The sequence below is a fragment of the Serinus canaria genome, chromosome 8, assembly GCF_022539315.1.
Source record: "Serinus canaria isolate serCan28SL12 chromosome 8, serCan2020, whole genome shotgun sequence".
Lineage (NCBI taxonomy): Eukaryota > Metazoa > Chordata > Aves > Passeriformes > Fringillidae > Serinus > Serinus canaria.
This window is the reverse complement of record NC_066322.1, coordinates 24,310,604-24,454,782: the sequence shown is the minus strand read 5'-3', so window position 1 is coordinate 24,454,782 and position 144,179 is coordinate 24,310,604. Positions and strand designations below refer to the sequence as shown.

Genomic DNA, 144,179 nt, shown 5'->3' with positions numbered 1-144,179 from the left:
TAAAAAAAAAAACAACCCAGGCGTGTCTTAACCTTCAGAAATTGTAAGAGCAGCAACAGGCTTGGATCAAAACAGAGACTTGAGCTCTGTTCTTAAATAACAGGCAAGTTCAGCCCTTGTTTACATGCATGAGACTTTTACTGACAATGATGGGCTTTAGAGCTTTAGGTGCTACTGGTACAGAATTCATAATAAATTGTGGAAAATAACTCAGAGGCACCAGCTTTTAAAAACACAGGCTTGAGATTCTTGCTGGGTTTAAGGATGGGATTTAAAAACTCCCATGGAAAAGGGCTCTGAAGGGGTGAATTGCTCAGGTGTCTACTTGGGATATGGCAACCTGGCAGAAAGCTGTTGTTTCATGTAACATGTGAGACATCTGTTTGATATCATTTATCACATGAGACTTGAAAACTCTCCTGGAGCATCTCAGGGACACACTTTGTCAGTGCCACTCCTTGTCAGTGCTGGGATTAGGCAGGAGGGAGTCCTGAGACCTGCCCAGATCCAGGAATCCATCAGGACTGTGCATTCTCTCTTACTCCTTGTAAAGTGTGAAATTTCAAAGCAAAAGCAAGAGTAGAGAATAAAAAAGCTTATTTGTACAAAAAGTAGTTTTAAAGCTTTCTTTGTAGTTCTAAACATGCTCTCTTCTGATTTCCAGGAACAGATTGAAGCCAACTTACTAAAGTCTCAGTGGCTCAGAATTGTTGGTAAACCTGGTAAATAGTTTCCCATACCAGGCAGTTATCAGGAAATGGGGTGTTAAGGTCAGCAAATCTCCTCAATTTGCATTGTTTTTTCAAAAGAGCAACATCCTGCACATTTCATTCTTACTCACTTTTTATTCTAGACTCTTCACATAAAACTCTTTGCCATAACTGTCCTTTCAAGGCAGCAGTCAGTTTAAAAACAATGACTTAGACATAATCTGCTGGAAATCAGGGAATGTCTTTATATCCAGGCAGATGTTCTCAGGCCTGCTGTGTCACCTGCACTGCAGTTGAGTGTCCTCTGTATTCCACAGAACACTATTAAAAACCACCAAGCAATTAATCATAGAAAACAAGATTTAATATGCATGGTAACATTAGGAGTTGAAATAATGCTAACAGCCTCTGAGAACTTCCCTGAATTTTAGTACTTCTCTTGCCCTCTGAGAATTGTGTTTCCTTTCTACCTCTAACCTGGGACATTACAGTTCTAAATTCCCGAGGAAAATACATTTCACATACACATTTCTAAACCATGTTCCTATCTTTATTCACTAAAAGTACATATATTTAATAGTGATTCATCCTGAGTTTCTTTTCTCTACAAAGAGAAATTCCTTTCTTAATTTTAACTCTTTGCTGACTGATTCAAAATGTCCCTTATTCATACTTGTAGGTCTGGATTATATTTCAGCTTTACACTCCATCAGTGTAGGCTCCCACAATATCATTTTATATTTTGACGTTTCCAAGGCATTAGAAAAGATATGAAATATATTCAAAGAATTCCATCTAATTGCATTCTGATATGTGCTGGGACATTCATCTTATTCACATCCATAAGGGGTCTGAAGGATATTTGAACTAGGCTATCGCTTGTGAGTTACCAGACTGGGGAAGACGTTTTTTATCACAGATGGTGGAGATTCAAGAGGGGAAAAGTTTCCCAGCACTGTGGTTAAACAGAACTCCAGAAAGGTTCAGACTGAAAGGAACCTTCCACCCCATCCAGTGCCATCCCCTGCCATGGGCAGGGGCACCGTCCACTGCCAGAGGTTGTTCCAAGACCCATCCAGCCTGTCCTTGGAAACTTCCAGGAATCTAGGGGCAGCCACAGCTTCTCTGGGCACCCTGTGCCAGGGCCTCACCACCCTCACAGGGAACAATTCCTTCCCAATAGCCCAACTAAGCACTCCTCCACTGGAATGTTCACCATTCTTTCCTCTTGTAATTTCCCCGTTTCAACTGGAGCTATGGAAACCGAACAGTCATTTTGAAAATATATTCCAGAAGCTCATCTATGGAGTTTTTCCTTGGCCTCCTGAACCATGAGAGTGTTAGTGAGGAGGGTGTGAATGAGGGCCCAGTGCAGTGCCTGCTCTCACAAGCAGAGGCTCAGCCCATGGCACAAGCAGCAGCTCTGGGCTGGGCCCTGGCGGCAGCAGCCAATTCCCTTCCCTGAGCAGCAGCTCTGACCGTGCTCCTCCAAAAGTGAGAGAGAGACAGAGGGAGCCAGTGGCTGGCCCAGACCCATCTTGTACCAGCCCAAATTACACTCATATACTCAGAGTGGTATCTCTGCCACTCCGAGAGAAACTCGGGATGAGAGAAGCGCAGCCAGATGCCCTCCTGCCCTCGGCTTGGCCACCACTTTGTTTTTCTGAAGTATCTAGCTCTTAGTGTTTCTTATTCCTTCATGAGAAAAAATTTTGTAAGTAAAAAGGAAGGAAAGGAAAGAAACCTAACCCCCAACAACCATGTAAAAGCTGTACATGATGTGGAAACACAATTTTTATAAAGCTGTGGCCTAAGCACTGCTTTCCTTAGCAGTCAGGGATGTGTCAGTGCGAGCAGCGGTGGGACAGCTCTGTCCCCGCACTCTGCACACACTCCTGTCCCAGCCGGGCCCAGCTGGTTCCAGCCGCTTTGCAGCAGCTTCGGAGCCCCCCGCTGTCCTCGGGGTGCTGGGCAGTGGCTTGGGGACAGCAGCGCCTTCCAGGGCCCTTTGTGACACGGGGCAGCGTGTGCCCAGAGCCCATTGTGACACCTGGGGCCGCGCCCCGGCCTGGAGGGTTAAAAAGGGTGCAAAGAGCCCGGGGCTGGCACTCCCAGGAGAGCAGCTCCGTCAGGAGACAGCAGCTCCCGGGATTCTGCAGCGCCAAGGCGAGGCGGAGATGCCTTCAACCGAGAAGGAACCCACGGGCGTCCAGCCCAAGCAGAGGTGGCTGCGCTCTCTGAGGAGGCCGAAGGTGAGCGATGGGCAGCACGCAGCTGCCCCGGGGCCAGGCTGGGCCTGAGGGCACGGAGGGAGCCGCCGTGCCAGGGCAGCGCCGCGGGTCCCACGCGGCCGCCTCGTCCTCAGCCTTCTCCTCCCGCGTGCAGGTGCAGAGCTCTGAGCCAGGGGCAGCAGCTCCGGAGGCCGAGGAGCACCGGGACTCCCGTGCCGGCCCTGGCGCGCAGGCGGCAGCAGCAGAGGGGCGGCCAGCGGCCCCGCACAGCCCCAGGGCCCGCGGCCGGGCTCTGCTGCGCTCGCTGCGCGGCGGCTGCCGGGCCATCCTCAGCAGGGTGGCGGCTGTCATCCGGCAGCCGGGGACACAGCGGCCCCTGCACCGGGCCACGGGCTCAGCGACGGCAGCAGCAGCCCCCGCAGCGGGGGCACAGTGCCGGGCAGCTGCCCCGCACTGCCCCTGCTGTGCCCCCGGCCCCTCGCCCGGCCAGCTGGAAGCTGTCGGTGCCCAGGGGCCAGGGGCAGAGCTGGGGGCTGTCCTGCCAGCAGCAGACATTGACGAGCAGCCCTTCCCCAAGCTGGAGGAGCACTGCCTACTCCAGAGACTGCCCGAGCAAAACAGCAGCCAGCAAAGTCAGGGCAGTGAGGAAGAGAAGCTCCCCAGGCCCACAAGACACCCAGCACGGGAAGAGCACTGGGAGCTTCACCCGTGCCCAGAGCAGGGCCCAGATGAACCCCGCAGATTCAATCCCAGGGGGACAAAGCCGGCAGGCCCATACCCCTTAGAGCGCTGCCGCACTCCCAGCCCCTCGCTCGACCAGCTGGAAGAGCTGGAGCTGTGTGGAGCAAGGTCAGCACTCATGGCACTCCTTGAAGAGCTGGGCAGCAAGGAGCAGCACTGGTCCACCGTTTGCCAAGCCAGCATTAGCGGGGAAGAGAGCCTGGCACAGTCTGCTTCTAATGAGCCAAACAAACCGGAGTCTGACAGCGGCCCAGGACAACTCCAAAAGCTCTTCCTCCAAGACACACATCCATCTGTGCCCCATGGGGAAACCCGGAAGGCCCAAGAGTTGTGGCAGAAGAAGAACAAGGACATCATCATCCACACCATCTGGGTCAACCCTCTCTGCCCAGCACTCATGGTGGAGCCCGGCTCGCTGGACGCAGACGAGTCAGACTCTGACCTGCCTGGCCAGTCTTCTGCCCCAGCAGCTCACATGGAAACCCAGCCAGGACAACTCCTAAAGCTGGTCCTCCAGGACATAGATCCATCAGTGTCCCGTGGGGATGACAGTAAGGCCCAAGAGCAGTGGCAGAACAAAAAAGGGACGTCACCATCAACACTGTCTGGGTCAACCCCCGGTACCCAACCCTCATGCAGGAGCCAGGCTCGCTGGAGGCAGAAGAGGCAGACTCTGACCTGCCCAGCACATCTCCTGCCCCAGCAGCTCCCACAGACACCCAGCCAGCAGTTGCTGCCCTGCCCAGAGCTCCAGAGGATGAGGAGCAGCATGTGAGTGCCCCTGGCCTGGTACAGGGGGTGGCAAAGACAGCAGCTTCTGCTGCCTCTGGTGCGCAGGTGGCAGCGGCAGAGAGCCAGGCAGGTACCCCACACAGCCCCTTCCGCCCCCCCTGCCCACTGCCCAGCCTGCCTGAAGAGCTCGGGCAGTGGGCAGGGCCGGCAGCCATGGCACTCCTGGAGGAGCTATGGGGAGAGGAGGGGTCCTGCTGCGAGGAGCTCAGCTCCTGCCCATCCAGAGAATGGGCAGAAGACACAGACCTGAGCAGCAGCGCTGAGGGGAGCACCTCATGGTCCCTTGAAAATGAGCTACTGCCAGAAGACACAGAGGCAGGCAGCATGGCTGGGGAAGAGAGCACCTCAGGGTCCCTCCAAAGTCAGCCACTGCCTGAAGACACAGAGCCAGGCAGGATGACAAGGGAGGAGGTTGGCCTAATGTCCCCGCCACACGAGGCTTGGGCAGAAGACCGAGACCTAAGCCAGGGCAGGGAGGTGGAGACCGTGTCATGGTGCCTCTCATGGGAGTCCGAGGAAGAAGACCAAGACCTGAACCAGAGCTGCAAGAATGTGAGAGCCTCAGGGTCATCCATGCTGTGTGAGTCACAGGCAGAGAGGAGCTGGGGCACTAAAGTCTGCACAGCCATACAGGATGGTGTGGATCAGCCCCAGGAAGCCCTGATCTGCCCATATCACACAAAAGCCCTGCTCTTGCACAGGGGCACAGGCACGCAGGCAGAAGAACAAAGCCTGTCCCAAGTGGAAGATGCAGGGAGGGATTTCAGGGAACTGGAGGCTGCCATGAGGAGCACTTGGCGGGAGGAAGAGTTGCTCAAGTGGGACAGGTGCGCATTTGGGCGTGTGCAGGGCCCGCACTCAGCTGAAGCTGTCCCCGTGCGATGGCCGTCCCGCTCCAGGAGTGCACTCAGGGCTCTGCTCAGGGTGGTCAGGAGCCTCAAACGCCTCATTCCATGCCTCCACTCTTAGAGGCCATCCCACCATGGCTCCACACTGCCAATGATATAAGACCCACGGAGGCCGAGCAAGAACCGAGCAAGTGGTCCGGGTTCTGTCCCGAATAGCCCTGACCGTGGCCTGGACATCTTCATGAAGAACCTGGACAAGACAACTGAGGACACCCTCAGTCATTCTGCAGGAGACACCAAGCTCAGTGGCAGTGTCGACCTGCTGGAGGGCCAGGAGGCTCAGGACTGAGGTGTCAGTGTGCCTGCTGCCTCAGGAATTTGACGAGCAGAGCTGGAAGAACTAATAGAGTTAAATTCTGTAGGTTGAAGTTAGGTTCAATTCTGACAGTTAAACTTAGGTTGAATTCTGTAGATTGAAGTTACGTTGAATTCTGTAGGTAAAGTTAGGTTGAATTCTGTAGGTAAAGTTAGATTGAATTCTGTAGATTAACATTAGGTTCAGTTCTGTAGGTTAAGGCTTGATTGAATTCTGTAGGTTAAAGTTAGGATACTGAGTTAGATTTGGTTAGATAAAAGGCTTGTATTGAAATAATCTGATGCAATCGATAAATCAGGAGTGCCTGTTGTTTTTATTGCACTCTGGTCATTGGCTTCCGGGGAAATCCTCAAGGCTGAAGTTTTGGTTGCTGTGGGTGCAGTGTGAGCTGGGTGGGGCAGAGGAGAAAGGCGCTGCCTGGGCAGGGGAGATGTGGGGACACCAAGTCCTTGTGACTCGTAGCACAAGGCCGTTGTTTGATGCTAAAGCCCCTCTATTTGTGTGCAGTTCTCCTCCCAGAGAGCTGCCCTGGAGCAGGGATCAATCTGGAGGATCTCTGCAGGAAGGCATGCTCTCAGCCATGCCAAGGAGGCTTTGCAGAACTCCCTGTTCTGCAGGGGGGCAGCTCCCAGGCTGTTTTGTGGGCCTCGCTGTGTGGCACAGAGGGATTTTCCTGCAGCAGACTGGATCCCACTCGCTGTGTCAGGAGCCCCCAGAGGTGCTGCAGCACTAAAATGCATTTGCAAATGCAGCTCTTGCTGCCTCACTGGAAATCTACTGGGACACCGAGCCTGGGAGGACACGTGCTTGGCAGGAGCGGCTGAAACTGCAGGATCCCACAGCCTGGACACTGCCTGTCCTTGGGGTTCCTAGCAAAGCAGTTGCTGGCTTTGTCTTTGCAGTCTCAGGTTCCTGCTTGCTCCCAAGTGAGCAATTGCCAGGAGATGTGTGCAGAGCTGCCTGAGCTCCCTGAGCAGGCCTGGCAGCAGCTGGGGCACACAGGGTGGCAGCCCAGCCCTGCGAGGCTGTGAATGGCTTGGTGCTGCCACAGAGGGGAATGGGGTGGGCTGAAAGGCTCCCTGTTTGCCAGGCTGTTCAAAGGGGAAAGGGAAAATCATCCTGAGCTCAGCCCACTGAGGTTGGTGCTGAGCACCTCCAGCACCAATCCAGTGCTAAGGAGCTGAGTCATGGAATCCCATAATTCCAGAGTGGTTTGGGGTGGAAAGAACCTTCCATCCTATCTAGTGCCACACCTGCCATGGGCAGGGATATGTTCCACTCTCTCTGATTCCTCCAAGCCCCATCCAGCCTGTCCTTGGAAACTGGAAGAGATCCAGGGGCAGCCACAGCTTCTCTGGGCACCCTGTGCCAGGTCCTCACCACCCTCACAGGGAACAATTCCTTCCCAATAGCCCAACTAAGCACTCCTCCACTGGAATGGTCACCATTCTTTCCTCTTGTAATTTCCCCGTTTCAACTGGAGCTATGGAAACCGAACAGTCATTTTGAAATTATATCCCAGAAGCTCATCTATGGAGTTTTTCCTTGGCCTCCTGAACCATGAGAGTGTTAGTGAGGAGGGTGTGAATGAGGGCCCAGTGCAGTGCCTGCTCTCACAAGCAGAGGCTCAGCCCATGGCACAAGCAGCAGCTCTGGGCTGGGCCCTGGCGGCAGCAGCCAATTCCCTTCCCTGAGCAGCAGCTCTGACCGTGCTCCTCCAAAAGTGAGAGAGAGACAGAGGGAGCCAGTGGCTGGCCCAGACCCATCTTGTACCAGCCCAAATTACACTCATATACTCAGAGTGGTATCTCTGCCACTCCGAGAGAAACTCGGGATGAGAGAAGCGCAACCAGATGCCCTCCTGCCCTCGGCTTGGCCACCACTTTGTTTTTCTGAAGTATCTAGCTCTTAGTGTTTCTTATTCCTTCATGAGAAAAAATTTTGTAAGTAAAAAGGAAGGAAAGGAAAGAAACCTAACCCCCAACAACCATGTAACAGCTGTACATGATGTGGAAACACCCTTTTTTAAAGCTGTGGCCTAAGCACTGCTTTCCTTAGCAGTCAGGGATGTGTCAGTGCGAGCAGCGGTGGGACAGCTCTGTCCCCGCCCTCTGCACACACTCCTGTCCCAGCCGGGCCCAGCTGGTTCCAGGCGCTTTGCAGCAGCTTCGGAGCCCCCCGCTGTCCTCGGGGTGCTGGGCAGTGGCTTGGGGGCAGCAGCGCCTTCCAGGGCCTTTTGTGACACGGGGCAGCGTGTGCCCAGAGTCCATTGTGACACCTGGGGCCGCGCCCCGGCCTGGAGGGTTAAAAAGGGTGCAAAGAGCCCGGGGCTGGCACTCCCAGGAGAGCAGCTCCGTCAGGAGACAGCAGCTCCCGGGATTCTGCCAGCGCCAAGGCGAGGCGGAGATGCCTTCAACCGAGAAGGAACCCACGGGCGTCCAGCCCAAGCAGAGGTGGCTGCGCTCTCTGAGGAGGCCGAAGGTGAGCGATGGGCAGCACGCAGCTGCCCCGGGGCCAGGCTGGGCCTGAGGGCACGGAGGGAGCCGCCGTGCCAGGGCAGCGCCGCGGGTCCCACGCGGCCGCCTCGTCCTCAGCCTTCTCCTCCCGCGTGCAGGTGCAGAGCTCTGAGCCAGGGGCAGCAGCTCCGGAGGCCGAGGAGCACCGGGACTCCCGTGCCGGCCCTGGCGCGCAGGCGGCAGCAGCAGAGGGGCGGCCAGCGGCCCCGCACAGCCCCAGGGCCCGCGGCCGGGCTCTGCTGCGCTCGCTGCGCGGCGGCTGCCGGGCCATCCTCAGCAGGGTGGCGGCTGTCATCCGGCAGCCGGGGACACAGCGGCCCCTGCACCGGGCCACGGGCTCAGCGACGGCAGCAGCAGCCCCCGCAGCGGGGGCACAGTGCCGGGCAGCTGCCCCGCACTGCCCCTGCTGTGCCCCCGGCCCCTCGCCCGGCCAGCTGGAAGCTGTCGGTGCCCAGGGGCCAGGGGCAGAGCTGGGGGCTGTCCTGCCAGCAGCAGACATTGACGAGCAGCCCTTCCCCAAGCTGGAGGAGCACTGCCTACTCCAGAGACTGCCCGAGCAAAACAGCAGCCAGCAAAGTCAGGGCAGTGAGGAAGAGAAGCTCCCCAGGCCCACAAGACACCCAGCACGGGAAGAGCACTGGGAGCTTCACCCGTGCCCAGAGCAGGGCCCAGATGAACCCCGCAGATTCAATCCCAGGGGGACAAAGCCGGCAGGCCCATACCCCTTAGAGCGCTGCCGCACTCCCAGCCCCTCGCTCGACCAGCTGGAAGAGCTGGAGCTGTGTGGAGCAAGGTCAGCACTCATGGCACTCCTTGAAGAGCTGGGCAGCAAGGAGCAGCACTGGTCCACCGTTTGCCAAGCCAGCATTAGCGGGGAAGAGAGCCTGGCACAGTCTGCTTCTAATGAGCCAAACAAACCGGAGTCTGACAGCGGCCCAGGACAACTCCAAAAGCTCTTCCTCCAAGACACACATCCATCTGTGCCCCATGGGGAAACCCGGAAGGCCCAAGAGTTGTGGCAGAAGAAGAACAAGGACATCATCATCCACACCATCTGGGTCAACCCTCTCTGCCCAGCACTCATGGTGGAGCCCGGCTCGCTGGACGCAGACGAGTCAGACTCTGACCTGCCTGGCCAGTCTTCTGCCCCAGCAGCTCACATGGAAACCCAGCCAGGACAACTCCTAAAGCTGGTCCTCCAGGACATAGATCCATCAGTGTCCCGTGGGGATGACAGTAAGGCCCAAGAGCAGTGGCAGAACAAAAAAAGGGACGTCACCATCAACACTGTCTGGGTCAACCCCCGGTACCCAACCCTCATGCAGGAGCCAGGCTCGCTGGAGGCAGAAGAGGCAGACTCTGACCTGCCCAGCACATCTCCTGCCCCAGCAGCTCCCACAGACACCCAGCCAGCAGTTGCTGCCCTGCCCAGAGCTCCAGAGGATGAGGAGCAGCATGTGAGTGCCCCTGGCCTGGTACAGGGGGTGGCAAAGACAGCAGCTTCTGCTGCCTCTGGTGCGCAGGTGGCAGCGGCAGAGAGCCAGGCAGGTACCCCACACAGCCCCTTCCGCCCCCCCTGCCCACTGCCCAGCCTGCCTGAAGAGCTCGGGCAGTGGGCAGGGCCGGCAGCCATGGCACTCCTGGAGGAGCTATGGGGAGAGGAGGGGTCCTGCTGCGAGGAGCTCAGCTCCTGCCCATCCAGAGAATGGGCAGAAGACACAGACCTGAGCAGCAGCGCTGAGGGGAGCACCTCATGGTCCCTTGAAAATGAGCTACTGCCAGAAGACACAGAGGCAGGCAGCATGGCTGGGGAAGAGAGCACCTCAGGGTCCCTCCAAAGTCAGCCACTGCCTGAAGACACAGAGCCAGGCAGGATGACAAGGGAGGAGGTTGGCCTAATGTCCCCGCCACACGAGGCTTGGGCAGAAGACCGAGACCTAAGCCAGGGCAGGGAGGTGGAGACCGTGTCATGGTGCCTCTCATGGGAGTCCGAGGAAGAAGACCAAGACCTGAACCACAGCAGCAAGAATGTGAGAGCCTCAGGGTCATCCATGCTGTGTGAGTCACAGGCAGAGAGGAGCTGGGGCACTAAAGTCTGCACAGCCATACAGGATGGTGTGGATCAGCCCCAGGAAGCCCTGATCTGCCCATATCACACAAAAGCCCTGCTCTTGCACAGGGGCACAGGCACGCAGGCAGAAGAACAAAGCCTGTCCCAAGTGGAAGATGCAGGGAGGGATTTCAGGGAACTGGAGGCTGCCATGAGGAGCACTTGGCGGGAGGAAGAGTTGCTCAAGTGGGACAGGTGCGCATTTGGGCGTGTGCAGGGCCCGCACTCAGCTGAAGCTGTCCCCGTGCGATGGCCGTCCCGCTCCAGGAGTGCACTCAGGGCTCTGCTCAGGGTGGTCAGGAGCCTCAAACGCCTCATTCCATGCCTCCACTCTTAGAGGCCATCCCACCATGGCTCCACACTGCCAATGATATAAGACCCACGGAGGCCGAGCAAGAACCGAGCAAGTGGTCCGGGTTCTGTCCCGAATAGCCCTGACCGTGGCCTGGACATCTTCATGAAGAACCTGGACAAGACAACTGAGGACACCCTCAGTCATTCTGCAGGAGACACCAAGCTCAGTGGCAGTGTCGACCTGCTGGAGGGCCAGGAGGCTCAGGACTGAGGTGTCAGTGTGCCTGCTGCCTCAGGAATTTGACGAGCAGAGCTGGAAGAACTAATAGAGTTAAATTCTGTAGGTTGAAGTTAGGTTCAATTCTGACAGTTAAACTTAGGTTGAATTCTGTAGATTGAAGTTACGTTGAATTCTGTAGGTAAAGTTAGGTTGAATTCTGTAGGTAAAGTTAGATTGAATTCTGTAGATTAACATTAGGTTCAGTTCTGTAGGTTAAGGCTTGATTGAATTCTGTAGGTTAAAGTTAGGATACTGAGTTAGATTTGGTTAGATAAAAGGCTTGTATTGAAATAATCTGATGCAATCGATAAATCAGGAGTGCCTGTTGTTTTTATTGCACTCTGGTCATTGGCTTCCGGGGAAATCCTCAAGGCTGAAGTTTTGGTTGCTGTGGGTGCAGTGTGAGCTGGGTGGGGCAGAGGAGAAAGGCGCTGCCTGGGCAGGGGAGATGTGGGGACACCAAGTCCTTGTGACTCGTAGCACAAGGCCGTTGTTTGATGCTAAAGCCCCTCTATTTGTGTGCAGTTCTCCTCCCAGAGAGCTGCCCTGGAGCAGGGATCAATCTGGAGGATCTCTGCAGGAAGGCATGCTCTCAGCCATGCCAAGGAGGCTTTGCAGAACTCCCTGTTCTGCAGGGGGGCAGCTCCCAGGCTGTTTTGTGGGCCTCGCTGTGTGGCACAGAGGGATTTTCCTGCAGCAGACTGGATCCCACTCGCTGTGTCAGGAGCCCCCAGAGGTGCTGCAGCACTAAAATGCATTTGCAAATGCAGCTCTTGCTGCCTCACTGGAAATCTACTGGGACACCGAGCCTGGGAGGACACGTGCTTGGCAGGAGCGGCTGAAACTGCAGGATCCCACAGCCTGGACACTGCCTGTCCTTGGGGTTCCTAGCAAAGCAGTTGCTGGCTTTGTCTTTGCAGTCTCAGGTTCCTGCTTGCTCCCAAGTGAGCAATTGCCAGGAGATGTGTGCAGAGCTGCCCGAGCTCCCTGAGCAGGCCTGGCAGCAGCTGGGGCACACGGGGTGGCAGCCCAGCCCTGTGCGAGGCTGTGAAGGGCTTGGTGCTGCCACAGAGAGGAATGGGATGGGCTGAAAGGCTCCCTGTTTGCCAGGCTGTTCAAAGGGGAAAGGGAAAATCATCCTGAGCTCAGCCCACTGAGGTTGGTGCTGAGCACCTCCAGCACCAATCCAGTGCTAAGGAGCTGAGTCATGGAATCCCATAATTCCAGAGTGGTTTGGGGTGAGAAGAACCTTACAGTCCACCCAGTCCCACCCCTGCCATGGGCAGGGATACATTCCACTCCCCCTTGTTCCTACAAGCCCCATCCATCCTGTCCTTGGACTCTTCCAGGGATTCAGGGATAGCCACAGCTTCTCTGGGCACCCTGTGCTAGGGCCTCACCACCCTCACAGGGAACAATTCCTTCCCAATATCTATTTGAAATTTCTCCTGTTTTTAGGTTAAACTGTTTCCTCTTTTCTGCTCAATATCTACCCTCGTCAAAAGTCACTTTCCCTCTTTTTCCATAAGCTTCCCAGAGGTACTGCAAGGCCACGATGAGGTCTTCCTGGAGTTTCATCTTCTCCCAGCTGAATGACCCAAATTCCATTAATAATCTTTAATTCCCGTAGAATATATGCCAAATGTCTCTGAGTTCTGCACTGGAAAGGGTTTGTTGATCCCAGGTGCTTTATTGAAGAAATTAAATGACATTCTAAGAACTAAAAAATAACTACAATCCACTTCCCACTAGTGCAATATAAGCACTTTACTACCTAGAATTTTAGGCAGCCAAGCTCACTGTCTTGTGGAAATCATAGACTAAAACCTGTGAAAAATGTTTTTCCACACCTGTGTGTGAATTCTATGTTAAATGTAGGAAAGAAGGTAAATGTTAGCAGTCATAACATTAACATGGACTATGGAGCACCATTTGTGCCCTCAGATTGCCCAGAGCTGTGTCCTCCTTTATCTCACTGCCCAAACAAAGATGCCATCAGTCCTGAGCTATGCCTGCAAATCTATTTGAGGGAGAAAATTTTATCAGCACTTTTTTGGGTGCAGATGGGAAAGTTGACCTGAGGCTTATATAAAGCCTAGATCCAAGCAAGCCCTTTTTCTTACCAAGCTCAATGCCAATCAGAATACATTTTTGGAAATCGAGATAATACAATAGGTAAGCTGAAATTAAAATCTGAAAATGCAAATATTTTTATCTTCTAACAAATCACATTTCACTTGTTTTAACATTAATGGTTCAAATTCAAAATCGCTGCAAGCTTTTGTCGCCTGCTATCTTTGCAGCCAGGTAAGTAAATGATCTCTGAGTCTGTCCCACAGAAGTTTACAAATGGTTATTTTAACAGGTAAACACCAATTTTAACCTTGAGTTTGTATAGAAAAGGAAGTTCCCTTTATCAGTGAAAGAATGGAGCCATCCCTCACCTCTGCATTTAGTGATGCTTGTACCCAAGTTTGTGACAGGACCTGTTCAAGACTTTGTGCTGTAAATTGCCCACTTTGGGGGTGAGTTGCAAATATCTCTGATGATTTTAGCTGGGACATTAAGCTCATTAGCTCCTACGGCAGTTATGGGCTGACATACTCTCTGTGGATGTCACTCTGTGGAGTTAGCAAGCAGTTAGGAAAGAGGATTTTTATAATCCTTTGATTTGCCCCTTTTAAGGAGATTCTGATTTTAAATGGTTGATTTGAGAGCTATTTGGTTCCAAAATTTGATGAGCTGAATTATGGAGTAACTTCATCCTCTCTCAGTCCTGGTCCACTCTGGTTTACAGAACCTTTCCCTCCCTGTTTTTTAACACCACAGAATTACACCTTCAGTTTTTAAATGTGGAAATAACTCCAGGCAGTGTAAAATTCCCCTGGTCCTGGCTGTCTCTCCAGAGATGGACTGGATGTTTGGGAGCACATCACCACCATAAAATGTGATAAGCCCACATCCTCATGGACTGGTGTGAACCAGGGCACAAGTGAGGGTTGAGTGCAAGGCAGCATATTGATCCACCCTGGTTGGACTTACATCTCTGAGGAAGAGAATATTTGGGGAGCTTTAGGCACTGTGTTGCATAGAGATTTTGGATCACTTCCTTCCTCCACCACAGTTCACTGCTTGTAAGTTCCAGACCTTCATCCTTAATGTCCTGACTGACTGGGGCAATAATACAATGCTGAAGAGGTTTCCAAATCCTCTGCTGGCAAGAAATTTTGTTTGTTTGCTCATCTTTAATTAATATTTAATTGGGTGTGCAGACAAGGGGTTGTATCATCAATTGTGGTGAACTGGCTTAGCTCTGTCAAAGCTAATGGTGCTGTATTGATTTATGCAGCATAAGAGGCTGACTTGGAGGTAAAGGAAAGGGCAGACACTTCTTCCTGGGAAGGAAATTAGAAAAGAAGGAGTCATGCTGAGATCTGTCATATGGTAATCACAGTGTGCTGCCTGCAAGGGAAAGGTGACTCCTGCAAAAAAAGGCTGTGAGCTTTTTTCCTTTCTTTTCTCCTTTTTTTTTTTTTTTTTTAATAATCTTACCATCATCGTGGAAAGTTTATTGCCAATTAACTTTATGGGAAGGGATGATAGTGGTGGTAAGAAATTAAAGAATACAGTCTGTATTTATGCAGAGGTGAGCAGAAGTAGTAGAACTTAACTTGCTTTTTAAGCTGGGCCATAGCCTTGTCCCTGGATATAAGACTGAGATAAATTGCTGGGATAAGAACCTGCATTTTGTTAAAAATCAGAACATATTTTCTTTTATTTATTAGTGTTAGTCATAAAACTCCTATTGGAAATAGCACACAAATGAGCTCCTTATCCATAAAATCATTGAAACATAACATTACATTTACTACCTGTGGTATATAATTAGGCTCCCATTCACTTGTATAACCTTTTTTTCCGGCCATTGGTGATTTGGAGACAAGCTCGCTTTCCATTAAAAAGTGAAAGCTTAAAATGTCTTTCATTCTCTCTGTGCCCCACTCCTCAGAGGGTGTTATTTCAGGCAAAGTAGGCAAATCTGCAAAAACAGCCCCTAGTTCTGTTTATAAACTGCATCACTATTATTGAACTTCTCCTCAGTTGTTTTCTTTTTGCATGGTGAAGTTATTTATGTAGTCTTTCACTATCACTCCCTAATAGTGATTTTAATTATAAATAAAATAATTATTCCATTAACCCATCTGCAGTTAATGTAGAACATTAAAGATGACCGAGATCAGACACATAAAAGTTGTTCTTCACCACTTCCATTTGCAAAATGAAGTCCAGTTTCAAAGTGAGGTTGCAGACTTGCTTTCAAGTTCAGTTATTGAATATAAATCTTAATAATTTATTTAAATCAAATCTTTAATTTTTTTTATTACAAAGTTTGAATTTCTCTAAGATGAGTTTGGTGTTGAGATTTAATCTTTCTCCAAGACTTGATACATTATGCTATGATTTGTTTTCTTTCTCAAATGATTGCTGCCATCACCTTAAATCCCACTCAGCTCCATGAGGATACCACATGAAGATGTTGTAACTGTCCTGAAGCAGCCTGGGGAAAAGCTGATCATTGCACCAATCCAATGATTTTTTTCCTTGGAATAAAGTGGTCAAGCAGTTCTTACCTAGTGCAACTACAGTTTCAGAAGCCTGAAGATTGGAGAAGCATCTGGATGCACCCCATCCTCAGAGGGGAGAAGGTGGAATTCTTTATTGGCTTTTAATAGAAGAAAGAGAACTGAGATGAGATGTCTTCAGGGTGGGTGAATTCATTGCATGAGCAAAACTTTATGTAGGTGCTTTCAGCATTTATTAACCTGCAAAACCAGCTCTAAAGACAGTTTTAGGAGCATGAGGCACAAGCTGCTGGAGGCTCAAGGCACAGGTCTGATGAGGAGGGGCTGAGGGAGCTGGGAAAGGGCTCAGCCTGCAGAAAAGGAGGCTCAGGGGGACCTTGTGGCTCTGCACAGCTCCTGACAGGAGGGGACAGCCGGGGGGGTCGGGCTGTGCTCCCAGGGACAGGGACAGGAGGAGAGGGAACAGCCTCAAACTGTGCCAGGGGAGACTTAGACTGAATACTGAGGAAAATTTCTTCATGGAAGCAGCTGTCCATCCCTGGCACAGCTGCTCGTGGAAGTGGTGGAATCCCCATCCAGGGATTTAAAAACCATGTGGATGTGGGGGCATGAGTTAGTCATGGCCTTGGCAGTGCTGATTGGACTTGATGTTCTTAAAGGTCTTTTCCAATTTAAACAATTCTATGAAAATTTAAAAAATAAACCCAAACTAAGGTGCCCTTCAATTTATCAACAAGGTCTCTTTCTTCTTGTTTGTAGTGAAGAATTTGGTCTCTTCTAAGTCATGTTTTATTGCTGAAAATTGTTACCTTCTGTGGTAGAAGGATCAAATTCTGCCCTTATTGAGAAAAAAATATGTTTTTAGTCTTTCAGTTTCATCTGGGTTGTGTAAACCTTAATAAAACTGCACCTAGGATGAATTTTGGTGCTCCTGTGCAATGGGATTTAATGTCCTGCACACATCTCCCTCCTTCTTGCACCTTTTCTGCCACTTCCTTTAGAAAACCATTTGACTTTGGAATAGATCCAGTCACTGGTCACTTTTTAGGTTTGGGAATTTCAGCTGGAATAGAGGGAAGGTTGTAGGCTGAAACAATTATAACACGGTCATTAATTGGGCCAAATTAATCACTGTGCTCAACACAACAACCAGGAACTCTCACTTGCTGTAGTGCTGAATAGGAAAAGCTTAATAATCACCTTCCCTCTTACACCTGCAGGAATTTGAGAGAATTTGTAAAATTTTCATGCCAAAAGGGATTTCAGATTAAATTACAATCCCAGTGTGCTTGTTACAGCATTTATGCATTTTATTCTCTGTAAATACCTTTTAAACTGCTTTATGAGCCTTCCTCACAGCAGGTGCCTGGTTCAGAAAGCCTGAACAAATGGGGATTTGGAATTGGATTTCCAAACATGACAGAGGAGAATATTCCACAAGTGTTTCCATGAATAACAATGCAAATTTAGAAAATCTTACCAGGTTCCTGCCCTCAAATCTCTCTGTATCTTGGGTAAATGCCACTAAAAATGTGGCCTTTAGCTTTTGGTCTTCTGAAGTGACTGTTTACTGAAAAAAAAAATTATTTTGAGGAGGTCTTCCTGGACTCAAAACTACTTAATAGTTTGAAATATTTTATCTGAGATGTTTATTCCAAACAGTGTATTTGTATCTGTCATTAGCTGTGAAGGACAGCTCCTTAATGCAATCAAGAATAAATTACAGCCCTAAATAGGAAATTAAAATTAATTTTGCTCACAGCAGAAATAGAGAGGAGACTGTTTGAATAGGCTGTAACTAACATGCAAATATTTAATACATTGCTGACCTGCAAAAGGATTTTTATTTTCAATTTTCCCCTGAATCTTCCTGTCACATTCCCAATTTTTTTTTTTTTTTTTTGAGTTTGAGTTTATTTTTTTAGGGTTTTTTTTTAGGTTTTTTTTTTGGAGGGGGGGAGGAGCAGGGTGAATTTATTTGGAGGGATTGTGGTGCCTCTTGATATTGCTGGATCATGCTTAACATGGATTTTCTCCATGCTTGGAGCCAGATATGCATATCCTGCTCACCATCCCCTACACTGTCCATCACCACATCCATCTGAACCCTTGTGGGAACAAGTACTCAGAAATAAACCAAATCTGTGATTTTCATTTTCATTCTTTTTTGGTTATGCAGCAAAGCCTGAGCTGGCCATCCAACCTCCCTTGCTATAAAATCATGAAGAAAGAAGTTCAGATGATTTTAGTAACAATTAACTTGATTTTATAGTCAGAACATTTCAATCCAAGCGTTGCAGATACCTCTTAAATGGTTCAGTTGTGATACTGAGCTGTTTTTGTCTTGTAGGTAAATAATTCAATATACAGAGATGCAGGAGACCTGAGAACTGCTCACATGACTCTAAAACACACGGAAGACTTCAGCAAGCTTGATAATGCTTCCTTAATTACTGAAACTGGAAATATTTTAGAGCAAACCCATTCTGTGTGATTTATGGTACCAGTTTTGTGGGTTTGCTGCTCTTTGCCTTTCAGTGAGTTGGGCTCTGTTCAGAGGAATCACTGGTGCTTCATTCAGACTAAATATGAACCAGAGAGATTTGTGGGGAACTTTTGATTACAGTAAATGGACCAGATCTTTTGGTGCTACCAGGTAATATGGGCAAGGCAATAAAGGATGGACACAGACAAAATGTAAAGGTGGTGCCATGGTATTTTAATTCCAGTGTGAGATCTGTGTAGAGTCCTTAGGAACTGCAAGGCTTTTCCAAGGCACTGATCCTCTCTAAAATGAAAAAAAAAAGGAAATCAGGTTTGAATGGGGCTGTGATTTTTATATGTTTGTTTTAGGTGGCAAAACAGAAATGTCCCAGAGTTGTGTGGTACTTTGTGTCTGCACTGCAGCAGTGTTTTTCACTCACTGCTGCCTTGTTTACTGCTCCTTCCTACAGTAAATCTCCACTATTGTTTTGTCTTTATTGGCTGTGCCAGAAGGCTACGGAGCTAAAGCACATCACAGCTCTCCTCCAATACTTATGAACCCTTTCCCATTGCTCATCCATCATTTTAACTGGCAGTTATCTTGATGTAAAATATCTGGAAGTCTCCAATCATCTAGAATGCTCAGAATCTGGAAACAGCAGGGATTTTGGAAGCAACTGTTCGTTAATAGAAATGATATAAAATTAACATGGAAAAAAAAAAAACCAAAAATAAGTGTCTTGCTTAATTTATTTCAGAAAACTTTTCCAGCCCAAAATCAAGTCAGCTTTCCAAATTCTCAACTCTGGAGCCTGATTTTATGAAGCCTGCATCCTTTCTGCCAGTCATTTGTAACAGAGAGATCCTGAAAGGACACATATTTAAACATCCCTTGTTTTCAACTTATGCCCCAATGAGGTGGTTCTACAGGGCTGTAGGGTTCTCCTTCTGTCTGTCTGTTTATTTAGGGCACAAATCACATTTCCAAGCACCATGCTCACAGACTAAGGCACAGACTGAGTCTATTTGCACACCCTAAGCTCGCAGAAAAGAAATTGAATTCCTCATTGAGTACCTCTAGGAACTCTGCACTGAAGGATTATCAAAAACCCTGAGGGATTTGTCTGTCTTGATGTGGTTGGGCCCAGCTGGATGCCCAGTGCCTCACCAAAGCCCTTCCCTCAACCCCTTCTTCAGCTGGATAGGGGGAAGAAAATGTAATTGAAGGCTTTTGGGTTGGGATCGGGACAGGGAGAGATCACTCAGCAATTCCTGTCAGGGGCAAGACAGATCTGACTCGGTGAATTTGTATCAAATCTGAGTAGGTGTAATCTTAACTCACCTTCCTCCCACTCCTCCTTTATCCCTGGGCTCAACTTTACTTCCAAGTTCTCTCCCTTGTTTCCCCACAATGGCATCTGTTTTCCCAAGTGTCCCTGTATTCTTACAGGAATTCTTCACTATTTTTATAGCCAGACTGTGCTAGCTGTCAATACTGTTTGAAGAATTGGCTGATTGTTCCTAATGAACAAGCTCTGTTCCATTTGGGAACTCGTTGATGATGCCTTTGGCTGTCTTTAGTTGTTCCTGGTAGAGGGGAGTCAGGGAAGTCAAATATCCCAGGGTATTGCCCATCATTAATGGACAATAGGATGGAAAATGGGAACCGCAGGTTTGCCAGTGCTTTATACTTCTCAAGCTTTAGATAATGCACTGCAGCAATTTATTTGATTTTAATGACAGAGAGGAGGAAACATGTCATTTTTCAGTCATTTCACACATGCCATTAGCAACATAATTTGAAAAGATAATGATTTACAAACCACCTGCTGTCTGGCAGATGCTTAGATATTGGCACGTGCTTGGAATGTGGTATTGAAGATATCTGAGGAGTTTAATTGCCCACTAATGCAATAGCTTCTGTTCTGTGCAGGTTAATGAGGGAGAGTTGCTTTTGAAGTACATCTGCCAGGGATCCTGTTTATTAGACAACCAGCAAGGATGATATTCACAGCTTTAGTCACTTGTTTGCAACTGTTTCTATATGAGTTGCTTTCAAATGGTAAGAAATGGGGTAGAACATCAGGCTTGTAATAAAATGAGACCTTTGGAAAGCATTTTGAGAAGGCAGCTCATGTCATGACCTAGTATGTCAAGAACAGTGATTGATATGTTATCTAAAATGTACTGTGGATGTCTGATCTGCTCAAGAGTGAGTAGATAAAGTCACTTCCATCAGGAGCCCCTTTTTATGGAAGGCCCATGGCATCCCCAGTCCTGTGCTAAGCTTAAGGTTACTCCTAGGTGACACCTCCAGCAGCTCAGGCTCCCGTCTTGCAGTGACTATTGTTTATTTATGGGTGCACACATTCCTTTGTGCACTTAACAGCAAGGAGCTAAAGCAAGTTGGCACCATTTTCCACCAAAATTCAAGCCTTGATCAAAAGATGACACTTGGATGGGAAAGAAAGCCTTTCATTTGAGTACCCCCAGGGAAATTTGCATCTTGGTCCAAATTCAGTCCTGAAACTGCTTTTGCTTACTCCTATTTCCTTTTAGTGAAAAGTAAGAAAATCCCCACCCTGAAACCCAGAAAATCTCACACATCAAAAGACAAAAATCGCAGTCACTGTGACAGCATTGGAGAAGTGCCTGATGCAGAAGCAGCACCCAAACCTTTGATTCTATCATGGACCCAAGTCAGATGCAGATTGGGAACCCCTAAAGTCAGTTTTTTATGGATATTGGTGGTGACTGTGAAATGTTGTAACAGTCTTGTAGATAATAGGGTAACAGTCATCACCAATGTGTTTGTGAGGTTTGTGCTGGAAATACCAGAGTGGGAATTATTGTAGCCACTCCAAGGGATGTGATCTCAGGCACTAATCTGAGCCAGATAGAAAAAGCTAGATGTTAGTTAAATGAGAAAATTATAACCTTCTAGACCTGTGTGGTCAGAGAGGATGAAGGAGCAGAGCTGGTGCTTTAACCAACCTGGAGATCTTTGCACGGACAAATCTGGCCAGGCTAGAGATGCCCAAGCTGACTGGAGTCACAGCTTTGGCACAGAATTATCTTTTCCTGTCTCCCAATGCCCTGTACCAGATGAATCAGATAACTATTTTTTTAGTCCAATTTTTTATTCCAACTTGCAGAGATACACTAGAAGGAATGACCACCCTTCTGGGTTTTTCAAGGTGGCTGAAAATTCAGCATCATTTGAAAAATGATGGATTTTAAGCATTTTTGTATTTATCCAGCTTACATAAGGATTAGAAGCCCTGCTAAATCTTTCTAGGTATAAATTTCAAACAATGGCTTGGAGAAGCATCTATAAAAATGGAAGCACTAACAGTCTCCAAATGTTCCCCTTGACGCATGAGTGTTTTACTGAATTTTGGAGCTGCTTCAGCTACAGCCTGATTCCTTCTCCTGTGGCTCTCAACTCTCTTAGCCATAATTTTGAGTGATTAATGATTGAAATGTTATTTAAATCACTGAGCCATCCTCTGTCAGAATTCAAAACTAACTCGCTAATGGGGAGAAAACTGAAAAGTCTGTTCATTGTTTCTTTCTTCTTCTTTTGAGAAGTGCTAAAATCTTGGCTATTTCTGTTCTGTGCTACAAGGACAACATAAAGGGATGTCTCAGAAGGAGTGATAATGTAAACATTTGCCCCTGACAGATAAAGCAGTGAGGAATAAACTGGCTTTGACAGCATTAACAAATTTCCAGTGCTGGGTTTGAAGGCATTAGCTGTGGAAAGGTTTGATAATGTTGTGGCTTTCAAATGATGGTCTCAGCAAAGTGCTTAACAGATTTGTCTCCTGTTTCCCATCTGTAAATGACTACATAATTTACACTTTTAATGGGTGTTAGATTACCTGTCTGCCATTAGACTCTGGGGCTGCAGTGAATGGAAAACAGAAAACACCACTTTCCCAGGATATAAATGATGAGTTACCATCACTGGCACCCATGTATCAACCTCCGTGTCACAGCACTGTGGCTTTGGAAAATCCCACTAAAATGGATGGTTATGCCCAGCCATTAATTATATTTAAGAATTTCTGTCTATTATCCACAGAGAGATAGCTGGGGAAAGGTTGTTTTATAGTTGTGGCAGGTTAGAATGGTGTTTAATCAAAACAGTGATGTTGAACATTGATAACCTGGGGAGATAATCTCTGCCATAATAAAGGCGACCTTTAAAAAAAGGTTACTTCATTGAGGCCTCTTTTTTTTCCCCTCTTGTCTGGCAATAAAGAAAAGAACAGAAAATTTTTGAGCATTTATTATGCCATTAGCAGCATTTAAAATCCTAAAATAAATCTTGGAGTAGGTTGAGCACATAGAGAGATAAAACACTTGAAAATATTCCAAGGTTTTGCAGACAGGTAGGAGTAAACAGGACTTAGTGACCTAACTTGTTATTATCTTTTTCATAAAATCACCTGAAAATAATCCTAAAAAATGAATGGCTGCACAGTTAATAAACTCTGTAAAAGATAAGCTATAGCCTTTGAATAGGTTTCCATGTCTGAAAGGGTGTGATAGAGTTTGGATAGAGAATTCTTTATGTAGCTTCAAAGTAACATGGAAATTAAAAGGAATATCATTCCTAGTGTGCAAATTTATTAGCAGGCTTTCTTTCTTTATTGGCATGCAATGAGGTCTCCTCCATCTGTGTGTCACACTGATCAATCCTCTAAATTATGTGCATTGATGCATTTCTGGTACATCCTCCCTCAGCTCCAAACTTTCAAGGCGCTTGGGGAAATTGAATCCAGCCTTGCTCTAAGCTATTCCTAAACCTTTCCACTTTGTGGGCTAAAACTTGTGCCAGACCTCCTCTCTCAGTCTGGCCAGTTTCTGTCACCTTAACCCCACCCCCCAAATCTCTATTTCAGTCCCAAATTCAGGTGCTTTGGTTCTCCCTGGGGACCCCAGCCCCAGGAGAGAGGGGTGAGCTGTTTTAAAGGACAGTTGTGGTAGCTAAAACTGGCCTTGGTTTTTGATGGAAAATCTTGGCTTTTGTACTGATGGCACCAGCATTTCTGTCAGAATTTGTGGGTTCATTTGCCTAAACAAGGCTGGTAAAGATGGGATATTTCCTTAAGTACACCCTGCCAGCTGATTTTTTTTCTCTTTTGTCCATTTTCCCAATATATAATATGATAATTTCCCAGATTCCAAGCCGTTGCCTGGGCCTTTATTATCTAAAGGCTTTTTAGCACAAATGAGATTTTCAGTTTCTAATCTAATTTTGAATGATGATTTAGCCCCACATCAAACAGGCCTGTACTTTGTGTCTAATTTACACCAGTATTTGAGGGTCTGATATAGTGCTTATTACATCTATTGCCAGTGTGATATGAACAGACCCTGCTGTAAATAAGAATTAAACCCTGTAATGCAGCCTACTAAAATAGTCATATTTAATGAAGTTTCACTTCTGTCAGGCATTCTATTTCCCATTGTGTATAATTAAACTCAAAAATAACTGCCCAGCAACTAAAATGTATTAAGAACAAAGACAAGCTGCAGTCTTGAATTTATTAACAATCCACTATTTATTTGCAATGGTAATCTGCTATTTATATGTGAACATTAAAATTAAATTTAATTGTTCATCAAGGTATATTTTGTTATAGGACTCCAGCTACAGCTTTTAGGACCTTATGACATAAATCCAAATATTCCTAAGTAGTTACATCCAAGAGATGAGCTGTAAAATTAATAAGAATGTGGGAAAATGATTAATACTAAGAAACTGATTGGCAGTCTCAGTGAAAATGTTGTCTTGTTTTCATTAAAAGGTTGGTACACATTGCTAGTACTCCATTTTCCCCTAAATTATATTTTTCTGTAATAATTCTAGATAATCTTTCAATCCAAGTTTTTATGGCTATCATTATTTCACAGAGGGAGGAAAGAAATACGACAGGATTGTGAAAATTTACCATTGCATAAAAGTGCCTGCCTCCTGCCACGCTGTCAGCCAGGAGGGATGGACCCCCAAACTTCCTTTTATTCCCCTAGAGCCATCCCAAGGCTGAAAGAGGCACGAACTCCTCCCAAAAAGTGAGGGAGAGCCTGTTTTCAGCTGAAATTCTCACTTCTAGGATGTGAACCAAAACATCTTTAACTTAGGCCACAGCCTGCACTTGGCATTGGAGAGAAGGGCTCACTTCAGGCAACACTTCTGGTATCAATTCCAGCATTTCCAGATGAATCGGAGGCATTTCATCTGGGTTTGTAAACTTTTTTCTTTGCAACAAGTACTAGATTTTAGCTAGTGTCACTCAGATTTCCTGGCAGTCTCTCACTCCTTCTCAGGCACTTAAAGGATCACATAGCTGGGACAGTCAGTAATTACCCTGCCTTACCTCCAAGTGAGTGAGCCCTGGTGCACAAGGACTGACATCCATCTCCTTCAGGGTATTTATTGATCTAACTGGAGCAAACCTTTGAGCATCACTGGCTTTGCTCTCTGGTTTGCCAAAGAAGCAGCAGTCCAGAAGAGCTGAGGTGCCTTAACTCAGAAGTTACATTGCTCAGGGAGAGTAAATCCTCCCTTTTCTGCTGTTACAGACTCTTGTTCTGAAAAACAGGTCAGGTTGCTGCTTGTTCATATAAATTTTTGTCTAAAAAAACCCTAAACAAGTCCTGCTCCAGTCATTGCACAGATATCTGCTCTGGTGCCTCTCTGTTGCTGTTACCCTCTCACTCCTCCTCTGGCTTGCTCCAGGTATGTATGTCAAGTTTGACAGAGCCACATCCATGTGAAATTTTGTGATATGATCAATTGATTTAGTTTGTTAAAGTAATTCCCCATGTAAACATTCGTTTCTTGCTGTCCTTTATTCCTGCTCCTGCATTACCACGGGGCTGGAATCGATTGTGGATGTGGAAGGTTTGTGGATTTTGCCACTCGGTTTGTGCTCTGCTGCACACACAAGCCAAGCCCCATCCAGCCTCTTTGAAACACCTCCCCTTACACATACTTTTATTTATTATTAACTCTTATGTTAAAGGCTTTTGTGAAATAACATGTCTCTTCATGAAACACAGGGAAAATGTGGGAAATTGCTGAGTTTCAAGAGCTGTAGTCTGGCAGAGGAGATTTTACCAGACAGAGCTGCTCTTTGGCCAGATAATGTGGGAGATGTCCCTGCCATAGGGACAGGGGGTGGGATGAGTTTCAAGGTCCTTCCCCCCCAAACAATTCTGTTTGGGGGGAAGGACCCAATGCCAACTGCTTAAAAACATAAGAGTTGGTATTGTATTTGCAGGGAATGTCCTGATGAAGGCAGGAATGATGCACCTGACTCCATGTGCTCAGAAGGCTCATTTATTACTTTATTATACTATATTATATTAAAGAATACTATACTAATTAACAATACAGAAAGGATACTTAATGGTAAAAAGATAACAATGAAACTCATGACTCTCTTTAGAGTCTGACACAGCTTGGCCCTGATTGACCAAAGAGTCAAAACAACTCCCAGCAGAATGCAATGGAACAATCACCTGTGGGTGAACAATCTCCAAACACATTCCAAAGGAGCAAAACACAGGAGAAGCAAATGAGATAAGAATTGTTTGCCTTTTCTCTGAGGCCTCTCAGCTTCCCAGGAGGAAAATCCTGGGCGAAGGGATTTTTTCAGAGAACGTGAATGCCACAAGTTGGCACCTGAAAGTGGCAGGATTTTTTTCTTGTGACCCCCTTGTCTGCAAAAATCCCATATTTGGTATGCACTTACCAGCTCCAAAGTGCTGATGAAACTTCTATGTGATTTAAAAAGAAATAAGAAAGTAATTTTGCATTTTGAATTGAGCTGCTGGTGGCAGCAGTCAAATGGCAGATTTTCAAGGGCAGGAGCAGGGATAATCATCTTGGTCAAATTACAGTTTTAATTTAAGGAAAACTTCTTTCCTTACCCCGAGAATATTACCATGCATATTTTCATTTTATTAGTTTATGTACACAACCACTAAGTTATTTGCATGTTATAGGATTTTATTTTGTACTTAGCAAATGAATGACATCCAAGCAATTTTAGATTTAATTTGATCAATATTTAATGAATTATAATTATCATTACAACTCAGAGATTTGCACTGCTGTATATTGCTGCATAATGTTTAATCAAGGGGAGAGAGAGACTAAAATATAACTGGAAAACAGCTATAAAGTCTATGTTAAAGAAATGTAGTGGGATTATTAACTAAATTACAGCAGTCTAATTTAATAATTTTCCTAGTTACAGCTTTAAGATTGAATTTCAAGAGCATTTCCCTAATTTATATTTTTAGAGGCCTGCAATACATATTTTTAAAAATACATACACAGAGACCAAAATTACTCTGTGGTATCAGTGTTTGAAATCTCTGCATGATTGGAAAAAATCCTGAGGTGCTGTACCTGGGAAAATGGGAATACCAGATAAAAAGGATATCAGCTTTTATGGACTGAACCAAATTTGGTATAAACCAAATCTTTTTTGATAAATCTTTTTTACATTGGTAAGGGTATGTAAATATTGCAGAAATCAGAAAAAACATTTAATGTATCTGAAAATAGTGAAATAGGTCAGGAAAATACACTAAAAATGTAATTTAAAAAAAGTAAAAATTTAATCTCTTTTTCCACAAGTTAAAGATTTATTTTCTTCAGAAATGCAGTTTAATGTTGAAATTTCATCATTTCAACAATTTTGGAAGTTAAGTGAAGCTTGTGGACAGTGAAGCCCCTTCTCTGATACAGGCAGTGAGATAGAAACACGTGAGTGAGCAAAACTCATTGGGAAGGCTGGAAAAAGTCTAAAATATTCTGGTTTATAGAATCCCAGAGTGGTTTGGATTGGAAAGAACCTCCCAGCCCATCCAGTGCCACCCACTGCCACGGGCAGGGACACCTTCCACTGTCCTAGGCTGCTCCAAGCCTCATCCAGCCTGGCCTTGGATGCTTCCAGGGATCCAGGGGCAGCCACAGCTTCTCTGGGCACCCTGTGCCAGGGCCTGCCCACCCTCACAGGGAACAATTCCTTCCCAATATCCCATCTAACCCTGCCCTCCTCCACTGGAATGTTCACCATTCTTTCCTCTTGTAATTTCCCAGTTTCAACTGGAGCTACAGGAACATATCAGTCATTTTGGAATTAGATTCCAATAACTCATTATGGAGTTTTTTCCTTTGCCTCTTGAGCCCTGTGAGTGCTCCTGTGGTTTACTCTGCATTATAAAGGGGCAAATGATGGCATTCCTACCTATGGTGGAAGGAAAGACTTTTTCCCAATGAGCCCAGCATTTTCACCTCACAGGTCTTGACCCTAAACTTGGTGTTGTACATGTCACATGTACAAGAGCTTCTGCATTTTTCAGTGGGCCCTCAAGTCTGATTTTAGAAGGGAATTTTCTGCTGAGTGTGCAATTATCACACTTAATAGACACCAAAAAATTATGCCCTTGGATATTTTTTTTTAATTTTCCACAATTTTAGCTTTGAAATAACTCTGGGATTTGTGGCTGCAATAAAGAATAAATACTTTCTAATTAATTTTTTTAATAATAAGGTAAGCCCATCTGAAGCAGTTGAGCCTGGTCAAGCTGTAGAATTTCACTTGGATCCAATTCCAAACTCCAGACCCCAGGCAGGTCCCAAAGTGAGGTTGAGTTTCACCCATTACAAAGTTAAAGAGAATGTGCAAGAAAACCTCACATATCATAATGAGCCATGAGAAAACCACATTATTCCATGGCCTTTGATCAAAACTTGGTGAGGCTCAGAGGTGAGATCTCTATAGAGACAACTAAGAGAGCAAGAGATCTGTAGAGTTCTATTAAGGATTTCTCAATGAAATGAAATCAAAGGAAATAAAGAACAATAAATATGCCTGACACATCTATGTATTGTGTGCAAAAATTATCCTGCTCCTGGGGTGGCTGGTTTTGGTTCAATAATTCCGGTTTATTCTTCAGCAGCACGTCCTCAGAAGAAAATCTCTGGTTTAATTTGTGTCTATGCCTGTGCAATTTGCAGAGAAATGTTGTTGTTACACAGAGAGTTTAATTTTTAGGATTTTTTTCCTTTATTTTCCCCTTATTATTCTCACTCTCCACTCTCAGGCCCACAAGCTAAAAAACCACAAACAAACAACACAATTAGGGAAAGAACAGAAATACTCTTTAACATCTGTTCTTGCCCAAACAGGAGAATTTATCTAAGACAAAGGTAAAATAAATTATAATATGTTTCTACTTTCACCTGAGGAAGGGTTTCTGCACTCCCAGTATCTGCACTTGTTTGGAACTCTCCATATTTGCAAAGAAATCCTTGCTCTGCTTCTCTTGGAAGTGATTTTTCTCTTACTCTTTGAAACACCTCCCCTTACACACACTTTTATTTATTATTAACTCTTATGTTAAAGGCTTTTGTGAAATAACATTTTTCAACTTTATATAATTAATAATTTAATTTAAAATACTGGTTGTTACTGAACTGCAGCATAACTCATACATTGATTTTCCTTTCAAAACCACTTCAAAATTAAATCCCTGGAATTAGAGACACAAATGTTATTATCAAAGTTCTCAAGCGGAATAATAAGGAGATACCAATAACCATCTTGTCCACAAAGTGGAAAGAATTTTGTTTTGTAGGAATTTTACATCTAGATAAAAGCACTTTGGATTAAATGTTGCCTGCTTCACAAGTAAAATTTGCTCACTGGGATTGTGAAAACAAGGGTTGTTCGTGGAAATTCTTAAGCATGCACACAGAGCAAAGCACACCAAAAAAATCAACTGTGGTACTGCTGTAGGAGTCCCCAGTTCAGTTAAAAACTGTCCAGACAGGAAAAGATATATAGGCACTTACTCTGTGCTTACACAGATTAAAAGCCCAGAAGGATTCTGAAATTCTTCAAGATTTTTGCCCTCCCTGTCTCAAACAGATCGTTTTCAGTAAATGGATCATATTAGAACCAGTGCCTTAGAAATTAAAGGGTTTGTGGTGCTTTATGAGCTGGCTCCCTCACTCCACAATTGTCCTTCATTATCCCTCAAATCCAGCTGTACTGTGCTTCCCATAAAACCAACTGCATGCCCCCACTGTGAGAAATGCCCTGGAAATGGCACTTGAGGCTCTCTGAAACGTCTCCCATAAATGATCTGGAGTCACTGCCAGAGAGCTTGAGAAGGTTGTTGTCCCCTCAGCTCCTCACACGTCACCTTAATGGCAAATAGAGCACAAGAAGGAAGAGAGGGGAGGTTTTGCTGCCAGCACTGACCCAAGCACAGCAGGTCTGCCACTGCTCCCCCAGGAGGGACCTGGAACGCAGCACTGAGGCAGGAATGAACAGTGGCCAGGAAAGGGCAGTGTAACGTGTGTGGGGAAATAATGCCAGGGCTAAAAAGAAGTGTAAGTAAGGGTTCTCTGTGATTCTGGAATTCTGCAGTAAGGAACATTCTGCATGTGCCTGGAGCAATGATACCCAAGGTGTCAGCACAGGCATTGGGGTGAGTGTGGGGCCTTGGTTGATGTTCACTCTGCGACTGTGACACACTGCTGAAAATTCTCAAGGGATCAGACTCCCTCCCCACCAAAATAAACCCCAAACCATCTTTTATTTATTTAAAAAGTAGAAAAATTTGTTTCTCATTCCAGCTTTCCATAGAAAACCCCTTCAAAGCCCAGAACGAAACAGGTGGATGGCTTAAGGTAGGAAATCACGGAACAAGGGCATGGTTTGGGATGGAAGGGACCTTGAAACCCATCTAGTTCCAACCCCTTGCCATGGGCAGGGACACCTTCCACCATCCCAGCTTGCTCCAAGCCCTGTCCAGCCTGGCCTTGGACACTTGCAGGGATCCAGGGGCAGCTTCTGTGGGCACCCTGTGCCAGGGCCTGGCTCCCATCACAAGGAACAATTCCTTCCTAATATCTAGCCTACATTTCCTCTCTTTTAATTTGAACCCATTGCTCCTTGTCCTGTCACTAGAGTTCCTGATGACATTTTGCGGTCAACTGAAAGCTCAGTTCAGATTTCCTACACCTGCAAAAAGCCTTATTGAGCTACCAAAATTCCCTTTTCAGGATACTCAAGAACCATTTTATATTCTTTACCCAACTGATGATAAAGCAGCAGGGAGTAGGTGGTTATTTGGGTGTTCACTGGAATCATTGAGGTGGGAAAAGACCTTTAAGATCACCAAATCCAAACCTTCATTCTAGAACCACCCCTGTGTTCACCATCAAACCAATTCCCCAAGTGCCAAGGACATTGAATCTGCCCCCATCCCCTGCAGAATGAGTTCAGTTCCATTTTGGAGGCTGTGTAAGGAATCAAATCAAGTCATGATCATCCCATGCAGGATCATCCCTTTGCCACCACCTTTCCACTGGGGTATTTCCACACCTAAGGATCACAAAAAAATTAATGTCTTGATGGCTTCAATTTATAAAAGAGCAAGAATTTGACTTTGCATCATCCTTTTGTTTAAAAAGAAATCCAGCCCAGGAAGCAGTGCAGCACAAAGGACATGCTGTCTCACTTCCCCTAGAATTCCCATGGAATATTAACCAATGAAGAATTTTGATAATTTATGTTCTTGACAAAGGTTGTAACAAGAATGAGAAATGGGGGAAACTAATTCTTCATGTGGGAAACAGTAAAATTATAATTCACTGTAATCACTGCCTTAGATTTTAATTTTCTGGTTCCCTTGGGCTCCACAGTAGGAGAAACTGAAGGACCTCACAGAAGAATTAAAAAGGGATTTATATCAGTGAAAAAAATTGACTCATAAATAGTTATAGATTATATTGCAAGTTCTCATCAGACCGGTTAAAACCAAAGCAGAGAGCCTAATTTAGCTTGTCAGGGTTTTTTAATAATGATCCTTTCCATTAAAAATCCAGTAAATACAGAATGGAAAACTTAGATTGTTTTCAGTAAACAAAACTGTGGAGAGAGCTGATGGAAAAACAACATGCCGGACAAAATCTCTTCTTCCCTCCCATCTGCTTTCTCTCCAGTTTTACTCAGATTTGAGCAAAAAAAACCCAAATAAAAAGCATCAGCACCCCACCATTATCCCGAAGAGTCAGGGAAATGTAGTTCCATGCCTGCAGACAACAGGGACATGGGAATGTGTCCCTGCCAATGTCAGCAGCCCCAGCACACAAAGCTCAGATACTCTGCCTTTTGTTCCCAAAAGTGTGGGGTTTAGTGCTGGGATGTGGCATTCTCATTTTCTGGAGAAATCCCTTCACCCAGGATTTTTCTCCAGGGAAGATGGGAATCCTCAGAGAAAAGGAAAATAATTCTTATCTCCTCTGCTTCTTCTGTGTTTTGCTCATGTGGAATGTGTTTGGGGATTGCTCACCCACAGGTGATTGTTCCATTGCAGTCTGGTGTGAGTTGTTTGCACTCTTTGGCCAATTACAGCCAAGCTCTGTCCAGACTCTGGAAAGAGTCCCGAGTTTTCATTATTATCTTTTTAGCATTAAGTATCCTTTCTGTATTCCTTAGTACAGTACAGCATTCTTTAATATAATATAGTATAATAAAGTAATGAACGAGCCTTCTGAGCACATGGAGTCAGGTGCATCATTCCTGCCTTTCTCGGGGCATTCCCAGCAAATACAATATTGGGAAGCTCCTGGAAGGAGACCTGACTCCTGTCAGGGCAGCATTTCTGTGCTCACACTGCACAGCTCTCACCTGCTCTGCAATCCACAGGTGTGCAAGAAGGAAAGGGAGTGAAAAGAAATCAACACCCAGAGGGAGACAGCAGCTTGGAAATGCTTTATCAGAAAGCCTCAGCTTTGTCACTCTCTTCCCCACAGCAAAAAAACCCCACAGCTCTTACCCAAAAGCTGTTGGGGTTGTTCAAACACTTCTCCCAAACACAGCCTGCAGCTCCCCAGTGCAATGAAGCACCACTCCCCTCAAGGAGCACTCCTGTCACTTGTTACCTCTTGAAGAGCATCTTGGCAGCATCCCAAGGAAATTCAAAGTAGACACATCTCACTGTGGGGCATTTTCACAAGTGCTCTGCCGTGAAAATGCTGCTTTGCCCACATCTTAGGGAGCTTGGTTTCATCAGAAAGCAAAAGTAAAAAATAAAAATACAATAAGGAAGTGATAACCGAGAAAGGACACATTTCTATTTTATTCCTATAAGGAACCAGAGTCCTTGGCATTTTTAGCAAGAAAGAACTTTATTTTAGTGGAAATTCATTCCATTTACCTGTTCTTTAGCAAAAGAGGATCAGAGGGAGGGAACACCTCTCCTGTGAGGAAAGGCTGAGACAACTGGAATAGTTCAGCCTGGAGAGGAGAAGGGTCTGATAAGACCTTATGAGAACTCCCAGTGCCTGAAGAGCTGGAGAGGGACTTGGGACATGGGACAATAATGGTTTCCCACTGCCAGAGAGCAGGGTTGGATGGGATACTGGGAAGGAACTGTTCCCTGGGAGGGTGGGCAGGCCCTGGCACAGGGTGCCCAGAGAAGCTGTGGCTGCCCCTGGATCCCTGGCAGTGCCCAAGGCCAGGCTGGATGGGGCTTGGAACAACCAAGTGCAAGGTGCCCCTGCCCATGGCAGGGGTTGGAACAAGAGATTTAAGGTCCCTTCCAACCAAACCATTTTGGGATTCTGAAGATAACTTGGCTCTTTTCCTCCACTCAGGTTTGAGCACTCATGGAAACAAAAGAACCCCAACTCTTGGGAGCAGCAAGGGCCTCCCAGCCCAGGCTGGACAGGAGCTGGGCCTTGGCAGAGCTGGGCATTCCCAATGCCATTAGGAACAGAGAAGCAGGAGAAGTTGGCAGGGAAAATGCATCCTTAAGGATACAGGAAACCTTCCTCTCCTCCCTGTCCTTTTCAAGACAGTCCATCAGAGTTTTTGTCCGTGGCTGGGAACAGACACCTCCTGCACTGCCTGGTGGAGACAAACCCAGTCAGCAGCACTGGAGAAAACACAGAAAACTCATTTCTTGCCAAAAGAAAATGAGGATTTTTGGTGGGAAGGCTGGATAAAAATGTAGCTTTCTCTCTCTTGTGGATTTCTGGATAAAAATGTGGCTTTCTCTCTCATGCTTAAGATACCTGTGAAATAGAAAAAAAGAGAATCATTAAATTCTGTCTTTACTAAATTTTCCTTTGGTTTTGCCTGAGGTTCCTGATGGTGCCTCTGCTTTTCCCATGTCTGTCTAATAAAGCAGGAGAGTTTGCAATCTGTATTTTTTGTGTGAGGTGGATAAACCACACTTTGTGAGGTTACACATGGCCTCGGACAGCTGGACCCATATTTCTGTACCTTATTACACAGCACCTTAAATGCATAAAAAGCAAGTTTTGCCCAGATTTTTCCCAGGCATAACCAGGCTAACTCAGAGGAGATTTGGGCACAGTAGTTCCCTGCAGCTTTCTCTGTCTCCAAGAAAACACAGAGCTCATCTCCCTCTTCCTGCCAAAATCTGCAGCAAATCTCAGTTTTCAGCCCGACAGCCCAGCAAAAAAATGTGTTTTCTGCAATGCTGTTGTGCTTAAATGATAGCAAAAATCAATTGTAATTAAAATAGAAAAAAAAATAAAGGCACCAACACAAAGCTAAAAAAAAACAAATCCACAGATTTTTCCAGAATAGTGAGGTGTGTTTACCTCAGTCTAAGCACTGTCCCCAAATGGTCAGGTCTTCAGTCAAATGTTGTCCACCCTCAGTGCAGTCAGTGGGTGTTACCTGAGGAGCTGTAGGCAATAATACCTAGTATTTTATTTTTTATTCCAGACAGGATGGTTTGCCTTCAGCTGTGGACTTCTACAGCCTTCATCCTCAAGTCTAAATATCAGCACCAAAAAATGAAACTGATACAGAGGACTTTATAAGACTGAGCCTGATTAGGCCATTATTTCTACAACATTCAGATAGATTGGAATTATTTTTTGTAATACTTAAAAAAACGGATCTTTTTTTCATGTTTCAATTTGCACCGATATAAAAATACATTTTTTTTTTTTAAGAAAGAAAACCCACCTTATAAGTATTTTCCTATTTCAAACAAATCCTTTTATCTAAGGGTGAGCCCAGGTTGTTACTTGAGATTGTTTGCATAAAATCTCATTAGCCTATTGATTCTCCTTCTAACACCTTGGGTAGTACTTCATTACCATGCAAATAGAGACAGGCTTTTTCCATGGACCTTAACGCAGCCCTGATTATTCTCCTTCCACAGCACCGGCAACAAAGCCCCGTAATGAAAGTCATCGATAATTGTTCAACAGGTGAAAGAGATTAGAATCAAAGAGACACTTTCTTATCAGCAAGAGCTTCCTTTTCCCCTCCAAAACACGAATTGGGCTGATTACCCTTCTCAGGGATCTGCAAGGCTCCCGGTTTCACCTTTTCCTCCCACAGACAGGCACAGTGCACTGCAGTGTGGGATGTTTTGGAATTCAGAGGGAAATCCCGGACTCAAAGGAAGCAGTGGTGCCTCCAGTGCTGCCTTCTTCCCCCAAATCCCAGCCCTGCCCTTCCAGTTCCAGGGATGGCTCTGGAGCACCACCTCAGCTTCTAATTTAAACACTTCTGATGTGGAAAATCCCTGCTTTGACGTGGCACACGGCTTGAGAGAAAGAACAGAATCAGAGAGTTGTGGAAGGGTTTGGGTTGGAAAAGACCTTGAAGATCACCCAGTGCCACCCCTTGCCATGGGCAGGGACACCTTCCACTGTCCCAGGTTCCTCCAAGCCCTGTCCAACCTGGCTTTGGACACTGCCAGGGATCCAGGGGCAGCCACAGCTGCTCTGGTTTGGATGATCTCTGAGGTCCCATCCATCCCAGTTCTGTGGGGTCCCATTCTGTGACTCTGGAGTCATACTGGCAATTCAATGGCTACAAATCTACCTTCATTTTAACCCTAGGTTCCCTGCAGGATGTCAGCAGAGGATCTCTGGGCCTGCCCTTGGGACACAGTTGCAAGTGCAGAAACTCCAGCAGGGAATGTTTGTTGGCAAGCAGCCTCTGCTGGGATAGAATCCCAGAACCCCAGAACATCCTGGGTGGGAAGGGACCCAGCAGGATCATCCAGACCAGCCCTGTCCCTGCCCAGACACCCCAACAATCCCAGTCTGTGCATCCCTGGGAGTGTTGTCCAAACCCTCCTGGAGCTCTGGCAGCCTTGGGGCTGTGCCCATTCCCTGGGCAGTGCCCAGCACCCTCTGCTTAGTTGGACTTTTTCCCTTCTCTTTTCTGCTGTCTGTCCTGGTCCTTACCAAAGTCTCTGCTGAGCTCTTTGTGAAGAGCAGGGGTTCCTATGGGCTGCACTTCCTGCAGGAACACCTTTGGCATCCCCACCCTTGGGGCAGCAGAGGGGCAGCTCCAATCTCTGTTCCCTGTGGCAGGACCAGGGCCCAGGGCATGGCTGGAGCTGTGCCAGGGCAGGGTCAGGCTGAGCTCAGGGAAAGGTTCTTCCCCAGAGGGTGCTGGCACTGCCCAGGGAATGGGCACAGCCCCAAGGCTGCCAGAGCTCCAGGAGGGTTTGGACAACACTCCCAGGGATGCACAGGGTGGGATTGTTGGGGTGTCCTGAGCCAGGAGTTGGACCCAGTGGTGCTTGAGGGTCCCTTCCAGGAGTGGAGATCCTGTGATTCCCTGAGCCAGGAGCAGAGGTGTGCACATAAGAAAATAAGGATGCAAGGAAAACGTTGGAAGCAGCCTCCAGCACTTTTTCCTTCACAAGCACAAATGCAGGCACAGAGCAGCAGCAGCACTAGAAATGTGGCTGTGAGAGGCAGTAAAAGACACACCTGTTGGTGCAGAGTGCTAAGTGGGGGAAAAAAAGAAAAGTAAAATAAAAAACACCTAAAATTTTAAGTGAAGGAAACACTTCCTACTTGTTTCTCCCAAAGTTAATGCAGTGGGGTCTCCCATGTAGGCAGAGAGCACTTGGCTGTTAAATTTTCCTGCAAGAAAGAACCTGTAAGAAAGAAAACATCAAGTAACCAGCCAAATAAAGGAAAGGAAATTTGACTTTTATGTGCCTATAGTTTATAATGAATTGGGCCCCATTTCTGTAGCAATTGTGAGCTGAAAGCCAGAGCTTTGCTATAATTCAGTTTGATTACTATTGCTGACTTCCTTTTCAATAGTAGTTTTCCTAAGAACCAATAGAAAAACCCAAGAATCTATTATCAAAAAGTCCAGCAAGGAGGGGAGGAGGAGGAGGGAATACATGAAATAACAAAAATTTAGGTGTTTTGAGCAGAACCCCCTATTAGAAGGAAAGGGTTTACTCCAGAGGCAGATTTTACTCCATTGCCAAGAAATAACAAGCAAAGGAGCAAAAAAAAAAAAAAAAAAAAAAGTCAGAAATTCTGTTGTCTTGTCAAAAGCAAAGCAAATTAATTGTGTAAATATAAATGTGATAGTAATGATATTATCCAGCTCAAGCAAAGCTAGCTAATAAATCCCACTACCTAAAAGAGCCTGCTTCCGTTATCAGCATTCCAGTCACAACTGCCACAATTTCCATTTGTGTTGTCAGAACACAGAAGTGGCTTCAAAGAGAAGGCAAAAACCCTAGAAATGCATGTATAATATTTACTAATCACTACTAATTCAGAAAGATTTAGGAATTTGTATGCCTTCAGCTGCCAAATATCATCTGAAATGTTTTAATACTCTCCAAAACCCTTATTGCCCTTTCTCTTGCAAATTTTAGACAGGATTACATTTTCTTGCTTGGTTTCTTTGCACAGAAATTGTGCTCTATGCAAGGAATCAGCATTATGTGATTAACACGGGCAAGAAACAATCAATACAAATAAAAGAGTTTAAAGTGGGCTGGAGGGACAGGACAGGGGGGAATGGTTTCCCTGAGGGCAGGGTTAGATGGGATATTTGGAAGGAATTGTTCCCTGTGAGGGTGGTGCAGGCCCTGGCACAGGGTGCCCAGAGAAGCTGTGGCTGCCCCTGGATCCCTGGCAGTGCCCAAGGCCAGGCTGGACAGGGCTGGGAGCACCCTGGGACAGTGGAAGGTGTCCCTGCCCATGGCAGGGGTGGCACTGGATGGGCTTTGAGGTCCATCCCACACCATCCTGTGGTTCTGTGATTCAGTGGATGGTGTTGGTAGCACCCAAACCAATGTAGAATAGGAAAGAAATGCCATATTCCTGCCACTAGCAAGGAAACAGTTCCAGTATAATGATACTTATCACCCAAAACATATCAGTCAGAAAATTCAATGTCTTTAATGGAAAAGATAAAAATGTTTTGGTCATGAACAGGTCCTGGCACAAGATCATCCAAATTTGCTACGCTGCTAATTCAGAGAGCTGCTCCTAATTGGTCCCAGACAACCTTCTCCATGTTATCTTCTTGGATGCAGAAAACAGAAAAAATCCCTTCCTTTTTCCAGAAAACAGGAAAAATTAAGTAAATTGATGAAAAACACAAACCCAGGACTTACCCCAAAAATCTGTGAGTCTTTGGGTTTGATTTTTTAAATTGTTTTCTATTTTCTAAGCACCTCAGCCCATATATCAAAGCTTGTGTTTGATTAGCCAACCCCAAAGCAACATTTTGTGAATACCACTAGCAAAGGGAGGAGACAAAGAGAGAGCTTGCCAGTTCTGAAAGGGTCTTTGGAGGACAGGTCAGTGTTAATGAACAGAAATGCTACCTGGTACACACTGGACACCAAGGAAATACCTGAAAACATGCAGCTGGGTCTATGGCTGAGTGAGTTGTTTCTGTCAGAATTCACTTTGAAAGCCTTTAGATTAAATTGGACCATGGCAAATTGTGAGACAATTTACATTCCTGCTTAAAAATCTATAGTCTGAGTAAAATCGCCCTCAAAGCTTCATCTCTGTTAAACTGAAATATAAGACTTGGTATTAAAGGGCAAAATTTACCTGCTGGCAGCAGTGATGGACTGTCTTTGCTCAAAAGACATTCTTAATTAAAAACAAATGGGTTTAATGTGAGTTAAAGCCACGAGCTCAAGGGCAATCAACAGTCAAGTCAGTCTGAGAGTGGGGTGACCTTCAAAGGAGAATGTTTTCACTCCCTAAACACATTGCTGACTTTGGGGAAAGAAATAGAAAGTTTAAAAAGAAAAAAGAGAGGAGGTTGTTAATAGGCTGTGAGGAAAGGATCTAAAGAAAAACAATCTTGCATCTTGCTCTTCCGTGGCAAGTGAGACAAGGACCTATATTTTTAATGAATATTTTGTGTGCACTTTCATTTATCTCCTCCATATTGCTCTCCCTAAGTGCCTACAGTTAAATCAAAAGAGACACTCACTAGGGAAAAATAACCCAGTCGAGCCTAACAACAACAAAAGTGCTGTTATCCCCAGGAATACCACAGCTTCTAAGGAAGAGAGAAAATCAGGGAGCCATTAATTAGAAAATTAGTTCCAACCAAGCTGGCAAGGTTTATTTTCATGTGGAAAATGGGAATGTTGCTGTTTACGTCTCTCAGAGGCCTTTAAAGATGCCAACTGTGAAGAAAGTTAGAAATGCTCAAAAATAAAGGAATTTTTTTCTACACTTCTAGGCAGGATGGCAGAAGAATCAACTAATTGCATCCCATCTTCTCCACCAGCACGTGAACAACAGGATGTCTTGAGGAGTGGGGTGTGTGAGAGCCAGCCAGGGCCACCCCAAGCCACTTTTTATCCATATTCTTGAAAGCCTAAAGTTTTTTTATGAAATTTCAAAGAAATAAGTGTCTTTAGGGGATGCCATTCTGTCAACAGAGCCCCAGTCCTGCCCACTGGGGAATTTCCACTAGGACAGAAACGCAGGCCCATGAGGAAGTTCCCAGGGAATGAATGAGATTATAATTTTATAGCACAGTTACCTGCACAAAACTTATTTCATCTTCACAACTCGCTTGATTGCTTTTCCCATTATTATTGGAAAGTCATTCCAGAGCCTCATTTCCTCTATCTGTGAGCAAACTTCTGAAGTCCAGCTGGAATTTATGAGCAGACTATTTGAAGCCACTCGTTCTTATGCTAACATTTCCCTAGAACTTTCTCCATTGATTACTTTTCTCTCTAAAGTGCCTCTCCAGACAAAGGCTATCGGCTGTCAACTTTAATTTCACAATGTATCATCATATAAAATAGGTCTCTATTTCTTTAGTCAATCTAATCATTTTACAAAATTTGGGTTATTTTACAAGATAAATGTTGGAGAGCCAGGATTTACAATGAGTAATGGGATTTGGAGAAAGGGAGTGCCTGGAGGCAGGAGGCCTTTCTGTGCTCCATCCCTCCTGCTCCCTTCTCAGAAGTGACACCTCCAAAAGGTGCTTTAATGAGCCTGAACTGGGCAATAAAACTTCTCAAACACACATCACCCACACACAATATAAACCAGGAGCTGTCCTCTGTAATAAGCCATTTCCAAGGATTGAAGCACTCAATCCTTTCCTTTCTTTCCAAAACAAGGGTATATTCACCTCTTTTTCTCGCTTAAAATACAATTTAAGACTTTCTACCGAGGAATAGAAAAGGTTACACAGACTAATTGTGTCACAATTCATTTTCTCAGGAAAGTTCCCAAAATCCCAGACTGAGGATTAAAAGATCTAGCTGAGGTTGGTCACGCACAGTTCCCAAAGCCAGGAGCAGAACTAGCAGAAGGAATGCTCTGTCTGCACACTGCAGGAAGATAATAAGGAGTCCTCAATTTGCTTCAGGAAAATAACACACAAAAAGAAGAGTCTCCCATTATACAAAGGATTCTGGGAACACCTGCAGGATCCAGAACACCAGTTGGTTTTGGGCAAGTCACAGATTTTTTTATGTCTTCTTTCTGTGTCTTCTCTAAGTGTGGTTTCCATGGTCCATGTTTAGAAAAAAAAGAAACCAATTTTTCAGGTGTTTGCAAGATCCTGCCTGTGCTGACCCCACAGATTGGGATGAGTGAATGGGAATAGTAAGAAAGGCAATACCACCCAATCTGACCTGCTCTGGAAAAACACAAACAGCTCAGTTAAAGCTAAACCAGCAAAAAAATCCCACATTTAGTGAGTGGTCTGGGGCTGCTATAAAAGAGGGGAAGACAAAAGATTGGGCTCATGTGGTGTTTCATGAAAGGTGCCATGAGAATTGTGACAAACCAGAAGAAAATCCATTTCTTCCCCATCACCAACACGAGGCCATGCTCTCCTCCAGACCAAGGTTATTTGTCTCTCCATGTCCTAATTTGCTGATAGGCATCACACACTTCCATTCCTTTTCATTCAGAATTAGATAAAAGTTAGGAAATGAGGCAGCACACCGTGTCCCTGCTGAGAGCCACTCGGATATTCAATGTCATCCAAAGTCTCCCTGATGTGAGGAGCCCAGACTAATTTACTGCCTCTCCTAGCCTCAACTAAGTATAAACAACATCATTTACTGTGACCTGTGGTGTGCTGCTTTCCCTTCTGTTTTTCAGATATGTTTAATAAGTTTCAGAGAAGCAGGAATGCAGAAGTCAGAGACCAAGTGACAGGAGCAATTTACTGAAACCTGGAGATTCATATCCCACTTGATTTTAACACAAATGGCAGCTTTCACTGCCTTTAAAAAAGACACTGAGGAGTTGGGCACTCTGCCTTAGCCAGGTTTAAAACTCTCTCCAGGCACTTTCATTTCCTCTGAAATAGCAACATGAGAAGAAAACTCGACCAGGAGCTCCACAGTCAGGAGGATTTAACACCACCCAGGATGGGTGGATGAACGAGCCCCCAAAACCCCTGTCTGGAGCCAGAGGTGAAAGAAGGAATTTCACAGAAGCACTGTCCTGTCCGTGGAGCTCAGGGACAATTCAGGGAGCCAAGAAAGCCCAAGAAAGCCCTTTAGAGTCCATCCCCACCCCAAACCCTTCATCCCTCAGGTGCTGGGAGAGCATCAACTTCAAACAGCCCTTCTCATGGCTCTGAGAGGTTTGGAGAGTGTTTCTGTGCTCAGCACAGGAGCTCATTCTGCTCCTCGTTAAACCCAGGTCTGGCAAGGCTGGAGAGGATGTCCCACCCTCACACAGGGAGGGTGGAGGGAGATCAGCCTTTGAATCCCCGGCAGGGATGTTGCCCAGGGCATTAGCACTTCCAGCCTCCCTGGAACTCCCCAGAGCAGAGGAAATGTCCTGTGATTTACTGCCAGCAGTGCTTTTGCCCGGAGCACTGATAAAAACGTTGGCTTGGACAAAGTAGCAATAAATGAAACATAAAAGAAATAACATTTTGCGGGGTTATTATCATTGCTGCTCTCATTTCAGAAGAAAGCCAGAGGGGGATTTCCCAAGAAACTCTGGTTTTCTTAAAGACCTCCTAAAAGCAGATTGAAACTACAGCCAGCCATCCCCACTGTGGGACTAAAAAGAAAGCAAAGGCTACAAGGAGCAGTTAGAGATGCTCTGGGTTTATCCCGGGACAGGAGGGGAATTCCTGATTTCCTGTGGCTGCTCCCTGTGATCCCAGTGCAGGAGATCCTCACCCACCCTGCTCAGCATCCCTTCTCATTCACCCCTTCCAGCCTTTAGCAGATCCTCAGGCAGTGTCGATTTCTGCCTAATGCCAGGTTGGCTGCAAAGAAAAATCCTGAGCACTGATGTCCAAGATATTACTGGAATAAAAAAACCCATTAGAGCACATGCCTTGTCTATCCCATGGCATCACCTTCTCCTTTAGCAACCATGAATCCAGTGACTTCTGATCCTGAAGGAATATAAATCTGGAACCTCAAATCTGCCAATCTCTGTGTATTTTACTGACTTAATTTATCAATGCTACCAATGAATATAATTTGTTCATTATTAGCAGTTAATCAAAAAGAAATCAAATGCACAAATGCCTCTTACCTCCTCCTACTCAGTAACAGAGTGAATAAAACCCAGTCAGGGGGTAAAGCGGACAATGAAACACTCAAATCTTTATCTCATGTACCAAGATGTCCTGAAGCCTTGCCTAACACAAACCTCTTCCAAAACAGAGAAAAATACCATGAAATATGAAATAAGAGAGCAACAGAGAGTTCAAAGCACACTCCTGTATTGGTAACAGGGTTTGTGGGGTAGCCACGGCAAAATAACGCGGTGGCTAGGGGCTAGAAAATGCTAGGGGGCGTAAAAAACCATGAAATCCCACACAAGTCTGGATAAAATTTGGCACTCTCTCAAGAGTGGGCTGCCAAGGGGCTCTGGATTTACCCACTGAGGATTTCCCACCTGGAAAGCCCAAACACACAGGTACGTGCCTGCTCAAAGGCATCTTTTATTTCCAAGTTTAAATTCACAAAGAATATTTTGATCTGATGGTTGCAACCATGCAGAGGTTAATTTAATGCCTGTAAATTTAAATTCAACCTGGCAGCCTGTGCACAGAGCAAAGTATTACCTGTCCCACATATGAAGCAAAGAGTTGACAAGCTGCTTCTTTTCTGTGAGACAAAATGTTTATCAGGGTGCTCCCCAAATCAATACTGGGGAGCTGCAGCCAATTTAGAGGCCTCTGACACTTATAAATTATTAATTTACCATGCAGTATTTAACTAGAGCCCAGCTATAATTAATATTAGCTTGCCTGGAATGCAGGAATAAGCAAACTAAAGTGCCTGTGGGGTACATAATTTCTGGAACACACCACGGGGACACAGCCAGGCACTGTGGAAGTGTGGAAGTATGGAATGAATGGGACTCCCAAAAGGGTAGAGATAAATGTGTGCTGCTGCTCATAGGAGACACCCAACAAAAAATTGATTAAAATGTTATACTCAGGAAACTTGAGTTCTGTTTTGAAGCTGAGCTCTCCAGAGTTTTCCCTGCCTCTCCATCCAGCCCTTCCTCCTCTGCAGCACAGGGAATGAAGAAACCCCAATTTCCCTCTTCCTCATCCATTTGACTTAAACCATCCTTTAGAAGCTGCTCAGGTCACCCTTTGTATCCCAAAAGATGCACATGAACCAGGATGTCCCACAGGAACAGGGTGGATGACATTTTTCCAAGGAATGTGATGGAGCCACAGAGCTCCTGCTCCCATCTCCCAACACACTGCTCCTGTGCATCCACGGTGCTCCCCAAACTGGGTATTGGAAAGCCTCAGACTGGAAGAGCAGCCCAGGTTAATTTTGGATAGAGTTTGATAATTAGAGTTATCAGACAGTAACATGCCCTTCCCCGGGCATGTTTGAAACTCCCTCAAAGGAAAAACAATGTGATATTGTGAATAAATTATTTCTTTGCAAAGATGAAAGCTGGAGTCATGCTGTGGTCATCACAAAACCTCTCTCTCTTTTGGTTTCTGATGTTTTTCTGCACTTTCTTCCAGATGTACCTGCTTTAGACAAAATAATCTGAAAATCTGTAGTAGTGGGACAGCAGCTTACTAGAGCACAGTAGATCTAAAAACACTCACAGCCCACAAGTCCCTCCATTAAATGGATGCATAAAACAATATATAAATTTAAAAACCTGCTGAGATATTTCAAAGTTATCACATCTTGCACAAAAACTCTGAAATTTTATCATCTTTGGGAGTAAATTTGTTTTGGCTGCACTGTCCCAGTGTCCAATTGTCCCTGCATTGCCTGGTGGGAAACATCTTTCCAGTGCAAGCCAGGGAAAATTCAAATTAACTCCTGTGCAGAAAGTTGTGCTTATAATCACCTTTTTTTAAGGAGCTGGAAGTTTGGGGAGCAGATTGTGGTCAGCAGTGAACCTGCTTGACAAGGTCAGGAGGTTTGTGAAGAGAAAATTGTTGCCTGTGCAGTAATTAGGTTGCACTGAAGAGAAGCTGCCAAGTGCCAGCAGCCTCCATTGGGGTAAAGCAGAGTAATTAAAGCAGTTTTAATGCCAATTTACACCAGCAAAGTCTGGCTCTAACACTGGCTGTCAAAAACAAAAAAAAAAAAAAAAAATGCACACAGAGGTGATGAAATTGCATCATTTCATAAAAAGCTGCTACTAAATAGTGAGGTGCTGGTGCTGAAATATCCAATTATCCACTGGAATATCCACCTCTGTGCCCACAGGTGTCCAAGCAGGGAGCAGGAGAGGGGAAGTTGGTGCAGTCACAGATTCCCTGAGCCTTCACCAACCCCTAAAGCCCTGCCAGCAGAGCAGTCCACGATTTAATCTGCTGGGCAGCTCCAGCTCATGTTCTGCTCTGCAAAACCCCCCAAAAGGGTCAGCCAAAGCTTTGTGCAGCAAAAAAAAGCATTGACAGGAAGCTTTTGGAGCAAGGGGAAAGCAGGAGGAGCTTTAAGAGCTTGAGCACAAGCTGGATAATCCAAAACTGAGTTTTCCAGGCTGCTGAGGTGATGGTGCCTGACCTCAGCTCAGCTCTCCAATACCCAGACTACAACAGTCATGGATTTAAGCACCATTTCTCCTCCCATATTTCCTGGGAAAAAATTTTGCTGTTAAGGTCTAAATTCCATCCACAGGAACCAAAGATAACCTCAGCTGGTGAAGAGATAAGACTTGATAATTCCTTAACCATTATGGATGTTTCTATAGTTCCCATAAGTTGTTGGGATTTGAGGGGTGGGTGTTGTTTTGCCTTTTTTGTTTTGTTTTGTTTTTAATTAAGCAAAGCAGACAATTTTTTGCACGAACTCTGTAATTTTCCCCTCACCCACAGAAGAGCTTTGAACAACAACTTCTTCCAGTTCTTTCCATTTTACCTGCGAGCTCAAAGCTGACTTTCCTCTGCTGCTGACAAAGTGAACCTGAGCAGTGGGAAGCCAGTAAATCTCAAGCAGCAGTGATGCTTTATGTACCTTAAGTAGTGCAAGATTAAAAATGTGGTTTTATCCCAGTGTGATACCGACGTTAATAACTTGTCTGGAGCAGGAATTCAAAGCTTTCCCTATTCTATAATTGAAAGTAGCCCAGTTGCACACGGATTCAGGTAGCAACAGAGGAGCTCAGATCATCTTAGTCAGTGTTTCACTCCAACAGGAGTCTGAGAAGGGCAGTGGAGCATCACTCAGGCAGGCATTACCAACGCTGGGGTTTGCATTAGCAAATGAAGCTACATGCAAGTCACAAGCCCACGCCAGCCGACTACAAAGCAGGTCAGGCATGCAGAAAAATTCACTCATGGCACTGGCTGAAAGCAGAGAGAACATTTAAAATTCAGATTTTCAGCCCATCAGCAATAGCCTTACCTGCTGCTACATTTTCAGTTGTCCCAGCAACAAGCAATTCCTTTCCTTTCAGCCTTTTTATTACGGCTTCTCCTTTTCAGTGGGCCTTTGTGAGACAATTATTTCATAAATCTTAATTACTGTTTCACTTTGTTTTGACTGGGCTCAACACAACAACTGCAGGCTGTCACAGAAAGCAGCTGTCCCTCCCAGCATGGCCGTGGCCACCACAGCTCTCACTGCAGAGCTGCCACTCTCACATCCAAAGGAGGCAGAGCAGCAGGACACTGGAGGGATTTCAGGGCAGGACAGAGGGACACCCAGGTGGTCACAGCAGGATCTGCACTGTGCTGGCTCTGGCATCTCCACAGTACCAGGGACAGGGGGGGAGCACCTGGCTGCAGGCTGGGTGGGCACAGGGCACCAGGAGAGCAGGCAGGGTGGGCACAGGGAGGGAGGCTGGACCCCACTGCAGGAAGTGCTTGGGATGGCACAGCTCTGAGAAGGGTGGGGTGAGGCACAGGCACAAGAGAGGCCAGTCAGGAGCACTCTGATAGAGCAAGGAAAGGAAAGAAACCTTCCTCAAATAGTTTGGAGAAGCCTTTACCCTGCCTGGGAGCTCCTGAACATCCCTTTTTGCAGAGAGCTCTCCTCACAGGGTGGGCAAGACAAGCCTGCTGGAGCTCTGGCAGCCTTGACCACTGCTCTGATCTACTTGTGTCCAATGAAAGTGTCAGAATGTCATTTGAACAGCTTTTGGTTACAACTTCACCCCCTTCTCTCGCAGGGCACACATTGCACCTGACTTTAAAAGATGATAAAAATGTCAAGGATGCAAAAATGCTCTGTGTGTGTGCACAGCTTTGGGTCTAAATCAGCTCTGCAGTTACAGTCATCTCTGAAATCCAGCAAAAGTCTCTGGGCACACACTGTCACCATTTGTATTTCCTAAATCAGCTTAAACACAGCCTAAAAGACAAGGTTCAGTTCTGCCTGTGAGCCTTTGTAAATGGCTCTCAGTGCACACACATTGCCCATTTCCCACCTGGATTTCCTGCCATTCCATCTCATTTGTGCAGAGCAGGCCCAGCTCCTGTTTCTGTTCCAGCTGCAGAGGAGCAGGAGCTGCAGCACACAGGGAAAGACAAAACAATTCACTCCTCCCTGGTCATAAAGAAACCATGCAGGTAGAACACAAACTCAGGCAAATTCCTGCATTTCTGATTAAAGAAATCAAAATGTAGCAACCAGAAACTTGCCAGACACCTACAGGAATTTAAATAATAAAAAAAAGCAACTTATGCAGGCATTTATATGTTTTTCAAAAGTACTAATATTTAAATGAAGTGGTTGAATGTCCTAAGGTGGAATTGAAGGAGTTTTAGTCAGCCATAATTTCATTTGAAAAGCCTAATAACACCCCTGGATTTAAATTCCATATATCATTCTGCTTTTGTTTTGCAGTTGTTGAAAATGCCATCACAAGAAAACAATGTACACCATTTCTAGTGGTGCATATTTATAGTTTATGGCTTCTTTATCCCAAGAAATTGCCACATACATAAAGAAAATCAATCTTTTCAATTTCCAAACTGTTTTAGAATTTATGTTCATTTTCCATTATAAGCATTTGATCTGGTCTGTGAGAAGTCAGATGGAAAAGTCAGGAAAAATATGTTCACAAGTATTTTTAGACTCTGCCATGTACAAGCCTTAAAACCTGAGATATCCCTTCACATTTTATTTCCTGATGCTCAATATCTTTTCTCTTGCCTGTTTGTGATAACAATTCCTTTGGGGCATAATGAGGAAAAGCTAAAGTTTGTTCCACACAAATTCTTCCTTCCATTAATAACACTGACAGGGGTAGAGATGCTGAGGCAGTTTCTGTGCACTCAATAAAAAGAAAAATATCTAAAATGTAAAATGAAGCTGTAGAAGCAATTTTGGTTATATTTATCATCAGATGTTGCAATTAAAGACTGACAAGTTTGCAAAGCAAACAAAACAGAAATAACAATTGAGGCCACACCTCCAGGGGGAAAGTCAGGGTGTAAGATTATCACCTCCTGAACCTGGGCAGCTTGGCTTAACACAGATCTGGAGGAAAGCACAGGTGTATGATGTAGATAAATATGAATTTAGCTCAAATTTAGCAATTAGCCTTCCTGCTAAACACACAGAACTTCTGCTCTGAGGCCAGAAATCTCCAAAAGTTGTGAGTCACTACCACAACTCCGTATATGTGACCACTTTGCATCCTTAAAGGCTCAGATGATTCAAAACTGTTTGTCTGGCCCTCTTCCCTGTCAAAAATGCAACTATTAATTAAAGCCCTGAGTGGAAGCAATAACCAAGCAAAAACCAGAGTGGTGCTGCCAGATTTTTGGGAAATGGCTCATCATTTTTTATGCCATGTGGCTGCTGACCAGCTCTGGGGGTTACATTCCTGCTGAAAGGAAGGCACCAGGAAATCTTGAAAGTGTTGGGTTTTCCCTCTTTTCAAATTAAAAAAAAAAGGTAGAGCAACCATGTCTGAGAAGATGCTGACACTGCTTAGCAACCAAAGTGATGGGGGGAAAAAACCAAAGTTGGGAAGTCACCTCCTAGAGTTTAAACTATCCTAAAAATCAAGGGTGAAACCCAACAGTGCAAGGCACAACTTCTGAATGATTTGCTGGGGAATGCCCACACAGGCAGGAAGGATTCCCCACAAAATGCCCCCAGAATGGATAAAAGGATGTGGAAGAACTGTTTTCCATAAAAGATTTCTCTGTTTTTGCTATCAGCACTGAAGCTCTGCACCAGTTCTTGGCCATCATAAATAAGATCAGGGCAGAAAAATCTGGAACCTCAGGGCAGGGTGTGAGAGGAGAGGAGTTATAGGATTATATTCTGTTTATTTTGCCCCAGGTTTATATTTGGTTTAAATTTTCGTGTGCTCTGGTAAAATTTAAAAATCAAAAAGTGAAATGTGCAGGTGGAGTGGCACAGGGAGAGGCTGAAGGACCTTCTGTGGGACAGGAACAGCTCAGGGAGGGGACAGGGAGAAGCAGCACAGAGAACACGTTGTGCCAGCACTTCCTCCTCTAGGGTTTGACAGCAGAATTCTTGGAGGACACGGGAAAAAATTCCAAGCCACAGTGAATTTGAGAGGCTGCAACTCTCTGCCAACAAGTGACAGTGCTCCTCTCCACTATTATGGGGGAATTTGGGCTTTTGGAAATGTGGAGCTTAGCAGGATTTCCAAAACTCTGTTGCATCTCAGGGATGAAGTCAGTCAAATCTAAACTAATATAAATCAAGGGAAACATGCAAATCTGGTTAGGCAGAAAGTGCAGTTTGTCTCTATCCTGCTTACACATTTCTGGTACTTTCTGTGCAGTTTCAATCACTTTTATTTTTTTAATAAGAAGAGAGGCCAGTCTCAGGAATTGCAATATAATTGTGAAATTTAAAGGTTACCATCCAAGTATATTTTCATTTATCCTCTTTCTGAAATATCCCACCAAGCTGCTAATATCTAATAATCCATTTGGAGAAGCTGAATGTTATCTGTAAAAATTAAATTGTTTACATTCACCATGGCTTACTGTAAATAAAAATGCTCATTCATTATTTAAAATGCAGCACAGGATGGTGAATTTTGTGTTTTCCCTCCTCAGTTTTGGCTTTAATCAACTCCATAAATACATTAGCACCATCTTTTGGCTAAACTAGGTCCTGACCTATATTTGTACCTTTTCCTCACAAGTGGGGTTGTTGCATTTTCCTGGAATTTCCAACCTTTTGAGGATGAGGAGGAACCAAACAGGGAAATGAAGCTCAGGCTGTGGCTGACAAACCAACCAAGACAACATTTTCACATCTACACTGAGGTGCCTTTATGTTGTTGCAACCCTAAAACTGAATTTTTATAATTATTTTCCTTCTCCTAGAATTGTGCAAAGGTGATTTTTTTTGTACAAATGCAAATCACCTCCACTAATTATGAATCAGATGCTTGTTTGCATCATATCTTTTTCATAAAACATGGAAGGTGGGCCTGCTCTAGGGATTTGCTGCTACTTTGCCATTCACTTGTACTTTATGTTACCAGATATAAAAGGCTCTAAATTCAGACTCAAGGTTTGTAAAGAGTATTTTCCCCCTCTTTATTTTACCTTACATTTTTTAATGTATTTATTGAAATTAGTTGAAAGGTGGGATGAAAATGCAGCTTCTATTTTGGCAAAATCCCTCCTCCTCCTTTGTGTATTCCCCTTTTCCTCCTGACATCCCATCAGGAAAACCATCTTACATCCTTGCTCTGCCAATGGTGCCTCAACAGGGTCACATCAGAGCAAGCATGGAGGGAACATATGGCAAACATGACAAATTCAGGACTTCAGGACATTGTATAAACTGGACTGCTGGAATTTCAAGAATAACAGGTGGGGTTTTTTGGGGGGGTTTTTTTTTGGGGTTTTTTTGGTTGGTTGGTTGGTTTTGTTTTTTTGTTTGTTGGGGGGGGCTTTGTTTGTTTTGTTTTTGTTGCTTTGGTTGGTTGTTTTTTGGGGTTTTTTTTTTTTGTTTTGTTTTCTTTTTACTTTTCTGGATCTGAAGGGATTCTCAAATGTGACCACCTGTGGAGCACAAAGGACCTTGGGAAGAGTGGAATTGTCTTGCTGAGGATCCTGTCAGTCCAGTTTCAGCCTCACTCCAGCCAAGTGTCCCCATCTGATCCCACTGAGCTCTCTGGAGTTTGGCCAAACTCCTGTGGGATCACCTGGACCTGCCAGGAGAGGGTGATGAGGATCCCCAGCTCCACAGACAGAGCTGGGGAGAGCAAACACAACTCCAGGTCACTCAGGGGATTTCCATCCCATGAAATCACCCCACACACCATGGGCTGCAGAGGAAGGGGCATTTCAGAGCAGGACAACAGCCAGCTGCAAAGGTGGGTGCTTCCAGGCAGAAAGGACAGGGTTTGGCACAACCTTCTGTAGAGTTTGAACCATCCACAGACCTGTTAATCCCACCAGAATCCCCTCTACCTCATTTGCAAAAAAAATCCCCATCTTCCCAGGGCAAACCAGCATGAAGTATTGTGTGTTTTTAGTGATATTATCTATATTCCAGCTGGGGAATGGGATTATTTGGACACTGTGCCCTGCAAAGCTCTCACCATTCATCACCACCCTGACCCAGGAGTGCAGATCCATCAGGATTTGCCCCTGGCACTGAGTGTTGCAGCTTTGTTAATCTAGAGCAGAAAAACAATTTACTGCATGAGAGCTGCAGATACCAGAGCAGAACTTCACAAAAAATACATGCCATGTATATTTATATATTTAATATGGCATTTAGAAACACATCTTTGCCACTAACAGCCACTGGAGTAGGGTCAGTGAAAGAAAGTCAAAGAAACTTACCCAAAATTGGCTGAACCTGTCCAAACAGAAGCAAAACCTTCTCCTGTCTTCCTGTTCTTCCTTTGGACTTGTTCAGCTGCAATGAGAAAAACTGGTAACAATTGGCTACATTATGACTTATGGCTAAAGCCATGCAGTTCAAAAGTCTCCTGGGGAGTGTAATATTTATCTGTATCATTTTTACCTCTATAACACACATACCCACACCAAAACACATTCTTGTATATTGTACAAGAATATATACATATTCTTGTATATTGTTTATATCTTGTACATCCTACTGATGAAATTTCAGGACTGAGATGTCTGGAAAGATTGCTTGGACTGGATGATCTGAGAGGTTTCTCACCTTAATAATTTTATTATTCTAAAAGAACATGTGTGGGAACAGGGGTGTTTTAAGGCCACGTGGAACAACAGCTGGAAATAGGAGGCAGATAATCATGTCTAACAAGAATATTGACAGATATCAATGAAGAAAATGATGGCAAGATGGGCAGAAAAGCAAGGATGTACAAGAGCTTGTCTCGTTCTAGCTGGGAGCAACCACATCAACCAGGAGATTTATGGGATGAAAAAACCCATGACTTGAAATTTCAGGGAGGTAGGGGAGGGATTTTTCCATTATTTACCAAATGAGGGGGAAAAGATATTCCAGGGCTACACTGCCTGTATGATTATCCTACACATATCTTTTCAGGCAGGGAATTTCTTCAAGGAGCTGGTGGGATTCTGTTCCCATCCTAAAGCCAGATTATCATAACTTTGCATCACTGGCTGGGAGCACAGAGTTCAGGAAATGACTCAGCAGGGACACAGCCTGGCTCCATCCCATTCCAGCTCCTTCCAACCACATCCAGGGGAAAAGCTGCCCTGACAACACACACCAGTGACAAAATCCATGCCAGCAAAATCTAATCTAGGAAAAGAGAAGGGCAAAGAACCAAAAGGAAAGAAAACTTTTATCATTATATTTGCAATGCAGAGGCAAAAACTGAAATCACCTGAAGCAAGGTGAAACTGCTTGAACTGAAAAATTAGAAATAGATGTTTCTCTTTTAATTCTGAAAGGCTAAAAACTCTCACCACATACCTATTTGCATGAGGAACTTTAAGTTCAAGGAGATGTTTTGGGTAAATAAAAAATTACTAAAATCTGTGTGTTCCTCTAAAGGTACTACCCCAACTTGTTGCAATTAGTTTAAATCAATCCAGAAAGTCTTTGAAACACACCAAGAATAGTTTCAAAATAGAAATAAGCTGAATATGAGGGAGGAAAGGGTTTGAAGGATTTGCAGGAAGGGTTTTGCAGGAAGGATTTTTCTCCTTGTTGCACTGGATTTGCTGGTCTTTTCTTAAAACATCTCTAAGGTTTCTAAATCTATAGAAGTTAATTTTTCTTTCTCTAATCTGTTAATTTTTCTGTTAATTATTCTTATTTCTATAGTCTGTTTTATTTTTTAAGTGTGAAAGCTTTGAAATTCCAGCCAACAAAACATACCATTGTTTTTTTTTCACCTTCCCAGTTCCTATTTGATAATGGGCTATGAAACCACTTATCTGAAGAGAGCCCAGCCAGTTTCAATGGTCTGGGCACCTGCATTAAAAGCAGCACTGTTTTGCTCTTTAAAATGGCAATTTCCCCCAAGCCAACCACACATTATTTGGAGTCCTTTGGCCCAGTGTTTGTGTGCTTTTTTTTGTTTATTGAAACAAAAGTGTTTTGTTTGTTGAAAACCCACTCTCTGTGAGCCACTAAGCCAAGGAAAATTCTGTATTTAACAGCTCTCTGCACGCTGGGCCCTGAGAAAAGACTGCTGCAGTCACTTTGTTGCAAACAGCAGAAAATCAGCTCCTGCCAGACACCTAAATATTCTCTTTTTAAATCACCTAAGAACCTCTGATGGAGACTGGCTTGTTTAGAGATTGGGTGTCACTGTTAGAGCCTCTCCCACTGCTTCAGAAAGATCATATCCCTGATGTGGGAGAGACTAACCAGATTTTTCTTCTGGATTGAGGGACCTCAATCCTATTGTCCTCCATAAAAATATAAATTAATAACTAAAGAAAAAAAAAATAAAAACAAACAGGAGCCACACAGGAATACCCAAAAAATCCCAAACAACAATCCACACATCATCTTGGATGATCCATTCCCTTCCATAAAGATAAACCTGAGCATTGCTTCCCTTTTGGCAGGGAAGGATCCTTTCAAACAGACACGTGTCACTGCTCAACTGTTGGATTTTCTGACCATATAAAACCATCCTACCAAATACCAAGCAGACCAAGTTTTCCCTGGCTCTTAAAAATCAGCCTCAACATGAAAAAAGATATCAAACTTCTCACCAGCACTAAATCAGTACTTCCCAGGCTAAACCATAAATGTATTCAACCAAGTCAGCCTTAGAAACTTTTCATTTAGCTCCACAAAGATAACACTGGATCAGCATTTTCATTAAAAAGAAATGTCATGGCTCATTCCTTTCTCTGATTGAAGAGGAAGCAGCAACATCTTCCAAAACTCAGGAGAGAAACATATGCTGCAATAAAAAATAAATACAACTGTGATTGTTGTTCCATTTAATATTTCAGTCTATGATTATAATTACTTCCAGATTGGAAGAATTCTCATGTTAAAAGAGAATTCTCATGCCATGCAATGGCAGCTCAGGTAGGTTAAAAAAAGCAATGGCAGAACCCACAGGATGAGCCAGGTACAAGGTGCAGGGACAGAAACTTCACTGGTCTTCATTTGCTCTGGTTTTATTCTAATTGTGCAGCTGAAGAATATTTCAGCCCCACCACCTCTCTGTTACCTGTCCAACATCTGTAATTTAGCAACAAAACTGGAATAAAACTGAACAGCACTACTGGAATACCTCAAGCTACAGCAGATTTTGGTTGTGGCAGGTCAGAAGTCCTTACCAGGTCTTTCCTTTTGATTTCTGCGACAGCCAGAGTGGGATGGCCAAGACTGGATATGGACAAATCCTTGTCCACAAAGGAAGCCACTGTCACATAACAGGGAGCAGTGTCCCTGTACTGGGCAGGCACAGACCCCACAGGCTGTTATGGTCTGTGCTTAAAGGCTCCTAAGACTCCTAAGACTTTACTCCTAAGGAGTAAACATGGAGCAGAGCAAATGGGGAGGGCTTTAGTAAAACATCTTCTTTCCCTGCAGATCATTTGAGGTCAGAACTTTTCACTGGAGGGGGGGGATGAGTTTCAAGGAATGATTGGTCCAGAAGTTTTTCTTCAGGATGAAATGGCTGGTTGGAATGAAGGGCTAATGGAGAAGATGAGGGAGTAGGAAGGGGAGAGCCTCAAGAAGCAGGAGCTGAACTTCCCAACGTCATGGCTGGCATATCTGGATCAACCATGACCCAGAACTGTAAGAAATCTGTGATCTGAAAAGCAGGAGGTGCAGCAAAGGTGCCTTAAGGCAGCACACAGCCATCCCCCAGGGCCCATGGCAGGGGACATTAATGGGATGCAGTGAAGCCCCAGGCACACTCAGCCTCCCCCAGGAGTGCAACACCTCCATGCCATTTCCATTGCTCCCTGCCAGCCAACCCTCTGCTAAAGCCTGTCCAGGATGGGAATTGTACTTGAATCCCAGAAAGGTTTGGGTTGGAAGGGACCTTAAATCTCTTGTTCCACCTGCTGCCATGGGCAGGGACACCTTCCACTGTCCCAGGGAGCTCCAAGCCCCATCCAACCTGGCCTTGGACACTGCCAGGGATCCAGGGGCAGCCACAGCTTCTATGGGCACCCTGTGCCTCTGAGCTGCTGGGTATCCAGGTGGAAGCAAATCCTCCAAATTCCTCTGTTTGAGAGCAGTAAAATAGACTCTGATAACTGGAGAGGAAGTGATGAGCAGTCTCAAGCCAAATGCAAGTTTCTAAAGTTCACAAGTTTTCCCTTTCACTAAAGGCTTCATGTTCAACCACTGTGTAAATTCCACAGAAAACAGCACTAATCTTTCTGCAAGAATCCAAGCCCAAATTTGCAAACCAAAGTGAGGACCTGAAAGAGTCTTTCTGTTGTTTACACAGCACTGTCCTCCAGCTCTTTAGTACCACAATGTAGAGCACTAGTAATTCAACATAAATACATAACTGAACACACAGAGCATACACAGAGTCACTCACAAGCAGCATCCCCAAAACCCACAGACAAGGAGCTGGGAACCTTTGCTGTTGATCATGACTACTTTCTTTGTGTTAACTTTAAAATAGTAATGATCTTCTTTTATCCTAAATGCACGAACAATGAAGTAAAACAATGTCAAGTCAGATGAGAGAACCTGAAGTCACTTCAAACAATCGAGATGTGACGCTCACTGTTAAGTACAGTTCTGCTTTCAACAGATTAAAGTACTCTCAGATCTATTTTTTGTTCCAGTCAAAGGCAGACACGTTGCATAAAACATCAGGGGACGTCCTTTGATCAGATGTATAACTTTACATTTCTTGTTAAACAGTTATAAAAATAAAAAGGCCTTATAAGAGGTAAACTCAGAGGATATTTATACTTTCCCAATGACAGCTCAATCAGGGTCCTGAGTTTAGCACCACTTTTAAGATGTAAAAATAATTATTTGTAGAGTAAGTTTTCAAGTTACATCTCTAGAGGAGATAAAGGAATGATCCACAGCTCTGTGCAAAACAAGTCCCACTTGGAGAGGGTTGTTACCTTCATTGAAATAAACCCCTGCTTAATATCACTGGATTAGAATAGAGAGACTTTCTGAGCATTAATGGGCCTTTTTGTGCCACTCTGCAAGTTCACAGGAATGATAAAACTGTCTTAATTAAGTCTAAAGATTTTCTCAGCATAAGAGATTATCCCTGGGAGAGGCTGCCAGAGCAGTTCTTTGTCTTTGACAATTAGATCAGATCTGAGGCACAAATGGCAAAGCCCAGAACAGGAGCTTCTAAGAATAAAGCACGGCAAGGACAGGCTGGTGCTCAGCCTCAACCTATAGCCTCATTTACTGAGGGCTTTAAGGCTTCTCCAAAAATAAAAATGAATTTGAGCTATCAGGTTTTTATATTGATTTTCCTCTCTCTCATAAAAAATAAAAAAAAAAATTAAAAAAAAAAGGAAGTTTAATCAACTGCTGAGAAATTGGAAGGAGATTAACCATAGGAAAAAAACTTGTAATACAAAGGAAAATGGGGCTGTTAAGACCCTCATACTTAGGATGAGATAAAAACCATGCTGGACTGAAGGTTGATTTCTCCAGGTTTTTTTATCTTGCAGCTCTGCAGATTTTAACACCCAGCAAAATAAATCCAACCACACAGCGAATGGCTGCTTTTCCTGGGAGCACTTCTTTTTGCTGGATCACCAAGTGAGCACCAGGAATAATGGAACAGTTTTGGTTTATGTGTTTCCCAGGCAACTTAGTTTAGCAGTCAGAGCAAAGAGAGAAGGAATTCTTCTTAAAACATCAAAAAAATTGAATAACTGCCAGCAGATTAAAGGAGTTTTATCCTCGTTTACCTAAACTCCTTGTCAGCATCCTTAAACTCAAAGGGATGTAGGTCAGCTCTGCTGTCCTTTCTTGAGTCACATCTGAGACTGTGACAGGGTTCAACCACTTTGAACAGCATCAGCTCTGTGTGTGCTGCCAATCCCAGCCCTCCCCTCAGGAATGTGAGCTTGCATCCCCTGAGACACTGAGTTTTAAAAGTGTTTTTTTTTTTTCTTGTCACAGTGATATGAAGGCATTTCTAAAGTCTTGGACTCTCCATAAAAAATGCTTGTTGGTTATGCAAATAAAGGCCAGCTCAATGCTTTGGGTTGAGTTAATTGACAGAGTTTGGAATTCATACACACAACTTTTCCAGACTCTAGAAAGCAATTTCACTCTGATTTGTGAGACAGCAGCTCAGAATCATCAAAGTTGGAAAAGACCTCCAAGATCACATAACTGCATTCCTTTAGTGGCCCACTCTGCACAATCCCTCACCTGTTTCACAGGATGTGCAGAGGTGTGCTGGAAAAACAACACTTAAATTCCAGCTCCACACTCATTAAAATTACATGCAGGTACCTGTGTTGTGTATCTGCCAATGCATTGTTTATTCTCCTTCCCAAAACTGGGATGGATTGTGCAGTTCTCCTTGAGGAGGAAGGCAGGATCACAGCCCAGACAGCTGATCCACAAGAGGCCAGGGGGATATTCCATCCCCTGGAATGCCATGCCCAGTGCATAAACTGGGGGAGCTGACTGGAGGGAGCAATCATTGCTGGGGGACTCAGATATTGGGCATCACTCACCTTTCCTGCTGTTTGCCTCTGTCTCTCTCCCTTTCACCATAATTATATTTTATTTTGTTTCAATTAGGAAACTGCTGCTTTCTTCCCAGTCCTCCTCCCCACCATGAGAGGAGAGGTTAAACATCAACAGACAGAAGAGATTTTTGTCTGCAGCTTTGTTATTCTCAGACAAGTCCTTTGGCCAGTCCTAGAGCCATCCCTGGCAGGATTTTTTCACATCAACCAAGAGAGGAACCAAGAAACCCACTGAGGCTTTCAATTCATCTTTCAGCTGTATATCAAGCATTAAAGGATAAGTATCCACCTGGTGAACAAGGAGCTTTGGTAACACAGCATGGGGAAAAGAGCTCTATTCCATTTTCCAATACCAGACACTTCCTCCTGTTCACCTTTGTGCAAAATAATTTGCAAAGAGCAGATACCAGGAGATGGAGCAAGTGGTGAGGAAAACTTCCTTCCTTCCTTCCTTCCTTCCTTCCTTCCTTCCTTCCTCCCTTCCTCCCTCCCTTCCTCCCGTTCTTTTCCAGCGGTTCAGCTGGATCTGTGCTAAAATGCTAATGAATCCATTTGTATAATCCCCTCTGAATAATAAATAACAAGAATAATAAAAAACAAGCAAGAATGACAGAGTGAATTCTGTGTCTACACCAACAGGAGCTGGTGTCAACCTCGTCCTCTCCTTTGCTGCTTTCAGGGCATTTTTGTTTCACTTTCCTGTGAGACCCAAAGCAATATTCTGCTTTTATTTCAAAGTTTACATTCCTGTGATTGATCCTTCTTTGTACTGGGCTCCCCTGTGGGTGTTGCTCCACTCAGAGCTCAGAAATCATCTCTCCACTCCCCATGATTTGGTTTTCAGGGTGGTTTAGACAGTTCCAGGCCAGGCTGGATGGGGCTTGGAGCAACCTGGGACAGTGGAAGGTTCTCTACTGAGAGGGACCTCTCACCTGCCTGTGGCAGGGGTGGAACAAGATAATCTTGAAGGTCCTTCCAACTCAAAGCAGGCAGTGATTCTGTGATATCTGCAATAAATCCCAGTTTCCAAGTTGCAGTTACTGTCCAAAGAAAACATTCTGTCTGTATGGCAAGTGATGACTGCAAAGCTAAGGGAAGAAATTCCCTGTGTCTCACAGGACTGCGTCCATGCAGAGGTGACAAATGGGGGGACAGGCAGTTTGGCAAGACAGAGAACAACCAGAATTGATGAGCATGTTGCAGGTAAAGCCTAGAGGATTATCCCTCAAAGAGACACAGGTTGGGGTCTGGTGAGGAAGGACCTCCCAGCTGCAGCCAGGCAGCACAAGCCAGAAACAATTAAATTGAACTAATTTCAGCTAATGAAACAGTTCAGATGGAAATCTCTCAAACAACTGTCACACACAAACAGCCTCCTCTAGTGAAGCTTTGGGAAAAGGCTGAAACCTGGCAATAAAGCCAAAGCACACACATCACATATGAGCAGGCCAGCGCCTTGTCCTGAATCCTGGAGCTCTGCATCAAAAGCACCAGTATGAGGAATGTGGCACTGGACTATTCAATTTTAGCCAATAAACCCATAGGAAGGATCCTAGATACAAGAACAGTCATCAAATAAACCAAGGTAGAAGATTAAATTCATGTCTTTTAACAGTTTTGGTGCTGGCCTTTTCAATGCTCCCAGAATGTTTTATACCTCAATAGTTTCTAAACCCCCTTTCCCCCTTTTTTTTTAACAGATGTGTTCTACCCTTTTTTTTTTAAGTTAAACTAAATAGTAAGAATATTTCCTCATACACTTTTTATTTTTGAATGAAACATGTCATGTTATACATCAGGTTAGGAAGAATTGTTGGCATAGAGCGACTTTAAAAAAAAAAACCCAGTGTTCAGAAGCTTTCCATTATTATCCCATTATGGTCAACTTGGAGTTAATATTTTCTCCTATGGGGTGAACCTTGCTTTAAGAAATTCCATTGTTCCATACCAAAAAATGTGGCATAGCTAAAACCTGATTTGTGCAAATGTACAACCTACACCATCTAAAATAAACTCCAGCAAGGCACCAAGACTGATGTTTCCTTTGCTTTGGAAATTTTACCATGGTCCAACACTAGAGAAGGACAAGGCTAATCATTATCCTCAAACTTTCCCTTTAATTCCCAAGGAGGAAAAACCAAGCTGACCAAGACCATCAAAATACTCTGAGTTTCTAAATACCAGAGCCAAGGGCTGCTGAAGTTTCCAGTCAGGGCTTTTAAATCAGGATTATCCTAGGCAGAGGCACCAGGAAAGCTCAGCATGCTCATTTCAGGTGCAAATCGAGCTGTTCCCAAAGGATGGGCAAAAAAAAAAAATTTAACAAAGCCTTGGCTGGCACTCAGCTTGAACCCTGGTTGAATCACATGTACAGACATTGTGTTTCAGGGAAAATAAAAGGTATTGCTGACATCAATACATCAGAGCCAAAGCTGCACAAGTCCCAGAACTGAAGGGCTGCTTGATGTAGCCCAAATGGGGAAGCAGGAATTACAAATGGCCAACACCTGCTGCATTACTGATCTGGATTCTCTTCTTCTGAGCCTGTGGGCATAATTTGAAATTTCTGTTCCATTTGTACTAGACCAAAGATTTCTATCAAGGCACCATCTGTAGCAATGAAATCCCCATCCAACTCCAGTTCCTGACACAAACCAAACCTAACCAAATTAAACCTGCAAAACACCTACATGAAAGCACACCCTTCCAAACTATCAAAGTCCTCACCCATCAGAGTGTATTTACACCCCGTGTAAAATCCCTTCTGGGATCATTTGGAACAGCCACAGCCAGGAAAAGCCTCAGAGGAAGCAAAAGCACAAGAATCTGAAAAAGGCTGACAGCCTGCATCCCCAAGGCACTCTCCAAAATTGTTCATTTTATTTCTCTGGGGACAGTTGGGCTGTCTGAGGCAGTGCAGCAGCTGCAGGTGCTGGTCCCAGGGTGTGCAGGGACCACATGCACTCTACAATCAGCACTTTGGAGCAGAAAAGGGAATTGTTCCTGAGACAAAAACCACCTCTGAACTGCTCTGTTGTCTTTCTTTCATGATCTGCTGAAGGAAGTAAATGACTGGGGATGGGATGAGATCCAGCACTTTTGCATAGTGGTTTTTTTCCACTGAACATTCAGAAAAGCACTGGATTCTCAGCCAGGTAGAAAAATAGAAATTGGTATCTTACAAGGAGAGAAAAATGAAGGGTTTTCAACACTGGGACAGAGCACACAACCAAGTGTTGTGCAAACACAAGATGTGAGAAATTTGTGCAGATTCCTGTTTTGCTGAGCTGCGAGAGAGGAAGGGAAGGTCTTGGAACACACAACTACAGGGTGGGAGTAGAGGAGCCCCGTGCAGTGGGGTCATGCTCAGCACCCCCTCACCCAGCAAATATTCATTATCTGGGGCTGGTGACCCAGCAGAATTGTCTGGCATGAGAATTGCTCTGTGCTTTTGAATGGAATTTAAGAAATGGAAGCTTTGACACCACTGGGGTGGGGATCATCAGCTAATATCCATACTGAGGTTACCCCTAAGGGAAGCTGAGCTTCCAGGCAGTAAGAAAGAACCAACCTGCAGGGGAACCTCCTGTTCTTGGAGAAGTCAGTTAAAACCTTTCAGGGAGAAGAGAGAGCTGTAACATGGGTCACCACAGAATGCCAGAGTGGTTTGGGTTTGGGAGGGACCTTAAAGCCCATCCAGTTCCACTATGGACAGGGACACCTCCCACTGGACCAGGAAGGTCCAAGCCTTGATGTCCATGAGCCCTGGATGACTTTCCTAGGAAAGAAATCCCACATTTTAACACCAGTTCATCATGATCCTGCTGTCCCCTGCTCTGCCAACCTCAGGCAGCTCCAGCACAACCTGGGCTGGGGCAGGACAAGCACTCCCAGGCTGTTCCCTTTGCTTGTCCACAGCCAACCATGAATCTGCCAAACCCCACCTGCCTGGGGCTCCTTACAGACATTAAATACTTTCTACAACAGACACAGTTGGCTGGGCCAAGAAAATTTATTGAGCTGTTGCCACAGACAGTTAAAATTTATGAAGGGCTTCATATTAACTAGATTGTATATAAACATTCTAAAATGCTTCATGCAGAAGTAGCTGGAATAACTCAGAGCTGAAGCCACGGGGATTTGCTTTGAAAAGCTGCATTTTTCCTCTGAAAACATTTACATGTGACCAGAGGTTTGACACCACACCTATGCAGTTGTGGCTACTGAGGGAGAATTTTGTGGCTTTTGTACGAAGCCACTTTGAAACAGCATCCCCTCTGAGAGGATGGATGAAGGGTTTGCTGCTTGTGTCTTTTCTGACCTTTGAAAAGAACACCCAAAACTGCACACAAGCAGCTCTTGCCCAGCATAAGTGGTCTATTATTAATTAACACTCATGCCACACTCAGCTGAGCCTTTCTGCCTGGTCCCTGCAGGCACAGACAAGGAAGGGAAATAAGTTAAAATCAGACTGGGGAGGCAAGGAGAGGCTGAGTGCCCAGCAAAGCCCTGGCACAGGAATGTGGCCTGGAATTTAAACATCCCAACCCTCTGAAGGCCAGGATCTCTCTGTCAAGTCCCAGAAGCTGTTGCTGCTCCCTCATGTTCCAGTTCTAGTTTGCCATTGATTTGTGATTTATGGTTAACCCATGCAATGTCACCTTGCTGAACCTGCAGGCAGCCTGAGGCCATTTTGGGGCCATTCAGCAGGATATATGGTGCTTTTACCTTCCCTAGACCCCTCAGTGTGATAGCAGACTGAAAACCTCCTCCTGACTGTCTGCACTGGGATGTTTTGCTGGAGGTCTCCCAGTGAAGTGGAAAGAAAAAAGAGTAGAAGTCAAGGCAGAGAGATAAAACTCAGTTTTACAATTAATCTGAGCATGGGAATGGCTGGAGCTGTGTCAGAGGAGGGTTAGGCTGGATATCAGAAAAAGGTTCTTCCCCCAGGGAGTGGTCAGGCAAAAACACCACAAGAAGAGACACAAAGACACCCAAATTCTCGTTAAAAAGACATTTTCCTAAGTGCTAATGTAACAGAACAACAACAGGTGAAAACAAGGGAACCCAAAATTAAAATTAATGGCAAACTTCATAACGCATTCCTTTAATCTCTGAACTAATAACAGAGAGTGCAAAGCTCATCAGAAATTCCTCCCAGGACCAAACTCAGACTCGGGGAAGAGTTAAAATGAGCAGCCTCACTATTTGCTGGTTTGCTCTCCAAAGTGTTGCCTTGCACTGGATGCATTTAATGTGCTGAGGAAAAGGGCAGCAGAGGTCCCTGCAACCAGAAGATTTCGAGGGAAATTGTCACTTTCTCCTCTTAAGTGACAATTTTGTAAATTCTCGCTGTGACAGGAACAATCGAGAAAGCGAATTAGGGGAGGGGAAGGGAGGGAGATGCTGATGCTGGGTTTGGCACAGAAGGAGCTCCACACCTCGGCTCGGGGCTTTGCTCAGGAATTGAGGCTCCTGCAGAGCACGAGTAGCATCTAGAGGATGTGGGGAGAACTTGCAGAGCAGTGAAAGCTCATCCTCGGGAATGGGAGAGAATTAAGGGAGAAGATAAGGGCGTGCCCTTACCCCTCCCCACTGTTCTTAGACCTGCTTAAAAAGCCCCAGTCAAATCCCACTTTGCCAAATCTAAATGGGATATTATGGTATTTCTGCTGACAAAAGAGGTAAAATAATAACACACACACAAAAAAATATCCCACAAATGCCACAGCAGGTGGGGAAAGGTGACAGACTAGAGGAAGGAGCAGATAGTCCAGTGAAAGTTGTCCCCACATGGCAGGGGTGGAACAAGGTGAGTTTTAAGGTCCCTCTCGAGAGGAACAGTGGATTTGTCTTTCCAAACAAGCTGTGGGTTTGCTGGTAGATAAAACCAGCGCTGGGAGATAAAAGAAACAATGGGAAGGATTCCACTGATTGATGAATGGAAAAAGATATTTGCTTTTACAAATAAACTTTAGGTTTGCTGATAAATGAGACATTGAAAGATGAAAGAAACAATGAGGAAGAAAAAACCCTAAATTCCATAAGAATTAAAAATTAAAAGGGAGGGTTATACATTAGAGGGAAATCTTCTGTGTCAGGTGTATCAGGGAGGGTTTACGAGGCCCACACCCTCTGTAGCTTCCCATGGCAGCATTTTGGGGGCTCTCTGCTTCATTCTCCTATTTCTGAGTGCTAATAAGTCACCAGCACCAGTTATTTCCACAAAGATCCCCTCTCCAAGGTGCTGCCGAATGATCCACACCAGCAGAGCAGGGATCAGGAGGCAGAGTAATTCACATAGATTCATGTGCAAATAAGACAAAAGTACCAGCAGCTTTTGACTTTACTTCAGTTTTTTTGTAAGAAATTCTTTGTCCTCACTCCCAATCACCCTCTGAAACTCCCAACCAACTGGAATTAATGGTCATTTGAAATATTGTTTAAAGAGCTAAAGAACTAAACCTAAATAACTCAGCTTACACTCTCTGGGGCACATTCTGCAGGGCTGTCAGATCTGGGCTCATTTATTCTTCTTCCCAAATGTTTCTTATTGCCCACTTCAGGGCTTGCTCCAGCTCCTGCTGGGAAGTTTCCAGCTGTGACAAAGGAATATCAAGCCCAGGAGGGCTGGTATCTCCTCCACAAGTGCTTTTATAAGATTAAAAGCTTCCAGCAGCTTCTCCTGAAAACTGGATCCCACCTGTGGTGTCTCAGCCTAACTCTTAAATAGATCAGGAATTGTGAGCCAATTTTGCCAGGGGTCAAAATGATGGTGGGATTTGTTGCTTCTTGATAGTTTCTCATTTTTGGAGAGGTCAAACCACCGTGGTTTGGTTTTCCCACCAGCTCAAAACACATTGGGTGCCTTTCCCTTGCCTCTACTCTGCTCCTGCCATCCCTGAAAATACACTGGAGTTGCTGTGAATAACTATTTGTTTAAAAAAAAAAAAAAATCCCAGAGTACAAAAAAAATAAAGAAAACCTCATTAAATTTCCCACTAAAATTTTCCTGCAGGGAATTTGCTTGAAGTGGCAATCAGAAACAGCAAGCAGCCATGCCAGGGACACTGTGGGACAGAGAGCTGTCCCCTGAGTGAGGTGTACAAACATGGTGTGCCTGAGGAACTCCTGAGGAGCCCCAAAAGAGGGGGAAATAACAGCATAGATGTGGTAATCACATATCCTCTGAAGAGAGAGAGACAAAGCTCTCCCAGGATTTTCCTGGGAAGCTGTGAGAAAGAATTAAAACAATTATTATCCCAATCTCTGCACCTGGCAGGCAATCTCTGTTTGTCAAAGATGTTTACAAGAACAAGTTGTCCTTTCTTGACCAATAGGTGAGAGAAGATTCTTAAAAGCTGATCAAGTCTTAGGTCTACTATTGTTTCTATAAGAACTGTGAATTTCTAATAATAAAGTGCTTTTCATGCCTTCTGATGATGGGAGTCTCTGTATCACCTTTGTCTGTCCCTGATATCCCTTCGGTGATACACAGAGGTTAAAGAGGAAAAGGGAGAGAAAGAGGCCCCAGGAAGAGGCTGCACATGCTCCTGGTTCCCAAGGAAAAATAGAAATTTTGTGTGCAAAGCAAGCAAATCACAAGTTAATCTATTCCTGCAGAGCTCCTGCAGCAGCCCATCCCCTGGGACAGCAGGAAAGCTTTCTATCATCACCTGGGGCAGCTCGTGCAGCTGGGGATAATGCAGCCTTGAGAGCCAGAGTCCCCAGCACTTCATTTCAGGGCCCTCTGACTTCATTTTCAGGGCTCTCCACTTGCAGCCCTGAGGGACAGCAGTGCCACATTTTACTCCTCTACTTTAAGAGACTGATATGATCTCCAGGGGAGGCTAAATTCTCTTCAGCTGCAAGACCAATTCAGAACCATAAATGTGCAGTGAGAATTTATCAGACAGCCTCTCTGTCTGGGCATTCAGGGAAGGCTTGCTGGACCCCAAGTGACACATCAGCATCGTTTCCACCTCCATCTCCCTGAGTCCCTCCCCTCAAAGAAACAAAAACGTGAGCAAGGTGTTAAGAGCCAACACTGCCCACAAGAGACAGATTTATTCTGTTTGTTCCTTACTGCTCTCACGGGTTATTTAGTCTCTTTCAATGCTAATCCATCTTCTCTCATTTACTGTTTGTATTAAACAGTAACCCGAGGTCAAAGCTGAGGGTGAGATTACCAAGGGGAATTCATTGCATTTTCAGAGCATTTTGGCTGTACAAACACATATTGGCCTCTTGGGGTACTCCCTTCAAAATCCAGCTGGGATCAAAGCACCCCTCACTGCAATTGTCCTATGAGCCATTTGCAGATTTCCTGACCCCTCATAGGAGTAAAAGAGTGAAAGATTTCAGTCTCTTTTCAGCCCCCAACTCCCACATTACAAAAATTATTTCCTCATCCTGTGCCTTGACTCCCATTTGCTCGACAGACATCACACAATCACAGAATGGTTTGGGTTGGGAGGGACCTCAGAGCCCATCCAGTGCCACCGCTGCCATGGGCAGGGACACCTTCCACTGTCCCAGGTGGCTCCAACACCTGTACAACCTGGCCTTGGGCACTTCCATATCCCATATTTGTCAAACTGACGTGAAATTTCTATTTCAAATGAAATATTTTTCTTCCATTCATTTACCTCCAGATAAAACTGTTATCATTAGAGATTTCACTCCAGCTTGTTTCCAGGCTCCTACCAAACAGGAGAGAAAACAGGAACTACTTATTTTTAGCAAACTCATTTTCTGCTTGTGTTTTCCTTTTCTTTCCCTTGTCTTTTGCTCCAGACACAGGAAAACCAGGCCATATTCTAGGAAAAGAAAAAACCAAGGAGATTTGATGGAATAATTCCAGTTTTACTGCTTGGCACACAGGAGCCAGAGGAGGATAAACTCAAATACTCAGAAATATAGTGCAGTGTTAGAAGCTTTGCAAGTATCTGGGTGGCCTGATTGATGTCCCTGAGCCTCCCAGCTTTGCCTGGGCCAGCCAGCCAAGAAGAACACCAGTCCCTGGGATGCCATATGGAAAATGGGCAATGACACACATCCTAAGGATGGCCTGTAGGGTAAACAAGGTGAGTAATGATCCCTGTGAGCTCCTTTCTGGTGCTGGAAATGAGTCTGCAATTCCCATCTTGGTATTCAACTCCAAATATAACCCATTCACAACAATTTCAGATTCATGGAACAAAGCTGGGCCCTTGAATTATGGCTGGGACAGCAGAAAGTAATAAAAGAAAATTTTATAGGGCTGGTAGTCATTAGATTATGCACTTGTAATCATAGAATCATTAAGGTTGGAAAGGATCTGTAAGAGCATTGAGACAAAATCCTGTGTTCGGCTAGGGAGGAAATGGAGGGGACACAGATCACCACATTTTCATTTAAGGAAAAAAAAAATTAAAAAATTTTTAAAAATTAAAATAAACCCTGGCACTTTGATCTCCAGTGTTTTATTACCGCCCCACTGGGATTTCTGTCCTAGTTAATGTAATAATGAGAGCAAACAATTGACCACTCAAACTTATACCCATTTCCAGTTCCTTTTCTTTCCCAGTGAAACCTTTGAATCCAGGTGCAAAATTGTCTTCTGAAAGTGAGGAAAAAAGAAAGCCAGAAAAAGCTTCTCTGAGCAACCTGTGCCAGGGCCACACCACCCTCACAGTAAAAAACTTCTTCCTTGTCTTGGAGGGGGGGAATTTACACCAGATTTTCCCTGGTGCAGCTTGATCTTGTTACTTTCTGCTTTGTCTTCACCACCTGCACTTTCCAGCCTGCTCTTTAAATACTCATGGACCCCCTCCATTCCTATAAAACTTTTTATTGCTTCTTGTTAACAATTCCTTATACCTGTCTAAGAAGGGCTAAAATGAAGGAATATCCTTGTGCTTTTCCAAGCCATCCACAGACCCAGGTTGTAGCACTGTTCTCTCTCCACCTCCTGGCAATTAATGTTGGCTCCCCCAGGTAGAGCCAAGCTGCAAATAAAGAGGAACGTAAATATGTCCAGGCCCCATCTATTGCAAAAGGCAGCCCTTGTTGTTGGAATTTACAGACTGCCTTTCTGTTTTATCATTTTATCCCCCTTGAACACTAAAATCAGTTAATCCTGGGTAGCAGCATAAAACTTGGGACCAGAGACAGACCGTAAATCATCTGAGGGTGTTGTGACACAAATCCCTGCTGGAAAAAAAGCAGCAGCACTTAACTCCTTCCCTTCCTGTTCCTCCTCAGGGCTCCAGGCAGGCTGCAAGGTGGGTATTTATTCATTAGCACCTCTCAGGCTGCTGCAGTGCAATGTCTTAATCAGCTAGGGAAACTTTAATCAGTTGTGCAAGAGCCTGGATGGATGGATGGATGGATGGATGGATGGATGGATGGATGGATGGATGGATGGATGGATGAGAAATGCACTTGTGAGTTAATGAACAGGATGCTGAACCTCATCCTTTGATGTTTCCACTTCACACCACTGTCTCCCTATGGGATATAGTGGGTTTCTCTGGAAGATCAGGCATGGGCTACTCATGGGGACTAAAAACCCCCACAAAAACAATAATAAGGAGTAAAACAGCAGCAAAACTCAACTGGACAAACCTGATCTGACCCAAAACATTAAAATCCATTTCAGCTCACCACTGTGTGGCTCACAAGGTCAGGTCTGGAATTGGTTTCTCTTGGAAATGAGATTTCCCATTTCCTCGGGTGGTGGTACTAAACTTGCAGCTGCTGCCCCTCACATCCATGGCTTTCCCCGCTGAAGAACAGAAACCCGGGCAGAGTCCCTCAGTCCCTGTCCAGCACCAAAGGGAGGAGCTGTCCCAGCACCAAGAGGTGGCGCCCAGAAACCAGGAGATGCTGGGACTGGGACTGGTTTGTGCGAGGCAGCATCAGGGTGAGGAGGACGGAGGAAACACATATCAGGACAGATATAGAAACTGTGCAAAATGAGGGTCGGCCCTTCCCAGCTTCCAGGGCTCCTCATGCTCCAAGAACCAAGCTCAGGTTACTGCAGCTGTGCACGCACCAAATCAGCAATTTGTTCTTTCTCCACATCTTTGCTATCAATTTATTCCAGACAGACCCTTTTGACTCCTTCTCCTGGCCTCAGCTTCAGTTTCATACACCCTACCAGGAACACTGTAACAGAGTCAATTACAAAATTCCATAGGAAAAATCCCTCTTGTGTTTTTCAGTTTCCTCGAGCTAAAATTTCTTGGGTTTAAAGTGAGAAGTGAATATTCAATATCCATGTTTTGAGCACAAACTACTGAACTACTGAAGAAGATAAACAAACCTTTTGCTGTAGAAATTAATAAAATTGGGAAAAAACCTCAAAGTACAAGTCTGTCATATCTTTCATGTTACAAACACAAGTTCATCAGCAAAACATTGAAAGACAAAAAAGAGAAGGGGGTAAAGTTTGTCACTTAAATTCACTTCAAAGAGATTTCACTAAGGCAAGACATTTTAAGCATTTTTAAAAATAGAATTTTTTTACCAAAAAAAGAAGGGAAATATTTACATTTTGAGAAATTGATAAGCCAGTTCTTCAGAGTAGCCAGTCACTGACTGACTGCTATAAATTATGGACTCAGGTTTTTATGGCTGATGTATTCAAGCCTTTCTGAACACTGAAGAAGGACATAATAATTAGCAGCAAGGAAAATATCCTCTAAACCCAATGGAAAGAAACCAAAGTTAAGCAACCTTCTAACCACTTTAGTAAAATAATCTGGATTTGTACCCCGAGTCACCTGGTCCAGTAGAAAGTGTCCCTGCCCATGGCAGGGGGATGGAATGAGAGTTTTGAGGTCCTTTCCCATCCCAAGCAGTCTGGGATTCTGTAGAGGGTGATCTTGTCCCCCAGTAAGTTGCAGCTGTTTCAGTTGCTGAAGATTGGAGGTGGGCCTGATCTTAACAGGCCACACCTGTAATCAATAAGAACTAGTGCTATATAAGAGTAAGGAAAGAGGAGTGAGGAGAGTCAGATTACTGCCAGGACCTGGAGAAGTCAGTGTGTAGAGGAGCTGCCTGTGAGCAACATCAAGAAGGTATGAAGCTCTGATAATATGAGATCCTCATACTATGATGATGCTAGAACTCGAGTTACCTAAGACAACACAAGTAAACATTTTTTTTTTTTAGGGAACAAGGAACAAAATAGGAACTTTGCTGCAAACACAGGATCTAACTGAACGTACAAGGGGAAAACATAGAAAAAAATGTTGGACTTCTGGGCTACTCCATTGATTTTGTGCCCACTGAAACCACCCCATTTTTACAGTGCCACTTACCAGGGTTGGCTTAGTGCTGGAAGAAACTGTCATTGAAAATTACATTCATGACCATTTCAGAGTAGCAACAAAACATTCTCCAGGATCTTCTTTTTTTTCCTTCTCACATCAAAGAAATATATCCTGTATTAATTCTAAACCAAGGAAGTGTTAAATTAATTTTTAACATTTCCTCCCTCTTACAAACTCATGACTTTTGGAAATATTTCTTGTAGTTTCTATGCTGCTGAAAAGTTCCTTGAGTTCCTAAAAACAAATCTCATTGTGGATTTATTTGCTGAATTCCAAAACAAATTTAGCCACTAACTGGAGACGGGTTGCTCTGAATGAAAATACAGATCCTGCACAACTGTCCTTAATCAGAATCCTGATGAATCTGGGCCACACTTTGATACAGTATTTGAGTGTTTTCTAGCCTCAGGATTTTGTGATTTGTTGTCAGGAAGACAAAACAAAAGCAGGAAACAATTCCAAACTAACCTGTGAAATAATCCAGCCTCATTTGTGCAGGTAAATATTAACTGAGGAGGAATGAGAGGTTTGTTTAGTTCAGGGCTGGAGACTTAAAACAATGCTGTGCATGCCTGGGAAAAACCTGATGGCTCATTAGTGCTCCTGTTTGGCTGAAGGGTCGGGGAGCTTGGGAGTGTTGCCAGCCACAGAAAGCTACAGAAGGAGGCTGGATGACTTCCAGGGGTGTTTTGATAGATGTCAGGCTCTTATGGATGTCCATGGCAATGTGGGGAAGAAAAGCAAGTTTTGGGGTAAGATTGCTGAGGAAAATCTGTTGATAAATGGGCAGCTAAGCTTTCCTGTAAGGGATGAATGAAACCTGTCCAGTTTTCCACTGAAACGATTTCTGTTCCAAGGTTAATCACTTCTCTGTGCAGCTTGAAGAACTGACTGTGATGTCCCTGAGGCACTCATTGGGTTGCAGAGGTTGCCTGAGGGACAGCCAGGTTGCTCAGAGGCACCTGGTGTTAATGTCCTGCAAAAAGCTGTTTGTGCATCCGGGAGGAATGTCAAGAATCATTAAATCCCCATTTACTGGCCTTGTGCATCACAGCATTTATCACTTGGTGCTGGCCTGGCAAAGGGCTTTCTCACCTCTGCAGGCTGAGGGAGGCTGGAAGTGCCCAGGTTTTGCAGGGAGCAGCCCCTGGCAGCCAGGACTGCTCTTCCTCTCCTGGTGACATCCCTCTGCCAAGACCTTCAGCCCTCAGTGATGGGGGCTGGGGACATGGGGACACCAAGGAACCCATCTGGGAGCCACTCGAGCTCTGTGTCCTCCTACTGCTGGGAAGCAAAGGCTGGATCTTCACATTATTTCTATTTTTCCTAAATACCCTGTTTTTATTTAGATGGTGAAATACCATTGCTTGGCTATTACCTGTGGATTCATGACACCAATTTCTCTGTTTTGTAAGAGCTTTCCTCAGTGTCCCACCACACAGGGAACTGGGAAAACATGAACAAGGGCAGTTTTCCACTGCAAGGATTTGCCACCACAGACCAGTGATTCAGTGGCATCCTTTAAGCCAACAAATATTTGTAAAGTGCATCTTACAACACCACAATTATAAAAAACAATTTCAATGAAGTTGAATTTGTTAAGCTGACATTTATTACATTACACAACAGAGCAGGAGAGTTGGCTTTGGTCACACTGCAGAACACAAATGTTGGAATTTTACACTGGAGTGGAACGTTCAAACTTCACCAAACTGAGCTCCACAGGAGGAGCTCTGGCCTTGTCCTTCCAGCCACACACACAGGAGGGGGTGCTGGGTTTGGACCTTGCCCTTTTGAGCATCCCCTCCTTCCTGTTAACATCTGTTTAAGGAATCAAACAGGCTCTGGTGGGTTTATTTCATTTCAATCACCAACACTGGATTAGATATTGTGAAGGAATTGTTCCCTGTGAGTGTGGGGAGGCCCTGGCACAGGGTGCCCAGATAGCTCTGGCCGCCCCTGGATCCCTGGGAGCATCCAAGGCCAAGCTGGACAGGACTTGGAGCAACCTGGGCTAGTGGAAGGTGTCCCTGCCTGTGGAACTGCATGAAATTTAAACTCCCTTCCAACCCAAACCCATCTGTGATTCTGTCACCTTTGCTGACCTGTTTTCTACCCTGTGCATCAGCCATGCCATTGGCCCAGTCCAGATCTCTGCTGCTAAATCCTTTTAAACCAAGTCCTAAAACAAAACATTCAATAAAAGGGAAAACTATAAGACACTGATTAAAGACCACTCATGTCCTGGGTTACAAGAGTTCAGAACTGTCTTGGCTGGGCAGAGGGAGAACTCAGAGGAGAGGGATGGTCTAAAACTCAGTGTTAGACTAAACTCTGTGCCTTCCAATTTTCTCTCAGATTTCTAGGAATTTTTGATATTGTGGGCAGTTATCACTGCCTGGAAGAAAAACATCTGCATTAAAGTGTGTGCTGTATAAAACACCTGAGGCTGCAGCCTTCAGGACAGAGAGAGGCTCTCTGACTCTGGAGTGTGTAAAGCCCACAGTAGACAACTCATTGTCCCTCAGTGTTCACCTGCTTTTCACACCTTCACTATTTTTAGCCATTTTATTAAATTTAGGTCACTCTCATCACATTTTGCTGCTTGCACAACTCACCCTCCTTGCCACTGGTACTAAATCATTTACAAACACAAAGACCAACCCCAGCCCTGCTGTCCTTTCCTCACACAGGGACCAAACAGCAGGACAGTGATATTTGGGATTTTAAATACTTCCTTTAGCTAGAAACATGCACTGGCCCTCTGGGGTGAGAGGAAAAGTGGGGTGAATTTGGTCTTGAGCAGTGACAGTTCATAAGTTAAACATAAATTTTAAATACCGATATTTAACTGTATAAATACCTGTGTTCTTCATCTAGAAGACTGTGTTTCCTGTGTTTCAAACAATTTACACTGAAACATTGCTCCCTCACACCACCCCACAACATCCCAGCTGCTGGATCTTCCAGCTGTCCCAGCTCACAGCCATGCCATGGAGCGTGGTGGAGTCACCATCCCTGGAGGTGTTAAAAAACCATGTGGATGTGGCACTTGGGGACCAGGTCTAATGCTGAACCTGGTGGTGGTGCTGGACTGGTGATTGGATTTGGTGATCTGTTAAGTATTTCCCAACCTGAATGGTTCCATGATCCCAAGATTCCAAAATAAGAGGAAAGGAAGTGAGCAATAAAGACACAGTGGATTTCAGATGTCAAATTATTCTCTAATTTGTTTCCTGGCAGCTCTTGAAAAAAAGAGACAGAAAAGACGCAGAGGCGACACCAGCAAAAGGCTTGTGGTCTGGTGAGGTATTGAAACCTGCTCTGTGTCACCTTGGAATAAATTTTATTACCTAAAAATGGGTTTAAAACGTGTTTTTAAACAAGGTGTTAAAAGAGGCTTGAAGCCGAGGGAGGAACAGCAAACGAGGGTTAAACAGCATTACTAACTTCTGGGCTTCTGCAAGGTCAAAAAAGCATCAGTTCAAAGCAGCTTCCTGGCAGGGTTATAAAGGGACAGAGCAGTTCCAAAGGAGGAGCAGAGGGACCTTCCCGACCCCAGTCCTCCAGGCTGTCTCCCTCTGTGCTGGCAGCATCCTGGCATTAATCAGTGACAGAAGAAGGGGCTGACCTGTCACACAAAAATGCCCTCGGGCAAATCCCTGGGGTATGATGAAACCGGACCAGAAGGATTTGCTTTGAATCCACAGCTGCAAAGCATCAGTGTCTGTGCTTCCCAAACACGTTGGTGAAACATTTCCCTCGGTCTCTTTTAAAGCCGTGGCGTTAATTCCGGTTTGTGTTTTCCAGCACACGCCCTGAACGAGCTGTGAGAAAACGTCTGGAAGGTGTTAAGCACCAGCGGGATGTGGAGGGTGTCTCCTACGTTCTCCTCCTCATCCCAGAATTTACAGACAGCATGGCACAAGTCCCGTGTCCCCTGCTGTCAGTGCTGGCCCAGCATCCATCCCCCGCAATCCATCCAAAAAGTTGGGTGAGGAGCAGAAATGCAGCTAAATTACAAAACAGAACCAAACAAATTATACAACTTGAGAATCATAAAATCATGGAATGGTTTGAGTTGGGAAAAGTCTTAAAGCCCATCCAATCCCACCCCTGCTGTGGGCAGGGACACCTTCCTCTAGCCCAGCTTGCTCCAAGCCTTGTCCAACCTGGCCTGGGACACTGCCAAGGACGAGAGGTGTAGCTTTACCAGTCTAGTTTATTTTCAATGGCAGAAGTTACACTTTCACACCTAAATAAGCCCAGAGCTGCCTATTTTCCCCTACTCAGTTTTGACTGGCCTAAAACCATATACCTGGGTAAGAATTTGAGAGACGCACAGAGGCCAAAACCACCTCAAGGTTCCCAGGTTTCTGAGGCCAGTTTGGCCACAGCCTTTGAGGAGGACATACTGAGAGAGCATTTTACTGATTAAAGACAAAATATTTCAGGTGGTTTGATGTTAAATTCCTTGAGTGTTTTCTGGCAGGCCTCAGGACGGCCTGCTGGGCCTCACAAATGGCTGCTAGCTCCAGGTGAAGATGGAATGGCAGGGAAGCAAAATCTGCAGACATCAGACCCAGCCCAGCAACAGTGACCCCATCACAGCTGGGCTTCCGCTTTCAGTGCCCCCTTTTTTAATTTTCTACATTATTTGTCCCCTTTCTCAGAGCTGGCCATGTTCCTGGCACCCCTGAGATCCACCCTACCACAGGGATCTCTCCACGCTCATGGCTGCCTGCTCAGGGAGCTCTGTTCCCAAACATCTCCTGCCAAAACCAGGAGTCTTTTGGCTTGGCCTTTGTTCTCTGATTTCAGGTTTGTGGGGCCCTCATGGGTTACACAGCCACAGAAGAATTGCTGTTCCTGTGGGGTTTGGTTTGTCTAAAGGTTAAGGAGTTGCCGTGTCCTGGCCGTGCCCCAGGGCCTGCTCCTCGCGTGCTCAGCGGCGCTGTGTTTGTGTTGCCATGGGGAATTCCTGGGAACCCTCCTGCTCCTGCCTCCCACCCCTGGTGAGAAGGGCCCTGCGTGACCTCCTGGCTGAGTCACATCCCCACACAAACCTGTCCACCCCAGGTGCCAGCAGCCAGTGAGGGGTGAATTTACAGCTCCAGGAAACGTCTGCTCGGCTTTGCTTCCAGTGAGCACCAGAGCAAAGCCTGTTATGTCAACACGAGGGGTTGCACAATCACAGTGGGTGTTTGATCCCACATCCACTCCTGAGCACAAGCAGATCTCCTGGAAAACCAGCTCTGTGTGCTCTGTAGGAACAGCTCTGCAGGTGATCCCTCAGGGCTGAGGTGTCATCCCACAGACAGAACATGCCCAGGGGAACAGCAAAGGGCATTGGCTGCAGCCCCATTCCCTGCTAAAACAGCTTTCCTTCTCACAAACACCAACAGGCCAAGGCCACCGCCCAGAGCTCCAGTGCTCCCCAGGTCAGTGGGATTTATTCTGAGCATTCCCTGCTGCTGGTAAAGGAAAAGGCAGGCAGAGACTTCCAGCACCCATCCCAGCACTGCAGCCTGGCCCAAGGTCCCAAGGAAGAGAAGCTCAAGGCCACCCTCAGTGCTGGGTGTCCCAGAGCCACCAGTGGTGTTTTCCAGAGCCATTTTCCAGAGCCCACCAGAGAGGCTCTCCAGAAAACACCAGAGCTGGTTTCCAGAGCACACCAGAGATGGACTCCAGAGCCCATAACAGCCATTTTCCAAAGCCCACCAGAGCTGGTTTCCAGACCATACCAGAGCTGGTTTCCAGAGCTGTTTTCCAGAGATGGACTCTAGAGCCCATAACAGCCATTTTCCAGACCATACCAGAGCTGTTTCCCAGGAATTGAGCTCACCCCCAAGGCGTCACCCCCTTCACCAGTGCAGGGTTGGCACTTCCACGTCCTTCAGGCATGAAGGATCTCCCATGTGCTGCCCCTACAGTAATGTTTGAAGCCTGAAATAATTAATTTTCTAAATCCACCTTTTTATGCCTCCTAGGGATCACAGGCTGGGTTGGGAAAAAATACTGTAGACACAAAGCAGGAGAATCTGGATTAAAGGGAAGGAAAATGAGAAACAAAGGATTATATTTCTAAGTATGGGAAAACTGTGTGCTGGTATAACATCTCATGTCAGAAGAGGGGTTTTCCTGCATTATTATTCTTCTTCTACATTATTTTTAATAATGTCTAAGGAGCTTCCCTGCTTTATAAGGAATCCAAGATTAAAGGCAGCAAAGACTCATCCCATGCACTGTCAATCTTGTGAGCTGCCCCTCACCATTGAGCTGCTCCACATCTCTTCACAAAAAACTGAAAATAGCCCACAAATTATCCAAATGAAACTGTCTGAAAACAGCAGGTGACAAATATAGTTTTATTTTTTATCATCTGGTAACACTGTGATAATATTAACTGTATAAAGCATGATAAAACTCTTCCCTGAAACAGAGAAGGCACATATCACATATGTATTTTTTATTTTGTACATAAAAAATACAAATATTACATTACCAAAAGGAAAGACAACATTTAAAAGAAAATATTACAATAATATAATGGTACCAGTTCCTTTCTTTATGGAAAGTGTTTAAATTATGCAGCACTAAGATAAGTTACTTTTATTTTCTCTGTTGATTTTAAACATGCACTAACTCAAACAGAAATAAAATCTATTGATCAATACAGGAAATGTTATTTAACCAGAGAACTTTGCATGTAGACTTGGACCAACCTGGGCTAGTGGGATGTGTCCCTGCCCATGGCAGGGGATGGAATGAGATCTACTTTAAAGGTCCCTTCCATCCCCAACCACTCCACAATTCTTTGGTACAGTGGCTGTTAAAGAAATGCATTGTAATTATTTCCCTTCCCAGGGATTTACTGACTTTAACAGTTTTCAGAGGTGCAGCTGCATTTTCTGTGCATTTGCAGAGTTACAGCTATACTGGCTGAGATGGTACTAAAATAATCTCTGTCCTTGCACAGTCTTTCATTAGCCAAAGTACTAAGAGTATATTTTTTAAATAGCCCTTAAGGCTTCACATTCTTACCTCGGCATGTTCTACCAAATCCTCAGTAAACATTGCTACTGTCCCTTTGCAGAAATGTGTTGTTTTAAGCATGCTCAAATGCAAAATCACAGTCAATTTATGAATAAACATTCAGGTCAGAAATACACAAACTGACAATAATTTAACATATGGCTGCCAGTAGCACAAGAGTTCAAGAAATACAATTTTGAGGATTAAATAAGAAAAAGAAAGTATCAGAGGTTTTGTTTTTTGCTGAGTGGTACAGACATTCTCATATAGCAATAAAGTGGATTTCAATTTTTTTTTTCTAATTCCATCTTACCCTTCAAGCTATGCCCAGTTTACATCAATTAAAACTCAATTACCCCCCCAAAAGAAACCAGTGTTTACAATTTTATAAGAAAACACAAAGACGCTGAACCCAATGATTTCCAACTACTTCCACAGTTTTAAAAACAAGGATCTCAGCCTACTGAAATGTTTTTAGCTCTCAAAAAAGCAGTACACAATGCTATTGGAACATGAGAATTCACAAGAAGGCATTCTCAGGAGTGTTGCAGAGCCCCGTGAGGAGCCGGGATACTCCACTCAAGTCCTTTTGCCTGCAGTTCCAAAGGCAGGAGCAGTTTCTGGGCAGAGCAGGGCTGGGCACAGCCTCTATGTGTGGTTGTTGTTGTTGAGGTTGCTCTTGTTGAAGAACCTCCTGGCCTCCACACTGCTGAGGGACACGGAGCAGCGCGAGGGGTTCTGCTTCCTGTACTCGATGCTCTCCACCATCGCCTCCTTGATCACCTGCAGCCAGCAGCAAAGCTCAATTTGAACACTTTAAAATGGACAGAAACAGCCCCTTCTCCCATTAACAGCTGCTGCTCCCACTTTTAGCTCCCCTCCATCACTGAGCAGAGGGATCGATGAGTTTTAGCACAAATAGTATTTCCTGAGTGTATAAAATACTGATTTTAATGTGGTTAGTAAAAATGTGAGGGAGGCCATTAACACCAAAGAAGTCACACAAAAACACACAGTATCTAAAAAAGCCCCAGTGAAACTCAGAAGGGTAAATCCAAACACTGAGAAAATCCATATTTCAAGGATGTAGAAAGTAATGATTATGATGAGAAAGATTAAATCTTCACTTTTAAATCCTTTGTGCTGATGTAACAAGTTTTCTTCACTACATTGATTAAAACCCCTATATCTTTATCTGGGATGATCATTACACTTGTCACTACACAGATGTTGGGATCATGATGTCACATTTCATCAACTATCAATTACAAATAATTATTAGTGAGTTAACTGATAAAGAAATTTCCTTCAGAGAAAACTTCCAGTGTCCTTTTTGTCCAATTAGACAAAAAGACCTGAGTATAAAGTCCTGCACATCTTTAACACTGCCCTTTGCTCAGTTATCCTGAAAGGCTTGGGATGGTAAAATGGCAAAACCAAGGCAAGAACCAAATGAGAAAATCAGGCAAACACTGAGGCAAAGCCCTGCTAGCCCTGCCCTGACCTGACCTAGGACTCAGCAAGAGCAAAATTTAGGGCTTTCCTGACATCACCCACTTCCCCCTTGTAACAATCCAGCCCTTTTAACCCCCCCCCATACTCACATCCATGTTATTCAGGGTGTTGAACTCCATGAGGTCATGGAGCCTCTTGAAAGCCTCGTTGGGATATTGGAAGTTGAAGGTAGAGAAAGGCGTGTCTGGATCATCAAAAATATCGAAGTCTGCAAAATCCTTCTCTTCTTGTGTTTCTCTGGGAACACCTGCGCAGGATAAACACAAAAATTTCATCCAAATGTTAGGGTTGAGGATTTATTACCTTATTTTTAATGGCTCCTTTGAATTAATTCCCTAAGGACAGACAAAGCTGGAGAGCAGACAAAAGCTGGAGTTGTTTCAGAGGCAAAAGGTTTCTGGTACATAACCACCAAGTGATTCCAGAGGAACAGGTGGATTCAGCATCAGGAATTGTGAGCTCACCTGGAGCTTTGTACTTCCTGAAGTCAATGTTGGCCAGCACAAAGTGGATGATGGTTGGACAGTCCTTCTCCGAGGAGGTGTCCTTGGGTTTGAAAACGTAGCACTCCTTCATGCCCTCCCTGTCAAACACGTTGGGGTCTATCTTGGGGAAAGGAAGCTTGTTCATTTTGGCCCATTTTTCAGCCAGCAGGATTTCCTGGAAAGAGGAAAAAGACTCAGGTGGCACAAAAGCTTCCACTGCAAAGTCAGGAGGTTTCCAGAGACAGGGATTGTGTGGGGTGGTAAATGTAATCCATAAATTATTAAATCTCCAATGCAGGAAAGACATGGAGAGGATCCAGAGGAGGCACCAGGATGGTCAGAGGGATGGAGCAGCTCTGCTGGAAGAAAAGACTGGGAGAGTTGGGACTGTACAGCCTGGAGAGGAGAAGCTTTGGGGTGACCTCACTGTGACCTTGCAGTACCTGAAGGAGCTGAAAGGAAACATGGAGAGAGACAATTTCCAAGGGATGGAGTGACAGGACAAGGGAATGGCTTCCTCACTGGCAGAGAGTAGGTTTAGATGGGATATTGGGAAGGAATCCTTTCCTGTGAGGATGGGCAGGCCCTGGCACAGGGTGCCCAGAGAAGCTGAGGGTGCCCCTGGATCCCTGGCAGAGTCCAAGGCCAGGCTGGATGGGGCTTGGAGCACCCTGGGCTGGAAGGTGTCCCTGCCCATGGCAGGGGTGGAATGAGGTTAATGTCCCTTCCAGCCCAAACCACCCTGTGGTTCTCAGGACTAATCAAGTCCATCTCAGCACAGATGACCCAGCAGGACCAACTGAGCACCTCACTCACCCTGCCCAGGCTCTGCCACCTGCCCCCATGAGTCACAGGAAGGAACATGGTCTGCCCCAGAAACCTGGGGCTGAATTTACAGAGCTGACAGTGAGGGAAAAGCTATCCATAATTTTACTTTTCAAAGCAGTACCAGTGCTGTGGCAACCACTGAGAGCTCCTAAACACTGGGCCAAGCATTGTTGTACTCAGAATTAACCCCCACACTCAGAGGCCTCTCAAAGCACACCGTGTGAAGAGCTCTGGAAAACAGGCTTCTTTTTCCTCATGACAACTCAGTAAACAAGATAATTTGTAAATAATGACTCAAAAGCATGTAATGAGGGTGTGTGAGAGGGAGGAGAGGGAAGGTCAAACATCTTTAATCTTGGTTTTCAATGAAATAGGACCCCTCTCTGGACGACTGTTTTGGATACGCAAGAGATTAAGAGATAGTGGGTGTAAAATGGTAAACCAAGGCTCGAGTCATTGAGTAAAATATTAGAGTGCTACCATAGATACAGGCCCACTTCTGAAGTGCCATTTGCTCTTTGCAATGCACCAATAGGACAGAACTGGTTCCTGCTCCTGTCCTCTGCCTCAGGAATACACCTGCGTCTGCCTCAGCACACACCCACTTGTGCTCCAAAAACAATTCCCTTCCAAGGAGGCTCCTGGAAAACCTGAGGTAACATCGAATTTTCCTACCATTTTTTATCATGTTAAGGAATTTTTTGCATTTTGAAAATGACATTTTGGAGAAAAACCTTCAGGATGCCACCTGAGTGCTCACTAATCTCTCCATGTTCCCCAAAACAACCCAGAAAATTGCAGCTGCCAAAGACAGAATGCCAAGGGTAGCAGGGGTGACCATACACAGCCTTTTGCACCAACTCCACCTGTGGAATCTTAAAAAAGGGGGGGAAAAGATGTTTCAGAGGCAATGGCAGTGCTGTGTCAGCAAATTTAGCTGCTGGGACAAACACCCTTGACAAAAAAAAGGAGATGCATCCTTATGTAAATAGAATATTAAGGGAAAATCCAGACTCTGGGATTCAGTGATTTAAGGAAAAACAAAGGATCTCAAGCACTAGGAAGTCTTCTTCACTGAGGAGACTATTCTGGCTACTATTCTCCCCAGTAGCCCCAAGAGACCTAGAGATAACAGGAATTTCTCCTTTTTATTCTCCTGTAATTTGGTTTTGCAGTTGGCAGCACTGATCTCAAGCTCATTTTGCTACTGCTGTTGCCTTCTAATGTTGTTTTAGGGGTTTTGTCACTCTACAGCAGCTGAAGGAAAAGAATTCTCTGTTTATTGTAACTAAAATTTGTCTGTAAGGCAACAAGGAATGCCAGCTGTTTCTCAAACAGGAATGTTTTCCAAGTTCCCTTAAAAATTATTTTAAAAATCCCTTTGGGTTTAAAATAAATAATGCCTCTTTTCTGAGGACAGTAGAATCATTACTGTTGGAAAAGACCTCCAAGATCACACAGATCAACCAAATCCCAGCACGCCCACTAAACCACAGCACAAAGACCCTCACAGCAGTCTCTGAAGTGCTGCTTTTTCTGTAGCAGTTACCCAAATGATCCATGTAAAGGCTTTGGGATCAGCTGGAGCTATGTGGATGTGCAGGTGGTACAGACTGACAGCTGTGCTTTCCACACCTGCTGCAAAAAACAGCCACGGCACTTACTCCCTGTTCTCCTGTTGCTGTTTTGCTCTGGTCTGGATGGATTTAAGATGGATTTGAAACCAGGATTATCCTGTGAGATGTAAATGAAGAGTGAGCCCTGATTCCAAAAGGTTATTTATTTAGCAATCCTGAGATGAGGCATTTCTGCAAGATGATGACACGAAACCATCCATTTACATCACAGCACACAGAGGAGAGCAGCTGGGTGGAGGGAGAGTACAGCAGGGAAAATGACTTTATTGTTTAATTCTGACAGAAAATAAAACTCTGCAATCAGTGCCAAAGCAAAACTTCCATAAAAACAACCAAGCTCCTGCTTCAAAGCAAGTTCATGATCCCTCTTTGTGCCAGTTGCCTCACGGAAGGCATGTAAACAGGAACTGAGGCACAGGGCAATATTCTGCCTTGACGTGGGAAGAAATACTCCAAAGCTGCAGATACAACAGCACCAAGGCCTTCCTGGGACCATGTGGAATAGAACTGAGACACCTTAAATCCCTGAATGCAGGAAAGCAAGGGCCTGTGTCACTTACTTTGAAAGGAGGGCTGGAATCACTTGGCCTGGCTGAGAAATCAAAGGAGATGATGAGATCCACACCTCTCTGGGGCCTCAGGATGAGCGGGTAGGGCAGGTTAAAGGTCAGCCCACTGTCCACTATGTGGATCTTCTTGCTCTTCACATCCAGGGGCTCATAGATCCTCTCAAACTCGTCAGGATCTGTGTGGAACACGGGAAAACCAAACCAAGTAGGGACACATGAGTTAAGAACTGAGGCTCTGATGAGCTTTCCAGTGCCTCCCCAGGTTCTGGGGAGAGCATGGAATTTGAACTGCACAGTGTATCCCAGGTAAACACACCATGAATCCAAGTGTAACTAAAACTCTTAAAAACTGGAGAGTGAGGTGAAAAGCCAGAAGTGGAAGGGCCCTCAGGAGGTTCATGAGATAGACCCAAAGGAGGTGAACCAAAGAGGACAAACACCCAGGTTTGATCCCAGCCCTCCCATCTTCACTCCATCATCCCAAATAATCCATAGACAAAGGAAAAAGTTTATGGGATGTCAAGAGACATATGGGAGTGTCAGAGGATGGTCCCAGACTCTGTTCAGTAGTGCCAGTGACAGGATGAGGAGCAAGGGCCATAAACTGGAACACAAGCTCCATCTCAACACGAGGAAGAACTTCTTTTCTTTGAGGGTGCAGAGCCCTGGAACAGCTGCCTGGGCAAGCCTATTCCCCAATGTTCCCTCCCAACCCCATATCCTTCCCAGCTCTCCCAAATTTACCCAAAAATCCTCCATGTGGCTCTGCCCTCCTGTGACACTTGTCTGTGCTTGCTTCTGCTCATTAAATTGGGACTATCAAGTCTTGTTTTCCAAGCTGCACCAGACCTGCTGAACTCACTCTCACCACTCCAGCAGGAAGAAAGAGAAATAGTGACCCACATCCATATTTCAGGCACTGGACAGAATTCCCTGTCAGCCACTTGCTGCTGGTGCTGTCCCAGTGTGGTATCCACCACTCTTTTCTCGAAGTCCAACCTGCTGATGTTTCCTCTAACCCCAACATTCCCTCAGGTAGAGCTCAGGAAAAACCAATCCATTTTCCCTGGGTGTCTTCACACTTACCCAGGTCTCCGGACACTAATAAACCATCCCTGCTGTACTTAAAAACTTTTCCCCTGACAGTCTTCTCTTGTTCTGCACCTTACAAATATTTCCAGTGCATGGGTTTGTTTTTTAATGAAAAATCTAATACTCATATCTGTAGAGGGCAGTGTAATGTAAGGAATGCTGGATAGAAAAATATAATTATTTCTCTATAATTGAATTTTCTGGCATCTACTTATTGACAATGATAGTAATACTGACAGTAATTTATAAGAGGACCCTTTTCTAAATAATAAGGCAACATTTTCCCACTATTTGCCTTGATTTCTAAAGGAGAGAACACTTCTAAATCATTGCCTATTGCTAAAGGGCTAAGTGTGTTTATAAACTTATTTTAGGACTTATTTTAGATATATTTCATAATCATGAATTAGTATAAATGAATGAAAATGTATCAGTATTTATCAAATCCATCATAACTTAAAAAACAGTAAAAAACCCACACTGACTACAGTTCCCTTTAGCACACATAGACCAATTTGGTTTTCCTCTTCTTGATTAAAGACAACAGGTCAAACATAATTTAACCTTTGTTCTCACTAGAACTTTTAAGGAATTGCAAAAATATTTTTGTACAAGTTTCATCTTTTCTTATGTTACAAAAATTGAATTTGAAAGATCCTTTAATCAAGAACAGCACCAGCTATAACAGTGTTTGTGATGGGAGGGACATTACTGCCACACAAACTTCCTCCTAACACTGAAGAGTGAGATGAATCCTATTGCTTACAGCCCCCATGACCCTAAAATCAAATTTATCAAAATAATCTTACTATATTTGAAAAGAGAAAATGTCTTCATGCCATCAATAAAGTTATAACAGCCATATTAAGTAATCACAGTCTTTATAGAATCCCAGAGTCTGGGACATGAATTTTTAGCCTTTTAGGAAAGTTGCATTCCTATTACCAGCATCTTCCAGTCCATCAAACAGCAAACTGGGAGAAAATGGGAGGATGTGGCACTTGGGGACAGTGGCAGTGCTGGGTTGATGGTTGGACTTATGATCATAAAGGCTTTTTCCAGCCTTAACAGCTCTGTGGGTCTGTGTTTACCAGCCCAGCTCCATGTTTAGCCAGCTCAGTCCTGTCAGCTTCCCAGCAATGGGATACACAGACAGATATTTGTTAGGAAATCAGAAAGAGGGCACATCCTAGAGACCAAGTCTGCCACAGATGGCAGCTCCAGTGGGAGGAGGGCAGATCAGAAGGGCACTTGCTACTGACGTCCATCCACTACAACTCTTTCCATAAATACTGAAATAAGGAAGCAGAGATTAGGGGTTATTTTTCCCCATTGTTATGCACTTGGCATTTTCTCAAGTTGTTCTGGTGTGTTGTAACATCAAGAAAAGAAACAGAACAACTCAGAGTTCACAATGAAATCACTCTTGATGAAATAAGAAAATGTTTAGCATTATCTCCACAAATAGAATCTGTGGTAAAGCAAAGCCAAGGGTTTTACTTCCAGACCAAGCAGCTGGGATCTCTGCTGCAGGCACTGTAGACCCTAAACTCAGTAATGACTGTAAGATTGCCCTAGGTCAGCCACAGTTCATCCTCTGCAGAGGGTTTGGGACAGCTGGAGATGGGAAGTATTATTTATATCCTTTTTGATTCACTTATTTCTCCTTTGGAGTGTATGGCAATAAAGGAGAGTAAGTCTTAAAGCAATACAGACTTCCCTCTGCACTCAAGCTGACAGGTAAACTGCCAGTGCTAGGAATAATATGAACAGCTTAAATGCATGCAGTGCCACAGTAATCTAAGGATTTAAATTTTACACCACAGTCTCCTTTCTATCTATGCCTCTAGGCTCCTCAGCTCTTCCATATATTAGGAAAATTCACAGCATTAAAATGTGGATACACTCATCTCACTACTGAATTATTACATTTTATATTAACTACTGAAATTTCAAAGGGGTTTTTAACTATTCTTCACTATAATATTGCAACCACTCACAGCTGTCAGATCTGAGCTGTAACTGCAGGTTTATAAATGTGGGCTTTGGCTAACAGCAAAAAAAAAAATGCAGTCATGTCAAACTTTTCCTATTTTAATCCACAGAAGTTTCAGGCACTCCAAAGTAATTGTGTCAGAGGTGCAGGGTTCTGTCAAACCAGCATTTTATTTCCATCTAAATCAAATCCTAGGAAGTTGACAGTTGATTCTGAAGACTATCCACGTGTCTTAATTATGCAAAATTCTCATCAACTGTCATTTTTTCCAACCATAAATTTCCTACCCACTTTCCTGCCTCTTTTCCAAGTACTATAAATATTAAGACTACCCAGTTGTAAACAGTACTGAGATGACAGAAATATTTAGAAAGTGGAGTCCAGATGGAAATTACTCTTCAAGCCCTGCAAGGGATTTGTTACATTAACAAATACACATTAGAGCACGGCTGCTACTTAAGCTTTTAAATGACATCAGGTATTTACTGTTGCTTAATGAGCAGTTGGGACAATGTCCTTCCTCTGCATAGGAAATGAGGGTGGAGGAGAATGGTGCTGTCACCAGGGATAGCTGGTAGGGCTGTGCTGGGAGGAACAGCCTGGAGGGAACACCCCCTTCAGAGAGGTGTAGTTCTTCTTTGCTTGATGGATCACAGAATCATGGGTTGGAAAGGACCTTGAAGATCACTCAGGGCCACCCCCTACCATGGGCAGAGACCTCTTCCACTGTTCCAGGTTGCTCCAAGTCCCATCCAGCCTGGCCTTGGACACTTCCAGTGCCAGAAGAACACAGAGAAATTAACTGCCTTTCACTGAGCAGACTGCAGTGAACACTAAGGCAAAGGGTTCCAAAATCCTAACCAAACACAATTATTCTTCACAGCTACTGTTCCACACACCACATCCCTCACAGAGTGAGGGAAGACTTTGAACTTCTTTTGCAAATGCATATTTTTCTGAAATTCTTATCCTCTATCAGGATTCTTGTTTAAACCAACATGAAACATGAATGCACCTGCACATCAGGGACCCTGGAATGGGAGTAGTTTGTCAGGTGGGTTCACACTGGGAAGAACATGGTGTCAGCAAAGTAAGAATCTATCAGCTGTGCCAGGGCAGGATCAGGCTGGAGCTCAGGGAAAGGTCCTTCCCCAGAGGGTGCTGGGCACTGCCCAGGCTCCCCAGGGAATGGGCACAGCCCCAAGGCTGCCAGAGCTCCAGGAGGGTTTGGACAACACTCCCAGGGATGCACAGGGTGGGATTGCTGGGGTGTCTGTGCAGGAACAGGGTCAGACTCCATGATCCTGGTGGGTCCCTTCCAAAACGCACAGATTCTGTGATCCTACAAGTGAAGAAGTGTGTTGCCTCCAGGGGTTTTTCAAAACACAAAAACAGAAGGTGAACCACAAAGGTTTTGCAACAGGGAAGCCCTGTAGGAGAACAAGGAAAGGTTTCATTTCCACCAGCAGGCTTAGCATCAAAAAGAACCAAGGAACAACCTGGATACCCTACCCTTTGGAAAAGGCCAAGACAGTGAGAAAGTGGATGTAAGTGGATGTAACAAAGGGCACCATACACAAAAGCAGTTTGGCTCCCTTCTGCCAAACCAAGAGCCACTGTCCCTCCAGTGGCTGTCCCACAAGCTGTGCCAAGAGACAGGGCAGGGAGCAGACAGAAGTCACCATGTGGTGCCCTTTGAGCCTCCCAGTCCCCTCACAAGCTCCACTGCTGGGCAATGCCCACGGAGCTGTTGTGACCCTCCTGGTGTGACGTTACCGCGCTGGGAACGCGCCACCTCTGCCTTCACGGATAACCACACACAGCACCAGTGTTCTAGGAACTGACCTGCCACTGCTGCCGGCTCCTCCTCCTCCAGCGACTCCTGGGTGAGCAGCTCTGCCAGAGGGGACAGGGGGTAGCAGCTGTTGAGGTTCAGCCCCAACATGAAGTTGTGCACCTTGCCGGCGCGGCCCTCGCGCGTGTTGAACAGGGCGCTGTCCCCCACCAGCGCCATCAGCATGCGCTGCACCCAGCTCTCCTGGCTGCTCTCCTGCAGCCTCCCCTGGCACTCCCGCTTGGCCTCGGCGCCCTCCGTGCCTGCACACAAAAATGGAAACACCCAGCAGTGGTATTTAAACACAGCAAGTGTAACCACACCATTACAGGGGCTATACAAGAAAGGATGTACGAAAATACAAAAATTCTTTCAACGAGCTGGGGGCTGCATGATGGAGCTTTGAAACGATGATCTCAGAGAAGTGCAGAGAATTCATCCTTTCAACTTCACAGCCCAGTGAAATCTTTCATCTACACCACAACAGTGTGGATGTGCCCATCAGGAAAATAGACTGGGAGCATTAGATAACCTGAGCAGGGCTTTCTCTGTAAGCTCAGGCTGGTAAGACCCACACTTGATGTAGACATAAATTCATCTGGATGTGTACTGACAGCCTTCTCCATCTTTCCTACCTGTCAGAAATCCAGCTTTGCTCAGGAAAGCAAAGTTAGTCTGCATAAAGGATAATGCTATAGCATGGGAATTCAAAAATACCTGGAATTATCATTACAGTAAACTGTAAACTACAATTAATATCTGGGTTTAATTAACTAAAGAATAGAATAAAAGATCCAGACTTAGATGTCTGTAGTTGGAGCTCACAGTAAAAATGACCTGGACTGGCACCACCCTGCACTCATTCACCTATCAAAACTTGACTTTTGGGGGTGTTTTGGATAAGAAAATAATTCAGGCTCAAGCTTGATACTTTAAATACAGCTTTTAAACTTGCCTCTTTAAGCCAGGGTTTAAAGGAGCTGAGTTTTAAATAAGTAGAGAGAAAACAAGCATCAGAGAAGTCCAACAGCTGTCCAATAACATTCTATGGAAGTGAGAAGGATTTCCAAAGTGTTTACAATCCCAGATTTGTTGGTTGCTCACTATGGCTACAAACTAGGAGGGAAATGTGTTTGGTGCTGGCTGTAGTGTTTAAACAGGAAATCCACAAATAAACACAAAACCTGGTACCACCTACGGTTTTACACATAAGGGGAGTTGAAGAAGCAATCACTGAGCTGAGCTAATGACACATCTCCCTGTCTCACCATACAGGACTGTCTTTTCTTCTGTAGATCCTGAAATCACAAACAGCTGCACTCTCATCTTTGCTCCACTTGCTAAAAATAAAACTCAATTTTTGCAGGTGAAATCACCCCAAAAATATAATCAAATACAGAAAGCTGACTAAGACACCAGAAATCTCCAGCTGCTTTAGGTTCTTAGAGGTAATTGTCAATAGAATCTTTGCTTCCCGCTGCCCAACATTCCCTTTTTGGCTGTGCCTCTTCTGGGCACCTGGATTTGGGCACTGTTACAAACACTGTGCCATGCATGAGGAATTTCCTGTATCAGATGTCATTTCTAAAGGTGCTAGAAGACACTTGTGAATGCTGGAAACACACATTAAACCATTCCCAGGTAAATATTTGATCACTAAACCCTTGAAAACAATGGATAGTGTTGGTTTAGGGGGCTGGCAGCAATTCCAAGGTGCCTCTGAGCTCAGCAGCTTGCTGGAAACAGACTTATGGAGAGCTCTGGCCCAGCAAACCACATTTTTTGGGATATATGTAGAATTCCAGACGTGTGTGGTCACCTGCTGGCCAGCTTGAGCAGGTGACATGAAGTAAAGCTCAAAACCTCCTGGGGTCTCTTGTTCTCTATTCTGCTGAGCCACACAAAAGCTGATGGAAAAAGGAAATAATGAAATGAAATGAAATGTGAGCATTTCCTTACCTTTTGGATGCTGTGACTCATCTTCACTGTCTGAGCTGTCATTGCTCACAAGGTGCTTTAGCCTAATATTTTCTGTTGAAAGAGATATAAATTCCTTTAATCTGCTGGGGTTTAACTGGCAGAACAGTTAAGAATTTTGAAACAATCTGAGTCATAAAATTCTCAGTCTTTGTAATAGGAAATACAGCTGAAGAGACTGGGTCTGCTGTGGACCTTATAATGTGATCAGCAAGCATTGGATTTAGCCTGCAATTTTTGGGCTGGAAAAGAAGATGCAACCCTAAAGCAGTACCTCCCACTCCCCTCTGCATACCTGACACACTTTATTCACCTTCATTTAAATGTAGATGTTTAGCTTTTGTCCTCTCAGTAGCTCCTACTGAATTAGGAAAATGTTATTGTGGTGCCAAGGTGGCACTGGGACATCTCCAGCTCTGCTCCAGACTGTGGTTCGAGTCACATCAATATTTTCACATCTGATCCCACTTCAAAGAGTATTTTTTAAATGATATGTGAAATGAGTCACAGACAACAGATAACATTCTGTGTCTCACTATCTTTCAAAAGCAAACTTTCCCATGATCACATTTGTTGACAGGGATCCTCCATGAGGAGCTGTTAACACTCAGGAGTTGTATCAGAAATAGGAACCTGGAGGTCTCATTCTCATCCATAAAGAGATTAGCAAGCAGCTGAATTCCATCCATTAGGAGGCAGACAGAGGTTATTATTTAAAAACTATCTCAATCTACATCTGCTCTTCTTGCTCTTCAGAAAGCTCTGGCTGTCTAGGACAATTTCTTTATTGGTCAGATCTTCCCCTGTAATGCTGTTTTCTCAACAGGAAACAGAAGTGTGAAAAGCCTTTTATCATTAACTAAATTCTCAGATAAAACTTGATGAAGTCCATCCAAACCAAGCCACAACTCTTTCTTTACAGTCACCTTGTCATTTCTGTACCAGGAGTGAAACCAAAACCACTCAATTTCCAAGTAAAGGACCAGATAACCAACAGGCTGTGGTTAGAATGGAGCAATTTAACAACCCAGAGGTTAGAAAATTCAGGAGCATTTTGCTAAACCCTTTTATAGCCCAGTGTCAAAAGACTACACAAGTGACTATTAAATATTTGTCAGCTTCTGCTCCCCAAAAATCACACAACATCATGAAGAGAGGATTCTATTAGCTACCAGAAAAGAGCTGGATAGATGAATGTGACTTTCAGGAGCTCTGAGTGACCAGAAACAAAAATGAAAGAAAGGAAAGAACATTCCCAGTGCTCTTTCCCCACCTCAGCAGCATCCAGCAGTGCCAGCAATTAAAGGTAATTAATTCCACATTCTTATATGACTACAAGCAGTGCCATCCTTCCACAGAGGGAGAATCTTGCTAGTAATTGCTCTGCATAGTGGAATTATTTACTAATAGTACCTAATTCTTCTTCCATGGTGGGCCCTTTATTCTGAGAATTGGAGACACCAAGGACTCTGTTAAACAATATTGAAAATGCACTGCCCCAGACACCTGAAAGAGAAAAAATAAACAATGAATGGTGATGGGCAGAAGGAAAATAAACCCCACAAATCTTAATAAGCACTACTGAAGCAGACGGCTGCTCTCTGAACACACCTCTGAGCTTGGAGCAGGCCAAGTCATAAGCTCAGATGTCCAAATCAGAACAAAACCCCACAGAAATTAGAAACAAATTGACAATGCCAATCCACATCTGTGAAATCTTTTAAATGAATGCCTTCCAACAAACTGAGAGCTCCACTTCCTGTCTCACACTTTGTGTGACTGCATTTAGAAGTCCATGAATGACTGAAATTGCTTTTCTTTTTAAGTCTCTTTCTGTCACATACTCACCCATCAGGAAATGCAAGGGATTTTCAGCATATTTCTTCACCACTGTCCCCATAAAAAACTTGCTTCCAAACAGATCAGGAGACATGAAAGTGCCATACTTGGCCATTCCAATTTCATATGGACTGAATTCCACCCAGTCTGCAAAGTCAGAAACAAAACTGCTCAGTCAGAAATCTCTGGATGGAGGGAAATGATGGAGAAATGAACCAAGCAAAGAAATTTTAGTGAAATGGGAAGCCAAATAACCATTAGGGATATCAAATCAAGGTCAGTGATGTCTCAGTAGGGAACGAATCCTCATTTCTCTTATCACAATAAACTTTGGTGAACAGAATGAGGTTGGAAAACCAGAGGTATAAAAGGAGAGATTACAAATGAGGAACACAGAGTCACATCTGGTTTTCATCCCCTGCTTCAGCACGGTTCCCTGCCACGTGTGCTTTTCCAAGCTGCTTTTCCTTCACTGCAATTCCACCAGAACATGGAGAGCAGTGACAGAAGTGGCACAAAACCAATTACTGACTATCCCAAAGGTTGTGAAATATTGTAGCAGAGGCATTTGGATTCTACCCAAACCAAAAGTTTTGTGGGGAAGCCAGTATCAAAGGCAAAGCTGAGAGGCAGCTGATAAACTTATCAATTCAAACACTGCCAAAGATCTCCTTAAAAGTCCATTTTATAGAACAGAGAGCTCAAAAAAAAAATGGAATAAAATGTTCAAATGCATTTTCTGATCTTAGCAGAAAATATCAAAAGTGCTGCAGATTCTATTGATGTAGGCCTTTGAAAATGGATCTTAGCTGATTTGGAAACTTTTTTTTTTATACCAGTGGAGCTGCTTCCATCAGAGAATTCAGTTCAAAAAGGGAGCAAATAAAAAAAACATATCTTTCCTTTTTAGCACTTCACTCATTTATCTATTTCACCTTCCCTATTTTTAGCAGGGGTTGATTTGACTGGACATAAATCAGAAGTAATTCTATAAAAGAAAGGTGAAAGAGACAGCTTGGAAATATCCCCACTTGTCATCCACCCTCAGGATATTCCTGCTGACGTGTGGAGCAGAAGGTGAACACTTTTCCTGAAAAGGAAAGCTTTAATCATGACTGCTGGGAGTTTCATGTCAGGTAAGGGTAATGCTTATCTGAGCTAAGTCAAATACAACATCCTATTTTCCAAATAAGTCACCCACAAATCTTCACGTTCACTGGAACAGAAGGTGATTTCAGTGAAGTCCCAGTCCAGGATTTTCCTATTTCCTTTTAGCTCTATAAACATGAATTGGCAGATATGTATGCAGAACCAGGGTGACAGCAAAGCTGAACTGAGAATTAGAATTAATTTGTGTTAGTCCACCTCCAGCTTGCATTTGCACTGAAGGAGATTTCTTAAATTACAAAACCTACAAAACCTACAAAATTTACTGCAGCTCTCACATCAGGAACAGCTAAAAGGAGTGATGGAGCTTAAGATAAGAAGCAATCAAGATCTAGCACCCTCTGTAATGACAGGGATGTCATTTTGGCAAAATGCAAACCCAAGATCCACTGGCACAGGGAATACCTTTTTATAGAGCAAAGTAAAGCCTCCAGGTGCTTCTGATCTTGCTTAGAGAAAGGCATTATTAACAAAAGATCATTTTGGTTTTAAAACAGTAATCCAGTTCAAATAGATTGAAAAATGGAAGTTCATCTAAACCCCAAAATACTCCTATTTTCAAACAAAAAGGTATCTGGTTCCTAAGTAGGAAAGTTAAAGGCATATTTTCCCATGAAATATTTAGCCTAATTTATAATTCCTCATTTTTATTTCCAACCAAAGCTTTGACAGCCACTTCTCCAAATAACTATTATAGGAAATACAATGACATTTCAGCCTGAGGCAAATCACCTGGCACTTCCCTTTCCAGCCTTGTATATAACTATAGATGCACACATCCTTATCTTAGTGCAGCATCTTCCTCAACTGGACCCACTCTCAACTGAAGTTACCAGAGGGGATTAAAACCTATGGAATAAATACAAATAAAAGGGTTTTTTTTGTGTTACAGACAGCACTTCACACTGGGCAAGAAGTGAAAAAGAGGCATTATATCTCATTTGTTTGTCCAATTTTAATCACAGAATCATTAGAGTTGGTAAAGACCTCTAAGATCATCGAGTCTAACTGTTGATGTCACCCTTCTCTGAAAGAGAAGGCGACTGAGGACATTTTCCTTTTCTTGTTTGATACCCTAATTTAAACATCTTTTCCCTGCTGAAGTCACCAGGTTTCTCTTTGGCTTGGCACTCCTACCTGAATATGTCATCATCTAACCCTGAGTAACTTCTTATCACTCTGTCAGATTCCCAGAAGTAAGATGCAATTAGTCTCAGGTACATTAAAAAGAAAAAAGGCTTTTTAACCAGCCACACACCTCCCTCCTTGCCACAAGTGACTCAACACAGACTGGGAACACACCTGCAAACATCAGCTCTGACACATCTGGTTTGACGTGCAGACAGGTGAAGAGTGGCAGAGCACACTGGGCATTGTTGACCTTCTCTTTCATGTTGCTCAGAGTGGTGTCCATCCTCTGCAGGGAAAGAAAGATATTGGTCCCAAACACACTCTGGAAAGGCTTGCTGATATATATATATATGTTTAACAATATAAACATCACATGTTTATTTTATATAAAGGTCTGAGAGACTCCTCCTGTCGATGAAATTTGATACAAAAAGTTTTTCACTGATGTGTCAGGTTCTGATTTAAATTAAACCTCTGCATTTTTTTCATCTCTTGGTACACAGGGACTTCTAACCAACCTCACACAACCATTCACAGCCCTTCAGCATGATAGAATTCTATACATCTGCCACTAAATGCTGTGCTGCCTCTGTCTCAGTTTTAAATTGTTTAAAACCCATCATCAGTGTAGGGACAGAAGTGTATAAAACACATCTGCAACTCTATTAACACATTTCAATCTTGCCACAAGATCAATTCCAGCTGCTGCTCACTTGACTCATAACTGGAAATCTTTGTGCCTGATTCAGCCAACTAAGAATTTTCAATTATAGAATACAATATGAAGCTCTCCTGTTGTCTTATTTTCAAAGAAACCAAGGGGACCTTTCACATTGAAATTAGTACTTTTTAAAGCAAATGCTGCTTCTTATAGCAAAACGTGCACCCTTTATTATATGCCACTAAGGTCATTTCAAAGAAATAGTAACAGTGGGAATGATATAAGAGTTTGACAGCTTAAATGAGCACTCACATCATGGATCAGTGTTTCCCCTATGAGCATGCCAAAGATGTCTGTGAAGGTGACAGGCTGCCCTGAGCTCTTCTTGTTCCACAGAGCCTCGATGTAGCGCTTGACCTTCTGAGGGGTGAGCAGCAGCAGGGGGTTGTGGCTCACCGAGTTCATCAGCTCCTCATTGATCTCCTTTGGGCCCTTGGCTGGGAAGTCAGGGTGGGAATACAGAGTTGACATATACCTGCAAAGGCAAACAGCCTCTGTGAGCATCACTGCTGCCTGGAAGCTACATGAAATTCATACATGAGTTGATACAGTTACTGATTAAATCAGGTTAATTAACCTCCATTTGTAGGAAATCATAATTTCCTTTTTCTCAAAGCATAAAAAGCTGAGCAATTTGTTCTAAATATAAGCACAGGATCAAACACTCAACATGCATTTTCCATAATGTGTATGAAGCAAATGATTAAAGAGTCCTCATTTTTCTGTTTAAGGGATAGCAGACAGAACATCCTAAGCTGAAAGGAGCTCCTGTTAGCATAGCTGTGTGGCAGAATGGAGGTGCTAGAAGGACACATGCAGCTCTCTCCCTGTAAGAGTTACCTCTCTGCCCTCCAGTTCATTATCACTACTGAAAAATTCCTGAACTTTCTCAGTGTATCATGGAATACCAGAATGGTTTGGGTTGAATGGATCTTAAAGCCCATCCAGTCCTACCCCATGTCATGGGCAGGGACACCTTCCACTGTCCCAGGCTGCTCCAAGCCCCATCCAGCCTGGCCTTGGACACTGCCAGGGATCCAGGGGGAGCCTCAGCTTCTCTGGGCACCCTGTGCCAGGGCCTGCCACCCTCACAGGGAACAATTCCTTCCCAGTATCCCATCTAATCCTACTCTCTGCCAGCAGGAAGCCATTCCCCCTTGTCCTATTGTCTCTCTCCATGTTTCCTTTCAGCTCCTTCAGGTACTGCAAGGCCACAGTGAGGTCACCCCAAAGCTTCTCCTCTCCAGGCTGTACAGTCCCAACTCCCTCAGTCTTCCCTCCCAGCAGAGCTGCTCCATCCCTCTGACCATCCTGGTGCCTCCTGTGCTGGGGCAGCTCTGCAGGTGGGGTCTCACCTGAGCTCAGGGGCACAGGGGCAGAATCCCAATCCCTCCCCTGCTGCCCAGGCTGGGGGCTCAGCCCAGGGCAAGGGGGGTTCTGGCTTGGATATGGCCCTACTTCCCAGGATATGATGCTTCCACAATAACCTGAAGCACAGTAACTACAAAGTGCACAGAGAGCTGTGAGGATGAGGTAAACCATGAGTTTGTCACTAAGAAACAAGTTTAGTTTTACTGTAAACAAAGCTCAGACATGAGTGCAGGCAACCCTGGCTTCCACTTGGCTGGGTTAGGTCACACAAGACAGGCCCTTCTAATCTGTGACAGGCTCATTTACTATTATTTACCCAGTGACCTGGCCCAGGTACAGCTCTGAGACACACACGGGGTCAGCCTGGCCCTGAGGTCATGCCCAGCCATTTGTGTGACAGCACAACCAGCTCTGCCCCACGTGGGCTGCCAGGACTCCATCCACAGGCTCCACGTGAGCTCCTGGGTGCAGGGAAAGGGAATGAAGCTGCAGAAGTCAGCACAAGGTTGAAGCAAGATGGCAGAAAAGCACTGCTCCAAGGTTAGGCATGCAGCTGAGGGGACAAGTAAAAACCTGCCTGTCCCATCAGGAAAGGAATTCTCCACCCTTTAGGAAAAAAAGAAGAAAAGATAATTATTCCCAAAAGACAGACTACATGGAAAAGAAAGAAAAGGAAGGGAGTGCCAAAGTGTCAATTTATTTATTCATCAAGCAAGGACAGACTGAAAGATGACATCAGAGAGCAAAGGCAAATTTGTTCAAACACAAACTGTCTCCAATCTGTTTCTGACTGGAGCAGTTCAGATAATCTAATATAAATGATAATCTCACTATTTTAACTCAGATTTTATAGGTTTACATTAGATCAACTACGTATTCACCCCTGGATTTTCCCCAAAAAGGACCTCATAGCCAGCAAAGTGACGTCTGTCCTGAGCAGGGATTGCAAACCCTTCCCTAGAAACACAGGTAATGTTTTAACACCACATTGCTCTATTCCACTGCTCTTCATCCACCACCTTCTTCTCACAGCGTGACAGAAATCCATCCATCTCTCTCAGTGGACAGTGACAAATCTGCCCCCACCACCAGTGAGAGATGGGCTCCCACCTTTTATAGTGCAATCTAAAGGAGAAATTTACTCTAGTTCACAAACACTTCTGGCATTTCAAACCCTCCTGGCATTCTGAAAGCTTCCCTCTAGTCTGGGAGAGGGGAAGCAAGCTTCACACAAAGAAAAATAATTGACAAAAAAAACCCATACAAGGAATAGAACTGATCATTATCTCCTCCAAGAGTCAACTCTGGGGTTCAAGTGTGGAATTAAAATTCATGTGCTTCCTTAGAGCTAAACCAGCTGATAAAACTCATCCCAGGCAGATTCCCTGCTTGTTCATACTACAACAAGTCTTTGTATCTCAAAGAATTGAGACAATTGTAGAATCTCATCCCTCAGGTCTCTGCTCCAGCCTCTTGGTGCTCAGTGAAGTTCAGCTTTCACATGAGCACTGAGTCAGCCTGAGGATGACACCGTCCCCAGCCTCAGGTGAGGATGGCTCAACACATTCTCCTGCTTGGCCACTCTCACTGCAGCAATTCCCCTAAGAGTTAATCCAATTACTCCTTGTCCTTTCCCTGGGCATCTCAAGTACTTTGTGTTCTTCACAGCCACTCATCAGGAACTGAAGATCTTGCCCATCAATGCCTGTGCCTACTCCTCAAGGTTAAATGAACTGTTTTAAAACCTGATGTATTGTCTAAATTAAACAGTGCCAGTGGGACTGAGACAGGGGGTAATCCACAGAGGGAGGCCCTGCAGGGTGGCGGCAGCCAGGCCCCAGACATCCCCAGTAAATCCACCAGTGTTTCACACTGGGGGTAAAATGGAGCAGAAGATCTTTCAGTGATTTTAAGGTGCTCTAAAAGCCTTCCTGAAGCATAGAACACATTTGGGGCTGATTGAGTCATCAGCTTCAAATCACAAGGGATTTTTTTGGTTTTTCACTTTTCATCAGGAAAATAAAACAACACACATGGGGTGTTGATATAGAAACATGGGTGCATATGTGTGGCACCTCTTTCCATCCATTCCTGCTCTCAAAGCTCCTGGAAGAGCACCTGGAGCCTGAACTGTCCTTGCTCTTTGGGACATCCAAAACACCTCCCCCAGCAGACTTGGATGTGTAAAACATGAAATTATAACCATAATTTCATAAACGTGAATTATAACCATAGAAATAAGCCAGCTCTGGTGACAATTCCTTCAGAACCTGCTGCAGGGAAGCTGAGGATAAGCAAGAGGAAGGCCTTACCAGGTGGATCCAGAGAGCCCAGCAATGTAGGTGGCACAGTCCAGGACTCCTGACTCATAAAGTGCTTTCATGACTCCAGCAAAGCCCACCATGGCCCGGAACCCCCCTCCCGAGCCCAGCACGGCGATCACCGGCACCTGCAGGGATGAGACAACACCAGCACCACATCAGGGACAAGGACATGCCCTGGGAGCACCCAGGCCAGCCCCTGGACACCCCAAGAAGAATTAGAATTTATTTGTTTTATGCTACAAGTCACCACTTGTAGCATAAAATAAGTCTGTCCTTCTTATCCATGATGTGAAATATAGGAGATATTAAATTCAGTTATTAAATAAACTATTCAGTTACAAAACCACTGGGATTGTAAAGCAATCTAAACACCAGCTTTAATCCAATTTGTATCATTGTGACAGAGCCAAAGGCAGTAACACTTACTGATGAGAAACAGAACAGAGACAAATAATATTTTGGCTGGGAGTTTAAAAACAAGTTTTACAACAAAAACATCCACGATTACTACAAAGCATGAAGACAATCTCAGTTTTACCATCACTTTGCAAAAACTACCAGAGAGCTAATGGGAATTCATGGGGATCTGGACAGGTTCTCAGCCACCAAGAGAGGAGTGAGCAGAACCATGTTTATTATGGCACCAGGTTAAAATTGTGTCCACAGGGGTTCATTTTACACTTTTCTCCTTCTTACTGCCCAGCCCTGACATCCAGGCTGTTCCCCTCAACTGGACAGCTTCCCCAGGTATCTAAAAAGAAGACAAAATAAAATAAATATTCATTTGCTCCCACCATCACATGTTTTGGCCTAAGTAAGGGGCTCATCTGGTTCCCAGTTTCCAAAATCCAGGAGGATTTTCCACTGTTCAGGGGTAACAAAGGAACCACCTCTTGGTTGTTACTGAGCATAAAAAGAATCACACAGCTGTGCAGAAAGCCCCTATCTGATCAAATTGCTAATCTGTCAAGAATCTCCCTGAAAGGCAATTCCAGGTGCCAATAGACAGGATTAGTGACAGGAAAAGGATCCATGTATGACAGAGTCCTGTTCTTTCTGCAGACTCCCTGCTCCAAGCCATGAAACTCCCCTGAGCACTGACTGTCCCAAGGAAATGCCTGTGAACAATGACCAAGGCACTCAAGATGTTTCTTGAGGCTTCCACTCCCCAAAACTGCTTATTCCTGATGCAGTGAGATGATTCTGTTGCCTCCTTCATAAGTGTTCAGCTTTAGTAATAGAAACCACAGGAATTCATCGTGCAGCTCCAGAGATAGGGATCTATCCCAAAAATGACACAGCCCAGGGAAGGATTTGGGATATGTTTTGTTAAGCCAACACCCCAATAACGGAGCAGCTGCTTTGAAGGAAGAGCCATGTCAGCAATCACTCCTTTAATAACCTGGGGAGGCTTTGAAAGCTCCTCAGGAGCACTGCCCACTCAGCCTGAGCAGACACATCCCAACAGGATGGAGATGTCACCTGCAGGTGCAAGCCTGGAGAAGGCATGTGAGAACACTCCCAGAGCACCACTGCTCCACCCATCAGTGCACTGGCACTGGGAAAAGGGGAGAGTCCCTCAGGAGGCAGAGGAATCCACTGTGGAGATGGGCTGGGGATGCCCAGGAGAGTCACCAACATCCTGACTGCAAATGCTTCCTGTTCCACAGGCACTCTGGGCATCCCAGGTTCCTGCTCTGGGAAGGGTGGGTACAGCCAGGGGAAGGTAGACTATGGAATCACAAAATCCTTCAGGTTGGAAAAGACCTCCAAGACCATCAAGTCCAACCACCAGTCCAGCATCACCACCGTGTTCACCACTAAACCTTGTCCCTGAAATGCCACATCCAGGCATTTTCTGAGCACTTCCAGGGATGATAGGGGCAGCCCCTTCCAATGCCTTACAGCCCTTTCCATGAAGAAATTTTCCCTAATATCCAACCCAATCCTCTCCTGGCACAACTTGAGGCCATTCCCTCTCATCCTGTCCCTGTTCCCTGGGAGCAGAGCCCAACTCCAGCTGGTTGCCCCCTCCTTGTTTGTTAAACCAGCTTTTTAACTTCAATTCAGTTTCTGATGTGCTTAAGGGCACACAACAGTAAAAACTGAAATGAAATACACTCATCCTGCAAGTTGCTCTATGGGATAAATAGGGCAGAGGCAGGGAGGGGGGGAAGGAGCTGCACCCAAAGCACCCAAAGCCAAGAATCAAGAAACCACATCCCAATGAAGAACAGAGAAAAGAGGATACCAAGGACTGCACACTCTTCTATTGAGCCCCAAATCCTTTGTACAGAACCACCAGTACATGAGTTCACTCAAACCAAAAGGCTCTTAATCCTATCTTCCAGTAATCAGGCAAGAAAAAAATCTAAACCATACTAAATCTTGTTTTGGCAGTGAGTAGTGCAGACATCTTTATCCAAATGCCCTGGAAACACAGTGCACAAAATCTGAATACCTGTGGTGGAAAAAGAATGCCATAGGGCACACAAATGATTATTACAAAATTGTTCTGCAAATCCAGTCACAGAGAACTTTCTTTGGAAGATTATGGTATTTTTAGAAAATTGCTTGAAGCAGCAAAAATTTAAAAAATAAACCTAGCAATAATAGAAGTATGAGAAATCTCTACCTCTGTGTTTCCAGAATGTGCCTCAGGATTAAGTTAGGAAATTTGGAACTACTCACTTCCCCATCCAGACATGTATAATGAATTCAGAGGTATTAAAGCCTCTCAGCATCCTTGCAAAGCACAAGCCACTCAGAGATGATGCAACCTGGGTGAATTTTGAGTATGTGACTTGTTCAAGATTAAACAAGGCCCACAGACAGCTAAAACTACTCAGCGTCTCCCAACTTCATGTTAAGACTTCAAACATCCCATAAATCCTCCTGCTACTGTCCATCTGCAGCAGTAAAAGTGAAGCTAGAGTTTAATTTGAACAGAAAGGGTTTTTCCATTGCTAGAAACAGATAAAAATTCTGTAAGCTTAGAAATACACATTTGGCATATGGGAGGATACCTACAGTTACTGTCTGGGAAGATGCAATTTAACTGATAAAATTTCACTACTGGAGTCAGTGAGGAACATCAAGGGAAGATGATGACACAAAGAATAAGATATCTTAGCTGTCCTTTGTAATAATTCATGCACAGATACCACCTCCATGGAACTGAGACCTGAGGCAATGAGTATCACTCCAGCTCCAAATGGAGTTTGGCAGGATAACCACATCCTTTCTGTGGAAGATCATATTCTGCTCTAGGTCACACCAATGTCACATTGACAGATTCCTACTTTGAGAGGATCTGCATGTGTTAAGATTAAAATAACTGAATTGAAAATTAAGAAACTTTGAAAATGTTCCTTCTCAATACACACTTTTTTTCCCCAGTCCAATAAGAATATGAACAATACTTGTTATATTCTTTCATGTGCCTCAAAGTTTCATGAAGCAAGACAGAGTTCAAAAGTACACAACAATAAAACATTTACCAGCTGCTCAAAACATCAGGGAAATGTAAAAGACATTCTTCAGTGCTGGTTGCAAAAGACTGTCACATTCTCCTTATATTTAAAATGCACAGAAGGAATCAATAGCAATGAAGGGATCAATCCAGATTAATTCATAGACTCTGTTCATTGCTTGGCACCCCCACAGGCACAAAGTGTTCCTCTCACAATTCTGGAAGCAGAAGGTGAGAGGGAATGGGCAAGGAAGGGAGAGAATGGGAAAGGTACAACAAACTAAGCAGATCTGTACCAAGTGGATTCTTAGTTAACTCTAAATAATGAAGTGTTTGATGAAACCACTGCAGAGCCCAGGAGGATCTGGGCCCTTCCTCACTGTGGTGTGAGGCCCTGGCACAGGGTGCTCAGAGAAGCTGTGGTTGCCCCTGGATCCCTGGAGGAGTCCAAGCCAGGTTGGACAGGGCTTGGAGCACCCTGGGCTAGTGGAAGGTGTCCCTGCCCATGGCAGGGGGTGGCACTGGATGATCCTTACAGTCCCTTCCCACCCAAACCATTCCCTGATTCTGTGAGATGCCCCAAGCCACCATAGCCCATTGAGATCTGCTGACTTCTCCTCTTGGCTTGGTCCAAAGCACCAGCAAGTCAAGGAAAGCTGCAGTTCCTCATGTTTCAAAGAAATAGAACTTCATAATCCTAATCCAGTCAAACTGGCTCAAGGAAAAGAAGGAAGGGAAGAAATAAACTAATTTCCAAGCTGACTCTAAATTTAAAACAGCTCATTTCCTGTCTAGTTTTTCAGAGATAAAGGTCACAGAGCATGGGATGGGTACTGGGCATGCAGGGGCATATTCTGTGCTGGGTGAGTGCCCAGAGCCACTGCAGGACTCAGCAGGTATTTCACACACCCTGAGGCACTTTTCAGATGGCAATCTCCCCTCACAGCCAACACCTTAACAAAGCCTGGGATTCAAACTGGGGAAAATTGGAGCAGTTTGTTTAAGGGGCAATGAATCACAGAACCCTAGAATTTCTTTGGAAGGGACCTTAAAGCTCATCCACTGCCATCACAGGGACACCTTCCACTAGCCCAGGCTGCTCTAAACCCAGTCCAACCTGGCCTGGGACACTTCCAGGGACCCAGAGGCAGCCACAGCTTCTCTGGGCACCCTGTGCCAGGGCCTCCTCACCCTCACAGGGAAGGATTTCTTCCTAATATCTAATCTGAATTATTCCTTTTATAGTTTCCCCTGGTCATAAACTTTAATTTCTAAATTTAGAGCCAAGAAAAATTACTCTCCAGGCTAAATATTTTACGTTCACAGAAGAAAAGGATTTTTATCATCTATCATCTTTCTCCATCAAACCTTTCCACCTCACACACCTCATTCTTTCCTCTGACAGGCAACTGAAGGATTCCAAAGGGGGATGCTAACCCTGCTGGGAACTCTGCACACTTACATCACGGGAGGAGCTCAGGCTGTGGCTGTTCTCCCCCAGGAATGATTTGATGCTGTGCACGATGTTGTCTCTGCGCTGCTGCCGGAACCTCTTCTCCTCATCGCACAGGGCCATGCTGAACCGCAGGTCTGTGGAGGAGCTGTTTGGGAAAGGGACAGGCTGTCACAAGAGGCTCAATTCCAAACAGCAGCACAAACACCTCCCTAGGAAACCAGCAGAAAATCCTCACCCGCTTACAGAAGATGAAATAAAATGGTATTTTTCATGTGACGCCATCCATTCGCTCTAGAGTGGTGGAGGCAAAGTGCTAAGTGTCTTTAAGACATGCATTTTATATAGAACTCATTAAAAGCAAATCATTAAACAGAGCAAGAGAGTTCTGCACTCACATACAATTATAAACCTACAGCACAGGAAAAATTGAGCCCTTTTCTCAGTATTTTCTCTACATTGTGGGATAAAAAAAGTACACGAGGCTGCGTAAGGATCTCAGTGCTGTCCTTAAGGTACAACTTCAGCTGCCACCTCCCATGGACAGCAAAGAGGAGGAGTGGACAAATCCACCCTGGACCCACTGAAAAGCATATGGTGGTGAAATGGATCCATTTAGGCTTGGATAATAATTCCCCAGATTGGTGGAATGGATCCATTTAGGCTCAGGTAACAATTCCCCAGATTGGTGGAATGGATCCATTTAGGCTCAGGTAACAATTCCCCAGATTGGTGGAATGGATCCATTTAGGCTCAGGTAATAATTCCCCAGATTGGTGGAAAGGATCCATTTAGGCTCAGGTAATAATTCCCCAGATTGGTGGAAAGGATCCATTTAGGCTCAGGTAATAATTCCCCAGATTGGTGGAATGGATCCATTTACGTTCAGGTAATAATTCCCCAGATTGGTGGAATGGATCCATTTAGGCTCAGGTAATAATTCCCCAGATTGGTGGAATGGATCCATTTAGGCTCAGGTAATAATTCCCCAGATTGGTGGAAAGGATCCATTTAGGCTCAGGTAATAATTCCCCAGATTGGTGGAAAGGATCCATTTAGGTTCAGGTAATAATTCTCATTTTTTTAAAACAACCAATTATGCAATAAAATAATAGGATTAAGAAAAGGGGTAAAAAGAGTCCCTGGCAGCAATGTTCCATGAAGATATCCAAAATCTGCATGGCTATCAGGGAATAGCAGCAGAACTTGATAAGATCCTTTGCATTTCAAAGCCTAAGAAGAAGACACAGCCAAGCATCTTGTGTTTATTTAATGTCAGAGATATGAAATGCTTGTAAAGTACAAAGCCTGACTGGTTCAGGGTGGTCTCAAGGACCACCCACAAATGCATTTTCCTAGTACAAGATGATGAGCAGAAATTATCCCTGGGGGATGTTTGTCATCCAGAGTAATCAGGAAATAACTTGACTATTACAGTGCTCAGTGCTCCTATTTATAGCTACAGACAAAAAATGACTCCTTAAATTCCTTGCTCTCAGAAAATAATTTTTAGACTTGAAATCTATTGTTGTGCTTATGCCTCAATATGATTTATGGTCATTCATCAGGATAGGTGAAGAAGGAGGGGGAAAGACAACTAGAGAGGGGAAAAAAGGGACAGATAAAGGTAGGCATCTGCTTAGCTCTTTCATGGAGAACTCCTGGCCCTAAATCTTCACCTAAACCTTCACTGTGTGGTATTTACATTTAAATACATTTTAGGAGCAGCTCTGTAACAGCAGCTGGAAGTTCAGGTGAGGGACCAAGTTGCCAGAGAAGGTAAAACAGTGAGGATGCAGCTGCACCTGAGTGAGGTCTGTGGATTTTTTAGAAACAAAGCCCTTGAGAAGGAAAGGCCTTCACATAAACCAGGCTGGGAGTTCTACATGGGATGGCCTCGTTCCTGCAAGCATTTGGAAGGATCACACCTCTTAGTCCCAGTAAGGGTGTTTAGTCAATACCAGAATTACAACATGAAAATAAAATCTCATCACTTTTACAGTACCTGATCTTTCTATGCTACAACAGGGAATTTTTGCACTCTACCTCACATGTTTTTAAGAAAATCCCAACAGGGTGGGACTCTTGGGGTATCCTGTGCTGGGCCAGGAGTTGGATTTTGATGATCCTTGTGGGTCCCTTCCAATTCAGGATATTCTGTGATTCCATGAAAATTTTAATGAACAGTTTTAAATGAAAGAAATTCTTTTGCTACTGATATGTTTTCACCTTTAAAAAAAATTAGATACTCACCATACTTCCAGAGACAATTCCAAAGTCATTTCTGTGACCTAAACAAGAAATATATCAATATTGTTACAGCACTAAAAGAGGAAAAACCCACAAACACACCTGGAACATCAACTACTACTGTCAGAACTTTTATTTTTTTCTTTCCTCTTCACTTCTTTTAAAAAAGGAGGATATTTTTGGCACCTATGAATGAGATTCTTTTCTATGGGTTTTTTTTAAAGCACACAGTGTGATTTCAAAATACACCACTAGAACTGAATACAGTGGAAAATGTTGGTAAGTGCTGGCTTTCATTCCTCAGATCCCACTGTCTTGCCTTTCTTGCACTGCTAATCCCTTCTGACATGCAGCTCATCTCTGTCCTGAGGGGATCTGATGCTCTTCACCCACTCGTGGCTGGCAGGAGAAGCAGGGGATCACACCTAAGTGCCACCTGGGTGAGGGAACCACTGCTCTGTGTTCCACAGGAGCCACCAAGTGTCTCTCCACAGCTAAACATGCCTTCATTAGCAGTCAGGAAGGGTGACTGCTTACAGCTTGCTGGAAAATGCAATAAATGTCACTGCACAATGGCTTCACTTGCCAACCACACTGAACTGCCTGGCCACGAGCTATGGGTTGGACTCCTCTGCCTTTCACAGAGCACTGAAAGGACTGCCTGCAGGCAAGAAATTAAAAAATTATGATTAAAGCACCAATTCCCTGTCAGGCACAATCCAGGAGTACTGGCTGTGGAACTCAGACAGAATGGAGAGGTATTTTCACCCTCTCTCTGTGCAATGGCCTTGCTGGTGCAGCCTGGAGGAGTGACAGGCTCAGAGTGTCCTCCATGTAAAACCAGATTCTCCTCCTCACTTGGGACATGTGAGCACCAGGGATGGAGCCACAACAGCCCAGACTGCAGGGCTGCCTGACCCTCAGACAGCAGAGAAGGATCTGGGATGCACAGCTGCCTCTGACTCCCACATGCAGACCCAATTCCTGACACGGGAATTGCAAATGAGGAAGGGTATGAGCAAGGTGGAGGGAGAAAGAAAGAACAGACAGAGAAACAACAAAGGGAGGACATGAACAAACAGAGTGAAGAGTCACTGAGGAAGCACTTCAAAGGCTGGGAAGCAATTACATTATTCCCCACCTGGCATTACTAATTTAGAAAGCACTCCTGAAACCATGCAGTGATCCAATGCTTATAAAAATGTATGCACATGAAAGAAACCCTTGGAGGGAAGCATTCCAACAGGGAGCTATCATGGCATTTTCTATACCTTACACAGACTGCTACAGACATTTCAGGAATATTATTTCATTTTCAGTTTCAGGAATTCTAGGTATACATTGTCTATATCAGGCTCAGCCTGACTTCATCTCCCCTTAAGTACTTGCTTACAGATTTCAGAGTGACTTTGCCTTTTATGCACTGTTTTTCACCCTATGACTCCCTACCAAGCTTTGCTGAACACTGATGAGAAGTTCAAGCAAGGCAAGGCCTTGTATTAATGGAATGAGATCTGTGAACTCTGTTTGCAAAATGTATTCATCAGTTCTTTCCCACTGCCCCACCTCATGCCTGGCAGAACCAGGACCTGCTCTCAGCCCATGCTCTGGAAGCCCAAGAGCTACTGAAACTTAGTGAAATAAATATGCAGAAACTTCAAAAATGCTGTTATTTTAAAAAGGGAAAATAATGGAGGGTATCAAAATTCCAAGTGCCCTAAGGCTATGCCAAATGAAATGCTAAACTTCACATATGAAGCTCTCTGGTTTCCAATAAATAGGCCTTTAACCAGTTATTTGCTGTTAACTATGCTTTTAAAGTTGTGTCACATGGAAAACAGCAGAGTGACCAATCAAGATCTCTGATCATACAGTAAATGGTAATAATAGATTTCAATAAATGCAGAATAAGCTCAATTCCCCCCAGATTTAAGAACAGTTTCCAGGAGTTACAGTGCAGGCAGACAAGCCCCATTCAAGAGACTCCATCTGATCTGCAGACATGTTTAAAGGGAATAATCCAATTACTGCATCACCTGCATCACTGCATGTTTAGCAGGTCTGTGTTACAACAAGCCACTTCCAGAAAGTGGAATATGTAATGATAAAAGAATTCCAGAATTCTTTCTGAAAGCCACAGGCAGCAGCAGGAGGGGCAATGCAGTGACCAGCAAACTCTGAGTAACCTCACACTAACTGAGGCCACGAAACTAAACTGCATTGAGTGTGCAAGGAACTGCCTTAGGCAGAGGAAGTCCCAAACTAGACTTTTAAAGAGGATTCTTGCAGCAGGGACACCAAGGGATTCAGTGGCACTGCTTTGCTTAATTGTCCTCTCAGCAGGGCTGTAAGAAGATAATTAAGGCTTAAAAGTTCTGTGTTTGTCCATGGGCAACAGTGAATGCTCAGAAAACTTCTGACCAGGGCAAAGTCATGAATGTCCAACTTACATCATTGAAAGTTAGCTGGACCTCCTTCTTCTCTCCCAGTTTCAGAGAAGAGATGGCAAACGTGGATGTGCCAAGAGTCTCATCCATAACATAGTTGGCATCCATGAGAGTAACCTGGAAGAGATATCCAGATATTCAATTCCAGTGCAAGAAATCCCTTCTTAATTCCATCAAGTTCATGCATGAAGTTAAAAAAAAAGATTATATATATATATATATATATATGGAAGAAGAATGGGCCTGACACAACCCAGTCAATGTCTAGTGCCAAGTGACATTTCTTTTAAAACAGGATAAGCACATGGACAGTGGAGGTGGCATTTCAAGGAACTGAACTGCAGGAGCACACCAGGATTACTCACAACAGGATTTTAATCTCAGCACCTTTCTGGCAGCAAATCTCACCATCTTTCTAATACCTTCAAATTTCACATACAGTATAGAAGCAAAGCACAGTACCTTCAAATTTCCAGTCAGTAAAATTTCCCTATGGATAAACTTGTATAGTTCTAACTGTGCTCAGCCAAAAAAACATCCAGCAGCTTTTCGGAGAAGATGGAATCCACATACCCCAGCCTTGACTCTACAGACCAAGATTGTTACAGCAGTGATTTGGCAAAGTGTGCAGCATTCCAATTAACACAAAACTGCTCTCTGTATCCAGCCAGACCTTCAAGTCTCTTCTCATACCCTCCATGCTGGAGCAGAGACCTTTCAAAAATGTGATCATATCCAAAGAAGAATGTGGATATGGCAGATCACCATTCCATGCTTTTGCTCTAATCCATGTGGATCTATATTTAGCAGACTTTTTTTCCCCATGGCTGCTTTCCAAGTCCTCAAGTAAGATATTCAGAAAGATTTTCAAATTATCATTTACAGGGTTTTTATTAAATGAGATCTCCAGACTCATCTGATTTATGGGTTCTTTTTCCACCTTGTGGCATTATATCTTCTAAAATATCACATGTTCATGGCTTGGACTGTAGCTTTTGCAGAAAACAAAAGGAATCAAGATACAATCACTTGAATAATTAGTTCTTACATCTGGGATCAGCCTCTTCTCAGCTATAAAGAATTTTCCTCATCCTGTGCCACAAGCAATCCTTTGAAATTATGAATTCTCTTTATTTTAAGACAGAGCTCATTATTTTAATGGTATTTACACTGCTCTGTTTCCTTGAGGAACTTTATGCCCATTCCTGCAATCTCTGAGCGCTGTCTCTTAGAGCAAAAACTTCTCAGTGGGATTTTGAAGAGCTGCTTACACTTGAGGGCAAACTGCCCTTGAGATGGAGTTAAAGATGCAGATTGAAACAATCCAAGGAGTCACAAGGATTGTGGAGTCTGAGCTTCAGAATTCACGGAGGATTTGGGTGGGGAGGTGACTTGACACATTTCTGACACCACACTCCATTGCAGAATCCAAAGGCTCTTGCCTACACTACCAGGCCCACAATTAACCATTATTAAATGTTATCATCTACTCTCTGCAGGCAATTATCAGGGAATTTTATTGCACTATCTCAGAACCAGCAACAGCCAGAAATGTGTCTTTACAATAACTAAATATATTGTGAAGACAGATTTCTAGCTATAACCCATCTTGCTGTGTTTGTGACTGGAGTAATTTTATCCTTTTCAAAACACTTGAACCAAATTTCATCCTCAACAAATTCAAACATTCCTAGAGAACCTGCCTAAGTGAAGGGGAGCTCAGAGCAGGGCCCAGGCTCTGCTCCAGGAGATCCAGCAATGGCACCAGAGGAACAGGCAGGAACTGATGCCCAGGAAATCAATTGTGAATTCCCTAAGGCCTTTTGTCTCTAGTGCAGGATGCATGGGATAGTTCCTCATGATCCAACAAGCAATGGGTGTAATGCTCAAACTGTAGAGCCTTCCTCAGAACCCAGGGAACTTGTAGGAAGCACAATTCCCTTTCAGACCCAAGGTCTGATGGTCACAGGCTCAAGGAAAACCTTCCCAGGCTGCACCCTCTGTCCCAGCTGGCCAATTTAGACCGAATTCTGTAAGCTAGGGTCAGAAGAGAGCAGGTGGCAGGGCCATCCTCTATGATGAACAGAGCTCACAAAGAACCAGAGCTGACCTTAAATCCTTGCCATGCCCACTCAGAAAACACTCTCACCTAACATTCAGCTCTTGAGTGCAGCCTGGAGAAGTTTAACACATGAGACTGAAGAGTGGCTTGGCCAACAAGGCTGCACATGGAGTGTGCAGAAGAGCCCTGGGTGGGCTCCAGGCAAGGAGGACACAGCAGAACCAGCCTTTTGCTCTGTCTCCATGGGCAGAGACTTGACTTGAACCCCACCTATTCCCTATCTGTAAGAGCTGAATCAGGTAGGAAGCAGGGAGTACTCTGCAGCTGATGTGAGGAACAAGAAGTTACAATCCCTCAGAAGCTGTCCAAGGGATGACTCACAGGCTTATCTTGTAATGACTCTTCAGGCTACTCCTTGAATAACTCAATTTATCCAACACTGCTTGCTTAGCACCACAGCTAAACCCAGGGTTAACATTTTAAACAAAGGGGTTATCTTGAGACATCAAGTGCCACACATGTGTAAGGCAGTGTTGTTTTACCCTTCATCTGCCCAGCCCAGCCATGGGATTTACCTCCAGGACATTCTCCAGATTGGGGTCCAGAATGAACTCGAAGGTCTCGTCCCACACGGGGTTGATGTCGTTGTTGAAGTGCTTGGTTCTCTTCCTGCAGTCAGGGGCAGTGGGGATGAACAGCTCCACGTAGGGATCTGGAGTGTCAACTGTGGAGCACAACACAGGTCAGGCAAGGGAAAGCTCCAGCTTGGGCTGGAAAAATCGGTACAATTTCTGTGAAACCACAGATCCCCTCATGGCAAAGGACAGAAAGATGTGCAACTCTTTAGGTTACATAAATGTAATGACAAGAACGATACAACAATACCAAACATCTCCCCCAAAAAAACATTAGAGTTTTAGGAGGAGAGGGGCAAAGCCTTGAGCATACAGAAGGGCACAGGGACTGAGTCAAGTTAATTGGGAATATGCAAACATCTGCCAGAGAGTGGTGTTTTTAAAAGCTTTTATTTCTTCCTCTCTTTCTAGCCTTTAATGGTTTTGGCTCGTGCCACAGCTGCAAGTATCCCACAAAATAAAGAAAACAAGCAGTTTGCTGTGGGTTTTGGATCCTCTTTCACCTTTGCTGCTTTGGGAGTGATGGAGGAAATCCATCCCAACACTGCAGTGCTGCACACAGCATGAGGAGCACTCAGTTGTGAAACACTGCCACCACCACAGCCCTGGGGAGTCACCACAGCATGAGGACACCTCATTTACACAGCAGAACACCGACTGAAAACAGAGATATGGCAACTGCAGCTGATAGGAATTACCAGGGGGAGAAAAGAAAACATTGGCAAATCCTATTGGATGTGTCTAAAAATCGCCATTCCTGAGAGCACAGAAGGCAGCCATAAAAATGCACTTTCTAACAAGTTAAAGCAGAGGTTTTCTGTACAATAAGTTTTTTTTTTTTTTGTGTCAAATGAGGCCAGGGCTCAGATGCCTCCCAGGAGAGCAGGGGAAGTTATTTCTGTGGTTATGGTGAATCAGGAAAAGCTTCCTGCTCTGCTGTGGTAAAACACCCACATCTTTCCAACACTGAAACATGGAATCACAGAATATCCTGAGGTGGAAGGGACCCACCAGGATCATCAGTGCAACTCCAGGCCCTGCACAGACACCCCCACAATCCCACCCTGTGCATCCCTGGGAGCATTGTCCAAACCCTCCTGGAGCTCTGGCAGCCTTGGGCCTGTGCCCATTCCCTGGGGAGCCTGGGCAGTGCCCAGATTAAATCCTATCCCGAGGAAAAGCAAGTCCAAACATTCATCCTTGTACACATTTTCAGTCTAAAGATACTTTTTTTCAATGAAGGCAAATTCTAGAAACTCTGGGAGTTCAGTAAGACCTTATCCATGAGACTCCTGAGGACCAGAATCACTTCTCCCTCCTGCTGTGAGAAGAAGGTAAAGAGGAAAACAAAGAAGTTGGGTAATTTCAAATTTAATCAAATGTCTTTTGGGGAAAAACCCTGACCAGACAACCAAAAAAAAAAAAAAGGCTTTTGGAAACCACTCAGGAGGTTCTGAATGTGTCCCCAGGCAAATCCTATTCAGTGTTACCCTAATCCAATTTGTCAAGGAGTTTTCCACTGTGCTCCATACCTGTGGGGCTCAGCTAATTGCTACACTGAGGTGGTCTCAGGGCTCCTTGAGTAATGAACAAGCAGCTATTTAAAGCTGGGGATCAGTGTGGAAAGGCTTTAAATAGCAACCTTTATTAGCTGCTGAGGAATTCTGCCTGATCTTGTCTCTTCATTTTGGGCAGGGGAACTGGGGGATCAAGCCCCAAGTCCTTCCTCATGGGCAGATGTTCCAACTTGCCAACTTCTCCATTCCTTCCAACTACTACACAAAGCTCAGCCACAAAGAAAAGAACCAAGAGAAACAAGGCTCTGTGAAACAAAAATCCATCAAGTGACAAGGTCTTGCTAAGTCTTGATATCCAGCATGACTTTGGCAATAAACACCCAGGCTTGCCCTGCCAAGGGACTGAAGTTGCCTACAAAAGCCTGGATTTTGGACAAAATCCTGATGGCTGAGCAGAGCTCTGGGCAAAAGATCAATGTCTCCCTCTCCATTCAGATCATGCTGTGATCAGTCCCAATGCTTACAAAAATCCAATTTTTCTTATCAACACAAACAGCAGATGGTTTCCTATCCATATTTAAAATCCCAAAGCACATAGAAACCCCAGACCTCTGACATGCAGATCCATCACTACCTTTCTATCAGGCAAATCCCAGTAAGTATTGAAACAGAAACTAAACCCAAGGCATGGATCAACTGAACTTGGAAAAATCAGTCTTGGTAGTTCAGGATTGCCAAGTCACCTCACTCCATCTCTTTATTAGCTTTTTAACCCAAGGCAAAGATTTAATCACCTGCCCTTTCATGTTTGAAAGTTTATTTGGAGCTTTTTCAGTTAAGAAAATGAAAATCTATTATTTTTTAACTTCCTTCTTTAAATGAAGAGAAAATATATGGGAAGACTGCTTGGTCTGATTAAGATACTGCTATAAGCAATACTAAACACTTCTTTAAGATATATTAATCAAAATCTCACTCTTTGGATGAGGACCAAAAACTACCATCAATCTGGCAAATAACACAGAATTATTCACTTAATGTATTGCAAAACACTGAAGTTATCAAATGTACATTAAACAGCCAGTGTGCACTCTCAGCATGGGTGTTTTTATTCCTGCCTGGGCTTCTGCTAATTCATTTGCCAGGTAATGCTGAAAAAACTAAGCTGAAAACATGACTAAAAATAGCTTTTTAGCTATTTTTAGTCATGTTATCATGACTAAAAATAGATCACCACTGTTATCATAGAACCTCAGAATGGTTTGGGTTAGGAGGGACGTTAAAGCTCATCCAGTCCCACCTCTGGCATGGGCAGGGACACCTTCCACTAGCCCAGGTTTCTCCAAGCCCTGTCCAGCCTGGGACACTGCCAGGGATCCAGGGGCAGCCACAGCTTCTCTGGGCACCCTGTGCTACCCCCACGGGGAAGGATTTCTCTTCAGTATCCCATCTGTCCCTGCCCTCTGGCAGTGGGAAGCCATTCCCTGTGTCCTGCCCCTCCCCAGCTCTCCTGGAGCCCCTTTAGGCACTGGAAGGCTGCCATTTATATTTTGCTTTTAAAAGGAAGAATCATTACGGTGTATGGGTCAAAAGCTGCTGTTCAATCACGACAAGAGAATTACCTATGTGTGAGAATGATCTCTACCTGGACCTGCTGACCCTAAAGGTCTTTTCCAGCCTTAAGGATTTTTAAGGTGTAGGGGCAGCCCTGTTGGGGAACTGGGCTTTTGTTGCAGCAGCTGCCTCAGCAGCAGCCACCTGGGGGAATTGCACTTGTTCCCAGGACATTTCTGAGGAAAGCAGAGTTTCTGTGCACCTAGCCCTAAGGCTGTTCCTTATGCAAGCCTGCTGCTCCATCACCATTTCTCAGAAACAAGGCAGGCTGAACCAACAATTTAGCACAGGTATCTCAAACCCCACCTGCACTCTAAAAAACACAATTAAGGCTTTCAGCACTGATGCCAATGAGGGTCCTGCAATTAGCAGCTTGGAGGCAGAAGAAGTCTTGGGTAATTAACAAAATGTTGGTGATAATCCAGATTTACAGCCCCCCACCCAAAGCTCCAGGGGGCTGAAGACACACATCCAAATACAAGAGCAGAGTCAGCATCCCCTCTGCTGGTTGTAAACTGCTGCCTTGGGAATGGCTGAGAGGTAGAAAGTAAGGATTCACTGACTTTTCCTCATCTGATTTATCTCCTTTATTGAAGTCATGGTTACAGGATTCTCCCTTTAAATTACACTGTGAATCACCAAGTGAAACACACAGTGGACAATAATTAGGGTCAAACATTTTCACAGTGAAAAAATGAGTAATGCTTTAAGCAATCTGGCTGTTAGGGAAACCTGTAAAATTTTCTGCAATGACTGCAAACCATTTGATCTTATGTTATTAAGATTGGTGAGATGGCTGTCATCAGGCCTCTATATTAACATGATTAATAGTTCAGATATATGATTTATATTTCAGTCATTGCAAATTCAATTACTTCAACAGCATAGTTACCATAAAGAAACCATAGAAAGCCTGTTCAAATATAATACTGAGATAGACACATATCTATCTCAAAATAAAAAGTGGTAAAAACCTTTAATTTATCCACCATTAAGTGCAATCCCATTGACAAAAACTTACTAGGTCCCAAAGGACCATCTTTGTGTATTTCCCACCATTTTTGTGGCTTGCTGCACCACACTACAACTTGTTTAGCACATGCAGCTGAGCAGCCTGGCTGAGGCCAAGCCAATAATGGGAATTGCTGAATGACCTCTCTCTCCTCAAAGGGGAAGGAAGCTAAGTAATTACACAATTTCTATTCAAATTGTTGATTTTATGGGGCCTCAGAGTGGCATGGAAATATGAGTTGGTGTCTCTGCCACGGTCAGGAGAAAAAGTAATTAAAATCATGGGTTTTCCCAGCATCATGTGATTTTTTAGTTTTTAAAAAGGGAATTCTTAAAAATTGTACTTATCAATAACTGTCCTTCCAACCATGGAACAGATATTTGAGATGCTCCAGACAAATCCAAAGCCTAGCAATAATGCAAATGCCAGGAGACCTGCCAGCAACCCAAAAACCTCAGGAGTACTCCCTGCTGCTTGTGTTTAAGGCACACAGGGAATGCCAGGGCTGGTGGCTCTGGGGATTTTGCAAAGGGGTGATGCAGTGCCAGATTTCGTGAGCGGAAGGTGACTCCAAGGGAAGTAAGGCAGCTCTGAAGCAGCAGCTATGCTATGAGAAATCCTGGGATTAGGTAACACCTTTAACACCTTCATATAAATTATTTGTGCCTTTTATGACAGTGCTTTTCATCTCTAGCATTACTGCAGTGGAGGGAAGAACCAGCTCCCAGCACAGGCACTGCACTATCACCCAGTTCACTGGGGCAGGACACCACTGCTTCCACTGATCCAGCCTTGAGAGGGCAAAAAATCCCCAAACAAGTCAGCTTTTGGTCAAACCACATTTGTGGAAGGTCCAAGAGGAAAAGAAACACTGCCTTCTTTAGGTTATCTGCACAGCCACCAAACTGATATAGTTCAGATCCTTCAGCTCATGCTTTTAAAATAACATTTTCAAAATGAATTAAAAGTCTCCTTCAGGCAGCAACCTGCAGAACTCCTTACCCAAAGAGCTGTGGATGAGAAGACCTATGTGGATTGCAGGAAAACCAATAAATTTCCTGCAAGAGAAACCCAGTGACAGCTGATGACCCCCAAGGCACATCCAGCTCAGGGAGTCCCACTGAAGGCAGCCAAGGAGAGGAGAGGATCAGTAGGAAGTGTCATATTCTTACCCTGTTTATATTCTTCCTTTCCATCTCACTGTGACTGATGTTCTTCCCAATTCTCCCTAGGATCAGGCATTAGTCCAACCCTAACACAATTTCAAAGCACTCCTGGGACAGGAGATGGGAGGGAAAAGAAATGAAAGCAAGAAAAAGCCAAATTATCACAGGGGACAAATGGGAGCTCCCTGCTCCCATTGAAAGGTCCAGACTGGAGGAACAGTGATGGCCACAGGTCCTGGAGGGAAGCCCCACCAGGAAGCTCTGCCTGAAGCACAACAGCACATGGGAGAGCATCCCAGCTGAGATGGCCATGATATACAGAGTAACACCACACCTCTTCAGAAGACCGCAAGCATCCACCTTTCCTGTTGTTTAGCCCCACCTTTTATCCCCTCCTGTTGATGCACTGCCCCTGTGTGCCCTCTGTTCCCTTTGGTGGTTGCTCAGTGCCCCTGGGCACTCCATGGCTCATTGCTGTTAGTGCTGCTCACCTGCCCTGCACAGCTGTAGCTCATTAGGGATAAGGCTTGGCAGCCCCACTCCCAATTACAACAAACTCTGTGCCTACAGGACAGGAGCAGCTCCCAGCCGAGTTCTGGGAATGGTCACAGCCTGGAGCAGGGACAGGGGGCTCTCCAGCCACACAAGATGGATCCCAGGCCTGAGCCAGCACTGCTCCACATCACCATCACAGCATATCAGAGTCATGGGAGAGCTTCCTCTAGGATGGGAATGAGTTTTCAACAACCTCTCACAAAAACAAGTCCCCCCTCAGTAACTCCATGGCAAGCACTCACAGACAGAATTTCTCATAAAAATTGTATTTTTGCAGCTGGGAAGAGCAACATTATCTGGATCAGTTTCACTGTGGAACACAAGAGCCTGCTTCTAACATGACTTCCACCTCCCAGCAGTGGATATCCACACAAAAGGGAAAGGATACTGGGTGTGCCAAGGAAACTGAAATCTAGCTTTTGGTTGCCTCAGCATTAGACTGAGATCTGCAGTAGACATCTTGAGCAGTTGTGAGCAGCACTGTTCATTTAAGATTTTTTTCTTTTATCCATATTTCAGCCACACAAAGACTTGCATATGCAGCTGTAGGATGTGGAGGATTGGCCAACTCTGACCTACTTTTCCCAGGCTGTTAGGCTGGAAAAGGGGAGCAGTTTGGCTTGTTTTCCCCTTGCAAAAATCAGGAGCTGCTCCAGGGCCTTGCAAGAAGAGCCTTATCTGATGGCACTCCACCAGGTAAGTGCACTGTAGGTAATTCAGGGTGCAGGACTGTCCAGCTGCAGTCCAGAGAACAGCTGGATGAGTCCTGAATAAGCTGCTGTAACACAAACCATAATACAAGCAGGCAGATCTCCAGTTCCTTCCTTTCAGCTAGGCCAGGTTTAAAACCCTGCTCACACCTGCCTGGACTGCCATGACTTGGGTTTATAACCAAGCCAACCTGAACCCCAGGAGCTCTGGCTCATGGGAACAGCCCCAGGGGACAGGGGTGTGAGGGACAAACAGTGGATGCTGCACATCCCTTCCTCATTCCCAGATCCCAGGGCCAGACAGGTAAAGCTGTGCTCCCATCCCAGTTTCCTTTGGAGATGCAGGAAGCCATGAGGAAGGGCATCTCCTGACCCCACTGGCTGCAGTGACATGGGCTGAGCATGCCCAGAGCCACCCAGGAGCTTCTTCCCAGCTCCATCTGGGCAAGTTTTGCACCAGAGCTGAGCTCTGGTGACTGCACTGCTCCCAGCACTTGTTTATATGAGCAGCTTAACTGCAGTGGAGACATATCTCTGATTCCAAAGGGGTGGGCAGCAACTGGAGAGAAGCTGAGTGCCAGTGCTGCAAGCTAGCAAACTTTAAACATTTTTAAGAAGAGAAATTTTTCCTGAAAATACCCGGAATGTGGAAAACCCAGGGCACCACAGGGAATATTTCTCTGTCTGCTCTGGGGTGCCATGACCCCCGGGGAGCACTGACTTTGACCCTCATTCATGGAAAAAGTTTACCGGACTTTCAGATGGACTGGAATTCACAAAAGTGTGCAATCTAGAGAACAGTGTAGGTGTGTCACTTAGTGAGAAATTCAGGTTTTGGGATTTTTAGTATGTTGTGGATGGAAGGAAGATGGAGGGCACAGGATGTCATCCTGGGTTTCTTCTTCACGCTTCTTCTTCAGGAGTTTGGGTGGCATTTTGTAATTGGGCAGAAAAGTCCCCCTTGCAGCTCTTTGGGATCAGTTACTGGGTTGAAATGGAAAATAAACCAGGTGTCAGTTCTTAATTGGATAATTTAGTCTTAAAAGCCCTTGTCACAAGAGATTGTTGGCCATTTTGTGCCTTCTAATGAAAAGCTGCAGAACTCACAGGGATGAGACTGTTCTACTGATAAGAAATAATAAACACTTGAGTCTGAACACCAATTACTGTTTCAAGTGCCTTCAATCCAGACCCAGAAAAACCAATGACTGGTACCCCCACACTGCTCATTACTGCAGCATCAAAAGAAGATGAAGCAAGGAAAAGCTGCAAATCCCAAACAGGATTAAGCAAGATGAGTGATCGTTAAGAGCAGAGTCACACAACTGGTTCCCTCTGCAGATACCACCGCTTGTTGTGAAAGCCAGCACTCTTAAATACACACCTAAAGACAGAAGACACATTTTACAAAGCTTCCTCTGACCCAGTTTTCTACCAAGATCCTTGAAAGTCCAGAAGTGGAGAGATGCTATGGAAAGGAGATGCAGCTTGCAAGCATTTCTCTTCCACAATGCTGCAGTTTTGGACTCTGGTTTTTTTTTTCCTATAAATTCTCGTACTGTCATGGAAGTAAGGAAAGGCTCTACAGTTTGGGTGCCATCTGAGTAGACTCAAAACTACACATCTACTATACAAGAACTCACTGGGCCAGAGGCAAAGTCCTTTTCAAGAGGTCCAGTCAGAGAAGTGATTTTACAAGGTCTGCAATCAGCAGCAAGCTAAGCAATTAAGATAATTAAATCCTCACCAAAGCCATGCAGATTTTCTGGTTTTTCACTTTGTAATAGCTTTATGTAGCAGGTTTGGAACAGCAGGGACATAGAATTCTGGAAAGGGGCTGTAAAGCTCATCCAGTGCCATGGGCAGGGACACCTTCCATTAGCCCAGGTTGCTCCAAGCCCTGTCCAACCTGGTCTTGGACACTTCCAGGGATCCAGGGGCAGCCACAGCTTCTCTGTTCCAGGGCCTCCCCACCCTCACAGGGAAAAATTTCTTCCTAATACATTTTTTTGTCTTCTTTTTCATTGAACTGTGTTTCTGAATTCAGCAGGGTCTATTGGCTGACCCCAATCCCAATGACAGCTGGTAGAAGGATGCAGCAGGACAGAAGGAAAGGTGTACAGGAGGTGGGTTTTCCTTTCTTCCTGACTGTCCTAGGCTGCTACGATTAACTGGCAATAAATGACAGTCATTTTCTTAAAGTGAGCCTGTTTGCTTATGTGGTGAGAGGTGAGAACTGTCCCTGTCCTCATGTGACCCTTCTGTCATGTTCTCTCCCTGTCTTGTTGACAGAGGGAGTGACAGCAGCCAGCCAAGGTCACCCAGCACCCATCTGCTGCACTTACTCAGCTCATAAACCTCCCAGCCTGCTCAGGAGTTGAGCACACCTACCAGAGCAGCAGCCTCTAAACCAGCATTGAAACCTTTGTACAGCTCCAGCTGCATCACCTGGATGTGGACAGGAGGTATCCAGGGCCTGGGAGTCACCCACTCCCAGGGGACACTAAAACTGCAACAAGTGACACCAGTAAAGAAAGGACTTCTATAGAGGCAAGAGTAAATGGGCAGACACCTGAAATAAGAAGGGACTTGAATGAGCTGCTGGGAAAGAAAGGGTCTGCCCTCAAACCTCTTTTGCCCCCTTCCCACCATCGTGGGTGGGGAGTTCTTACAGGAAATCTCATTTATCACTCCCACACACGGATTCAAGGAATGACAAAATGGCCTGAGGATGACACAACCATTTACACTGCCCATTCATGAAGAGCTCAAGAAATCTTGGAAAATTTTCTAGAAATACTGGTTATCTGCCCAGCCTGGGCTTGAAGAGACAGAGGTGTGGATGGCCATGCCAGAGGAGTCAGTGCTTCCATGCCACCCACAGTGTGGGGCACCACACACCCCAGACCTGCCAGCTAAAAATCCTTGAGCACTGGTAGAGTTCAGGACCTCCAGATGAAAAATATCACAGAAAGCACTTCAGCATATTTCATAAATTTAGATTTGCTCAGCTCTCTCAGAGCTGTTCCAGAAAGTCTTGGAAAGGCTGATATGGAAAAAAGAACAGCAAAACAAACAAAATCCCTCGTGTTGCCCCAGGCCACCATCACACCACAATGTACAATTGTTCCCTGAGCACCTCTGGTTCATAACCTGGAGCAAAAATAGCAGAAAAAACTAAGGGGAACTCCTCAGAAGGGTCAACAGCTTGGGAGTGTCCACGAGGGAAGTGAAATTCAGGCACCCACCCCAAACAGGGCTCACACATGGTCTGTCAGAGCCATCTTCCTGTCCTTGAGACAAAAAACCTGATGGAAAAGTTCAGCAATTCCCTCAACAAGTTTAATTTTTGGCAAATCAAATAAAACAAAACAAAAAAAAAAAAATATATATATATATAAAAGTTGGCACAATCAACTGTAAAGGCCCTTCCCCATTCACAGCTTCAATCACCTCCCCACAGTAATTAACACAATCATTCATTTCATCAAATAGCTGCCAGGCTCCCATGACAGGGAATAAAAATAATTTTAATTTTCCCAAAATTAAAGAAAAAAAGACAATACCAACAATGATCTGTTTTTTCTTGCTTTGGGGGATCTGCCAGGACCCCAAGGACCAGCCCTGGGTTCTTGAAGCTCACCCAGAGATGCCTCAGCCTGGGGGTGCCTCAGGCTGCTGAGCTCTAGCAGTTGTCTCAGACAAGAAGCCAAGCAGGTTTCAGTGGCCCTACAGCATCATTCTGGCAGGTTTTATCAAAATAAAATGTTCTTCCTGAGCAGCTTCTTGATTCTGATGACTTTCTAAGATAAGAGGATTTTTTTTTCTAAGAAAAAAAATACAATTATATGGAAGAATAATATTTGAAGTTTATACTATAGGGCCATATTTGCTCTGGTGCACAAAGTTGCCATGATCTTCTGGCTTTTGTCACCCTTTCCATACTCCATTTAATATCATGTCATGGGGACCCCACTTCAGCCTCCCTTTTTTCCCTGCCCACACTGCCTCATGATGGACACCTGTACCCAGGAACCTGGGTCTCTCAATATAACTCATCCTCTTACACAAACTCATGGGCTCCTTCTTGCACTCTTCCAGCTCTTTCCTGAGGTCTTATCTAAAGACCACTGTATCTATAGAATTATATACATCTGTATCCACACATACACACACCACTGCATCTTCCCTGTGTGCTCCTTCCCCTTACCCCACAGGGCATGACAGACTCCCAACTCCCTCTTTCCCCCTTTGCCAGGGCTCCCCTCTTTTCCCTTGTACTCGTGGCTGTTGAACATCCCCCTCTCAAGAACCCTCCTGCAATTTTAGCATCAACAGCAGACTCCAACCCCCTGAAGCAAAGAGCAGGATGGGTGGCTCAGAGCAGCTGCTGTACTTTGACCCAAAAGTAGTTTCCAGGAGTTGGGAAACACCTGTATGTCCAATCAGCTTGATGGGAGAGCAGGAGACAAAGGTCACACTCATCCTCCCTGCCCCAGCCTGCAAGCACTGGGAAAAGGGAGAGGTGGCCTGGCAGCAAAGCAGACAGACCTAAGGAAAAAGGAGTATTCTTTTTGCAGATTCATCCAATATTCTCTCCCTCCTTAAGAGCAGAGCAGAGTTCTTCTCCCTAGTGGTTTTGTGCTCATCTGTGAAGTCCAGAGGCTCGGCAGCCTCCCAGAAAGAGGAAGAAGTGCTGTTGTCATCCATCTCCCCACCACAAGATCTGCTGGCCCATTTGGGTGTTTTTTTCTTTTAATGGACTTCCATTTTTTTCTGCTTTCTGCACTGACTCAGCAGAGCTGAGGCTCTTTCTATCCCCCACCAAACCACAGCCCTGTGAGGTGGCAGCAATTTCCAGTTTCACTGCACTCACACAGCACTTCTGACCCAGCCAAAAAGCTAATTGTAGGTGTTGCTGGCTTGTAGGCAAATCGTTTACAACTCACTCAGCCCTTCGGGATCAATGGAAAGAAGGAGCGGCACATCTGCTCCCTGAGTGAGAGTGAGCAGTGACACAGGGGACACTGCCCTGGCTTTAGAGAGACAGACAGAAATCCACCACCAGCCCACTGACAACCATTTAATGCACAATGAGTCACCAGCTCCCCCTCCCTGCCCCAGCTCACAGAAGAAAAGCAAAACAGAAAGAGAGATACTCACGCATGTCACCAATGGCTCCCTTGGTGACATTTGTGGCTTTCCTTACTGTCACAGTGAATATGTGTGAGTACTGGTGCTCCACCTGAAAGTCAGAGAGTGAGAGGTGATTAAGCTCCAGAACCAAAAAACACCCCATCTCTCAAAATAAGGTTTCATTTTGTCCAAAAACAGAGAGAGAGAAATCACCCAGTCAAAACGTAAGGGAAACTCATACTGGATAGAGCATCCTAAAGCTGAACTGCACCCTGGAGCTTTACCAAGAGGTACCTGCACTGGGGCTGCTGGATTTTCCTGCAGCCACACCTACTAATCTCAACCAACAACACTCCCTCTCACCACAGAACCTGCTCCAAGGCATTTAGTCAGGCAGGAACCACTGAGGACGGCAAGGGAAAAATAAAAATGGGCTATTTTACAGCTTGTCGTGGTAACTGCCTTCCCCTGCTAAAAAGAATGAGAGGAATTACTTCAAAGTCTGTGGTCTGGGGCAGATAAATGCACACTGCAGACACAAGGGGTAGAGTTACTGCTGTACTTTCTAGTACACATCAATATTCAATGTGAAAGCAGCCTCAAGACAATGTAAGGAAGGTGTAAAGCAAGCTGTTAAAACAGCCACCAGCACCTTTCCTGCACTTTCTGGAAGTTCTTGTTTCCTCCAAAGCCCAAACACACAGCAGGAGCTGCCTGCCTAGGAGCAGGTGTGCCCTCAGCAAACCAGGCAAGTAGGAAAAGACATGAAATTAAGAAACAAAAAGCAAAAGCCTTAATAAAAAGAGGTCACCAACTCAGCTGTAGTGTTGCTTTATCTCCACAGCCCTGAGTTTGACCTACCTGCTGGATATCACAGAGGATCACCAGTGCAGACTGCAGGGCAGCCAATACTGCCTTTACAGGGACACAGAGATTGGAAGGAAATGTGATTTTTTAAAGCCAGGATGAGGTCTCACATAATTGTATATTTTCTATCTTTTCCTAACCACTCACTGACCTTGTGAAGTACATTAAAATAAACTCAGTCACTGGGACCAAAACAACCAGGGAGAAGGCCACCATCAGGAAATTCACTGAATTTCATTTACAATCACAGACAATACCCTTGCTATGGGACATGTTTATTCAGAATCTGCCTATCTGCCTGCTGCTTTCCTGCTATTTTTTCATTTGGATACTTCCTTTTTTTTTTCCCCAGAACTGGTTGTTTCAGCCAAACCTCCTTATTTTGTGTCTATAGCTCACACCCAGAGACCTGAGCCAAACTGGATCCCTCTCATACCAATAAAGAAAAAAGTTAACATCTTATAGGGTTTTAGAGAATTTTTATAGCATTTTCTCGAAAAAAAAAAAAAAAAAAAAAAAAAAAGGAAAGCCAAAATTAATCTACTAATCTTCTAAAGAGAGCAAAGTGACTTGTGAGTGCTTAAGTGGCATTTGAGTCAGGAGTCATTAAAAAGCACCTCCAGTGACAGCAGCACAACTCCTGCAGCAGCCTGAGGTGTGCCAAGGCACGGCCACATCCCCGTGGCAAAGGCTCCAGGAGAAAACACCCACAGCCATGCAGGGGTGACTCCACTGCAGCCATGCCTGACCCAGACACTGGGTTTATCAGCTTTATCTGGCTGGAATCACCCCCACACCGTGCCAGCTACTGCAGGATCTGGCCAGGACTGTCTGCCTGGCTCTGGAATTTTCCCCTGGCAGCCACAGGAGTTATCTGGATCCAAGACCAAATGAGCAGGCAGGGGGAAACTGGCATTGGCAGCTGTGGTGTACTGAATCTGTCATGGCACTGCAAGTGGGTCAGCACCCACAGGAAAAAGGGAATTCAGGTTCTTCCCAACACTCCCAGTGGGATGCTGGACCTTGAAAGAATCAGAGCCAGCAGAGAGGGAGGGTTCACCTGTGGGAATGCAGAGTTCCTAAGGAGCAACACCTATTTCACAGCCTTCCATGGGCTGGCATGAAGACATCCCAATGACTGAGTGCCATCCATCACCTTCTGCACTGCAGCTTCCAAGATGGATGAACGGGAAAGAAGGATGAGACTTCTCCCTGAACAAATTTCTGCCTATGCCAGAGGGCAAAAAGAAGTCCAGAGTTTTCCTCCACAGCAGGGTAAATGGGGATTTTCATGGGTATCTGGGAAGGGCTGGGAACGCAACTGTGTGAAGTCACCCCAGCTCTGTCATTTACCCTGCCCCAAGGACTTTTACAAGAAGTGACTCCCCAGAAACCATGGGCTCTCTCTGCCCCCTATTTCCAGTTTGCTGCCTGAAAATGTCCAAAGCTGCTTTATTATCTCCCATTATATTACCTCCCAAGTATGTCAGATGGATGAAGTTGGTTTCACAACTGGCCTCAGTTTCTTCATACAGACTGAAGCATTTCCTTTGTCATATCCAACCTTGTAATTAAAAGAAACAGCCCAAAGTACAAACACACCACCCTCCTCCTTTTTCTCAGCTGTCAAGAGCTTGTCCTCGCTGGAGACCACAAATCAGAGATCACTGAGCATTTAACAGTGAAGAGGAGTTATAATTAAGTGACAAGGATGGGACATGGGTGTGCTGGGTCTAGTTCTCAGCTGATAGGTGAAGTTCATGTGCAATTCTGATGTCCCACAGGTCTGGCTGGAAAAGGGACATACTACATCATACTCCCTGATAACAAGCACTCTGTAAAGTAATTTGCTTGCATCTCCCATATGCCTAAACTCATGTGCCTAAATTCTTATGCCCACCATCAAAGCAAGGCCAAGCCACCACTTTCCAGTTTGCTTTCTTCACAGCAGCACAGAGATCACCTATTTCTATTACAAGTTCATAACTGTTTTACTAATGCCTTCACAAAAATTGCTTTTTATTGACTTAAGCAGCAGCCCCCATCATTCCAGCTGTTGTACTGCCAAGAAAATTAAGTCTGGTTTAAGACTGAGATCCTCTGAAAGGCATGTGAAAACAAAGAGGCCTGGCAAAACAGAAAAGCAGTATCTGCTTTCCCTGTGCCTCACCCAAAACAACACACTGAGGATTACAGTTATACACAGTTATTAATATTTGGCCATGGTCATACACTTGGAAGAAAGTCACCACTACTGAAATAAACAATCTCCCTCTTAGTGGGAAAAAAAAAATACACAGATACACACAGGAAGCTCGAAAGTCTACAATCTCTTCTTACACCAAAATAAATGTTTTTCATGCAAATTAAAGGCAAGTGGAAATTAGGGCAATTTTCCACTTAGGGTCCAATTTCTAAGGAGATCAAAAGGCCTAAGTGTCCATATTTCAGAAGCTTTTTTTTTTTTTTTTTTAGTTTTTCAAAAGCAGTTCTGATGAAGGTCCCTGAAAACACAATGAGAATTGTATTGACTCCGAATGCCCTTACAAATCCAGCCCTTGCTAGTTTAGATGACTAAGCTGCATTTTCTCAAGTGACTTATGTTCACCTTAAGTCTTGATAAAAATCTGTACAAATACCTCAAGTACTTCTGAAAAACAGATGATGGTAAATAAATCACTTAAACCTTGCAACACTGAGAGGAGCAACATCTACATTCCTTTAAAAATCTAGGACAAGTTACAAATTTCAAAAACTCACAATTAACTCCAGTGCAAGGTGTCCCTGCCCATGGCAGTGAGATGGGATGGACTTTAAGGTCCCATCCAACTCAACCCATTCTGGCATTCTGTGGATTTAAAAAACTAAAATACACCATCCAAAGTGACCCACTTCACATTTCACTTCCTCTTTCTGCATAAATTTAGAGAGGAAAAGAGAAAAACCAAACAGTTTTCACCATGCCCTGTCTGAATATGGGTTTTCTGAGTTATGGAAACTCAGATGGACCATGTTCACTATCCAGACCACAGCGTTTTGCACACCTGCACAGCCACAGTTCAGCATCTCCTGTTCTCACACCTCAGCTCTCCTTTGCTCCTCTTTCACCTTTGAGCGCTTTCCCTGCCCTCAGTAAGATTCCCCTAATTACCTGCTTTGCTCTCATTTAGATGTCCCTGCACACCAAGACCCCTTCCCACCAGGGGCTGGGGCAGAGCCCCAGGATCTCCTGGCACACAAAGGGCAGGTTTTGCCTGCCGCCCTTCCGGCCGTGCCCGGCCAGGCAGGGATTTGCATGTGCTCAAAATCACATTTGTCATATTCCAGAATGCTGAGTCACAGAGCACAGCTCCACCAGGACACAGGCATTCTGTGTGCCAGACAATCAGGCAGACTGCACAGGTATTAAAGGGGTTTACTTCCTTCGTGTTAAGGACACCTGAGCTAACAATGGAGCTGGACAAATGAAAATATTTGCTTGTTTACTTAAGTAATTGATTTTCATGGAGCCCATGCTCTTCTTTCACAGCATATTACAGTTAAGACAAACTTTTGTGCCCACACACAAATTTTATCTTGAAGTGCTTTATTCCATTGTTATAATATTTATCCCCCATATCAAAGTAAATGAAGAGGTATTACACACTTTAATTCTTTGCATTTTTGGAATAGTCAGTTCTGTCTGCACCTGCAGCAGCTTTCTGAACATGTTAATTTATACTTCAGAGTCTTTCATAAAATGAGGGAAAAAAGCTCAGAAAACACACAAAAGCCAGCACAAGGACTTCTGGAAAATTCAGAATCCTTTTGAGTAATTTAATGCCAGATATCATTTAAATCCAGTATTTTTGCATTAATGTGACCCTGCTGCCCAGGACCACTCAAAATTGCAATAAAACTTTCCACAGGATTTCAGTTAAAAAAACCTCAAATTAAAAAACCTCAAAGATTTCCCTTCACTTTCCAAGCAATTAAAGGATCAGCTCTTGCACAAACAGTGTTGATTCTGGAATTAAGAACAGTTCAGCATTCCCAGGGAGCTGTAACTATATTTACTACACATAATTTTATTTATTATATTACATATGTAGGACAGCTCTATTATGTTGATTATTGGCATCAAAAAGTCCTTTCATGTAAGTGATTTATTAAAATATATAACCAAGTGCCTCAGAGACCTCTCCCACAAAGCTACAGATCATTCCAAGCAATCCATCCAGGAGAGGGCACTGATGCTGGGAGGAATTAAGCCAGTATTGTTTTAACACAGGCATCACCCTGAGGTTTGTCCTCCCTCCCAGCAGTTCCCAGGACTGGGCAGGGAGTAAAAGCCAGTTTGACATCTGCTGGCTGCAGGCTGCTGTGGAGGATGTGAGTGCATGGGGCACAAACCACAGGGCTGATAAGAGATCACTCGTAGGAAGCACAGGGAGTATTTTTAGCCATGTTAAAGTAAAACACTGTGACAAGTGTGGGGCAGCTATCTCTGGGGACACCTCACTGGTGCTGTCAGCCCCGTGCTGTTACGAGAAGCCCCTGATAGGAACACCCCCAGTGTGGCTCTGGATTGTGGCTTGGGCAGGAATTGCCATCCCAGTGTTTGCTTTGGAAACTTGCTTCCAGCACAGCTGTGTTCAGAGGCTGCTGAGCCACTGAGGGCAGTTCTGCTCCCATTTCCTACTCCTTCCCTTGCTCCTACTTCTACACATCTATGGGCTGAGCTCAGCCTTCCCTCGGGCCAGCTCCAACAGCCAGAATGGAATTTCTAACCCTTCCATGGAATTCCAGGGTGGTTTGGGTTGGGAGGGACCCTGAAGCCCATCCAGTGCCACTCCAGGCCATGGGCAGGGACACCTCCCACTATCCCAGGGTGCTCCAAGCCCTGCCCACCTGGCCTGGGACACTGCCAAGGATCCAGGGGCAGCCCCAGCTCCTCTGGGCACCCTGTGCCAGGGCCTGCCCACCCTCACAGGGAAGGATTTCTCCCTAAGAAATTTTTGTCTGTTTTTGTATTGAATGGGTTTTTGCTCATTCAGCAGGATCCACTGGTTCACAGCCATCCCAAGGGTGTGACAGCTGGGACAAGGATGCAGCAGGAACACTGGAATAAAGCAGGAGGAAGGGAGCAGGGGCACAGTGTGCGGCTGAGTGGCACAGATCACCTCACTCAGAATCTGCACAATATATTGTGAGGACTCTCTTTGAACCAACATTAGTGACATACACTAGTTTAAGATCTAAATATCCCAAAATGTCAACTTAGCTCTCCATTCATACTAATGAAAAGGAAAAGAATTCAACCTCCTCCTTCTTCCTGCCCCCCCCCAAAAAAAACCTGCACTGTAAAGAAGAAAACTAGACACACCATTTCTTCGAGGAAATAGTAACAACTCTAATGTCATGTGCTTATTTAGAGTAACTTCCAGCAGGAAAGTCATTATACAAGACAGTGTATATATATCAGAGAAGATGGTGTATATATCTATCTCTATATATATATATATGTATCTAAGATTCAGTGCTACTTACCACAATGTGTTGATAAGGATCTATGACAGACATTTTTGCCTTCGTTTATTCAAGGCAACTGCCAAGTATCTATTTCAATCCCACACAGGAGAGGCTTCCCCTTTTCTCAAAGCAGAGTTCAGTATGAAAGGTCGTTTAACTAATAAATAAAAAAGAAAATATAATTAAAATTAATATGTTCCTTCTGAACTATATTTTACAGAGCAAATTGGTTACTGCTCTTTAGGAAGGTTTCCACAATTAATTTGTTTACCAAGAGCTTAATTCCACGTAAGCTGTGGAGATATAGGTATTTACCTGCCCAAGCTGGAGAAATTCCTCGTGCTTATTTCTTCAGGGTAAGAGCAGGAATCCAGTATCCTAAATTCCAGTCATGCCAGGGTTTCTAGCAGCTCTACAGATAAACAAAAGGAGAGAGGAATTATATTTATTCCGTAACTATATTGTAGTATTTATGCTTCCATGCATTACAGTGCTAGTTATGACTGTGAGCTCTGCAGGAGCAGCAATACTGCCCTCTGTAAATCCAGGAAGGGAACTCCACTGGAGCTGTATGTAACCTCCCAGCCAACCCCGGCTGACTGGAGATGTTCCAGAGGCTTGGAGGGGCAAACTGCAAATCAGGACTTCATGGCTTTTCCACAGGCTCTCCACAGACCACTGCTTTCTGAGCACCCGGTGAAGATCAGGGGCCACCAGAGGCCTTCAAAGTCAGAACTGGTTTTAACCATCCAAGTACCAGAGGTTACTCCTGTCTGCATCTTTAAAAAACCCAGGGAACTGCTGGACAGGATCAGTTCTCAGATCCAGCTGGACCATCGTCAGACCTGAACCATGAGCAGAAATTTCGAAGTGAAAAGAAGTGAAGCACCATTTGGGTCTTGGTCTCAAGGCAATGATTCCTAATGCTCAATTCTGAAACAGTACGAGAAGCCCTAAACAATTGTATATATCACTCCCAAACCTTTGCTCTTGAGCAACTACATGAAGGCATGACAATAAAAATTTAGTTTCATTATGATCACTAGAACATTACCACGTCCTTTCTTCAATCACTGAATCATTAAGGCTGGATAAGCCCTCCAAGATCATCAAATCCAACCATCAATTCAGCACTGCCAGGCCCATCACTAAACCATAAAGCACCATATCTCACACGTTTTCTGGACGCTTCCAGAGACAGCAATTCCATCACTTCCCTGGTCATGCCTGACCACCCTTTCCTGTCAGCCCTAACAATAGTTTGAGGCTAGGAATCACCCTGGGTTTATTTATTCACTTTTATCTGAGGAAATGTGAATAAGAAAGACTTCAGCATTGGAGAATCATGGTAAACGTGCCCAGCTATATAATTTCCGGAGGAACTGTTGACATCTTGGAAGGCAATCCAGGAAAGGGAACAGCAGGAGCTACCCCAATCACCGTAACGGAGAGGAAATTTGTAAAACCAGAAAATACTCATTTCCCCTAAGGGCACAGCCAGCTACCACACTCGCTTTGAGAGGATTCACAAAACCAAGCCAAGGATACTGCTCTGCCTGGGGAAATAAGAGAACAGGTTGGACCCAGGACGAAAAGCCTGGTTGGAGTTAACGTCCTCCATCCTAAAGGCAGAGCTCCAGTTCCCCAGATGATCCCTCAACTGGTTCAGACATGAGATCATGCTCTCTCTCCCTGCAACCCCCCGCCTCATTTGTTTCGACATCTGCAGGAAGCGCGCTGGTGATGCTGCAGACAGCAAACAGCCTCTGGCTACGGGGCCAGCAGAGTCCCCAGGCGCCATCTGCCCTCCATGCTGGATGAGGCAAGGATCCTGCAGATGGACAAAAATGCAAGCACGTCATCCACAACTGCATCCCAACACCCGCGCAGAGCGCAGGCCACGGGCAGGGCTCTCAGCAGGGACAGGGAGCAAGGGGACCTCGCTCACAATTCTGGCATGTCGGGGTGCCACACTGCTCTGACCACCAGCACTGCACATCCAGCCCTGCCCATGCCATGGTTCTCCAAATGGCAGCTCCTGGCTCGCTGTGTCAATCAGAGTCTCTCAGGATGTGATAAACACAGGCAGGTACCCAAGCACGGGCCCCAGTGCCACTTCAGGGGCCCAGGACTGGAACAGCTATCCATGCTCTTCCCAGAGCCAGCTATCCATGCTCTCCTCAGAGCCAGCAGGACATCTCAAGAGAAAGCAGACATTTAAGTGACTTGAATATTTAATCCCTTACAGTGGATTTAATTTAAATCAGTTAATTACACCACACCCTCTGGAAGCTCGCACTGCATTACCCACGGAGTTTGGGTAAAGAGATTTCTAGATCTAAAAATCGTAGTGTGGCAGAGGAGCCAAATACCGAGCAACCAGAAAATTCTGATTACACTCATCAAGAGCCGTGAAGAAAGTCTTGAAGAATGTTTACTGCAAACATCTGCAGCAAACATCTGCAGCAAATAGAGCTGTAATCCCAAAATTATCTCGCTTAACACTTTCCCCTAGATGCCGTCCATCCCACACAGCCTAATGGGAAAGTCTTCATGGAATCACAGAATGTCCTGAGTGGGAAGGAACCCCCAAGGATCATCCAGTCTGATTCCTGGCCCTGCACAGACACACCAGCAATCCCTGGGACCATTGTCCAAATCCTCCTGGAGCTCTGGCAGCCTTGGGGCCATGCCCATTCCTTGGGGAGCCTGGGCAGTGCCCACCACCCTCTGTGGAAAGAACTATTCCTGGTATCCAGGAAAACCTTCCTCTGGCCCAGCTCCAGCCATTCCCTGGCTCCTGGCACAGGGAGCAGAGACTGGAGGAGCTGCAGCCCCCAGTGAGCTGTGCCCTCAGCCTCCTCTTCCCCAGGCTGACCATAACTAACTCAGGTCTGGATCACAAGCACACACCAAGTCCTGCATTTGAGCTGGAGTTGGTGAGCCCCACCCTTGGCAGACACAGGGGAGGCAGTGCCTCTAAACACATCTTCAAGGACACTCTGCCATTACCAACATGGATTGTTTTGTTTCCCTGATACCTGGTGGTGTTACACCATCTGTGACTGTGCTGCTGCTGGGGCTGACAGCATTCCTTCCTAAAGGAAGAGCACCTCAAGGCAGCACCACCAACATCAACTGTTCAACTAGTTATCAGAGGTAATCAAAGAAAAGATTAAGTTAACTGGAGAACAGAGGGCTGACCTTCCAGCCTAAAGGAAGCCAGAAGGGCACTGCATCAGGAATTGTGACACGGCAAGGGGGAATGGCGTCAAACTGACTGAGGGGAAATCTAGGTTCGACATCCAGAAGATATTCTTCCCTCTAAGGGTGGTGGGGCACAGGGTGCCCAGAGAAGCTGTGGCTGCCCCTGGATCCCTGGAAGTGTCCAAGGCCAGGCTGGATGGGGCTTGGAGCAACCTGGGAAAGTATCCCTGCCCATGGCAGGGGGTGGCACTGGATGGGCTTTGAGGTCCCTTCTAACCCAAATCATTCCATGACTCTTTGCTTCTCACTGTTTTATTGGTCAACGTCCAAGTTTACAAATTACAGCAAACAGGCCATTGTTCAGCCTGGCCCTGTCATGGAGAGCTAGCCTTTCCCTTTCTCCCTTGTCATGGAGAGCCAGCCTTTCCCTAAGTGCCTAAATCTCACTGACACCCAGAAGTGAACTCTACCTCTGCCAGGACAAGGGTGTTTCATTGCTAGGCACAGTTTCAGACACCATCAGTACCAAGCTATCAGTGGACAGCTGGATCACACCTTGAGTCAACAATCTTCTGTGATCTCAGCTCATACTCACTTGAGGTGACAGACTGAAGTGGAGAAGGGATTATCCTCTTGGAAGACCAACTATAACACATAACTCACAAAAAGAAGCTGCACACGCACACACGCATAGAGATTATTACTGGAACATTTTCATTCTCAGCACACTCCTACAGATAATTCATTTGTACAGGATATGTCAAAAGATAAGAAGAATAATGAGATTTTTCCCATGCTGAGCACAAGCTTACTCTGGAGTTAGTCTCACCAAGTGGAAAAGCCCTGAAAATGAGTAAACGCAGCATAATATAAATATCATTGCCAAAATACGTCTTCACAAGTGTAAGAAAAATCATTAGGGGGAGGTTGTTTATATCAAGCTGTCCAATTCTTCTTAAAAAATCAAAGACAGGAACAACTTTAAATATAATAAGTGTGACTCACCAGCACAGTCATTAACTTTCAATCTATCAGGAGAAGAGTAAGGGGTAAAGAATAAGCTAAGTAATGACTCAGACTTTTTGTATGAATGTCACCCTCCATTTCTATCAAATCAGATTACAGCATTTTATTTGGTTAGATTGATCCTGTGATTGTATAACAGAAATAACAAATACTCTGTTTCTACATTACTTTGTCTAGCATCCTGGAAAATCACTGTAATGTTATTTCTTAATTTAGTGCTTCCCACACAAGGAGGAAGGATTACCTCTGCTCCATGCAGAGCACCCATCACTCCACTTCCACTACAAATGGAAAAGTAGATGCTCTGCTGACGTGCCAAGGTGACCCACGGGCCAAGGACAGGGGGACGAGGCTCAACAAGGACAAGTGCTGGGTCCTGGCCTTGGGTCACCCCAACCCCTGAAGCTCCAGGCTGAGGGCAAGAGTGGCTGGAAAGCTGGAAGAGGCCCTGGATGTGTTGGGGACAGAAGTTAAAAATGAGCCCAGATATTGCCCAGGTGGAGCAGAGGCCAATGGCCCCTGGGCTGTGCCAGCCCTGGTGTGGGCACAGGCCCAGGGCAGTGGCTGTGCCCTGTGCTGGCACTGCTGAGGGACCTCGAGTGCTGTGTCCAGTTCTGGCCCTCGTGGCCAGAGAGACCTTGAGGGGCTGGAGCGTGTCCAGGGAAGGGAACGGGGCTGGGGAAGGGGCTGGAGCACCAGGAGGGGCTGAGGGAGCTGGGAAAGGGGCTCAGCCTGCAGAAAAGGAGGCTCAGGGGGGACCTTGTGGCTCTGCACAGCTCCTGACAGGAGGGGACAGCCGGGGGGGTCGGGCTGTGCTCCAGGAACAGGGACAGGAGGAGAGGGAACGGCCTCAGGCTGTGCTCAGGCTGGACAGCAGGAGGAATTTCTGCATGGAAAGGGTTGTGACACACTGGAATGGACTGCCCATAGTGGAGCCCCCATCCCTGGAGGTGTCCAAGGAAGTGCTCTGGGCTGGTGACAAGGTGGGGATCAGTCACAGGCCTTTTCCAAGCCCAGTGACTCTGTAGGTCCGTGACTGCTCTCCCCATGCCTTGCTAAGGAAGTATGGGTGGGAGGAAGGATCCTGAGCAGAAGGCAAAAAGTTCAACCTTTGTGCCACATTTTTGGAGGACACAGTGAGATGAAGCTTGTCAAGGATGTTGACACAGCATAGCTAGACAGGAGATTTTAAGATCTGACTTCCTGCTCTAGGGGAGGTAATAGATGAAAAGATTGTGAATCTTTTTTTAAAGATGACTTGTAAGCAATTACTGAAAGTATAGGTGACACAGCAACAGTGGAGGGAGGGCTGTAAACACTCTAGCAGGGCTGAAACTCTGGAAAAGTCCCAACAATCACCACCAGTGTAAAGTTTCTCCTTTTCTAGTGGTGAAAGCTACTTTAGAGGCCAAAAAAAGTGAGGAAGACAGAAGTTGCAAAATTATTAGGCCATGATACACGATGCAAGGCTTGGTGAGTCAAGGGCATCAGACATGGTCCTTTGATAAACTTGAATTAGGCTGGGTTCAAAGCATCCTCCCTATTTTATATTCTGCAAGGAATGGCCTTCCCAACAGGAATATTCAGGAGGCTGGAAGCATCTCTGCCTGAATCCCCACACCTGTGTCACGTTGGCCATGGAAGTTCCCTGGACTGAAAACCAAGCCAAGTGCTGTAGTTTCCCCACAGACAGCATCTGCAAGCCTGAGGAAGAGGCAACTGATTCAGGGCACAATGGTTTATGTTACAATTATGCTGCTTACGCACAGGGGACTTAACAAGAACCACTTGCTGCTACAGCCTCTGAGAAAAACCATGCCCCCATATGTGAACTCGCTGTATGGCAAACTCACAGAAGGATGCCAAAGTGGAACTGAGTAAATTCAAAGCAAGGAGTTCATTTATTCAAGGAATGAAAGAGCTCCTTGAGTTAATACCTTTAAATAACTGTTCTTTGACATCATATTTTACTTAAATCAAAATTGCGCTGGAAATAAAAAAACCAGCCTTGAGAAAGAACAACAAACTCAGCTGAGAGATGCCAAGAATACTCTTTAAAAATGGCAACAGTCACTATCCTTTGCTACAGAAATCAAAGCCACAAGGCAGAGTCTCAAAACTGGTCATAAAACCTCAGGCAGCTGACCAGTAATCCCCACTGCGTGGGTCAGGCTTATGTGGGAAGTAGCTCGCTTGTTTTCCAGCAAAAAAGCCAAGAAACAAAGAGGAATGTGAAAAATCTGACAGAAGTTCCATTAAAAACAATTATTAGGATAAAGACCTAAACCAATCAGAATGCACTGCTCAGACCCACCTCTGCAGGTAATTTACTATGAGCACAGTGCATTGAGGAAAAGCAGATGGGAAAATGCCCAACATTTCTATACAGTAAGAATTTGGGACCTACTTATTCCACAAATAAACTTCCCATCATATAATCCTGGAATGATGTGGGTTGGAAGGAACCTTAAAGTCCATCCAGTGCCACCACTTGCCACAGGCAGGGACAGCTCCCACTATCCCAGGTTGCTCCAAGCCTTGTATAACCTGACCTTGGACACTTCCAGGAATGTTTGACAGTTATTTTTAAGGGTATTTTCACTTTTGGAAGCCCAGCTTAAGGCTCACTTTTGAATTTCAAGATATTGGGTGCCCCAAGTACCCAGAGCCAGGCTCTCTGAAATGGAAAAATTCACTGCCAGTGGCAGCTTCCAAAGTCTTGCCAGGAATGCAAACACTTATGCAAGAACTCCTAAAATTAAAGATAGACATCTCAACTGCAACACCTGACTGCGCAGAGCTTTTTGTTGACTATATTCCTTTAAGGCTCATGGGAAGGGGGGAAAGGAAGGGAAAAAAAACCTCCCCTGCCTTTCTTTCTTACCTGGAGCACTGGCAAAACTTTCCACTTGCTCTGCTGCACTGTGGTCAAGAGCTGCTGCCTGCCAAAACCTCAGGATCCCCCTTCCAGAAGCCTCACTGGTACCGTGGCAAGAACTGCTGCTGCATGATTTAGAGCTCTAGAGTCAGCCCCCAAAAATCTCATTCCAAACCCATCCCTGTTCCTTGGAGACAGCACTGAGCTCAGCCAACTTCTAAGTATTTCTGAGCCAATGCCTTTTAAAGATTCTATTAAAATCATGAGGATTTGGTTCTTGCATATCTTTAACTTATCCACGCCTTCATTCCCCTTCTTTTGCTTCCCTGCTGGAAAGTAGGAAAGGTTTAAAAACAGAAACTCCAGGGAAAACATTAGAATAAGCTTTTATGTAATTATTTATGGGGTTTTGTGGGAGAATCCAACATGCAAAGGTGCCTGATGCACTCAGGCTTCAACTGAGGCAGCTGACAGCCCTTCTGCACTACAGTTATGCAGTGGTTTCACATAAAACCCCCAAAAAACAGCTAAAAATAGAACAAGCTGGTAAAATTTAACAGCTAGCTTCTGGTCAGCAACACAAGTAAAACAAATTTAGCTGACCTTAAGGTCAATACTTCAGTATTTCCTTTCAATATCTTTTTGATTCTTTTTCAGTTCAGTTGGTATCAATTTTGGGGATTTCCTGGAATTTTGGCTCAGGCTGTAACCCCAGCCAGGCTGCTGGCACTGCCAGGGTGGAGGGAGGGCTGCACTCACAAGGTATGTTTTGTCATCTCCCACTCGTCATGTCTGCACAATGTGACTCAACTTTCTGGTTTTGGGCTCCTCACTCCAAACACGAGCTCTGCTCTGGTCACTGTCTGCAGCCAAGGGGACAATTGTGCAGCACTTCCTTTGGTCTTTATGGTCGCAACACTTAAAGCATGACAAAATTGGAGTGACTCAAGGAAATCTGTCTGGACTTTCTAGTAAAAGTAGTGATGAACAAACTTCTGACGCTGACATTTTTCAGCCTCTTTAAATGCTGAGAGTAAAATTTATATGGAAATATTTCATGGCTATTGACAAGCTGGAGTCTGAGTAAGTAACATAAATATATGTTTTACACACAGACACAAAGACAAACATAGACATGCCCAACACATATATTACATTTTTGAGAGGAGAAATTAAGTACTTCCATAACAGTGATCTTTGTCTTGTATCCAACCCTTGGCTGCTGAGCAAAGCCAGACCTGGAGCAAGCCCCACCTGGCTCCACACAGCCAAACCTCTGGCAAAGCAGACCTTCAGCCCTGGATCTGAGCTGTTGGACAGAATCCCAGACTGGTCTGGGCTGGAATGGGCCTTAAAGACCATCTCGTTCCACCCACAGGGATGCCACTCACTATCCCTGCTTGCTCCAAGCCCCATCCACGCTGGTCTTGGGTATCTCCAGGGATGGGGCAGCCCCAACCTCTCAGGAGCAAGCAGCTCCTGAGCTGCCAGCTTGCGTTTGAAGGCAACCTCATCTTGGCACAGCATCTGCACGAGGGTTTGATTTTCTGCACCAGACTTGGCAGAGCTCTCCTCCACCCTCCTGTCCTGCTGGAGAGGGCAAGCAGTGGCACCTTCCTGCTCAGAGACCACACTGGGAGAGGCACCTCACTGCCCCTGCCAGAGCTCCTTCCTCTTCCTGTGCCCTGGTCTCACAACTTCCCCAAGCTCTCTGCTCCCTGGGCAGCTCTGCCAGCCCTGCCCTGCCAACCAGGCCCTGCTCCTGCTTTGTTCCAAGGGCTTCTGTTTCCTGCCCCACCATTCCAGATGGATCCAGAGTGCCCACAGGGAGAACACCGAGCTGTGGCACGAACTACAGTGCCACCCCTGCTGATTTAGGAGGAAAGCTTTGGGTCAGGTTGTCTAAAATCTTCATTTTTAGATAACTATCAACTGTTATACACACAGTCACTCCCTGAGAGGATGAAGGGAAGGATTGAAGCCACTACAAATAAATGCCCAACATTCCCAACTAAGGCTTTGGAGATGGATTAAGACTGAAAAGAACATCTTTAGACAATTATTGGAAAATTTTCCCTATGACAAGCAAAAAAAAAAAAGTAAATTTCTCTTTACTAATTTTTCTTTACTGTAATGTGACTCTCTTTACTGTAATGTGATAAAATGTGTAATTTACATACCAGGACGTAAATTCCATCCGTGGTTACACAAAACAGAAAAAACCCACAGAAGTAACAAAACCCATAAAAACACAGCAACTTAAACATGGATTTCAGGAGTGTGATACAATAACTCTCAATCACTAAGGAGCCACAATGACTTCAAAAGTAAAAGGACTGCAATCAAAGGGAGGAAGAAACCCCAAATTTACATACCCCCCTGTTAAAAGAGCTTTGCAAAATCTGGGACACAAGGGGGACTTTCATACTCCTCTCTGAGGCACAGGGGATTGGTTCAGGAAACTTAAATGAACTATGACTACTCTCTTACCAAACTACCTAAGCTTCTAATTTAACTATTTCTTAAGACACCGAGGGCTTACTCCCTCCCTTGCCAACTCAAACTCTCTCTCAGCATATGAAACACCCATGGATGTGTTGGCTCTGTGGTGAAAGGGAAATGACTGACACATTACAGGGCAGAGAGTGCAGAGTGCAGGTGTTTGACCACTTTTCAAGAAGACTTTCTATAAAGAAAATGTCCATTTGTGAAAGCACAGAGTTATCAGAAGAGAACTACATCAGTTTAAAAGGAGTTTAACCCCAAAAACAGCACTTCAATGAAAACAGCCACTAAGTGGCCAGGAAAGGTCCCTCAGCTGGGGTAGAAAGACCTTGCCCTGCCCACACCATTCCTTTCAGATGGTGATTTTGATTCAGATCTGACTTAATGCCTTGGAAGAAGCCAATTAATTTCACAGAATCATAGAAGGTTTGAAGTGACCTTAAAGCCCATCCAGTGTCACCCTGCACCACTGGCAGGGACACTTCCCACTATCCCAGGTTGCTCCAAGCCCCATCCAGCCTGGCCTTGGGCACTGCCAGGGATCCAGGGGCAGCCACAGCTTCTCTGGGCACCCTGTGCCAGGGCCTGCCCACCCTTAGAGGGAAGGATTTCTTCCTAATATCCAATATAATTTCTCAATATCAAAAACACTTTTATAAAACTTTAATCTGTGTTCTCCAGGCCACAGGGGAGTTGAAGAGCTCATTGAACAGCACAATGAGTTAATGACTTTGGGATTCTTGGAAAAAGGAATTGAAGTTTAAAAAGCAAAATAACACTTGGAAGCACCTCCCAGCTGAATGCAATCACTCAGCAAAGAAACCTGTGTGGACATGTCCTATTCCAAGTGGAAAAAGCCAGAGAAATGCAAGATGTTGGCAGGCTTTGCCATTAGCAAAGAGCTGGTTCTCATTACCATCAGCACAGGCTTCATAGCAGCTCCCTAAGGGAACCTCACAGTGCCTGGGAAAAGCAGGGAGTCTGAGAGTACCATCACTGAAACAAACACACACCCATAAAAACACTCTGGATTTAGGGAAAGCCAGGACCTGCTACCCTCCTCTCAGATTTTGTTAGGTTTTTCATCAGCACTTAAATCACAGCTGTAGGGCTTTGGTTACACAGGGAAAATGACTTTTTCTTCACAATGCAACCATCCAAAACCACCAGGTTTGTGAAAATTACAGAGTCCTGCCTTTATCAGGAGATAGAGGGGTGTTACACTCGGTGCTGAGGTTAGAAACTCATTATCCATTCTGCTTGGATTAAGGAGGAAAAGGATTCAAACAGAACAGCAGCACATGAATAGTTAGTTTGGTATTTTATAGAAATTGTCTAGGACAAGAGAAGGCCACTATTGCAATGTTCACTTCAACACACATCCATATTGATTAAATTAAAGAACAGATGTGCCTCAAAAGTCTTTCAAAATTCTCAACTGTAGTTTTGAAAAACAGAACACAAGAGGATCAACCATAAAATTTCCATTTACTCACATTTCACAACCACCTTCTGCCCAAAGTGTAGTTTTGCATAGAGCTCCAGTTTTGCATGTGAGGTCCAAAGGCACAGTTTTTGGGATGGAGCATGCAAAGTGCTGGTGCATGCCACAGCCAGAGCTGCTCCCTGTTCAGTGCAATCACCCACAGGGGCTGTTTGCTTTCCCCTGAGATGGGACAGAATGAAACCTCTGCTTGGGGGAATTTGTTTTTAGCATCCACTTGACAGTGCAGTAAGTGAAATGCATGAGAAACACAGTTTTAGTAATTAAATCCTATTTATAATCTCTACCCTTGAGAAATAGACATGGTAGAGGGGCAGGGAAGCACCACCAAATTAAAAGTAACTTCACACCAAACCTGTAAGGCAAAATCTTTCTATTTAATAGTCTGCCCAAGGCCATGGAGCAGATGGGATGACACAGCCTGGACATGTGCATCCAATTCTTACTCCACCTATCCCAACATTCCACTTATCAGTCCTGTCCTTCATGCATGTTTAATAAAATGCAATCCCTTGGGGGCTGGGACTGCCCCTTACTGCAAGAAATACATATTTGTACAGATCTTATTATAAGATCTGTGTGTGTGCAAACATAAGGACCTTTATAACCCAGTAAATAGAAAAGGATAATTTATTATAGGAAGTGCACATTCATACCCATCTTGGCAATGGATATAAGCACTGATAATACTAATAGGAAAAGAAATTAGAGTCTTACTGATTTATGCTGAAATCATTCTAAGGAAAATACCAGATAAATATCAAAAATGAGTCAGTTCAACAGCTTTACTATCAGGTAACCACAAAAAAACACAGATGCAACTGATACATCTCAAATGGTTCAGAACTTGTGTATGTGGAAGCTTTTGACCCTGTGTTTTGTGTCTCCTTCCTAAAGTGGCACATTTAGGGAAGCTGGAAAGAAAATTATTTTTGTTTGCAGGCTTAGCTGCATTTTTAGATACTGTCAGCATCCTAAGCTGACATAATGCTGTTAGCAGGAGAAAAAGCAGCTCTGTAGCTTTCCCTCCAAGTCACCAGTGCTACCAACTCGTCTGGAAGGAGATGAAACATCACAACTACAGAGAGCCTGCCAGCAGAGCTGTGCAGCCTGGACAGCAGCCCAGGGCTCAGAGGCACCACAGGCACCTCTCCAGCTCCAGCACCAACTCCAGAGACTGTGCCTCTTGCACAGAGCAAAGGGCACTCCCAGAGCATCATCTCTGTGCTTTGAGGGATATCTCTCTGGAATCACATGGACTTCATCATGGAAGCACCTGCTTTTCCTCCAAGGATCACCTAAAGAGTCTGGGACACTCCCACACTGACTCCTACTCTGGCTGTTTGTCAGTCCAGATCCCAAAACCATCCTTCCCTACATGTGCTGAGAGTCTTGGAATTACCAGCACGCAGCAGAAGTAGGCTGAGATGGAAGTGTCATGCCCACAGCCCACTCTCTGGGAAAGGAAAACACCTGGGAGAAAAGCTGCAGTGTCTGTGTTCCCTGGCACAGCTGCCAGCTGAGACAGGACCAGCACAGGCTGAGGAAGCACCACTGCTGGCAATCCATAATGAACCCATGAGAAAATGAGTTAAATCTGTACATCTATCAACATATGGCTGATATTTTCCCCTCACCAACACTGCTGGCTTATTTTTTACATAAACCATGTCATTCTATATAATAGCACAGAATCCCAGAGTGATGTGGGTTGGAAGGGACCTCAAAGCCCATCCAGTTCCAGCCCTGCCATGGCCAGGGACACCTTCCACCAGCCCAGGCTGCTCCAAGCCCCATCCAACCTGGCCCTGGACACCTCCACAACTAGAGAAATAATAGGTATTTCTAGAAAAAATTAATGAATTCTCACTTGCAGTATTGCCAAAATATTTTTCATTTTAAAAATTTAAAGTTTAAAGTTTCACTAGGTCCTTTTGTTTCCCCATAATCTATTAAAAAAATATAGCAAGCTTTTGGTGCTTAGTTTGGTCCTGCTTTGGGGACCACTTTCCCCTGTCCTAGAGCCCACCTCCCATCCCTGCCTCATGGTCTGAGTAACTCTGCTCCAGACATTGACACACAGGCTACTGGAAATTGGTACAGTCAGGAAATTTGGGTCATCTCTCTGAGGTAAACAGTAAATGAAAATCCTCAGGAAAGTCTGAATACCAAGGTGATGAGGGGCTGCTTTTTTTCCTTCTTTTTAAAAAAGGAAGAATTCTTTTGAAAGTATTCTGTTACTACATCACGTTATTCTAACCTAGGGCAGCGATGAGGTCATTTCCATTACCAAGGCAGGTTCTGGGATTTGTTTTTCAGACTACTGAGAAAGACACAGTTATATCAGTGCTACAGCAAACCCAGACAAGAGTTCATCACCTCACAGCAAGATCCTGCTGCCTCTGCCCATCAAATCAAATTCTTCCACAAATTATGTGGAGCTTCTGTTTGGAAAGAGACAAATGAAATAAAACCAGACCAGGGGCAAACTCAGATTAAAAGTGTGTCCCAGTAGTGGCCCCCAGGCTTTAACTGGAAGCTGAATCCTTAGCTGAACCAGAGCTGTAGGGAAGGACCTGCTTTTATAGTTTAAATCATGTCCATTGGTAAGGCACCAATATTTTTAACACATACTTGCCCATCAGTGTCAACTAAACAATTAGTTAAGAATTCAGTTTTGCTCCCTCAAGGCCACTCTCCTTCCTCAGATGCAGAGGATATTGCCCTGAAGGATTGGGAAACTGTTCCACAGCAGTGCTATGTGTCAGGTAAAAAATAAATTGGGATGTAATCTCTCAACTCCACATTCACCACAGGCCATACCATACTGTGAGCTTTCACCTCTTGAGCTAGAAATTTTCATGGAAAACTAAGTATTTTCTTGTATTTTGTAGTCAGTTTTAATACACTTGAACTTCTGGGGTACAAGGGGGAGACACCTCCTTCTCTGGATGCTATTTGTTGCTATCCCTGGTCTTTTCCATCCCAAGCCATTCAATTAACTTCATGTGATTTGAATTCACAGTTCCCAAGTCTCCAGTTCCACTGGCAAGGCTGTCTTGTTCCAGCCTAGATGGAAGTCACTGAGGTTGCCACATCCCTGGATATTGCACATCAATTCAAAGACTCCAACAGAGCCATTCCCATTACTCCTGCAGCAATGTGCACCCAGAAGGTCGTTTCTGCATTGCACTGGGCTCAGCCCCTGGCATTGTCAGAAGGACTGAGGTTATCCAAAGGGTCAGTGAAGTTTGCTCAATGGCTTTGCAGGAATACCTCTGAGGGAAATACTCAGTGCTTGTGATTTTTCCCCTTTGTAGGATGAAAATTCACGAACTGAAGGGAAAAATCATGGTAAAACCTGAAATATTTCCCTTTCTAGATGGTTTAGGCCAACTGGCAAAAGTAACCTATTCAAAGTGCCATGAAAATTATACTCATGATAACAATGTTCAGTGGAACATATTCAGGTGAAGATGAAATCAAATATGCAACTCTAGTGATGCAGCAGCACTGGATAATTTTTTTCCTTTTTTTTTTTTTTTTTTTGGCTTTTTTTTCTAATTTTTTTAAGAAAAACAAGTCATAAACAGCATTTGGTGCCAAGAGTCAAAATGGTGTTTTTCCAGTGCAGATTGACTGGCCATGCACAAAGAGGTTAATTTATGTGATTCAAGCATAAATCAATATTTGCATTTCTCTTTTGTTATGGATCCCTGCCACAGGGGAACAGGAGAGTGCAGAAAGGTAGACAAGGCCAACTTGAAGATTTGGAGACACGACAGTCCTAGAAGAGCATTTATCTCTACACCATATATTGAAACTAAGGAAAAGAAAATAAAATAAGGTTTAGATTCATGCTTTCTGTCTGGAATCCTTAGCAGGCTGAACAACTCTGGGTAACCACAAAGCAGCTGATCCCATGCATCAACAGCTTCACGCGCATCTCACCCTACTGAGGTGCAGAACAGCATCTTCTGCCAGGAACAAGCACTGCAGTTACAGGTCCTACCCACACCCCTGCTCCTCCCTTGGGGCTGGAGCTGTAACCCGGAGTCTGCATCCCGTCATCCACATGGGAAACTCCGCACTCAGCAGTTCAGGCGGCCGAAGGGATTTTCCCCAAAGTGAACGCACAAGGTCAAGCTCTGCGCAGGGGTCAGCCAGCCCCAGCAGCTCCAGCTCCCCAGGGAGGGGGACAAAGCCCAGCGCACAGCCCGGAGCTGCTGGGGGAGCACAGGAACTGGTCCCACCGCTGGGGCATTGCACAGGTGCAGCAGGGCTGGCCAGAGCAAATAGCCCCGCACCTGTCAGTGTGGGAGTCCCAAAGAGGCACAGGGAACCCCATGGAAACCAGGCTGGAGCGGGCTTGGAGCAGCCTAGGGTAGTGCAAGGTGTCCCTGCACGGGGCAGTGGGTGGGACTGGACGGGCTTTAGGGTCTTTTCCAACCCAAACCATTCCGTGACTTTGGTCCGCGATCATACCAATGTAAGTGAACAGAAACCTGCTAAAGGCCGTGACCAAAAACTCTTTTACGTTTCTCTCACATCGGACCCAAGAGAAAAGCCGCTCTCGCAGGCATTTTGCGAAATGTTCCCTCTGCAGCCGCCCTGCCGCACTTCCCTAGAGCTCGCACGTCCGACTGCTTCACCGCCTGCCCGTGCCAGTGCCAGCTGCGGGGACAGGAGCCGGGCACGCACCCCCGCCCCGGCCGGGGATGGAGCTGGGGACCTGTGCAGGGACCCCGCGGTCCCGCTCCCACCCCGCTCCCCCGCGCTGCCTCCCCGTACCTCTCGGAGCCCCCACCGCGGAGCGGAGCAGAGCGGAGCGGGCCGGGCGCGGCCGGGGCTGTCCGCGCAGGGACTGCTCCCCGCGGGGGCTCAGCCGGCCCCGGACCGTCCCGTCCCGTCGCGGGGGCGGCCCCGTTCCTGCCCCGTTCCCGGCACCACTCCTCGCCCGCCCTCTGACCGCTGCAGCCGCGGTGACCCCCGCTCCCACCCCGCGCTTACGGCTGCCGGGCTCCGCCGGGCGCGTCCCGCTCCGCTCCCGCTCCCGCCGCGGGCGACTCCGCGCTCCGGGCGGGGAGGGGCCCGCGCCGCCACCGCCTCTTAAGGAGGATCCAGGCGGCGGCCGGGGCCGTGGGGGACAGCAGCTGAGAGGGGGACAGGGAGTGTGTGGGGACAGCGGCTGTGAGAGGGGACAGCGGGGGGGCTGCGGCGGCTCCGTCTCTCCGGGCACTGCGGTGACCGGGCCGAGGGGACGGAGGAGCCCCCGGCGCTGCCGTGGGGAGCGCCTGGCCGGAGCCGGAGCGACCGACTGATGGGGTAGAAAATAGTAATGAAATAAATGGAATTTGCATTAAAATATCCCTTGCGTCAAAATCCCCTTGCTGTCGTGGCACGGGTGGATGTTACTGTGGGAATATGCCTCTCTCAAGGTGTTTGATTCGGCAGGTGTGACCACAAAACACTTTCATGCTCTTCAAGTACCTCGTGAACATTTGCACGTGTAACACTTTCACTTACAGACTCTTGGTTTTGAAAGGATTCGGTGTTGAAACAGCTGTGACTGTGCCCTGAGAGCCTCGGCCAGGTCCACCAAGGTGTTGCTTGACCACTCAGTCCCCTTTGGTCCACTTTACACTTCCATCTAAAAAGTGAACTTTAAGTCATTATTCATTCTATCACTTTCACCCTTTGTGATGATTAACTTAGAATTCCCTTCCATTCATTCATTCTCTTTTTTTTTTTCTGTTTTGCTTTAATAGATTTGAAATTGAAGTGTTTTGAAATATACCAAAATTGGAAAATTTCTTTCTAAATTGTATTGTATTATTTGCGGCATTGTTTCCTACTAAATAGGGAGTGGCCTTAAGCTGAAGGAGGGCAGGTTTGGGTTAAGAAAGAATTGTTCCCTGTGAGGGTGGTGAGGCCCTGGCACAGGGTGCCCAGAGAAGCTGTGGC

At 45.0% G+C, this 144,179-nt stretch overlaps 1 protein-coding gene across 4 annotated transcripts; it reads right to left on the bottom strand.

Moving 5' to 3' along the window:
* Window positions 1-75,521: 75,521 nt before the first annotated feature.
* Window positions 75,522-143,305, bottom strand: PLA2G4A (phospholipase A2 group IVA). 4 transcript variants are annotated; one of them, XM_050977565.1, is made up of 19 exons: window positions 143,226-143,305; window positions 127,411-127,507; window positions 127,114-127,252; window positions 120,745-120,826; window positions 108,948-109,096; window positions 106,314-106,427; window positions 103,867-103,904; window positions 101,623-101,761; window positions 96,677-96,813; window positions 93,246-93,468; window positions 92,444-92,558; window positions 89,984-90,121; window positions 89,549-89,641; window positions 88,118-88,189; window positions 86,170-86,421; window positions 81,228-81,412; window positions 78,182-78,377; window positions 77,807-77,964; window positions 75,522-76,985 (listed from the first exon to the last, which is right to left on the bottom strand). In XM_050977565.1, exons 3-19 carry the CDS (start codon window positions 127,144-127,146, stop codon window positions 76,851-76,853), a joined length of 2,259 nt encoding a protein of 752 aa, XP_050833522.1. In that variant the 5' UTR covers window positions 127,147-127,252; window positions 127,411-127,507; window positions 143,226-143,305; the 3' UTR covers window positions 75,522-76,850. The 4 variants fall into 4 exon arrangements, with proteins under 4 accessions (XP_050833522.1, XP_050833523.1, XP_009086667.2 ...); XM_050977566.1 differs by lacking the exon at window positions 143,226-143,305 and adding an exon at window positions 143,007-143,025; XM_009088419.4 differs by lacking the exon at window positions 143,226-143,305 and adding an exon at window positions 134,213-134,231.
* Between the last annotated feature and the right edge of the window lie 874 nt (window positions 143,306-144,179).

Excerpts from the sequence above, each read along its gene's own strand:
- PLA2G4A (XM_050977565.1), bottom strand. The coding sequence starts at position 127,146 with ATGTCTGTCATAGATCCTTATCAACACATTGTG. Across the intron at positions 120,827-127,113 it reads ATCCTTATCAACACATTGTG|GTGGAGCACCAGTACTCACA; the intron begins GTAAGTAGCACT and ends TCTGACTTTCAG. Across the intron at positions 109,097-120,744 it reads GGGAGCCATTGGTGACATGC|TTGACACTCCAGATCCCTAC; the intron begins GTGAGTATCTCT and ends TGTGCTCCACAG.